The sequence below is a fragment of the Macaca mulatta genome, chromosome 1 (assembly GCF_049350105.2).
Source record: "Macaca mulatta isolate MMU2019108-1 chromosome 1, T2T-MMU8v2.0, whole genome shotgun sequence".
Classification (NCBI taxonomy): Eukaryota; Metazoa; Chordata; class Mammalia; order Primates; family Cercopithecidae; genus Macaca; species Macaca mulatta.
The window spans coordinates 14,286,109-14,424,294 of record NC_133406.1 but is presented as its reverse complement, the minus strand read 5'-3'; the positions used below and the strand labels follow the sequence as shown (position 1 = coordinate 14,424,294).

At 46.2% G+C, this 138,186-nt stretch overlaps 3 long non-coding RNA genes and 1 pseudogene across 4 annotated transcripts; 1 reads left to right on the top strand and 3 right to left on the bottom strand.

Moving 5' to 3' along the window:
• Nucleotides 1-60,742: 60,742 nt before the first annotated feature.
• Nucleotides 60,743-74,138, bottom strand: LOC144338036 (uncharacterized). Its single transcript, XR_013411775.1, has 2 exons — nt 74,011-74,138; nt 60,743-62,814 (listed from the first exon to the last, which is right to left on the bottom strand). It is a non-coding gene; the product is annotated as an uncharacterized LOC144338036 (long non-coding RNA).
• A 5,008-nt stretch (nt 74,139-79,146) lies between these two features.
• On the top strand, nt 79,147-86,080 carry LOC144338035 (uncharacterized). Its single transcript, XR_013411772.1, has 2 exons — nt 79,147-80,147; nt 80,865-86,080. It is a non-coding gene; the product is annotated as an uncharacterized LOC144338035 (long non-coding RNA).
• Nucleotides 86,081-97,228: 11,148 nt separating this feature from the next.
• On the bottom strand, nt 97,229-125,624 carry LOC144338034 (uncharacterized). Its single transcript, XR_013411771.1, has 2 exons — nt 123,886-125,624; nt 97,229-101,596 (listed from the first exon to the last, which is right to left on the bottom strand). It is a non-coding gene; the product is annotated as an uncharacterized LOC144338034 (long non-coding RNA).
• On the bottom strand, nt 104,746-115,136 carry LOC100429678 (uncharacterized; annotated as a pseudogene). Its single transcript, XR_013412858.1, has one exon. The product of XR_013412858.1 is annotated as an uncharacterized LOC100429678 (transcript).
• Nucleotides 125,625-138,186: the final 12,562 nt, after the last annotated feature.

The window sequence follows — 138,186 nt, the reverse complement described above, 5'->3', positions numbered from 1 at the left end:
ACATGGGCAAAACACCTCAACACACATTTCTCCAAAGAAGACATAAAAATGGCCAACAGGTGTATGAAAAGGTGCTCAGCATCGCTAATTATCCGAGTAATGCAAACCAGACCCTCAATGTGATATCACCTGACATCCATCAAGATGACTATTATCAAAAAGAAGAGATAACAAGTGTTGGAGAGGGTGTGGAGAAAAGGGAATCCTTATACATTGTAGGAATATAAATTGGGACAGTCGTTATGGAAAAACTTGCAGGGGTTTCTCAAAAAAACTAAAAATAGAGCTACCTATCATATGACTCAGCAATCTCTCTGCTGGATATATGCCCAAAGGAAATTAAATCAGTACCTTACAGAGATACCTGTTCTCCCATGTCCATTGCAGTATTATTCACAATAGCCAAGATATGGAAACAACCTAAGTGTTCGTCAACTGGTAAATGGATAAAGAAACTGTTCATCACAGGGATTTGGGAAACACAGCTTCCCTGTGTTAGCACAGCTTATTGAGGGATTATAAAGGTCAGCCAAAGGAAAGGACACAATCATGGTCTAACTCAGACCACAGACCAGTATGGCTTAAACAATTTCCTTAATCAGTATGCTTTTATGCACACACACACACGCGCGCACACACACATATATAGTGGAATATTATACCGCCTTTAAAAAGGAGATGCTGCCATTTTTGACAACATGCATGAACCTGGAGGACATTATGTTAAGTGAAATAAGCCAGCCACAGAGAGAAAAATACTGTGATTCATCTTATATGTGAATCTAAAAGAGAAGTTAAATAAGTAGAAAAGAGGCCGGACGCGGTGGCTCAAGCCTGTAATCCCAGCACTTTGGGAGGCCGAGACGGGCGGATCATGAGGTCAGGAGATCGAGACCATCCTGGCTAACACGGTGAAACCCCATCTCTACTAAAAATACAAAAAACTAGCCGGGCGAGGTGGCGGGCGCCTATAGTCCCAGCTACTCGGGAGGCTGAGGCAGGAGAATGGCGTAAACCCGGGAGGCGGAGCTTGCAGTGAGCTGAGATCTGGCCACTGCACTCCAGCCTGGGCGCAAAGCGAGACTCCGTCTCAAAAAAAAAAAAAAAAAAAAAAAAAAAAAAAAAAAGTAGAAAAGAGACAGTAGAATGGCTGTTACCGGGGATGGGAGAGGGAGAAATGGGGAGAGGTCGAAGGGTGCAAATATATGATAAATAAATCTAAAGGCATAGTGTACAGCATAGTTAGAAATATTATATTGTATACTGGAAATTTGTGAAGAGAGTAGATTTTAGGTGTTCTTATCATACACACACACAAAATAACTATGCGAGATGATGAATATGTTAATTTGCTTGACTGTAGTAACGATTTCACTTTGTATATGTGTGTCAAAACATCATGTTGTATGCCTTAAATATAGACAATTTTGTTAAAAAGGGAAAAACTACCAATGAATAAAATGGAATTTTAAAAACACCATTTGTCTCTGTACAGTTGAATCGCTGTAGGAGTTGACATTGACATGACCCTTCTCTTTATGAAGGCACGTGGCACTTTGCACTGCGTCATGAATCCTTTTGGTTTGGTGGGGTGGGTACCCCCACCCTCTATGTAATAAAAACTAGGATTATGCTGAAGTTCCCTTTACCTCACGGTTGTTTTTGTTTCTTTCAATTGCCTAATCTAGGCTGCTTGGAAAAAGTTATGTTGGTGCCGGGGTTCAGCCCTCGCCTGGACAGAGGTGGCCACTAGAGTCATTAGCATGGACATTGGCACCAGTGACTACGTAGATCCCAGGATCGTAGCCAGTGACCTGGGCTGCCTCCAGAGACCACTTGAGAGGTGCAGAGACTGTGGGCCAGCCCCTCATTCTTGTCTGAGACAGTGACATCCTCTCCACTCTGCACAGCTAGCAGAGGTGGCAGCTGGGTTCTCCCACACCCTGCAGCAAATCAGAAATCCCAGGGTGAGGACAGGAGGATAGAGTTGCTGTGCCAGCTCAGCACCCACTCCTCCTGTGTGCCGAGGTGGGCTGCTGAGATCCCCCAGCAGTCTGGGCTGGGCAAGAACTCAGATTTCCATCTGAGGGTGGAGAAGCTTCAGAGTTCAGCCGCTGGCTAGCAGAGTCCTGTGAGAAAGGGCAGTGCGTGCAGATAAAATCTCAGCCAATGGGGCTGTGCAGGTGGCCCCAAGGCCTCTGGCTCCACAGATAAGAATCAGAAGCATAGCCACCTCAATTTGAAAACAATTTGAGTTATCACACTAATTAAAGGGGTCTGCAGGCACAAGACCTGACTAGATTTAGATCCCTAAGGTTAACAAAAATCAGATGGTTGAGAATAAGAATTTCACATAAATAGAAATATGAAAGTATGATGTGCCACTGAGAAGTTGCCATGAATTTTTCTTTTCAGGCTGTGGATAATTTCCATCATCAGATACATGATTTCTGACGCGGGGAGGGGTGGGGATGTGAATAGGGCCACCGACTTTTTTGTTCATTTAAAATCACTATAATTTGCTGAAGAAGGTTGAATGACGCTTACATTTTTTTAAGGCAGTTCTGAAATGAATGGCTTCATTTAATCACAAAAGAAGGAATACCAGCAAGACCACCCAGGCCCCAGCTCCAGTTTTTCCTAAAGAATTTGGCCGCATCTCCCTTTTTGAAGGCAGAGCTTCATCTTGTAATTAGAAGATTCCTTTGTTTCTTTAATGATCCTAAAGCACTGGTGTCATCTGAGGGAAATGACCTTTTAGGTAACAACAGCAGCCATCACTTGGGGGCTTTCAGTGTAAGAGGACCACACTGAAGTCACAGGCTATGAGGCTGTCCTATGAGGCAGGTGAGGCTCCCTGGGCAGGTAACAGGTGGGGAAGAGGCATCCAGGCACATGTCGTCCTGTGGTTCACAAACGTGTGACCACCACTACCTACAGAAGGCCGACAAAAACCATTTTGCAAAAAGAGAACCATGACTGTTTGGATCTTGAAAAGTTTAAATGTCCTCGTCTCCTCCCCAGGCGGCCATGAGCATCTGAGGCCGGCGCCTGTGGCAAGACGTAGCAATGAGCCACCAGGTCCCTGAGGTACTATGTTGAATTTCTCAATCTGACTTTGTTTAGTTTGGGGAAAACATTTTTTTTTTGGTCCTGAAAAAAAAAATCACTGTGGTTTCTCTCCTACTCCCGCCCTCTGTAATCGCCACTTGCAAGAGTTTCACCATTTTCCCAGAAAACCAAAAAAATGAGGATGCTGGGCAGACATTCTTTGTTTCTTTTCTTCCATCTCCCTCTGCCCCGGACAGTCTCGTCTGCCCGCTGTCCCTACACCTCCTTCCTTCATGCTGGGCTCGCCTCTTTCTCCTTACCAGATTTCCTTTTCAGAATCCAGCTCAACCCTCACCTTGGTAAATAACGCCTCCGTAGACTTAGAGGTAGCCTGGGTCCTTCCGCCCGTACGGTGCCAGCACACCCTCGGCCCCATCACAGGCTCAGGCTCAGCCAGCTGCGGGCAGTTCACTGCTTCCTCTCTGCAGCACCCCCTGGTCATCCTGCTTGATGTTTCCCTTCTCCCTGTGGGCACTTGTAAGTCATCAACTCACTCATCAACCAACAGCTCTTGAGCTCCCACTAAGGATCAATTGCACTGTGCAATATTATTTTGCACCTGCCCTTTTGGAAGCCTTCTAATGTCATTTCACATGCATAGGCACGCAGGCTTCTCTCCTCCACCACATGTTGTCAACTGAACTATTCCTGTCCTTTCTACTCCCTTTACCAGGGTGGTGTCAGGAGTGAGTAGCACATTAGTCAAAGCCCCTGCATTCTCTTAAATGGTTCTGCTACTGACTCACTATGTGAGTGTAGACAAGTCACTTCCCTTTCTCAGCCCTAACTTCTCCAGCCATAACATGCTCTCTGTACGTCTGGAAAGAACACAGCTAGAATGAATGGGATGTCCTCTATACACAGAGCAACTCCATAATTCATTGTCCAGTTTTCACTTTCGAGAACAACAGGGGGTGTTTTCATGTGTATAACAGGACAGGCTTCAACAGGTTTGTCCCTGGCAAACCCGGGGTGTACGGTGCATGCCAGTTTCTGGGATCTCAGGTAAAAATGGGGATAGGAACAGACATTCCTCAGCTTATCACCTCCTACTTCACAGAGATAGAATATCAGCAGCTTGCTGCAGTCTGAGCTATTAGGTTTGCTCTAAGGAAGGAGGCAAGAAATTCAGACTATCTTTCAAACATTTCTGACCTGTGTGCAAAAACAATCAGACATAACTCTCCAGCACCCACAGGGTGATCTGAGACATGGTGAGTAAAGATGAGCAAGACTGGAAACCCCGTCTCTACTAAAAAATACAAAAACACTAGCCGGGCGTGGCGGCGGGCGCCTGTAGTCCCAGCTACCTGGGAGGCTGAGGCAGGAGAATAGCGTAAACCCGGGAGGCGGAGCTTGCAGTGAGCCAAGATCCGACCAGTGCACTCCAGCCTGGGCGACAGAGCGAGACTCCATCTCAAAAAAAAAAAAAAAAAAAAAAAAAAGAGCAAAACTGTTAGAGAGACAAAGAAGGCTCTTATTTGTGCATTATAAGTCCCAGCCTCAAACTTGCCATGCCATGCCATGCCCCTCTGAAATTTAAAACACCCTGATACCAAGCACTCGCCTATTTCAGGTGTCTAAAATAACACCTGGCCAAGTTAATTAAGTTGGGCCAGAGGAAGGGCTAACAGGACCCCAGCATGGCTCTAAGGGGTCTTAATAACTTCTGAGAATTCAGAAGTGGAAGTGTTTGCATATAAGAGCTACATCTGGGCCCGCAGCTCTCAGGGCCCTTGACTTAATTCCTTTTGGGGAGGAATATCCACGCAGGAAGAGAGAACCAGGATATAGCATGCAACCACAATCAGGAATCAGCAGAAACAGAGCCACCCATGCTTGGCTTAGAAACCAGATACCAGGCACTAGGCAGGAATTCGCCCCTGGGAAGCTGTTGCTTAATCCTCTAGTTCCTCAGGCTCCTGGCCTCCTTGACAAAGGCCAAGCCAAACAGGGATCCCAGGTGAGGCCAGGCTGCCCAGCCAGTGCCAGCTCATTCAGGGTTAGATTAGGGCTGGGAGGAGCCCAGGCAAACCTTCAGGATATCAGGCGCTGAACAGAATCCCAGAGGCAGGCAAGTTTCTGCAGCTCCAATAATCCAGTGGAAAAGTGCTAATTTCCCAAAGGCCTTTCATCAAAAGGCCCAAGTCGTCTTTGGCCTGAGTCTAGCTAGAACCACTGGGATCTGGGATGAAACTGAGCAATTGCAGGTCTTGCTGTTGAGAGAAGAGAGGTTTGGCTACAACTGGGTCCCAGTTGACCAGGTCACAAGGATCAGCCAGTTCCTAGGTGCAGAGTTGGGATCCACAGCCTTTGCCCCTAAGCAGCCCCACTGACACCTCCAAGGAACTGTTTTATTATAAAAGGGAGGGGGAAGGGAAAAGAGTTTCTTCCATTATCAAAGGTGGAGGGTAGGGAGAAGAAGAACAGGAGATGGTTGTCTGAGTGTATTTATTTTCTTCTAAAATGTAAACTGAACTGGAAATGCCTACAGAAACACACAGGCACTTTGATCATCAGCCCATTGGGTGGGCAACATGTCTAATCTCTGCTCTGCCCTGCACACTGCAGGTACTTGACAGCTGGATAACAACATCTGCACCATGGTGGTGGCCACATTTATTGGCTTTGTGACATTCATCAGGGCTTCCTTCTTATTAAAAATGCATGGGCTGCAGCTATTTGGAAGGACACCAGATATATTCACTCCAGGTAGAAAACATTTCTCCTTTCTCCAGGAACCCAGATCTTGGAGAATACAGAGAAGGGAGTGGGCAGAGAGTCTCTGGTGGTGGAGGTGGGACACAGAGCCGAGCTGCCCCCAGGTTAGGTGTCTCAGATGAAGGAAGTCCCCCAGAGTGCATTTCCTCCTGGAGTGATTCTGCCGTTACTGACTGTGATGGTAAAGAAACGACTGTGTATTTTCCATTTATTTACTCCCATACATTCTCCACTTTAGTGCAGGGAGGTAAGATTAGGGAACTGGCCCATTTTGTCCCTTTGATTTCTTGTCACTCAGCCCCAAATGTAGCAGCTCAGTGGACAAGCTGCTCCCAGGGAATGACAAACAGCTTGAACATTCCAAGAGGGTAAAAGTTGATGGTGGCAGGTGAGAGAGGCCAGTGCGGGAGGAAAGAACGGGTCCTGAGGAGCCTCCTCCTCAATTCTGTTCATTTTGTAAAACTCGAGATTTTTCCTCTTCCTTCCCTTGGCGTTGAGGCTGTCCCAGTAGACACAGGGAGATTGGGGCAGGGCTGGAGCACTGCGGATGCTCTGATGAGTGAGAATGAGTCACCCGCTCAGGCCTCTTTCAAGTTAAGCAGAGGTAAAGGCCCAGTTTTGTAGTAGCCGAAGTGTGGGGATCCCTCGCACTGATCTGCGTACAGTGGGCCGACGGCAAGCCCTGAGACTCTCAAGTCTCATCCCCAGTGGTCTACCGAGCTGCGCATAGCTAGCTTCCCTGAATTCACTCCAAAGTCCAGTCAAGCCCCGTCTATGCGTTACAGGTAATTAGGCAAGAAAGGGGCAGAAGAGAGCTCTCCCCACCACCCACTAGAAATCTCGTGATGATTCGGCAATTATCGCATCGCCTCTCTAAAAATGACAATTCCACCGCACCAGAAGAGACCATTTCCTGATGGTCCGCACCTGTTAACATCAAAATGTTAATTGAATGCAGGCCCCAGGCAGAAGCAACTTCCTGGGCATGCGCGTTAAGAGACAAAAATGGTGACGTTTGACGACCACTCCACCAGAAAAGGGAAGAAAGTCTCAGAGGGGCCTGCGTGGAACTCCCTAAACACACTGCGCATGCTCCATCCCAAAGGGTAAGGCGAGCACTGCGCATGCAGGAAACCCACCCTGTAAGGGAAGAATCCTGGGGAAGAGGTGAGCCTATGAAGTCCCAGGATCAAGGTTAAAGACCCTCTTTTTTTTTTTTTTTACTGTCTTCTTGTGCTCTCTTTTCTCTCGTGGACCTTCAGGCGTCTGCGTGGGTCTCTTTCAAGCGAATTTTCCTTTCTTTCCTGTTCTAAAACCTTTTAACTAAACTTCCACTCCTGCTCTGAAACTTGCTCGGTCTCTTTTTCTGCCTTACGCCCCTCCGTCGAATTCTTTCTTCTGAGGAGGCAAGGACTGCAGTTGCTGTGGACCCATAGGGATTCGCCCTTGGTAACTCGGGGTAACTCGGGTGTCCTGCACTGCTGACATATGTAGCAAGTCCTGTCTTCGGGTTGGCAGGCACCACGGCTGACACCACAGGCGCAGAGAGAGGGGAAAGACCAAGAAGTGACTCATGACATCACCCTCGTCTCTGGAAGACAAGATGTTGGTCTCGTCAGGTGCCTTGCAGTCTTCAGTGTTGGCTGCAGCCAGAGCCCCAGCAATGCAGACCAGGATGAGGGAAAGCAGCTGGAAGAGGCCTACAGCATTTTTTATTAATAAATCCAGAGAACGTGTTATATAAAGTGTAAGACAATCACCATTGCATGCATGTATTCATTCACTCATTCAGTAAGGAATTTTCCATTTCTTTATAAATGAGTAAAAGGTACAGGCTGGGTGGCCTTGGACAGTATCCGATTAATGAAAGACAGATTTGAATAAAAATGTGTAAGGACTCAAATACCAGGCTACTTACTGCCTTACACGGTATTCAGAGGGGAGCCTTTGAAAGTTTATAGCGAGAAGGAAAACAAATATGATTTTCTGGTTCCTAATACTTTCCCATGGATAGTAACAGTTTGCCTACAGATTCAGCAAACCATGGTGTTCTGTAAGATGCATGGACCATTCTGAGCACCAGGACGCTGGCTGCAAGCTGCGGGGCCCTTCGTCCACCGGGGTCTGTCCTGGTCCCTAGGCGAGCTGTGGCAGGGTCTCTCTGGCGGTCCACACAAGTGGCCTGGGGCAGGCGATCAGGAAGCAGAGGCAGAGCAGCTGGGGGAGGACTGGGATGACTGAACCTCTCCTGCTTAGGTTCAGGGGCCCTCCCTTGAAGGTGCGGCCTGTGTGAGACTTGGATCCACAGCCTGGTAACCAAAACTGGCACACCCAGCACAGTCACCTCCGCGGCAGCGCGTGACCTACATCAGCCAGTCAGCAGCTCTTATTGAGGAGCTCCTAGGTCCAAGTGCCTGTGCAGCATGACGGGGAGGGGGGCTTACCTACATTGAATTAGCAAAGTGAGATATACACACATGAGAAGTTCCAGAAGCAGCAAAGGGTCACGGATGGTTGCAGAAGCTGAGTGGGGTGGAAGGAAGGACTTGGAGAGGAGGTGGCACTGGAGCTGGGAGTTGAGGGAGAACTAGAGGGAAATTAGGAAACCCGAAGATGAGAGGGTGTTTTGGGCACGGTGAGGAAAAAGGAGTGGGAGAACATGTGTGAGCTATGCTCCAGAGAAGTGAACACTCAGTATGGCAGAGCCCGTTTTGGGGGCGGGTGGCGTTCATTTGCCATTAAGGTGGCAAAGCTAGGTTTAAACCAGCCTTTTGATGCTTCTGAAAGTCAGGCTGAAGGTTTGGACGGTCTTCAGAGAAGAACCATGGAAAGTTTGTGGCAAAGAAACCAGATTCAGTGAGACGGTGTTGATGGAGAATTCAGCCTGTGCCAGGGATTGTGTTAGGGACTGGGGGTTTGACCGTGTTAAGACACGGTCTCTGTCTTTAGAGAGTTTCCAACTGGGGGAATAAGACACATAAGAAACAGATATTTTTGGTTTCACGTGATAAGGGCTGTGGTACAAATATTCAGAGGTTGTTGTTGCAGCTTAGGAGAAGGGCAGGACACCTGGTTGTGTGGAACACAGGGAGGGAAGGGGAGGGAGGCAAGTGTGAAAGTCAGTGTACACAATGGGAGGGTTTGTACCTTCTCCTGAGGGCGAGAGGCAAGGAAGAGGTGGACCAGACTTGGACTCCAGCCTGGGGAGTGGCAGGGAGGATGCCGGAGCGATTCGGGAGGTGGATGAACGAGGTCAGGGTGGGAGAGAGGGGGAAGTGGTCGTTAATTGAGGTGAATGAGTCCAGCAGCCCTCTGACGAGTGGACAGAATGGACGGGAAAGTACTAGAAGGTAAAGACACCCATCAGGAAATGAAGGACCTCGTACAAAGTGAGAAAAGCTGGAATGGAGAAGGAACAAGACAAATAGGCTCTTGGAATGGTCCAGCTACCTGGCTGAGAGTGGCCTGTGAAAGGGGCGATCTTACTGCAGTGAGGTTTCTCTTTTAAATAAGTCTGCTCCTTTCTGTTACATCAAAAGAAGAAGAAAATTCCTCAAAACCGCCCGAAGACCACCAGTGCTAACACTTTGGAAACATTTCCTTCAGATCATTTTTCCTGCATCGATTTGTGTTTGGTTTTAACATGGTTCTAATCACACTGTGGATCTTTGCTGCCTTTAACATTCTAGTGTGTATATTTCTCTGCATGTTAAATTTATCCTGGCTATGACAGATGTTCATGTTTTCAGGTAGATTTACGTGAAGAGGCTCATTTGCCACTTTTCGTTTCTTGCTTCACAGTAAACTTTGCAAATGTTGCTCCATTCCCTTCCTTGCCTGCCATCCCCCCCTTCACTCACTCACTCACCTCACTCACCTCACCTCACTCACCTTACCTCACTCACTCACTAACCTCACTCACCTCACCTCACTCACCTCACCCACCTCACCTCACTCACCTCACTCACCTCACTCACCTCACCTACCTCACCTCCCTCACCTCACCTTCCTCACTCACCTCACTCACTCACCTCACTCAATCACCTCGCCTCACTTACCTCACTCACTCACCTCACTCACCCACCTCACTCACCTCACCTCACTCACCTCACTCACTCACCTCACTCACCCACCTCACTCACCTCACTCACTCACCTTACCTCACTCAGTCACTAACCTCACTCACCTCACCTCACTCACCTCACCTACCTCACCTCCCTCACCTCACCTTCCTCACTCACCTCACTCACTCACCTCAATCACCTCGCCTCACTCACCTCACTCACCTCACTCACCCACCTCACTCACCTCACCTCACTCACCTTACCCACTCACCTCACTTACCTCACTCACTCACCTCACTCACCTCACTCACCTCAATCACTCACCTCACTCACCTCACTCCACTCACTCACCTCACCTCACTCACCCACCTCACTCACCTCACCTCACTCATCTCACCTCACTCACCTCACTCACTCACCTCACCTCACTCACCTCACCCACCTCACCCACTCACCTCACTCACTCACCTCACTCACCTCACCTCACTCACTCACCTCACTCCACTCACTCACCTCCTCACTCACCTCATCTCAATCACCTCGCCTCACTCACCTCACTCAGCTCACTCACCCACCTCACTCACCTCACCTCACTCACCTTACCCACTCACCTCACTTACCTCACTCAACTCACCTCACTCACCTCACTTCACTCACCTTACCTCATTCACCTCACTCACCTCACTCACCTCACCTCAATCACTCACTCACCTCACTCCACTCACTCACCTCACCTCACTCATCTCACCTCACTCACCTCACCTCACTCACTCACCTCACTCACCTCATTCACCTCACTCACCTCACTCACCTCACTCCACTCACCTCACTCACTTCACTCACCCCATTCACCTCACTCACCTCACCTCACTCACTTACCTTACCTCACCTCACTCACCTCACTCAGCTCACCTCACTCAGCTCACTCACTCACCTCACTCACTCACCTCTCTCACCTCACCTCACTCACCTCACTCACCTCACTCACCTCACCTCACTCACTCACCTCACTCACCTCATCTCAATCACTCATCTCACCTCACTCACCTCATCTCAATCACTCACTCACCTCACTCACTCACCTCATTCACCTCACTCACTCACCTCACTCACTCACCTCAACTCACTCACCTACCTCACTCAACTCACCTCATTCACCTCATTCACCTCATTCACTTCACTCACCTCACCCACCTCACTCACCCATCTCACTCACCTCACCTCACTCACCTCACTCACTCACCTCACCTCACTCACTCACCTCACTCACCTTACCCACTCACCTCACTCATCTCAATCACTCACTCACCTCACCTCAATCACTCACTCACCTCACTCCACTCACTCACCTTACCTCACTCACCCACCTCATTCACCTCACCTCACTCATCTCACCTCACTCACCTCACTCACCTCACCCACTCACCTCACTCACTCATCTCACTCACCTCATCTCAATCACTCACCTCATTCACCTTACTCACTCACCTCACCCCACTCACCTACCTCACTCACCTCATTGACCTCACTCACTCACCTCACCCACCTCACTCACCTCACTCACCTCACCCACTCATCTCACCTCACTCACCTCACCTCACTCACCTCACTCACCTCACCTCACTCACCTCACTCATTCACCTCACCACACTCACTCACTTCACTCACCTCACCTCCCTCATCTCACCTCCCTCACTCACCTCACTCACCCATCTAACTCACCTCAATCACTCACTCACCTCACTCATCTCACTCACCTCACTCACCTCACTTACTCACCTCACTCACCCACTCACCTCACTCACTCACCTCACCACCCTCACTCACCTCACTCACTCACCTCACCTCCCTCACCTCACCTCCCTCACTCACCTCACCTCACTCACTCACCTCACCCACCTCACCCACTCATCTCACTCACCTCACTCACCTCACCTCACTCACCTCACTCAGTCACCTCACTCACCTCACTCACTCACCTCACCACACTCACTCATCTCACTCACCTCACTCACCTCACCTCCCTCACCTCACCCACCTCACTCACCTAACTCACCTCCCTCATTCACCTCACTCACCTCACTCACCTCACTTACCTCACCTCACTCACTCACCTCACCCACCTCACTCACTCATCTCACTCACCTCACTCACTCACCTCACCTCACTCACTCACCTCACTCACCTCAGTCACTCACCTCACCACACTCACTCACCTCACTCACCTCACTCACTCACCACACCTCCCTCACCTCACCTCCCTACTCACCTCACTCACCTCACCTCACTCACCTCACTCACTCACCTCACCTCACTCACCTCACCCACTCACCTCACTCACCTCACTCACCTCATCTCAGTGACTCACTCACTCACCTCATTCACCTCACTAAATCACCTCACCTCACTCACCTACCTCACTCACCTCACTCACTCACTTCATTCACCTCACTCACCTCACTCACCTCATTCACTCACCTCACCTCACTCACCTCACCCACTCACCTCACCTCACTCACCTCACCCAATCACCTCATTCACTCACCTCATTCACTCACCTCACTCACCTCACTCACTCACCTCACTCACTCACCTCACCTCACTCACTCACCTCACTCACCTCAGTCACTCACCTCACCACACTCACTCACCTCACTCACCTCACTCACTCACCACACCTCCCTCACCTCACCTCCCTACTCACCTCACTCACCCACCTCACTCACCTCACCTCACTCACTCACCTTACCTCACTCACTCACCTCACCTCACTCACCTCACCCACTTACCTCACTCACCCACCTCACTCACCTCACCTCACTCATCTCACCTCACTCACCCACCTCACTCACCTCACCTCACTTACTCACTCACCTCACCTCAATCACTCACTCACCTCACTCCACTCACTCATCTCACCTCACTCACCCACCTCACTCACGTCACCTCACTCACTCACCTCACTCACCTCACTCATCTCAATCACTCACTCACCTTACTCCACTCACTCATCTCACCTCACCCACCTCACTCACCTCACCTCACTCATCTCACCTCACTCACCTCACTCACTCACCCACCTCACTCACCTCACCTCACTCATCTCACCTCACTCACTCACCTCACTCACCTCACCCACTCACCTCACTCACTCACCTCACTCACTTCATCTCACTCACTCACCTCACTCCACTCACTCATCTCACCTCACTCACCCACCTCACTCACCTCACCTCACTCACTCACCTCACCTCACCTCAATCACTCACTTACCTCACTCCACTCACTCACCTCACCTCACTCACCCACCTCACTCACCTCACCTCACTCATCTCACCTCACTCACCTCACTCACTCACCTCACCTCACTCACCTCACCCACTCACCTCACTCACCTCACTCACTCACCTCACCTCATTCACCTCACTCACCTCACTCACCTCCCTCACTCACCTCACTCATCTCACCCACTCACCTCACCTCACTCATTCACCTCACTCATCTCACTCACCTCACTCACCTTACCCCCTCACCTCACCCACTCACTTCACTCACCTCACTCACCTCAATCACTCACTCACCTCACTCATCTCACTCACTTCACTCACCTCACTCACTCACCTCACCTCCCTCACCTCACCACACTCACTAACCTCACTCACCTCACTCACTCACCTCACCTCCCTCACCTCACCTCCCTCACTCACCTCACTCACCTCATCTCAATCACTCACTCACCTCACTCACTCACCTCACTCACCTCACTCACTCACCTCACTCACCTCACTCACTCACCTCACTCACCTCACCTCACTCACTCACCTCACCTCACTCACCTCACTCACTCACCTCACTCACCTCACCTCACTCACCTCACTCACTCACCTCACCACACTCACCTCACTCACCTCACTCACTCACCTCACCTCCCTCACTCACCTCACTCACCTCACCCACCTAACTCACCTCACCCACCTAACTCACCTCAATCACTCACTCACCTCACTCACTCACCTCACTCACCTCACTCGCCTCACCTCACTCACCTCACTCACCTCACTTACTCACCTCACTCACCTCACTCACCCACCTAACTCACCTCAGTCACTCACTCACCTCACTCACCTCACTCACCTCACTCACCCACCTAACTCACCTCAATCACTCACCTCACTCTTCTCACTCACCTCACTCACTTCACCTCAATCATTCACCTCAATCACTCACTCACCTCACTCACCTCACCTCACCTCACTCACTCACCTAACTCACCTCACTTACTCACCTCACTCACTCACCTCACTCACTCACCTCACCACACTCACCTCACCTCACTCACTCACCTTACCTCACTCACCTCACTCACTTCACCCACCTCACCCACTTATCTTACTCACCTCACTCACTCACCTCCCTCACTCACTTCACTCACTTCCCTCACTCACCTCACCTCACTCACTTACCTCACTTACCTCACTCAACTCACCACACTCACCTCACTCACCTCACTCACTCACCTCACCTCCCTCACCTCACCTCCCTCACCCACCTCACTCACCTCCCTCACTCACCTCACTCACCTCCCTCACTCACCTCACTCACCTACCTCACTCACCTCCTTCACCTCACTCACCTCACCTCACTCACTCACCTCACCTCACTCACCTCACCCACTCACCCACTCACCTCACCTCACTCACTTCACTCACCTCACCTCACTCATCTCACTCACTCACCTCACCTCACTCACTCACCTCACCTCATTCACCTCACTCACCCCACCTCACTCACCTCACTCACCTTACCCACTCACTTCACCCACTCACTTCACTCACCTCAATCACTCACTCACCTCAATCACTCACTCACCTCACTCATCTCACTCACCTCACCTCAATCACTCACTCATCTCACTTACTCACCTCACTCACCTCACTCACTCAAACCTCACTCACCTCACTTACTCACCTCACTCACCTCACTCACTCACCTCACCACACTCACTAACCTCACTCACCTCACTCACCTCACCTTCCTCACCTCACCTCCCTCACTCACCTCACTCACCTCACCTCACTCACTCACCTTACCTCACTCACCTCACTCACCTCACCTCACTCACTCACCTCACCCACCTCACCTCACCTACTCATCTCACTCACCTCACTCACTCACCTCACCTACCTCACTCACCTCACTCACTCACCTCACTCACCTCCCCCACCTCACTCACCTCACTCACTCACCTCACCTCACCCACTCATCTCACTCACCTCACTCACTCACCTCACCCACTCACCTACTTCACTCACCTCACCTCACTCACTCACCTCACCTCATTCACCTCACTCACCTCACTCACTCACCTCACTCACCTCATTCACCTCACTCACCTCACCTCACTCCACTCACCTCACTCACTTCACTCACCCCATTCACCTCACTCACCTCACCTCACTCACTCACCTCACTCACCTTACCTCACCTCACTCACCTCACTCAGCTCACCTCACTCAGCTCACTCACTCACCTCACTCACTCACCTCACCCACTCACCTCACTCACCTCACCTCAATCACTCACCTCACTCACCTCACCTCAATCACTCACTCACCTCACTCACCTCACTCCACTCACTCACCCTCCTCACTCACCTCACCTCACTCATCTCACCTCACTGACTCACCTCACCTCACTCACTCACCTCACTCACCTCACTCACTCACCTCACCTCATTCACCTCACTCACCTCACCTCACTGACTCACCTCACCTCACTCACTCACCTCACTCACCTCACTCACTCATCTCACCTCATTCACCTCACTCACCTCACCTCACTCACCTCACTCACCTCACTCCACTCACTCACCTCACTCACCTCACCCACTCACCTCACCTCACTCATCTCACTCCACTCACCTCACTCACTTCACCTCACTCACCTCACTCACCTCACTCACTCACCTCACTCACCTCACTCACCCACCTCACTCACCTCACTCACCTCACTCACTCACCTCACTCACCTCACTCACCTCACCTGACCTCGCTTGCTCGCTCACTCACTCATTCACTCGTGCCTGACCTTCTTTCTTTCCTTCTTTCTTCTTTTTTTTTTTTTTTTTGAGACAGTTTTGCCCTTTTTGCCTAGGCTCGAGTACAGTAGTGAAATCTCAGCTTACTGCAACCTCCGCCTCCCAAATGATTCTCCTGCCTTAGACTCCCGTGTAGCTGGGATTAGAGGTGCCCACCACCACGCCCAGCCAATTTTTGTATTTTTAGTAGAGACAAGGTTTCACCATGTTGGCCAGGCTTGAACTCCTGACCTCAGGTGATCTGCCCACCTCAGCCTCCCAAAGTGCTGGGATTACAGGCGTGAGCCACTGTGCCCAGCCTCTTTCCTTGTTTCTTATCTTCCTAGTTCTCTTCTTAATGCCTCCCTTCATTTCCAGGGTCATGAATAGACATTTTCTTTCAAATCAGCAAGTTTCTTTGTAAGACATACACCAGAGAATATCTCTAAGGCCTAAACTCTCAGAGGTTTCAAGGCATCTGCTGGGCAGAGGAAGGATTTCCGGTGATGGAGGCCTCACTCCAAGGGGCGGGGAACTGGTGGCTGATGACTCCAAGCCAGGGACACTTGTCAAGATGAAGAGGAGAGGAAGGTGAGACTTGGCCCAGGCAGATGAAGATGTTTCCTGGATTTTTCAAGGCTACAGAGGCTCAGAAAGAGGAGACTATAACACATTCCATTTAGAGAGGGGCAAAAAATGTATGGTGTATCAACTAAGCCACTGGCCCACATTTGGGAGGAGTTTGCATATTAAAGAGCAGGGCCAGGCACGATGACTCACGCCTGTAATCCCAGCACTTTGGGAGGCCGAGGAGGGCGGATCACGAGGTCAGGAGATCGAGACCATCTTGGCCAACATGGTGAAACCCTGTCTCTACTAAAAATACAAAAATTAGCTGGGCGTGGTGGCGTGTGCCTGTAATCCCAGCTACTTGGGAGGCTGAGGCAGGAGAATCCCTTGAACCCAGGAGGTGGAGGTTGCAGTGAGCCGAGATCATGCCACTGCACTCCAGACTGGCAACATAGCGAGACTCCGTCTCAAAAAATAAAATAAAATAATATTAAAGAGTACGAGTTCCCAACCCTGCTCTAAAATACCTATCGGTCCATGGGCTGTTAGGAACAGAGCCACATAGCAGGAGGTGAACGGCAGGCAAGGAAGTGAAGCTTCATCTGTATTTACAGCCGCTCCCCATCACTCCCATTACTGCCTGAGCTCTGCCTCCTGTCACAACTGCTGCAGCATTAGATTCTCATAGGAGCTTGAACCCTATTGTGAACTGTGCATGGGAGGGATCTAGGTTGCTCCTTATGAGAATCTAATGCCTGATGATCCGTCACTGTCTCCCATCACCCCCGAGATGGGACCATCTAGTTGCAGGAAAACAAGCTGAGGACTCCCACTGATTCTAGACTGTGGTGAATTGTATAATTATTTCCTTATATATTATAATATAATAATAGAAACAAAGTGCACAATAAATGTAATGCACTTGAATCATGCCGAAACCATTCCACCCTCCAAACGTGGAAAATTTGTTTTCCACAAAACCAGTCCCTGGTGCCAAAAAGGTGGGGACCACTGTTATAGAGTGTTTCCAGTGAGGCTTCATAAGAACCAGTTTGTTCTTCCTTTGCTTCCTACCTAATAGGTACACACAGCCTCTCTCTCTCTCTCCCCTACAACCCTGTGTCTCTCTATGTCTCTCTCTCTCACACACACACATACTTTCTCTTTTTCTCTGTGTCTTTCTCTCTGTCTGTTTCTCTCTCTCCTTGGCTCTCTTTCTCTCTCCTTTAACCCAGTGAAATTTCCAAAGGAGCATTTGTTCAGTACTCATGATAACAAGTTTCCTTTGTCCTATATGCCTGCCACTGTCCCCAGCCCTTGTATGTGTATTTTTCACCACACTTCCAGGAGGAAGATACCATCATTATGCACAGAAGGGATACCTCACATGTCCACAGTCACACAACCAGTCAGTGTCAGAGGCTGGATTTGAACGCAGTGTGTTTGGGGAGTCACCTGCTCCCAAAGTCCATTTTTTTAACCACTGTGCCATACTATGATCTTGCTATGTTATATTCGTTCAACTTCATAGTTTTCAAAGAGAAGATAGAATCACAGTGGGATTTTACTGCGGAGACAAACATTATGTTCAAGGTTCTTTTGACCTGAATGTAGATGATGTACCAAAGACTCACAGTTTCTTGCAGTTCAGTCTTTGGGTGACTGCTTTATCTAGCCAGACAAGGAGTAACCCAGGAAAACGTTTTGCTTTTTCCTGAGCTGTCTGGAGAACAGTTAGGCCTTTGCCTTAACAGTGCAGCCTGGACTTAGTGATGTTGAGCCTTTGTGTTCATCTGACCTCCATGACCGAAGGCCTCAGAGTGAGGACAATGTGTTCCACTGGCCTGATCTAATGAGAATATCATTGCCTGTGCCCGGTGTGTTGGGGCAGTCCACCCTGTCATCCCCCAGTGCCCCCATTCCTATCTCTGTATTGACAAGCAGAGTAAGAATCTGTAGAGTAAGAACTCTGTCTGGAAGACGAAATCACCAGTGTTGATTTCTAAAGCTCCCTTTTGTGTGGCTTGCTTCTGTGAGGTTCTTGAAAGACTTTTACTCTGCAGCAGCCAGGACTGGAGTCCACTCACCCCCACTAGCCACATGCTTCCTGCCCCAAATGTCAAGGTTTTCATTTGACCATGGTATAATGAGCTGTATAAAATTAAAAACAGCTAAATACCACCTTATTTACAGTAATTTTCTATTTTCTGTACTCATCACCGAAACCTCTCCTTAACAATGCCAACCTCCAGATCATACCAATCACCACTGAGAAGCCCAATCACTACAACCACTAACCACAACATAAATCAACGTGAGGACCTGAGAGCTCACTCGCTCCCACTCTGTCCCTAGCCCAGCCTGGTTTTTCCATCACATGCTTCTTAGGCAGCAGGGAGCTGAGGCAGGGGGAACATTTAGTTCCCTTTTCAAAGACTGGGGACACTTAAAAATATCTCCAAGTAAGCAACAGCATTCAGAGGATGCTTATTTAGACTTTGTAGGAGCCTGGTGTTGGGACTCTGGCTCCTGGATGGCCTCAAACCTGCCCTTGGGCTTGGCCGAGGCTGGTCTGGGAGTACCATTTGCAAATGGCTCTTGCTTCACTGTTGCGTCTCCATCTGGGTAAACAACCTAGCAACAGCCCTGGCTCTTCTTAAGGCTGTCTGTTATAGACTGAACTGTGTGCCCCTCAGATTTATTTGTTAAAGTCCTGACCCCAGTACACCTCAGAATGTGACTGCATATGGAAATAGGGCATGTAAAGCAGTCATGAAGGTTAAGTAAGGTCATATGGATTGGCTCTAGTTCAATGTGACTGGTATCCATCTAAGAAGAGGAAGAGACACCAGAGCTTACTCTCTTTCCACGCACACAATGGCCGTGTGAGCACACAGTGAGAAGATGCTATCTGCAAGCCAAGAAGAGAGGCCTTGGGAGAAACCAAACCTGCCAACACCTTGATCTTGGACTTCTAGCCTCAAGAACTGTGAGAAAATAAATTTCTGCTGTTTATTCCACCCAATTTGTGGCCCTTTGTTATGGCAGCCCAAGCCAACTAAGATACCATCCATGTAATTTCTTCTTGTATGGCAAGGTCTTAACATGAGACGTGAATGAATCAATGGCCATTTCTATGCAGAAATTTAGAAGCATTCTTGAGTTATCATGGGGAGATTTAAATTCTCCGTATATGAACCCCTCTAGTCTGTACTTTCTTATAGGAAAATTCTCTGTGAGATTGGAATATTCTAGAAGTTAACCAAAAGGATCTTAATTTACTCTATCTCCTATTCCTCACATTCCTAGCACTGTTAATTACTCTTCTCCCTCAACCTCTGCTCCATCCCTTTGGAAAGCCCATGCATTTAGTAGATGTTTATTGAGGGCTTCTTTAGGCCAGCCTAGGCTTTAGGCACTGGAGCTATGTGAATGAAGAAAACAGGTAAGGCACGTGGTCTCACATGGCTTCCATCCCAGCAGAGGAAAACAGAAATAAAAATAAATAAATAAATAAGGACTATATCAGGTAGTGAAAAGCTATTCAGAAATTTTAAATACAGCAATGCAAGAATGACTGAGAGCCTGCTTTGGTTAGGCAGACAGGAACTCTGTCCTTTCCAACTAAAAACCATTCTACTCCCTCTTCTCCTCTTTCCATCACCATAACTACCCCTTGAGTGCAAGCTCCTGGACTGGGCTCCTGCAAGAGCATTCTAATTGACCTCTCTGCCACCTCCTTTGCACCACTGCAGTTCATTTTCCACATAGCAACTAGGGAAATACGTAAAAACAAAGCTGATTTTCATTATTCACAATAGCTGTGTTCTATAAAGTCTCTTCAAACCCTGAATTCCAGAATACTGAAGCATTGCTCCTAGGGGAAACACAGGGTTAGGTTCCTATGAGCCTCTGATCACCCATCAATACATAACTTTGTTTTATGTATATTTCTGTATAAAGACACCTTATTTAATATGTATTGTGGAGTCAACATTGAATTCATGGCTAACAGCACAATAACTCATGCCTGAACAAAGCTTATTTAACACGCATACTTTCTACATAAGGCACTTTCTGGTCTTCCCTTGCTTATGAACACTAGACGGCACTTCAGCACTAGTCTGCAGCGGGGGCAGGAAAAGTGGACATTTTAAGCAACAAAATCACCAACAAAGAGCCAAGAAAATGTAAAATAAGATGGCACTAAATAGACCACTAAAAGGTCACTTGTTTATAGTATGAGAGCTGAAACAAGAAGACAGCATGTCACTTTGTTTGACCTCAGCTAGCAACCCACAGGTTAGGTGACTCACATTTTTTGCTTTGCTCATGTCTGTGAATGACTGCAAACTTGTCACCCAGTATTGATCTTGGGGTAATATACAGGTATTCCTATGGGTTAAATGTATCCCTTCCAAAATTCAGGTGTTGCCAATGTGACAGTATTGAAAGATGAGGGCTTTAAGAGGTGATTAGGACATGCAGGCTCCTCCCTCTTGAATGGGATTAAGGCCCTTATAAAATAAGCTTCACACAGTGTTACCTCACTTGCCTTTCAGCCTTCTGCCATATGAAGACACAGCATTCCTTCCCTCTGGAGGACACAGCAACAAGGCACCATCTTGGAAAACAGAGAGAAGCCTTTGCCAGACAACCAAACCTGTTGGTGCTTTGATCTTGAACTTCCCAGCCTCCAGAACTGTGAGAAAATAGCTTTCTGTTCTTTATAAGCTACTCAGTCTCAGCTATTTTGTTTTAGTAGCACAAATGGACTATTTTTGGTATTATCTCAGGAATATTTCTCTGTATTCCATTGGTGAGCTACGCATGCTTCATGGGAGTTGATATGCATAGGAATAATAGACTCATGGTAGCAAACATTCAGTATCTGTTAAGTAAATGCATTAGTAAAATTTCATGTGCTGCTTTTCTTTAAGTTAGGAACTGTTTCATTACATTGAAATCTCCAGCCACTAGCACAATACCCATTGTAGATATCTAAGTTATGTTTGGTGAATGAATGAATGGTCATAATTTTAAATATTAAATTAGATATAATAAGAACAGTTTATGAACTCTAAAGCTTTTGAAAGTGCCCAGATAGTCTCTTCAGAATCACCACAAAATTATTTATCAACCTCTCAATCCACAATTAAATGTGCTATACCTCTATTTTTTGAAAAATCACTTCTTCAATATTTTTTGTTTTTTATTACTGTGACTATGAAAAGATTACTCAACTCTATTGATTGCCAATATAGAATATTTCAGCTACATGATGATTTAATAAGGGTTTTATAGACTGGGAACTCAATTCTCATCTATTTACGATATTGTGTTCATGAGAAAAATGGATTCCAGGGTCTAAAACATAGACTTTATCTAATGCTTTCTGAAAATACAATTCATTTAATAATATAGACACTTAACTGGATTTTGTTTATTCTCAAATATGTGGCATAACCTCATATCTCAAAAACGGTCATGGGGTATCAGACTTCGTATGATTTTCTGTCATATTTCAGTCAAGTGGCTTTTTTTCTTCCAAATTGCTTACCTCTACAACCATTCTTTTATACTTGTTGAATATAGATTTAATTATTGTCATATGCATTGAGTCCCTGCTTTTTATCAAGTTTCCCGTTCCTGGAAAGTTTATGACACAGTGAATTGACTTAAAGTAGATTATATTTTACCTTAGGAACAATAGAATTGAAGAGTTTTGTTCTCGATTTAACATCAAATGAATTTTAGATACGGCCATAATATGTCACAAAGGCAAAAACACAACAGTTTAAAACCTCTAGAATCAATTACAAGAGTAAAATTAATGTCCAAGCCATTTAAAATGGGGTTAAGTTGATTATGTGTTTTATAATAAAAAGGGCTGTGTCTGTGTGTATCTATAAAATATAAATTTTCCTTGTTTTTCCACCTCTTCCTTAACGGTCCATTCTATACACTGGCACCAGATTAATCTTTACAGGTGAGACTCCGAGTTCAGAAACCTTCCCTAACTCACCTTCACTCACAGGGCCAAGTTGGAACCCTTAACATAAAAGTTCCCCTCAGCTCCCTCCACCCTTCTCCAACTCCTTCTAAATCCTGGCCTGCTGTTTAGCAAACTAGTTAGCAGCTCCTGGCCCTTCACAAGCATCCCCTCTCTTTTCCTGCCTTGATTCCTTGGTTCTCCTATCTGCTCAACCCCTGACCACCTCTCCACCACAGCAAATCCTGCTCCTCCTTCAAGACTCTGCCCAAGTCCTCTTAGGCCTCGCACGCGATCCCTCTAGGCAAAAGGACTCCCCCTGTCCGACCCTAGAACACAGGTTCAGCAGGGTGCATGGCTTGTGCTTCCTAGGCCGGCTGGCTGAATCCATCTGCCACTGTGCTTCAGGAAGAAAGGGCGAGAAACCAAATTTACTGAGAACCTCCTATGTGTCAGGAACCCAGCCGAGCGTTTTTATAAATGTTCTCTCACTCCTTACCAGGTAGGTATTGGCAATTTCATTTTGACAGCTGAGAACACAGAGGATAAATAACTTGTTGAAGTAACTCAGCTGAGAAGTGATAGGGCCAGAATATAAGCCTGGAAAGTACACGGGAAGGATATAAAACTAAAAATCAGGAGATCTCCAATTTAATTAACCTTTCTGAATCTCATTTTTTTTCTCATTAATGGAAATGGCTAACAACACCTACCTCATGGAAACGTGCAAATTAACTGAGGACATTATTTTGAAAGGCTTTATCAGCTGTGGAGGTTTCTTTTCTCTTGGTGCCTAGCACACTCCAATGCTCAATAAATATTTGTTACTAGATTGATTTCTATGTCTTCTCTTAAAAGCTGCACTGTTAGTCTCCCATGCCACGTCTCCCTGCTCTTAGCTGGTTATGATAATATTCATGTACCCAACTTTGAAAAAAAATCATGCCATGATTTGCTGAGAACCATTTCCTGGTCCAGCATGATGAGAGAGTCAACACTTACCTGCACACATTTGCAAATATTGCTTAATGTGCTCAGGAGACAGAAGTCCTCCCAGTATTTCTGTAATCTGTGTTCCTTGGTGCTAATGAATTCTAATGTGGAACGTCAGTTTGCTTCTTCCCCTTGAAAGATAACAACTGTCAATAATCATCACCGTGTCTCCCGCTTGTAGAGCTCACTTAAACGTTCTAAAAACCCTTGATAGGGAGTGATATCAGCCTTTTCCCTCTGCACCAAGCTACCTAAGGAAAGCGTATTGGTCTCATGCTAAGTCATTTGTTTTTGCTAAGAGTTCTATTGTTCCTTCACACGATAGTGATAACTGAGTTTTGGCTTCTAACTTATCTTTCCATGCCTTCTGAGTATTTGCACACTATATTTGGCATATTTCATGGTCTGTGCTTCTGTTCTTTATTTCGATTTTCAGTTTCCTCCCTCACTCCTCCTCCTTTTCATGATTACCCAGCTGAGCTCCGTGCAAACATGTCTTCTCTATTCTCATCACAATATCATTTTGACCCTTAGCTTTCCTATTTCATCTTTCAGAAATTTCCCCAAACAGTCCTCTCTTGCCCTGGTGTAATTAGGGCTCCTATCTCTGAACCTCTACAGTTACAACTTGCCCTGATCCACAGTTTCTTTCCTGCTTGTAAATTTCCTTTCCTCTAAGTAGTAAAATTAGTAACTCTTTGCATTTCTTAATTGTAGTTTCAACAGCTTGGATTCTTTTTGTAGGAAACTTGCTTACTCTTTGGAGCTCCTTTTCCACCACAACTAGGCTGTACAAAACCAAAGTTATTTTTAAGATGGAGTGGTCCACAAAAATAGGCACCAACCAGTGCTTTTGTACATAAAGTCAATAACTTCTAGATATAGATTTTATTTCTCTACCGTACACCCCTGCTCTATACAATTACCCAGTGATCAAAACAGAAACGTTAGCCAAACAAACGCATCCTATGGTGTGCAATGCTTTCCTTTTCTTATCCAGTATACAACCCTTTTTCACTCTGCCTAGTTCAACTCTTCATACATATTAATCGGTCCCATTGATTCATCTTTCCATTTTACAGCCATTAATAGACACCTCTCTGGATGGACATCAGATAGTTTATCCACTTTAACCAGGCTGATCGATTCTCTTTTCTGAAGAACGCTTGCTTTAGAGAAGTCAAGGAAACCAATTTCTCTTCCTGCTTTCTTTTTACCAGTCTTCTGAGGAAGAGCCAAAGGTGAGAGGCGCTGTAACCCATGAGGCTTTTTTTTCCCTTCCTTTATGTCCTCACTCACAGCACCTCTTTCTCTGCCCCAAAGCGCTCCTGCCACATCTGTGCCCCAACACCACTTGTTACTTAGCATCCATGCCAGCTGGCTGTCACGGCCACATTTACAGGTGATGTGGGTGAGCACTGTTCTCGGTCCACACATCCTCCCCAAGAGCCCTGTTGAGCGGGGATGTGACAGGGCCAGGTGTCACTTAAAGATTGTTCATGGGCTGCTAACAGGCTGGGAGAACAGTGGGTCTGAGTCAGAGTTGCTCTTGCCGTTGGTGATGGCTGGTCTTCTCTGGTCAAGCTGACCCAGCACTGCTCAGCCAAGTCTCTCAGGATCAAGTGTTCATTCTTCCAGGCATTGGCCCAAACAAACATTCTTGGAAGACCACCTTCCTTTGTTAACTTTATTAACAGATAAGTCTCTAGTATGAAGGAGTTCTGGGGCCACCTGAGGCATAGGGACAGTTTCTGTGCTGCTTGAGAATAATCCCTTTGGGAGATCATTTGCTTAGTGGCCAGAGCCTTGTGTGAGCCTGAGAGGTAATTAGGTTATAGGTGCGGAGCAGATCCACTTGTACCAGCTGTTCTGGAAGAGAAAGAAGATGTGTGAATGGAAGAAATAAATGCATTCAAGGTTACAGAAGGAAGGTCAGCGGGAAAGATGAGAATTCAGGATTCTCACCAATAGTTAGAGGTTTGTTTGTTTTTAATTCCCAGAAGAATCATGAATAATTGATAGTAATAATAATAGTTGACCCATGTACACTCTTTTATGTACTAGACACTGTTCTAGTGGTTTAAATGTATTCACTTATTTGATCTTCATACCACCCATAAAAGTCCCCACTTAACAGATGAGGGCAAAGGACACCCACAAGTTCAGTAAGGTGGCCAGGATCACACAGGGAGAAGGATGTGGGACCAGGACTCAAACCCTGGCAGTCGGGACCCATAGCCTTAACTGTGTGCGTGTGTGTGTGTGTGTGTGTGTGTGTGTGTGTGTGTGTGTACATATGTGTGTGAGAGAAAGAGAGAGACAGTAGGGTATGTTTCAAAGACAGACATGGAGGTGGTGATAAGCATATGGTTCATATGAGTCCCCTCCAAAGACTGTTTCCAGACTAACTAATGGCTCCAAGAGCTAACATTTACTGAGCACCTATTAAATCTTGAATTCTTACAATAATTCAGCAAGAATTTTCAGTTTTGAGGTGAGAAAACAGATTCAGAGAAGCAAAGTGAATTGACCAAGATTACCCAGATAGTAAGGCAGTTGGGGGACCAAGACTTGAGTCCAGAGGCCAAGCTCTTTGCGGCCCACCTTGTCTAGAGAGGGCTCCCTCACCTTGTCAAGTGTATGCGTCAATCAGACTATGAAGTAACTCACAGAATTCTTTCATAAATTTGTTTGAATTTTCATTACACATATTATCCAAAAGACTCTTCTATGTCATCTGGCTGATAAATTTCTGATCTCACTCTATGGATCACTGGAAGAACAGAATGGACTCCTCCTTGCTGATCATTTTTATGTGGAATATCAATATTGTGGATTCATTGACATGCATATACTTCAGAACTAATATAGCACAGTGCTAGTCCCTGAATGCTTGCCCTAAGGAAGGAGCTGCCCCAAAACACAAGGCAAGAAGATGCTACACGGGCCTTTCCATTCCACATTTAACTTAGGATCTGATTGTTTTTGCATTTTCCCTTTCGAAGAATTTTGTAACTAGCCAGAAGGTAAGAATGTCACCTGTGTCCTCATCTGGACACGAGCTAGGATCTAAACTTAACGGGCAAACTCATGTGTGGCTTCAGGCAGCATCCCTTTGCATGGGGTTTTGTCTGAAGGTGGATGAAGATGCAGGTAGCTGAGGAGGACAGTAATATGGGGAGGCCAGTGTGGTGTCTGTTAGAACCTGGTCTGTAGCTCAGCATGGTCCCCGGGTCAAAGGATCTGCAGGCAAGACTGTAGGTGCTGATTTATGAGAGGCTCTGGGAGAAGGGGCCAGGAGCAGTTCTGCTTTGGAGGAGTGACAGTTGCACAGGGTGGAAGAGAGGTCTGTTACCCCAAATCAGGAAGGACCTAGATGTTCTCTGAGGAGTGGGGGCCAACTGTAGCCATCAACTGGGTGGGGACCAGGCAGCTGAGCAGAACAAAGGAAGGGCTGTTTGTGAGCACCTGTGAGACACCCCTCAGGGTCCACAGAAAGTCTTGGAGAGGGATGCCCTCCTGTACTGGGAGTGCTGCAGGGATCAGAGCCTGTGAAATCTGGATCGTTGCTATTAGTGTGACTCATTAGTATCCACAGACTCCCTGCCCTGGGGAAATATGGTTTATAAGAACAACACCCATAAGAGTGGGGAGTGGGGTGGTCTGTGAATACAGGTGTGATGGGTTCTCTACTACCAGGCAGTCTGTGAAAAGGAGGTAGTGTCGTGTCTGTGCTTGGGTATAAGCATGTGTTAAGTGAATAAACAGTTCTCTTAAAAAGATCTCTCAGGTAGGGCCTTGAGTTTCAGGGTCACAGATATGATCCAAGTTGCAGGAGCTCTGAGTATGGAAATCTGAGACTTTTGGACTTAGAAACAAAAACACATAAACGGGAAGCCCTGGAAGCAGTGGAAGAACCTGGAAAAGCCCATCTGTCCAGAGGCTGTCAACAGTGGGCACAGCAAAGGGCACGTTCACCTTGGCAGGTGCACAGCATGGACTGAGCCCAGGGAGTTTCCAGAGGTAGGGGGCACCTAGGCATCCAGGCATGTTCACAGGCAACCACATACAGACACATTTTGAGGGCAGGTGGGGCTCAGTCTCCAGGGTTTCCAGCTTACCTGACACTATCCCCCAATTCCCAAGCAGGTGTTTGAGCCAGACCCCCATGCAAGCAGGGACAGGACCCCCCGTGCCTTCACTAGTTTTGGGCAGACCACCAGCAGTGCTGGGTGCAGTCCACATATCTGCTTAGTCTTTCATCTTCACATTGTGTCTTGGTACTTTTAATTAAAGGATCCCAGAAAGCCGACTCCTAAAGGAGGCTGGTGTTGAGCCAGGCCCTTATATAACACACCTACTTGCTATAAACAAGAGCACCAGAGAAAGGTTTCCAACTGGATTGAAAGTGTTCCCCCTTTTGTCTGCAGTTTGGACAACTTCAAGGCTGTAAAGATGAGACTACCCCACATGTATTATTGTCCTTACATGTTCTCTCCCTTTTTGTTCTCTCCCTTCTAACTCAACCTTCAACTCCCTATCATGGAAGGAAATAAAGTTGTATGTGTGCATGTGTGTGTGTGCCTGTGTGCATGCATGTATGTGTGAATGTATACGTGTGTGTTTCTTAGCATAATCCGCTTTAGCAGGCTGCTAGATCTGACCAGTAGCAGCAGCTGTGGCAGCTGCAGCAGTGGCTGATTGCTCTAGAAGGGCATGGATAAGCCTGTTTGATGGGACCAAGAAGGAGGGCATTTAAAACCTTCATGTCTTTCTACTGCTCTCTCCAAGCCCTCATTAGCTTCACTAGAGGGAAAACTTATCTCGTAGGGTTCAGTGGCTGTCTTCCTCTGGGCGCACAGCACAATCAGGAGGGACTTCCATTCAAAATAAAGGAGGTGGAGTTGGATTTTTAAAAAGAGAGAAAGAGAGAAGAGCATACTCTCTCATCTGCTGAAACTCACTGAGCCAGGTGACCTCCTGAAAAGGTAGGAAGGCATTGGTTTTGTGTCCTACTCCTTCTTGGCCCTCTGACTCTGAGACCCACAGGCGCTCCCAGTCAGTAAAGGGGGTTTCTGGTCCTGTATGAGTGTGCTTTGTTTTTTGAGGGAGCCTGAATACTACCCATCCAGCCTTCTATACCATCTTTCTCCCTGACGTGGAAAGATTACAGTTCCCAGATAGATGGCTGGAAATTGCTTCGGGGAGAGGGTAGAGCGGTGACTGGTGGGAATAAAGGATTCTGGATGGGAAGCCCCAGAGGAAGCCAGTGACCGCAGTGCATGCTGGGGGTTGTAGTTCTCGTGTACTCCACGGGTCAACAGGTCAGAGAAGCAGGCAGAGGAACCAGCTCAGTAAAACCCAAGCTATGTGATGTAAATGCTTGCTGGACCCCGAGATTTAGGCTAAAGTGGGCCAGCCAAGCCTGCCTGTTGAAGACACAAGAAAGATATTCAGTTTCCTTATCCACGTTTATATTTTGCCATTTGATCTGTTAAGAAATGAGTTAAATGTTTTAAAGTTTCCCATCCCTTTTTCTTTTCTTTTTCCTGTCAATCCCTTACATTTTGTACAAGTTTTCCTTTATATATGACCTGGCTACATTATTCAGGGCTTAATATATATGATGGAAGATCATATCCTTTGTCAACAAAATACTACCTTCCGTGACCCATGAATTCTTCCAGTCTTGAATTTTAATTGGACTGACAATCATTTTGTGATTTTTTTTTTCTTTTTGCTGTGTTTTCTGGGTCAGTCTTTTAATTTTTATGAGTTAGTATGCCTCTTCTGGACAGCATAAAGTTGAATTTTCTAGGAAAACATAAATTAACTCAATAAGTAGATTCCCTGATAAATCAATAAGTATAGAAGATATTAAATAAGTTGTCAAAGACTGCATTCAATAAAGTCAGGCGACTCAGATGGGTGTGTAGTTTGTTTATGGGTTTTTTCAAACCTTCAACAAAAAATTAATTCCCATTCTAAACAAATTATTGCAGAACACAGCAATATATGTAAATCTTTCCAAATCAACATATACATTCCAAATTAACTTATAAACATGAAATCTTGTTAACAAGCCTGTTGAACCTAGGACAAAGGAAGCAACTGACACCAATAGAACTTACAAGTATAGAGAAAAAGCTTTAAAATGTTTTAGCAAATCAAATCCAGAAATATATTAGAAGAAGAATATACCATACCAAGGATATTTGATTCCTGAAATGCAAGGATGGATCAATGTGAGAAAACGAATAATACAATTTATCACACAGAAAGGTTTCAGAAAAGAAAAATGATCATCACAATAAATACTAAAAAGGCATTTGGTAAAATTCAACATTCATTCCCAGTAAGATCTATTAATTAACAAATACCCACCATCATAGTTAACAATGAGATAATAAAGATGTTCTCATTAAAATCAGGAAGCAGTTGAGGATGTTAATTACCACAAATATTGGTAAACATTTTCCTAGAAATTTCCGTTGTAAGACATACAGAAAAGCAGTAAAAATATCAAAAAGGATAAAAATTATTACTTGTAAGTTATGTGATTAGTCTGTCTAAAGAAACTTGAGTATAACCTAATCACTTTATATGCATCCAATGAAACAAGTATTGTATCACCCCCATTGTACAAATGAGGACACCAAGGCCCAATATCATACACCTAGTAATAGAACTGGTATTTGAATCCAGGTAATCTGACTCCAAAACCCTGTCTCCTAACCACCTGTGTTACACTGTCTTTCCTTGTTTCACTCTATAAAGTTTAGCTATCATTATTATAGCAATATAAGAAACACTTTTCCTATACACCACGAATAACCAACTAGCAATACATTTAAAAGAATATTTAAATTCAAAATAGCAAAACCATATAAAATTCATAGAAATAAACCTAACAAGAAAAGTGCACCTAAAGAGAAGTTAACAATTTAATGAGGGGCATAAAATAATATTTGAACAAATAAAAAGGTGTATAATTTCCTGGATAGGACAAATAATAGGAAGATGTAAACTTTTTTGAGATAATTTACACTTTTTTTTTTTTTTTTTTTGAGACGGAGTCTGGCTCTGTCACCCAGGCTGGAGTGCAGTGGCGCGATCTCCGCTCACTGCAAACTGTGCCACCTCCCGGGTTCACGCCATTCTCCTGCCTCAGCCTCCCTAGAAGCTGGGACTACAGGCGCCCGCCACCACGCCCAGCTAATTTTTTTGTATTTTTAGTAGAGACGGGGTTTCACCGTATTTGCCAGGATAGTCTCCATCTCCTGACCTCGTGATCCGCCCGCCTAGGCCTCCAAAAGTGCTGGGATTACAGGCGTGAGCCACCGCGCCCGGCCGAGATAATTTACACATGTAATGCAATTCTAATTCTTTATTTTTTTTTTTGGAATTCAGTGAAATGATACAATGAAAAAATGAAAACAACCAAAATTGTTGGGAAAAGCAGAATAAGGAAAAATGGCTCACGTTGAAAAAAATCAAAACGCTTTATAGAGCTATAATAATTTAAATTGTACAATTCTATACCTAACCATGTCAATAAAATAAAATATAAAGTCCAGAAATAGATACAAATATATATAGTATATAATACAGACATTACCTCAAAAAACAAAAGGAAGGGGAGATAAGTCATTTGATAAAAAGTGTTCTAAAAATCAGTGCAAAGAAGGTATCACAAAATAAACAAATGACAGATTTGCCTCTGCACATATTTTAAATATACATCAAAAAATATCAACAAGAAAAAAGATAAACTGGGAAAATACTTCCACAACATATTCCAAAAATATTCTTAAAATATAAAGAATTGTTGCCCGGCGCAGTGGCTCATACCTGTAATCTCAGCACTTTGGGAGGCCAAGGTGGGCGGATCATGAGGTCAGGAGATCCAGACCATCCTGGCTAACACGGTGAAACCCCATCTCTACTAAAAATACAAAAAGTTATACAAAAAATTAGCCGGGCATGGCGGCAGGTGCCTGTATTCCCAGCTACTCGGGAGGCTGAGGCAGGAGAATGGCATGAACCTGGGAGGCGGAGCTTGCAGTGAGCCTTGATCGTGACACTGCACTCCAGCCTGGGCGACAGATCGAGACTCCGTCTCAAAAAAAATATCTATCTATCTATCTATTTAGATAGATAGATAATATATATTTAGATAGATATAGATGGATAGAATTGTTAAAAATAACAATAGGAAGAACAAGAAGAAGCAGCAGAAGCAGCAGTAGCCGCAATTAAAGGTAAAAATTAATGTGATCAATAAACACATGGAAATGTGCTCACTTTACCAGTAATCAAAGACAAGCTGATTAAAATATTTTACATGTAAAATGACAACTATATACATATATTTTAATCACCGGGTATTTTATCAGCAAGAACCATTTTTAAAATATGCTGGAAAATTTACTCTCAATAGCAACTAAAGCCATAAATTACCAAGTTACAATACTATAAAAATACATTCTTTAAATTTTCCAACACATGCACAAATTTGATTAAATGAAGATCTATATCATGATTCTGAATGGGAATGTTGAACACTGTAAAGACGTAAATTCTACAAATTATTGCAAGAAACGTATCTTAACATTGTGGATGCATCTTACAAGCACAAGGCCAGCAAAAGAAGCCAGTAACTAAAGTTTCCACTTTTTGCAAGTTGCCATTTATGTAAAGTTTAAGAGCAAGCAAAATGAATCTATGGTGATTGGCGCCATGAGATTGTGACCTCTAGAACAGAGTCAATGACCAAGATAGGGACACAGGATAGATGCTGGGTGGGGTCCCTTCCTTGCTTCCCTTGGGTGGTGGATACCTGGGTGTGCTCATTAAATCCAATGAGATGTCTGCTTATGATTTGGACACTTTTCTGTATAAATGTTACATTTCAATAAAAGGTTACTTTAAAAAAAAAGGAAAAAGCATAAACTTAGGTTCTTATGCCACACTTTGTAATTACAAAACTTCTAGTGGAAGGTAAGAGTTAAACATAAACATTAAGTAATAAAATATGAGCGTCTGTGCTCTGTGAGAGCAAGCTCTTTTTAAAAACAGTTTTGCTCACTGTTTTATTCCCAGCCCATGGGATAAAACCTGGTTCCAAAGGTGCTTAATATTTATCAAGTGGATGAATTAGAAGAAGATGCCAGTGAAAAGTTAACTGGCATTGGGTTGAGAAAGGGCATTCTAAATATAAACATAATGGGAAATAAAGCATATATTAAAACACTGGCACACTTAACTGCCAAACATTTAAAACTTGTGTAAGTCAAATACATAAAGAGCATATACAAAATTAAGGTCAAAAAACAAACTGGCAAAATATTTTTAATATATATGACACTGAAAATTAATACCTTTAACGGATTAAGCACTTAACGGTTAATAAGGGAAACACTAACACTCCTGGGGAAAATAAGTAAAAGCAAATGGACAATTTCCAAAAAGTACAAATGGCCAACAAACACATGAAAAGATGTTTGAGATGATTAATAACCAAAGAAATGGCCAGGCGCAGTAGCTCACGCCTGGAATTCCAGCACTTTGGGAGGCCGAGGCGGGCGGATCACGAGGTCAGGAGATCGAGATCATCCTGGCTAACAAGGTGAAACCCCGTCTGTATTAAAAGAATACAAAAAAATTAGCCGGGGGCGGTGGCGGGCGCCTGTAGTCCCAGCTACTCTGGAGGCTGAGGCAGGAGAATGGCGTGAACCTGGGAGGCGGAGCTTGCAGTGAACCGAGATCGCGCCACTGCACTCCAGCCCTGGCAACACAGCGAGACTCCGTCTCAAAAAATAAAAATCACCAAAGAAATGCAAATTAAAACAGCAAAACGCCCAAGTTTTTGGTTTGCCTATCACATTTTTCCTTCATATACTCAACAAATATATTTTTGAGTGGCTATTACATCAGGCAATCCTGGGGATTCCATAGAAAAAGAAATCAGCTATGCTCCCACCCCTCAGGGAGCCTACATTCTGGAGAGGAACATAATAGACAATAAACAAATTATTGGATACATATTTAGTGTGTCAGGTGGTGATAATTACTATGGGGTTGGAGTGGGGAGTGTAAGTTCATGAATTGTAACAAATATACCACTCTGGAGTGTGGGATGTTGACAGTGGGGGAGGCTGTGCATATTTGGGGGCATATGGGAATTCTATACTTTCCCCTCAGTTTTACCATAAACCTAAAACTGTTTTTAAAATAGTCTGTTAAGGAAATAAGCAAGAAAGAAAATGGAATAGAGTGAGAGAGAGGGAGGAGAGAGAGAGGAAGGGAGGGAGGGAGGGAGCAAGGAAGAAAGGAGAAAGAGAAGAAAGGAAAAAGCAAAGGAAGGAAGAAGGGAGGGAAGGAAGGAGAAAAAGAAAAAAGGAAAGACAAGAAGAAAGATAAAAGGAAAGAGAAAGACAAAAGAGAAAGGGAAGGAGGGACGGAGGGAGAAAAAGGAAAGACAGAAGGAAAGAAAAAAAGGAAAGACAGGAAATAAAGGAAACAGGCAAGCAGAGTAAGGGAGATAGGGAGGTGGGACTGGCTGTTGGGAGATAGGGATGCGGGGCTGGCGGTGGTGGTTGCTACTTTCTATGGAGAGTTTTTGAAGTCATCTCTCATAAGATGGTATTTGAGCAGAGACCTGAGGAAGTGAAAGATGGAGGGCTGAAGACTCCAGGTAGAGGAACAAGCAAAGATCCCCAGCAGGATCAAGTCTAATGTCTTCAAGGAATGTCCAGGATGGGATGAGGCTGCAGGGGAGTGAGCAAGGTGTAGACAGGTAGAAGGTGAGGTTGGAGGAGTGGATGGATGGGGAGGAATAATCCCACAGGGCCTGGGATGTACTGCAAAAACTTTAGCCTTTTGCTTTAAGAAATAAAGTCTGTTAATTAAAAACAAAATCAAATGAACAGAAACAACTTTGGCTTTTGCGCTGAATGAGAATCCACTTAAGGGTTTTAGGCAGAGGTGAGACATGATCTAACTTACATTGCAAGATGGTCTCTCTGGCTGCTGTGTTGGAAACAGACTGTAGGGGCAAGCATGGGCACTTGGAGGGCAGGGAGGGGGCCACCACTGTAGTCACCCAGGCAGAGAAGTGACAACAAAGACGAGGTGTCAATCGTGGAGGTGCTAAGAAGTGGTCAGTTCATCTACATACACAAAGGAGAGCCAAATAGATTTATAGAGCACAGCAGGCAAGAATCAAGAGTGACTCCAAGGTTTGGGGCAAGGGCTTAGGGTAGAACCAATGGATTGTTGGGGATCATCCTGCTGGAGACAAAGAATGGTTGGAGTACTGGAGAGTGAGTTAAAAAGAGAAGAGGTGGTGGCTGGAGAACGGGAGGCTTGATGTTGATATTATGGAGGAGATGCAACTACTGGGAACGATAACACCAAGGGTGGAACCCTGCCAGTAGGTAGCTGTGTGGGGTGGAGTCAGTGGTGGGGTGGCGAGCAACAGCATTGGAGAAAAGGTCAAGGAACTGGGAGTCCAGAGAGGGAACATGCAAAGACTCTATGTGGGTATTGATGTCACCAGGAATTATGACATGAATTGTGTTAGAGACAGGGAACGTCAGCCATACACTGAAATCCTTAATAAATGAAGAGAGGTGTCACAGGAAGAAGTAGATGATTGAAGCCAGGAGGGGTAGCCCATGTTTTGCAACAGGAGTTTCCAAGTTAGGGGCATTTAGAGAGGGTGGAGGGAGAATGGTCTGGAAGCATCTATGGGGAAGAGGAAGCATACAACCACCACTCCAGATCAAGTCATTCAAGGTATGTAGAGAAAAATGAACTATGATGTTAAAACGCTGCAGGGAACATGGTGTCATCAGGGGAGAGCCTGATTAGTTCTAATTAGAGTAAGAAGTTGACAGGAGCAAAAGTAGGAGATTGAGGATATAGGGGATTTAACTGATGACTGACTGGAAGTCTTCAAAAGTGGGGAGGAGTAGACGGTGCATCCAGGTCACTGACTTGTGTGGGAATGTGTCTGGGTGAGGTGAGATGACCTGGGAGTTTGTGGTGAAGGGGGAGATGGGAGTGGTTCTGTGGGTCAATAAGGCAGATTGCAGTGATGGATTGTTGGCCAGGGGTTTGGGGTGCTGGGAAGGGGGAGTTATGAGGGTCTTTCTAGGAGTACTCAGATTTCTGCTGTTCCTCCTTGCTCCTGCTCATGGACATGTGGAAGAAACACATGGAGAAACACACGAAGCACTGCCCCGCATCAACCCTGTGGGAGAGGAGTGGACGCCGGGCAGGGGAGACCTTACCTGGAGCCTACAGAGCTCTGGGGTTCCTCTTCTCCAGCGGAGGAGGCAAGGGTTAAACTAAGAAACTTGAGCAACGCTGGGAAGGGTTCAGGAAATCCAGCCCTTCTATCCACAACTTGTGGGAGTGTAACTTGGGAGTTTGTTTTTAGAAAAAAAATTAAAATATTTAACGGGAGCCTTAAAATTGTGCTGATCCTTTGTTTCAGTAATTTCTCTTCTAGGAAAGTATGGTAAAGACATAATCAAAGAATCAGACGAAGATATAACTAGAGAATGCACATGATGATTTTGTTAATACACCAAAATGAAAAAAATTAAATAATGATGGAATCACCCAATAAATTGTGACCATCTATACTTTGGAATAACATGAAGATTGTTAAAAACTATGTTTACAAGAGTGGCGGTAACAGAGAAACACTTGCTATATAATTTCCCAAAAACAAGGTATAGAAATACTATATATAATAAAATTCAAATTTTTAAGAGAAATTAAAATGTATAGAAAAATGTGGAAAAGGATATACTTAATCTTTTTTCAGCATAGTAGAATTGTGGGTGATTTTTGTTCCCTTTATATTTTTTAATACTTTGTACTTTTTAATGACAAATGTATATACTACCATTTAATGATAAAAATATGTTTTTTAAATACTGGATAAGAATTATTCAAATAAATGCCTTATTTAAAAGTTAAATTGCAGACCAGGTGCAGTGGCTCACGCCTGTAATCCCAACACTTTGAGAGGCCAAGGTAGGAGGATTGTTTGAGGCCAGGAGTTTGAGATCACCTTGGGCAACAGGGCAAGACCCTGTCTTAGTTGGGCATGGTAGTATGAGCCTACAGTCCTGGCTACTCAGGAGGTTGAGGCAGGAGGATTGATTGAGCCCAGGAGGTCAAGGCTGCAGTGAGCTATGATTGTGTCACTTGCACCCCAGCGTGGGCAACAGAACAAGACTGTCTCTACAAATAAATAAGTAAATAAATAAAATACAATAAAAATTAAATTGCAAATGAAAAGTTACACTATCTCTATCTCATGCTATTGTATACTAGAAATTATAATTTTCCTCCAATTCATTACTTTGATGATTCTACAAAATCAAGACTGAACTGGAATTTAAATCAGAAAGGCTAAGAAGCAAAGAATAACAATGGTGAGCTTCAAAATAGATATCCCACATTATTCCAGTGTTCCCTTCTGCATCTGTTTTGGGAAGAGTGCCCAAAGCCTTCAGAGGAGACAACCTTTTGTGCTGTGTCCCCTACTCCCCCCATTCCTACCCTGAATAGCGTTCTTTCCAAAAAAGAATAAAGAATACTCAAGGAAAACTATTAAAATGCTTGGCAAAACTACACAGACAGACACAGAGGCCAATTAAGTATAAATATTTCATACCAGAACTGTCTTTTTGACCCAGCTACTAATATCTACTCGGCCACAGATCTAAATGTTCGGATGAAAATAACAGAGCAGAGGATGGCTGGTCAGCCAGCTGCAGAGGGGCGCCCCTTTGGAGCGTTCACATCTGCCTGAAGAATACGTGTAGTACGTTTTCCTAGAAGCATGGAGGGTATGCAGGTATTTGACCATCTTCCTAAACCTGGAGTAGGTAATTGTTTTCCTTCAGGGATTATTCTCTCTCACCACTTTTGTTTTTTGATTTTTGGTTTTTGTTTTCCCTTGAATCTAAAACAAGAGAGTCTACTTTCTTCTTTGGATTTTGAAGCTGTGGGTGCCTTTCTTCTCAGTTAATTTTTTTGTTTGTTTTCATCTTTTAAGACTTAGGTAGTTTAGGTTTTGAAAATGAACACACTGACAGTCATTGTGAGACGATAGCCTGGCCTTTCAGAGGACAAATGCTGTGGGGTGGTGTAACCTTGAGGCTCAAGTCCTGGCACTGGCATTTAGTGCATGAGTCATGCTGTATTGCTTCACCTCCTGGGCTTCAGTCTCTCCATCTGTGAATGTAGAATGACAATACCTGCTGTGCTGTAAGGGCACTGTGAAGATTAAATGAGATAATGCTTTGTAACCTGTTGGCCTCTGTGCAGTTTAAGATGATGTTTTTCATTACTTGGCTAAGTACTGTACACCCACTGCTCTGGAGGCAAAATTGAAACAAAAAGCTTCGTAATGCTCCCCCCATTGAAAACATTACTATGTTAGCCTCTATATACACAAATTATTATAACAACACATGGAAGGTAGGAAATGTACTTTGAATTATGTTGTTTCTAAGAGTGAGGATAAGGATTACTTTCATTCATTTATACTTTTTGGGGACCAATAATATGTATTTGTAAGATGATATTTGATAAAGAGATGGCTACTTTATAGATTGCCTCTTGTATATTAAGAAACAATTAAATCTATTTTAAAAGCACAGCTAAAAACCTCCATTTCCCAAAATAGTGTTTTGGGAAATAGGGTAATTTAATAGGGATTAGATTACCTAAAATCTTTTCTACTACAAAACATCTAGAAATATTAAAAAACTGTAATATTATTTTAAATTCATTATTTGAATTCCAAGAAAGTAAGAAATATCCCTAGGGTAAAAAATGAAGATGGATATGAACACCAAAATGGTAAGCACAAGCCAATGTTGCAACAGCCTGGGTGGGGAAAGGGGAGTGAGAAAGTATGAGGGTGACAATCTTATTAGGCAAGAGGATCTCCCTCTCTCAATCTCTATCTCTCTTTTTAAAAAATTAAATTAAAAAATGTCAAGCACTCATATAGAATAATATAAAACACCCCCAAATACCTATCACCTAGATTCATTAGCAAAATTTTGCAACATTTTATCTTTTTTTGTTTGTATTTTTATCCTTGCTGAAGTTTTTACATTGAATCCTAGACATCATGCTATTTCACTCCACATATTCTTATATGCATATCTATTTAAACAGCTTAGGAAAGGAGGTATGATTATAAAATGAAAGAATTTAAACAGAGGCCTTATAATGTTAAACTTGAATTGGAAATATTAGCATGAACTCTCTCTTAAGAGAGAGTTTTATCTCTTAAGAGAAAAGGCCTGGCAAAAATGAAAACTCAGTAGCAAGAGGTCTTTGATGACTTCCTTTTTTCTGACACCAAAAGATGCCCCAGGATCATCTTGGACATTTCTTGTCCCAAATCTGTAATTATTCATTTTTCCAAGGAGGCTTGGTCTTCTTAGTAAGAAATGACACTTAATGACCAACTCAGGACTGACACAGATCCTAGAATAAGCAAACAAGGACCTTGAAGCAAGTATCATAACTGTATTCAATATGTTCAAAAAGTTAAGAAAGACATGGAACATATTTTTCTAAAATTAGACTTCTAGAGATGAAAACTACAATGTGTGAGATGAAAAATACACTGAATGGGTGAGGGGATTAACAGTAGATTGGACATTTTTAAAAAAAGATTAATGAACTTGAAGACATAAGCAATAAAAAACATCTGAAATAAAAAAGATAGAAAAAATAATTCTAAAACATGAAAAAAGCATGAATGAGCTGTGGCACTTCAAGTTTTTAATATAATAGGTGATCCTAAGGGAGGGGGGAATAGAAAAATATCTGATGAATAATGGTCAAAATTTCCCCCGAATTTGATGAAAACTGTTAAAACTACAATCCAAAAAGTTCAATGAATCTCAAGCACAAAAATTATGAAGAAAACTATACCAAGATACATCATAATAAAAATACTCAAACCCAGTGATAAGAGAAAATTTTCAAAGCAGTACATTTATCTATAGAGAAAGGCATGTAAGGGTGATAGCAGACTTCTCATAGGAAACAATGCAAGTGAAAAGACAATGGTGCAACATCTACAAAAAAGCACTAGAGCACTGCGTGAAAGAAAAACTCTGTAAACCTAGTATTCTATACCTAGTAAAATATCTTTCAAAAATAAGGTAAAAATAAAAACGACTTTCAAACATGTGAAAGCTGAAAGAATTAATCGCCAGCAGACATACACTGTTAAACATTTAAGGAAGAAATACCAATTTTACAAAACTCCTAGAAAATTGAAGAGGAAGAAATGTTTTTCAACTTATCTTTTCATTTTTCTTGAAACAGTGTCACTCTGTCACCCAGGCTGGAATCCAGTGGCATGATCTCGGCTCACTGCAACCTCTGCCTCCCAGGTTTAAATGATTCTCCTGCCTCAGACTCCCCAGTAGCTGGGATTGCAGGCATGTGCCACCACACCTGGCTAATTTTTGTATTTTTATTAGAGACAGGGTTTCACCATGTTGGCCAGGCTGGTCTCAAACTCCTGACCTCAAGTGATCTGCCCGCCTCGACCTCCCAAAGTGCTGGGAGGTTACAGGTGTGAGCCCATGTGCCCGGTCCCCTTGTTTTTCAACTTCTTATGAGACAAGCATTACTGATACCAAAACCAGGAAAAGACGAAAAAGAAAATCTACATATTAATATCCCTCATGAGCAAAGGTGCAAAATTTCTAACCAAATTTTAGCAAATCAAATCTAATAATATGTAAAAAAGATAATATATGGGTTTCATGTGGAATTTATTCCAGGAAAAGAGGGTTGGCTTCCTATTAGAAAATTAATGTCATTTAAAATATTAACTAAAAATGAAAACCATATTATCATCTTGATATAAACAGGAAAAAAATATGATAAAATCGAACATCTGTTCCTGATCATTCCAACATCTCAACAAACTATAAATAGAGGAAAATGTTCCTAATCCAACACAAATCATGTAAGAAAATCTACAGCTAACATCATACTTAACAGGAACGAGTCAGGAATGTTTGCTCTTACCACTTCTCTTAAACATTTTAGTAGAAATCCTTGACAGTGCAACCAGGGGAGAAAAAGATATAAAAGGAATCCAGATTTTAAGAAAAGAAGTAAAACTGTCTTTATTCTTAATGACATGATTATGTGGAAAATAGGATGGATTCTACAAAAAGGCTACTGCAATGATGTAAGATTAATATACAATAATCAGTTGTACTCCCATACACTATCAATAAACAGAAATTTAAATTTCAAAAAATACCACTTACAATTGCATCAACAATACGAAGTCCTTGTCTGACAAAAGATGTGCAAACTCTAAACATTAAAACTATAAAATATTGTGAGAGAATTTTTTAGAGACTTGAATAATGAGAGATGTACTATGCTCATGGGTCAGAAGATTCAATATTGTGATGTTGGTTTTCCTCAAATTGATCTATAGATTCAATATCCTTTCAATCAAAACCCAAGGGGGTTCTTTTGTAGAAAATGACAAGTTGATTCTAGGCTCTATATGGAAATGCAAAGAACCTAGAACAGCCAAAACAACTTTGAGTGAGAAGAACAAAATGGTAAGATTAATGCTACCTAATTTCAAGACTTATTATAAAGCTACAATAATCAACACAGTGTATTTGTGACATAAAGACAGATAAACAGCCCTGAAATAGACACACACATACTTAGACTACGAATTGTCAACTAAGGTTGATCCACTTTAAGTTAATTTTTCATGTATTTTAAAAATTGCAAATAATTTTTGCGAGGCAATTTGGTAGTGAAAAGATAGTGTTTTCAACAAATGGTGCTGGAATAATTGGATATACATATGCAAATAAAAGGAGCTTTGATTCCTGTTTTATGCTATATAAAAAATTAAAGTGGATTATATACCTAAATGTAAAGCCTAAAACTATGAGTCTTCTAGAAGAAAATATAGGAAAAGAAATCTCTGTAACTTTGGTTTAGGCAAAGATTTCTTAGATACAGCACCAAAAACACAATTTATAAAAGAAAAATAAATTGATAAACTGAACATCAAAATTAGAAATTCTCTGCTTTTCATAAGAGACTGTTAAGGAAGTAAAAAGGTAAGCCTCAGATTGGAAGAAAATATTTGCAAAGCATATACGGGATAAAGAACTCTCAAAACTCAGTAAGTTTTAAAAACCCACACAATTTAAAAATAGACAAAAGATTGGGACACTTTTCCAAAGAAGACATGCAGATGGAAAATAGGCACATGAAAAAATGTTTAGTAACATTGGTTATTAGGGAAATGCAAATTACAATGGTCCTCCTTTATCTAGGGGGGAATATGTTCTGAGACCTCCAATGGATGCCTGAAACAGCAGACAGTACCAAACCCGATGTATACTATGATTTTCCTATACATACACACCTATGATAAAGTTTAATTTATAAATTAGGCACAGTAGATTACCAACAACTAGTAATAAAATATTATATAATAAAATATTATAATAAAAATAATTATAATATACTGTAATAAAAGTTATGTGAATGTTTCTTTCTCAAAATATCTTTTTGTACTGTACTCACCTATTTTTGGCCCATGGTTGACCATGGGTAGCTAAAACTGCAGAAAGTGAAACAGCATGCTGGGCGTGGTGGCTCACACCTGTAATACCGGCACTTTGGAAGGCCGGGGCTGGCAGATCACCTGAGGTTAGGAGTTCGAGACCAGCCTGCCTAACAGGCTGTCTACTAAAAATACAAAAATTAGCAGGGCATGGTGGCATGTGTCTGTAAGCCCAGCTACTCAGGAGGCTGAGGCAGAAGAATTGCTTGAACCCAGGAGGCGAGGTTGCAGTGAGCTGGGATCACGCCATTGCACTCCAGACTGGGCGACAAGAATGAGACTCCATCTCAAAACCAACAAATAAACAAAAAAGTGAAGCAGCAGAGAAAGGGAGACTACTGTAAAACCATGATTAAGTACATGTACACAGTGTCACAGATCTTTTGGTGCTGCCATAACAATATACAGAAGACTGGGTGATTTATCAAAGAACAGAAATGTATTTCTCATAGTTTCTGGAGGCTGCAAGGTCCAAGATCAAGATGCCGGCAGGTTCCTTTGTCTATTGAGGACTGCCCCCTGCTTCCAAGATGGCGCCCTGTTGTGGCGTCCTCTAGAAGAGAGGAACACTGTGTCCTCACATGTGAAGGGTAAAGGGCAAGGGAGCCAAAAGCCACATGACATCTCTTAATCCCATTCGTGAGTGAGGAGCCCTCAGGACCTAACCACCTCTTAAAGGTCCTACCTCTTGATATTATCACATTGGCCATTAAATGTCAACACCTGAATTTTGGAGGGGACACATTCAAACCATAATATAATCCTATTAAAATGGATAAAATTATAAGATCTGACCATACTAAATATTGGAGAGAATGGGGAAGAATTGAAACTCTCGTACTCAGTAGAAATGTGCAATAGCACTTCTATGGAAAACACATTGGCAGTGTTTTTGAAAAGTTAAGTATATACCCTACTATCTGATGTAGCCTTTCCACTAGTAGGTATTTATCCAATAGAAATAAAATCTATGTCTACACAAAGATTTATACAAAAATGTTCTTAGCAGCTTTATTTGTAGTAACCCCGAACTGGAAATGACCCAAATGTTCATCAATGGCTAAATAATTGTGGCATAGTCATACAATAGCATACCACTTGACAATTAAAAGTATTGATACAGACAACAACATGTTGAATCTCAGAATAATTATGCTAAGTAAAAGCAGTCAGACACAAAGAGTACATACTAAATAATGCCATTTGTATAAATTTCTAGAAAATGCCAACATAAAGTAAATCAGAGGTTGCCTGGGGATATAGTATGGAGGAGGAGCATGAGGTTACAAAGGGCACAAGGACATTTTAGATTACAATAGATATGTTTGCTACCTCGATTATGCTTTTGCGACTGTATACTATGCTGAAACTTTACGAAGTGTACCATTTAAACATATGCAGTTGATTGAATATAAGCTGTTTAAAATATCCTAAAGAGAGAGAGAAAAGAGAATAATGATGGCAATTAATTCAGCCTCATCAAATATATAAAAATTCATGGACCGGGCACAGTGGCTCATGCCTGTAATCCCAGTACTTTGGGAGGTTGAGGTGGGCAGATCACAAGGTCAAGAGATCGAGACCATTCTGGCCAACATGGTGAAACCCCATCTCTACAAAAATACAAAAATTAGCTGGGTGTGGTGGTGTGCACCTGTAGTCTTACCTACTTGGGAGGCTGAGGCAGAAGAATTGCTTGAACCCAGGAGGCGAAGGTTGCAGTGAGCCGAGATCACGCCACTGCACTCTAGCCTGGCGACAGAGCAAGACTGTCTCAAAAAGAAAGAAAGAAAGAAAGAAAGAGTATATAATGATGAGAAAAACATATTGGTCTCCACTAGAAATAATTAATGGTAACTTTTATCACTATTCTGAAAATTGATAAGGAAGAAGAAACATCAAGTTTTGATAGTGATTTTGTTTGTTTGTCTTGTAAGTTACATTTTGAAGAATCTCAGCTAGTGTATATAGAAGGAACCACAGAATTAGAAAATCCTTTTGCAAACCTTGATAAATCCAGGTAGTGATTATCCAAAGATACTGAAATCACTTGGTAAAAAGTAGATGGTGACTTCTTTTGTAATGATGGAATAAGGTCAGACACCACCTGGACCCCCTGACCAATCTCAGCATTACTAAAATTGAGACAACCACACACGATGTGCCTCCCTCCTAAATGTATGCAGTAGGAAGTATACAGAATTGAACCTAAATCTATATTTCATCATTTGATTTAGGGACATAGAGGAATCAGTTAAGCAACTAAATCTTAGGATACTCATCTTAATAACTCACAAGACACTGATGCTACTATATTAATTTATATTGCTCAGACCTGCTCAGATGTTTTTAAATAAATGGAATATTCATGTATTTTCTTTTGGGGAAACCTTCTTTCTGCCTTTTCTGGCAACTGGGTATCTATAAAAGTCTCAGGCTTCAGAATGTTACTCAGTGAGTATAAAACCAGGGAACGGAGAGTGGGTGTTCTTGAGGGTATTTGACCTTGGATATAACAGAGGTTTGTGAATTAATTTTACTTTAATCCAGGGAACTACATTTGAACATTGGGTGACTATCCAGAAGAGCAGTGCCCTTAAATTATGTTCCATATTTGTGTACACCCTTAAAATATGTGTATATCTATGTATTCTTAATTTACATAAATGTTAGAGATCTATTTAGTATATATATTTTTATTGACAAGTAAAACCATTTATTGAAGGCCTACTCTATATCAAGCACTCTTGTAGCTACTAGAGACATGATCATCTTGTGCATGTATTTTGAATTTATAGAAATGACAGTCTACTATATATCTCAATCCATGTCTTACTGTCATCAGCCAACAGTATCTTATTCAGATCTCTCCATGCTGAGTGTACATCTGTTTTATTATTCTGACTACTGCATACTATTCATCAAATGCTCTTATCAACCCTCCTTGTGGTAGAAACTTATATTGCCTCCAACTCATCACTACCACCAATAATACTGCAATAAACATATCCTTGGGCCTAGTCTGGTATAATCAGAGTTTATCCAAGTTATAAGCCCAGGTGTGGGATTGCTAAATACTGCCAGATTGCTCTCAGGAGTCTCTGCACTCATTTAGACTTCTAGACACATTTCATGGAAGGCTATTTCCTCAATCCTCAACAACAATTGACATTATTCAATTTAGTATTTTTCCCCCAATCTGACAGACACAAGATGCTGTCTCATGGTTGTCTTAATTGCTATGTATTTGATGATAAGTGTTACCGTATATTTGGATCGCATCTTCATAGCCACTGCCTACTTTTCTGTTCCATCGCCTTTTTTAAAAAATTTTTTTTCTTTTTTTTTTTATTTTTTGAGACAGAGTCTCACTGTGTCACCCAGGCTGAAGTGCAGTGGTGTGATCTCAGCTTACTGCAGCCTCCATCTCCCAGGTTCAAGTGATTCTCCTGCCTTAGCCTCCCACGTAGCTGGGGTTACAAGCACCCACCACGCCTGGCTAATTTTTGTATTTTTAGTAGAGAGGGGGTCTCACCATGTTGGCCAGGCTGGTCTCAAACTCCTGACCTCAAATGATCCACCTGCCTCAGCCTCCCCAAGTGCTGGGATTACAGGTGTGAGCCAACATGCCCGGCTTATTTTTTTCTTTTAAATATATCAGGTTAATACCCGAGTTAATACTATCAGTGTAATTCCAATTCAAAGCCCAGCAAGAATCTGCTTTGTGTGTTGGAGATGTTCCATGCATCACAATTCCCCCCCTCAGAGGGGAAGCTCCTGGAGCTCAGGGCTGCTGTTGCTCTTGCAGCTCCCACAGCACTCTCCCCAGAGCCTCACTCAGAGCAGGCCTCAGTGAATGCTTCTTTATGGGATCTGTGTGAGTCAAGAGGCGGAAGAGGATGCTGCTGGTAAGCTGGTCACTGCGAAAATGCAGAATCCAGGCACAGCGGCAGAGCTGGATGGCCAAGAGTAGGGAGCTATGACACCGGAGGCATTGTTGATGAGGACGCTTTAGAAAATGTTCTTTCCTGAGGGACCAGGACAAATGCCCTTTGAAATCCTATTTCTAAAAATAAAAATGAAGAAAGGAACAGAAACAACAACAACAACAAAAAAAACCTGTACATTTTTTAGCTAGAAATATTCCACCTAAGAGCTTCTTTTTTCCATAGTTCTGAGAGCTCATGCCAAGTGCGGTCCTGAAGCTTCCATGAACTGTAGCCAGTGACTGCCTTAGACAATCTTACATTGAGTCCTGTTCTAGATGCCAAGGATGATAATATCATTCCCTGGAAACAGCAGGCCTCATGGAGAGCACTGGGAAGAGGCTGTCCTTGCTCAGCACCTGTCACCCAGATTGCGTGCTAACTTTTCTGGAGCTCCATCTTTATTCTACATGTTGATTAGATGCACTCAGCATAATACATTGCAGAAGGCTTCAACGTTTCTGTAGCTAAGTGCTGCTCAGAGACAGTGACTCTGTCAGTGCTGAATGAAGACACTGGGTCTCGCTTAGCTACCATGCCATGCTGAATGTCTTGGACCTGGTTCCTTTTAGCAGAAGGCTGATTAAACCCACATAGCGCTGAGATCATAGGCATGGCCGTAAATGGCATTTATCTGCTTGAGGGTACGTTTTGTTTTCTCAGATAGACTGCAAGCTGCCTGAGGACATAAACCATAGATTATTCTTCTTTGTTTCTAGAAGACAGCTATGCTCATAATTCAGCACTTAATAATTATTTGTTACAATTACTAATGAGTGAATTAATGAGAATGAATAATCGAGGCTTGATGTTCAATGATCCCAGAATACATCAGTATGCCTGCTAGGCCAAGCGCCTGTGTATACCAGAGTTTAGGTATTATATACATTAGGTATTATAAACTCATTGAACATCAAGCCTTGATTATTCATTCTAATTAATTCACTCATTAGCAATTGTATATTAGTAATTATATACATTATATACCTAAACTCTGGTATTATATATAAGTGCTTGGCCTAGCAGGCATACTGATGTATTTTGGGATGATTGAACCAATAAGGAGCAATAAGATTTTGTTGATATAAAGAGAAAGGCAAGTGGAGGAAGAGAAAAGGAGTTAAAACTGCAAAGGTATGAATGACCCCAAATTAGCACGGACTGGTTGGCTGCACATCCTGTTGGGTTACTCAGGACTCTTGGTTGTCCTCAAAATTGAAGGATTTGGTCAACTTTTCTGTCAATCCCAATTTCTCTTTCTAGCTTAACTTGCTGTAGGTACAGCCCTGGATAATCAGGCTAGGGTTTATTAGTCTGGGGATGGATAAGAGATCCAACCAGCCGGCTGGGCGCAGTGGCTCATGCCTGTGATCCCAGCACTTTGGGAGGCCAAGGCAGGAGGATCACGAGGTCAAGAGATCGAGACCATCCTGACCAACGTGGTGAAACCCCATCTCTACTAAAGATACAAAAATTAGCTGGGCATAGTGGCGCGCCTGTAGTCCCAGCTGTTTGGAAGGCTGAGACAGGAGAATCACTTGAGGAGAACCTGGGAGGCAGATGTTGCAGTGAGCCAAGATCGCACCACTGCATTCCAACCTAGTGACAGAGTGAGACTCTGTCTCAAAAAACAAAACAAAACAAAAAAATGAGATCCCACCAGCCAATTTATCAACTAGCTAGCATTCACAGTCCTCTCATGGGTTTTGAGTGAAGGGACACAAGGAGAGGGAATAAGCAGCCCTGAGGATAGGAGCTGAGTCACATGAATAGTAGTACGCTAGTAGAAAGACTGGTGAACTCTTGTGGTTTGAATTCCTGTCCCCCCTCACTCCTGATGTTCAGCTTTTCTTGAGTTTCTGAAAAACCACTTTATATCTTAAAAATGCACACCTTTACATGTTTCTCTTACTCGTTTAAAAATTCCAAGCTACTTTGAACAAGCTTCTCATCTTTGCCACCAAATGAGGCTATGTCTAAAGCACTCCTCTCAATGACAATTTCATAGCTTGGGCTTTGATGGGTAACCTGCAGCCCCACTGGCCACTCCAGCAGATGGTGACCCTGTGGGTGGTAGGGAGGCTTGAAGGATCTAGTGCATCTTAGCTGAAAGTGGCTTGTCTCAAACAGACGTGAGAAGGCCCAGCTTTGAAAGGATTCAGGATCAGGGCAACCTGCTGTCCTTCACTGGTGCAGCCGCTTGGCCTCTACTGATTCCACTGACCCAAGTGATCATACACAGTGGCCTCTGCCCCTGTGATAGCAATCAGTCCAGCCAACCAGATGCACCTGCAGCAGGACCATAGAATTCCAAACTAGAATAGACTTCAGTACCCCCTTAGTTCATGGATCAGCTCTACAGCTTCTCTTACAAATGGTCATCCCATCCCTTCTTAAACGTGGCAGGGCAGCCAATATCAAGATACCCTCACAGAAAGAATGTGGCTCCTAATTTTAATCTTCTTCCCTTTAAATTCTACCCTTTGATGCTAGTTTTGGACCTCTTCAGATATACGGAAACATAAAACTCTTTAAAGAATTTAGTCAGTCTTTACACATTTGGACAAAAGACTCATATCTCCTTTAAAGCTTCCTTTTTCCAGGCGAAATATGCCTAGACTCTCCAGTCATTCCTTCTGCGGCATAATTTTGAATCTCTTCATCATCCCAGTCACTTTTTTTTTTTTTTTTGAGATGGAGTCTCGCTCTGTCGCCCAGGCTGAAGTGCGGTGGTGGGATCTTGGCTCACTGCAAGCTCCGCCTCCCGGGTTCAAGTCGTTCTCCTGTCTTAGCCTCCGAAGTAGCTGGGACTACAGGCGCACGCCACCACGCCTGGCTAATTTCTTGTATTTTTAGTATAGACAAGGTTTCACCGTGTTAGCCAGGATGGTCTCGATTTCCTGACCTCATGATCCGCCCGCCTCGAGCTCCCAAAGTGCTGGGATTACAGGCATGAGCCACTGCGCCTGGCCCATCACAGTCACTTTTTATCAGGCTGGATTCTGAGTTGACTCTGGGGTTTTCTTCAAATGTGTCAACCATGTGCCCTTGGATGGCATCAGATCAGGGGGAGTAGAGCAGGCCTCTCACCTCCTTTTCCCCTACGACTGCATTCGCCTCTGGGGCAATTCCTTTCTTTTAACTGCAGTTGTGTTTGAGCCCACCTTTCCAGTCAGTGGCAGAAGGCTGGCCTGGAGTGATAGCCAAGCTCTGACTTGCCTGTGCCATCTAGGGGCACCAGAGTGGCCAGCAGTGCCTTACCCACCCTTAGAGAGAGTCAGCCCCTGTCAGCTCCACAAGGGATAGTCCCACTCTTACCACAGGCATGGGCCAGAGCCGGGCCCTGATCTCAGCTGGACCAAGGAGACCCCTGCCCTGGTCAGTTAGCTGTGAGGTGCCTCACTGGAAGGCCATCGAGACATGGAAGCTGACCTTGCCTTTTGGGATGGTCATGAGAGAGTAGCGAAGCCTCATGTGTTAGTCCGTTCTCACACTGCTCTAAAGAAATACCCAAGACTGGGTAATTTATAAAGGAAAGAGGTTTAATTGACTCAGTTCAGCAAGGCTGGGAAGGCCTCAGGAAACTGACAATCATGGCAGAAGGTAAAGGGGAAGGAGACACCTTCTTCACAGGGCAGCGGGACGGAGTGAGTCGCAAAGGGGAAGAGCCCTTTATAAAACCATCAGATCTTGTGAGACTCCCTCACTATCACGAGAACAGCATGCTGCCCCCACGATCCAGTCGCCTCCCACTGGTTTTCACCCTTGACATGTGGGGATTGTGGGATTACAATTCGAGATGAAATTTGGGTGGGGAAACAGAGCCAAACCCTATCACCTCGTATCTACTGCAGATATGAAGAAGGCTCCCGGAAGCAAAGAAAAGAATCCGCAAGGCCCCACAGAGATAGAAACAGGGAAATTAACCAGCGACTTTTCACTTCCCAGAAGTCCCCACTAACCCTCTTTCAACTGGTTTCCATGAGGTTTCTCTGAAATGAATCCACTTTTAAACGTAAGACTCCTTGTATGAATGTTGGTTCTGAACAAATAGTCCCTTGACTAGGCCCCTAAGCAAGTCTTTGAACCTTACTTAGTTTTCCTTCTGGATATACTGAATTGAAGTATGGTGGGCTCCTCCCACTCTGCGATTCTGTGTCACATCATCCCATTCTATACTTCTGTACTTGGGAGGGCTTTAAGAATAAAAGCCTAAGGGTATAACTTTATACGGAACCCTTGGTAAATTTCATCTTGTGTTTTGGTTAATCTTCCAAAACATCTCACATTTTGGAATATGTTTGGGGCTTTGATTAGCAAAAAGTAAATTAAAGAACAAGTTGAGAGCAGTGGCTTCACACATCTTCTCAGAAACCTATCAAAGGGTTGTCTCTCACATCAGATGAACTGTCGAGGAATTCTATTTATAGATGGCTTAGCAATTCATTCATTTCTCAATTTCACCAGAGGTTAGTTATAGACTGAGGGGGTGCTTTTCTAACTTCAGCAGAAATACACGTGAGTGGTAGGTACCAACGTTTTGGTTTACTGTGATCTGTGAAGATGGTTGGTTACCTAAGAACAAGACACCCACATCTTGAAGGACCATGGAAGTGGACTCTGGTATGAACCCATTATGAAAGGTCAGATACACCACACAAAGAACTAGTGAAACTCAGATTAGTCAATTTGCCATTTGTTAGCAACACAGGCATAAAGAGTTGGTGGGAAAGGATGTAGGAATTTTGGCTAAAAGAAGCTTTTGGCTTATCTTCAGATTCCAATTATGCAAGGCTATCCCCGTCCCTCATTACCACAGATAAATTAAACATCAGCTTAGAGTTCAACTTGGCAACTTGGAGAAAACAAAGAATATATCTTTGAGGCAAAATGTGGGCTGTATCTATTTGTGGTTCATATGTGCTCCAAAAAGACAGGCAGGCAGAAAGCAAGACTGCCTCTCCCAACTGCAGCATTAAATAGCAGAGGCAATGGGAACGTTGGGTATTTCTTGGACACACCGTGCTCTGTGGGAAACAGACACTTCTGAAGATACTGTTCAGAGATGCTTAAGGAAAAGACAAAAAGCAGAAAAAGGAGGAGGAGGCACATGCATTCAGGTCACCTGCAGTTACCATCCACGGACAGCTTTTTGCAGTTCATCCTGGGTAACTGTCATGCTCATGTGAATGAGCCATTGAGGTCCATGTCCTTGTGTGTGGTCTTTGACATCAGCCAGAACAACTCCAAATCCCGTTGTCTGGAATATAGACACCCCTCAGCCCGTCAAGCCCCGCACTCCCCCGCCCCATTCTATTAGCTTTTATTTGACTTCATTTTCTTCCCTTCCTAGTCACTCTATTCTTTTGCTTCGACTGCTCAGCAAGTCCCATCCCTGGGTGAATCCATCAGTTGGCCTCAGTTTCTCCATTCAGCAAATGGGTATAAGTAGAGCTACCCCATGGGGTTGGCATGATGCTGAAATGAGATATGCATGTTAAGGGCATGGCTCCAGGCCTGCAAGCGGCACCCACTCAGTAGATGGCAGTTCTCTACACCCTATGATCTCTCCCTCTCTACCGTATCTTCCCTCTACTTACAAACAGGTTCTTTGTCCTACTTTTGAAAAATCCTTTAAAGCTACAGAACATCCCTCCTTCTCTTCAACACCAAAGATCATGAAAGACTGGTGTGCTCACTGCCTCCTCTTCCTCAGTGTCCACATTCCCACCACCACTGTCGTCTGATTGCAGCCCCATCATTCCCCTTCTCCACCCCTATCCTGCCTTGTCTCCTGACTCTAGCCTCTCAAATGCAAACCCTCAGTGTGATCCTCTATGCTTACCTTATTTTCTCTCCTTATATCCAATAGGTCACTAGATTTAGTCAATCCTCTCCCAGAAATGTCACCTGCCTTTGCATTTCCACTGTCTCAAAGCCAGTTCCCTCCTCCCCCACCGGTTCAGATCAGGACCTTCATGACTTATCTCCCTGCTCAGTCTTGGCCTCTCAGATCCATCTTCACACCCAACTCTACTTAAAACTCTCAGGGGTTCTTCATCATCTCCAGGACAATGTCTGAACCCCTAAGCATGGCACATGGGGCCTTGCCTGTGGCCTCACACTTCCCCTGCTGGGGTCCATGCACACATGAGCGTGACACATGACTTCCATACCAGGTCCCGCTCCCCTGCCACTCTCCCTCTAGCTAGACCTCCCTTGCCCTTTCACTTTTGATTAAACTCCTTGTCTTCCCATAAGACCCAAATCAAGCATCACTGGCTTGGTAAAGGCTTCCCCAACCTCCTGCTCAGGGGCCCGCGGCACTTTGCTGGTGCTGTAACTTACCTTCAGGAATGTAGCCTCCCCCGTAGTAGGCTGCAGATGGTGGGGATCTTAACCATGGTGACAGCTTCAGCACTTGGCATGGAGTCAGGCTCATAACAGGTGACCAAATACCACATGCTGTGCAATTAATAAAATGAAGGAAGAGGCTAGACGCAGTGGCTCAAGCCTGTAATCCCAGCACTTTTGGAGGCTGAAGTGAGTGAATTGCTTGAGGCCAGGAGTTCAAGACCAGACTGTCCAAAATGGTGAAACCCTGTGTTTACTAAAAATATAAAAAAATTAGTCAGGTGTGGTGGTGCACGCCTGTGATCCCAGCTACTCAGGAAGCTGAGACAGAAAAATCACTTGAACCCAGGAGGCAGAGGTTGCAGTGAGCCGGGATCACTCCTCTACACTTCAGCCTAGGTGACAGAGTGAGTGAGACTCTGTCAAGAAAGAAAGAAAAGAAGAAAGAAAGAAAAGAAAGAAGGAAGGAAGGAAGGAAGGAAAGAAAGAAAAAGAGAAGGAAAGAAAGGAAGGAAGGAAGGAAGGAAGGAAGGAAAGAAGGAAAGGATGGAAGGAAAGGACAGAAGGAAGGAAGGAGGAAAGAAAGGAAAGGATGGAAGGAAGGAAAGAGGAGAGAAAGAAAGAAAGAAAAAGGAAGGAAGGAAGGAAAGAAAGAAATGGGCTGGGTGTGGTGGCTCACTACTATAATCCTAGCACTTTGGGAGGCCAGGGCGGGCGGATTGCCTGGGCTCAGGAGTTTGAGACCAGCCTGGTCAACACGGTGAAACCCCATCTCTACTAAAATACAAAAAAAAAAAAAAAAAAAAAAAATTAGGCAGGCGTGGTGGCATGCAACTGTAGTCCCAGCTACTTGGGAGTCTGAGGCAGGAGAACTGCTTGAACCCGGGAAGCGGAGGTTGCAGTGAGCCGAGATCACGCCACTGCACTGCACTCCAGCGTGGGTGACAGAGTAAGACTCTGTCTCAAAAAAAGAAGGAAGAAATGCTTTGAGAACCTCTGAACCCAGAGGAGGCCCCTTGCCTGTTCCTGCACTGATACTTCAGTATAGACATGAGGGCTAGAGAAAGTCTAGAGGCTAAATAATGAATCTGTTGTCTGGAATGGAGAGGTGGTTTTGACCAGAGGCTGCAAACAAGGTCTAAGTTTGGTTCAGCTAGTGCTTCTCAGCTCACTGAATTCACAGGCTTCATGGAGAGGAAGACTTTGCCCCACATAGAGGTGAGCCACCAGTGTGCACTTACTGCCATGTCTGCTTAGGGCAGGGCCATACAGAGATAAGAATGTCAAAATAAGTCTTGAGAGTCTAGCTAAGCAAGAACTAGGACAGGTTGGAAGAGGGAGGCACAGGCCAGAGAAATAGCCCATTCAGCTTTGCAGACACTCCCCTGGTGGGCTGAGCCCTGTGGCCCTGGTGGGTGGAGGTTTCCCAAGACAAATTCCACTCAGGGACTTTGGAAATCCAGAGGCCTGACCTGAAGGCAAGCTGGCAAAGCAGTGCATCACCAAACAGCAGACGTTGTGGTTTACAGCAAAGACCAAAGGGAAGCTTAGGATTTGGAGACCTTCATGGCAAGAGTAATGGAAATAAAATCTGCTCTGCTCAGAGCAACTCGAAGAGAAACAGGACCAGCCACATGGAACCAGAACAGATGGGCTGTACGGGAGGGATGCTCATCAGCACTGCTGTGGGGGAGGGAACATGCACAGGCTTGCATGGCCCTGTCAGGGATTCTAGGTGACACTATCAACATGTGACAGCTGACACGGAGGTGGCATCAGCAGAGGTTAATGGATGACTCAGAGGCATTATTTATTACTGTTATTTTTGCCCTCCCTCACAGTGGTTTATAGAAAGCGCTTTGTCAAGATTTCCAGACCCAGCCATGTACAAATGACATAAGGCAGATTCTCAGGGGAGCCCCTCTCTGACTCAGGGCTGTGAGCTAGCAGGCAGCAGGGAAGCACAAAGCATTAGCTGAGCAGCACCAAATCAAAATGGCAAATGATACTCTGGCCCCCACCACAGCAAGCAGGCAGCCTAAAGCCCAAGGGACTGAAGAGGATGGGTCAGGATGGGCCTACTGGGCCATCTGCTGCAAAGGAGCAAACATTCTTCAAGGTGACCAAACCTGGATTCTTTTAAAAATATCAGCAAGTCAGTTGCCCTCCTAATGGCAGTGCATATAAATTATACTTGGAAACATTTGCCAAAGGACTGATCAATCCCATGATTTATTCAGGGTGATCTATATCAACAAAGATGGTAGAAATTCCAGGCCAATGCATAGAAAGTTTAACATGTGTGGTAGAACTAGGGTCTTCCTCTTACTAGAATGAACTACTCTAACGAGAGTGATACTGCAGCAGTTTTTTCTTTGGATCTATCTATTTACCTACCTATCTATTTATTTATCATCTGTCTGTTGCTGGAGACAGGGTTGGATTGGGCAAGAAGAAAAGGCATTTGCCTGGATGTGCATCAATAGATAATAACAGAAGCTTTCTAGAACCTCAGAATCTTTCCCTTTATTCATGTATTTGCATGTTCTATTGTTTCTTTCTTTCTGCTTTTTTTTTCTTTTTCTTTTTCTTTTTCTTTCTTTTTTTTTTTTTGAGACAGAATCTCCCTCTGTCGCCCAGGGTGGAGTGCAGTGGTGCGATCTTGGCTCACTGCAACCTCCGCCTCCTAGGTTCAAACCATTCTCCTGCCTCAGCCTCCTGAATAGCTGAAATTACAGGCGCCTGCCACCATGCCCAGCTAATTTTAATATTTTTTAGTAGAGACGGGGGTTTGCCATGTTGGTCAGGCTGGTCTCCAACTCCTGACCTCAAGTGATCCACCTACCTTGGCCCCCCAAAGTGCTGAGATTACAGGCGTGAGCTACCATATCTGGCCTCTTTCTGCTTACTTTTGAGGCACAGGTCCTTCTTTTGGATTTAGAAACCCAAAGAGGTGAGTGATCACATTATGACTTGGATTTTTAGTTCCCTGAGTCTGAACTTGCCTACTATCATATGCCCAAATTATCTTTATGAAAAGTTCATCAAGCTTCTCCAGGAACCAAGGAAACCAGAAGATGGGTTTTGTGATCGCTTACAAACTGACCCTGGAGAAGATCACTGAGCCACTGGGGAGTTGCTTGAGCTGTAAGTATCTCTGTGGCAAGCTCCAGAATTCAATGATATCCTGAGACGGGCATCTGCATCTTGAGAGAGACAAACCCATGCTGAAGAAGGTTGGGGCTCAGGACATGCTTTCCCTTGGGTACCATGTTGTTAGACCACTTGTAGTGTGATTGGCCATGTTTCTTTACACCTGCACAGCCTCATCATAAATAGTCAATGCTTGCAGCTACTCTGCAACATCTGGGGCCTGTAGCAGCTGGAAAAGTGATGAGGTAAGGGTGAGTGGCTAAAAGGAAGAAGGGGCCAGAGAGCGTCCAGGCTGCCAAAACCAATCTGAGGCGATCGTAAGCATGGCCAAGCTGCTTCTTATGAACTGAGTTTTCCTTCATTATGAGCCAAACCCAAATCGTACCCTTTGCAGAGCCTACCTATCTATTTGGGGCATGAACAGCATGCACAGCTGTGCCTGTGATAAACAGGTTAGATCGGGAAGATCTCGGAAGAAAACAATCCGGGCTGATGCAGTCCAGTGGTTTCTCAGCCAAGGGGGTTGGATAGAGGCAAGGCCAGGAGAAGAGGGAACAAAACTTGAGCTCATCGTACCAAAGGGACACAGCCTTAAGGACAGCAGTATTCCAATCACATGTTCGCATTACAGGAAACAGTAAATGGAGAAGCCAATGAGAAGGCCTAGGATACTTCTTTGGAAAAACCTAACAAGGCCCTTGAGCCTCAGCCAGGATTATACAAGGGCCGTTCGCACTTGGCTGAAGACTTGACTCTGGGGAGAACTTATGTCAAACACTCCCTGGATATGTGCTCATAGGAATGATGAATATTTCTGATTCTGGAGCTACTCTGGGGCCAAGCAGAGATCCAAGATCCCTTTGGTCTAAGTAAGCAGAACAGGGGTCCTCCCAACCTCCTGGCCCTCATGTGCAGGGAGGTAGTTGTCGGCTCATGACTTCAAGTTGGCTGCACCAAGCTTCTCATGACAGTCTGGACGGCTCGTCTTGGTGTTACAGGCAGTAGTCATCGCAGCTGTGTTATGAGAGGGTAACAGAGTCAGGGAAGAATTCAGGGCACTGGGAGGAATTAAAAGATAGGCTTCATCAGAGTCACCAGCGCTTTCCTGTTTTTAGGATATGTAATTACAATGTCTGTATTCAGTTTAAGATCCAGCTTCCTGTGCTGACTCAATCCACAATAGCCCTTACCTCAGGCTGCATATCTACAGTACATGCATTGCCTTGAATCGCTCCTGAATATTTCCTGTACATACCATATTCTTCCCATTTTATTTTATTTTATTTTATTGACAGAGTCTTGCTCTGCTGCCCAGGCTTGAGTGCAGTGGCATGATCATAGTTCACTGCAGCCTCAAACTACTGGACTCTCATGATCCTCCCGTCTCAGCCTCTTGAGTAGCTAGAACTACAGGTGCACATCACTACACCTGGCTAATTATTTTTTCTTATTTTTAGTAGAGGTGGGGTCTCCCTATGTTGCCCTGGCTGGTCTCGAACTCTTGGCCTCTAGAAATTCATCTTTCTCAGCCTCCCAAAGTGTTGGGATTCCAGGCATAAGCTCACCATGCCTGGCCTCTTTTTATTTCAATAATCCCATTATCTCTGTTGCTATGTGCCTGTAATGGAATTTGAAGAGAAGTAAATAATAGTTCTTGTCATGAAGGAGTTTATTGTCCAGTGAAAGAAATGGGTGCATAAATAATGGCATCACTAAGGAAGCGCAGAGACAGAGCCTTGGGGACTAGATTGGCCAGTGGGGTTCACAGGCGTAAGAACTGGACTAGGATGTTTTTCACCAGAGACCGTGGGTGTGATTTTATACCAAAAACCAGAAGTATAAGACAGATGAGGCATTATTGTGGAAAATCATATGGAAATCTAAAACTAATGAAACTGAAGTGGCCAGAAATTGGAAATAAAGGGGTGGGGAGCAAAGGATAGGAGACCTGGAGCTGAGAACAGTGAAGAGGGAACCGGAGTGCCTGCCTAAAAGAGCTGGTGTTCACACCTTTTGGGGGCCACCAGGACAAAGTGTGTGGGCCACCTGGACTTGAGGGATGAGGGATAGAGTGACAAGGGATCAGGGATGGAGTGATAAGGGGAAAGAGATTTAAGAGATGCTTAGGAAGTAATTGGATAGCAGGCATGAAAGAGAAGGAGGCACCTAAGATAATCCTGAGGTTCTAGCTTGAAGGCTGCCTGGGAAATCATGGTGATCACAGAAACTGTTACAGAAGCAAACTTGAGGGGGAAGGGGATGAGTCCGTTTGGGTTATGTTGTATTAAAGGTTTTCAGGTAGACTCACTGTTGGGTAGGTAGTTGGAAATGCAGTTTCTGCACCCCTAAGGTTTAAGCCAAGACTGGAGATCTGCCTCTGGGAGTCATCAGCCAGGAGAAGCAAAGGATGTTTGCTCAGAGAAAGTGAAGAGCTGGTCCCAAGACTGAAACTGAGAGATCATCACATCCCAAGAGCAGGCGTGAGCACAGGAGCCATCCTGGTGGCGCGGCGCTGGCAGAAGCTGAGCCGGAGCCATGACGGAACACTGAACCACAGCAAAGTGGAGGATGGGAAAGTAGGGACAGTGAATGCAGCCTTTTTATAGAATGAAGATTGGTGCCAAAGGGAAGGGGTGAAGTGGAGCAGTAGTTTGGAGGAAGGGAGAGTTGCTGACACGTTTTTGAGAATCAGGGTCTTGTCATGTTTGTAGGACATGGGAAAGGGGCCAGATGAGGAGACAGGATTGAGGGCTGAAGATAGAGCTGTGCTCACAGAGGGCTAGAAGTCTCAGAGGAGGGGCAGCGAGGGGTCAGGTGGCAAGGTAGCCTCTAAAGAGCTTCCACCCTTCTTTTTCTAAGGTGAAAGGTGGGTAGAAGCTGGGTAAAGTGGTGGAGCCGCCAGGCAACAAAATACAACCCTGCTCTAGGGAGTGTGTGTGTGTGTGTGTGCGCGCGCGCGCGCACGCGCGTGTACACGCACATGTGCGTGTATGTAATGCAAACCATGCTATGTTGCACTTAGGGGTCATGGTTTCGACCATGGCCATTTCCTCTCCCTTAGATAGCAATCTCATTGAAGGCAAGAACTGTGGCTTCAGCTTCTTTTGTTGTCCCAATAGCACAAAATGCAAGAATTGAGGCAGTCATGAATGCACCTGACCCTGATCATCATTGCCTTCTGTCTCTCAGATGACCTAGGCAAGTCTTTAAGAAGCATGGAGTATCAGGACTCATCATCTTTTGAGAGCTGGGCTGTGCCTTTGAAAGTTACTTGTATTATCCTGGCACATCTTGCAAGCATTAATTTAATAGGAAGAAGTTGGGGAGAAAAACCCAACACAGAGTTGAAACCTAACAATAGTCACTTGGTGGAAAGAGAGGATATTTAAAAGGAGCAAAGACAGTTTTCTTTCCTCTAAGTTGCTATCTTCTTTAGAGTCAGATTGAGCTGGAAGGTCCCAAGATAGCAATTTGACACATTTGCTGTTTTAGCTTCCTTCTTGGTCTCTTTACCATACACAACAGGGCACACAATACACTCCCCATAAACATAGGATAAAGCAAGCTTGAGAGTCATCACTAACCAAGCAAAGGGCAGCATGGTGTGGGCTTCATTACCAGGTGCAGTAAGCTTATGCCTATAATCCCAGTTAGATGTTTGACATGGACCTACTAGGACATTTCCTCTGTCACCCCCTGCCCTCAGCTCTGCTTTTCCTGGACACTCACAGCATTTTAAGTTCACTCTCTCCATGTTAAGCACTTGATTATAGTTCATTTAGCACTTTCATGGTGCTTCCTATGGCATAGTACAGTTACTGATGCTCACACATATCTTATTTCCTTCTCAAATCAAGTCCTAAGTTGCCGGAGAGTGAGGTCCATGACTGATTCATCTTTATATTCCCATTATACTGAAGAGATTAGACATGGAATAAATATTCGTTCTTGAATTAATAAATGATTCACTGTTTCATGTGTTATTAGACTTCTTTGAACCACAGCTTTCTTGTCTATCAGATGAGGAAGATGAACTAGATTCTACAAGGTCCTCCTCACTGAAACTTGCAAGTATTTTATGATTCTCTTTTCTGTGCTGACTTCATGTACACTAGAGACTCATTCGTAAGTGTGAAGCAATGTCTTTAGCCCTCTGCTAAGATATATGCATTTAAAATTTAAAATCTAGATGGGGAGACAGGAATAACCCATACGAAAATAGCCCAAAATATGACAAGTTATGTTTACTGAAGTCTGAATTGTGTGATAGACCCTGGAGATGAGAGCACAAGAAGAAAACTGATGCCAGATGTACAAGTTTGGGTGGTAAACCTTCAGGAAGCCTCTGTTATCACTCAAAACACCCTGGAAAGAACAGCATTTTAAGTGGTATCTAATACAATTTAGCTAATTGCTATTGAGGAAAAAGAAGAGGGTGGAATCAGAGATCTAACTTCTTCCTCAACAGTGAGTAGAAATAGGACTGTTGTGTTTTGTTGGGGGAATGTAAAAGGATTGACCTGGAGAGAGTCTGAGAATACCGTTGGGTGTCTTGGAGGTCGTGAATAGCCTCAATTGCAAGAAAATACTGGGCTCTTGTGGGGACACAAAAAGGTCCAGGCATGGGGGAGAAAAGGAGAGTGAGAGGGGACTACTGAAGGCAAACTTCTGCCTGGCTCTGCTAAGGAGAAGCCTCATGGACAAGGCTGGAAAGAGAATGAGAAGTACTGATTTGTAATGTGGAGCAATGAAGCGGGCTAGTATCTTGTCCCTGTAAGATGTGTAAGCACTTTCTCTTTTTTTGTTTGAGATGGAGTCTCACCCTGTGGCCCAGGCTAGAATGCAGTGGCACAATCTCGGCTCACTGCAAGCTCTGCCTCCCGGGTTCATGACATACTCCTGCCTCAGCCTCCCGAGTAGCTGGGACTACAGGCACCTGCCACCATGCCGGACTAATTTTTTTTTTTTTTTTTTTTTGGTATTTTTAGTAGAGATGAGGTTTCACCATGTTAGCCAGGATGGTCTCGATCTCCTGACCTCGTGATCTGCCCACCTCAGCCTCCCAAAGTGCTGGGATTACAGGCATGAGCCACCGCACCTGGCCAAGATGTGTAAGCACTTTCTGTGCCACAGGTCAATGAAATGAGCAGATGGATACAGAAGGGGTAGGGGAGTCCATTTCCCTCCACCAGCAGAATCAAAGTCTTCTACCCTCTCCTTCCTACATGTGCTTCCCAAGAGTGGACTTGAGTAAGCCCCAAGGGAAGCATTTTAGGGTAGGGTGATGATGGACCCCATGGCTTCCTGGCCCTGGGAATCCGAGTGAGTGTTCACTTCCAAGTCAGTTTAATCACATCCAAACCCCTCCTGGAGGCTTAAAAGGGAGATTCAACCGGGGTAACCCCAAGAGGAAGCCCCAAGAGAGCCTATGAGAGGGCAAGAGATTATTTATTAGCAGGAGGATCTTCTCTTGGGGGCTTTTTCTCTTCTTATCAGGAAGCACTAGTTTCATTTTTCCCAAACCTGAGAGATTTAAAATAGGAATGCATGAGGCCACTTTCCAGGTTTTGCAGAGCTCAAACCTCAATACTTGTCAACACTGGTAATGTGAATAGTGGGACCAGGGACTCAGTTGTTAGCATCATGAGACCTCCTCAGGCCCCTGAGCTAAGCCCACTACCTCAGATCCCCGGTCTACAATCTGGGTTCTCAGGAGCATTTCCTCCTGGGGTGTGTGTGTGTGTGTTTGTGTGTGTGTGTGTGTGTGTGTGTGTTTTAATAGCCCATTTGAAGTGCCCTCTTCATTCTTCGCAATCTCCCCTTGCTGGCAATCATTCCCCAATAACAGCATAGGACGGAGAAGCAAAAACCGTGAGGCCGTGATCTCCTTACCAGGGCCCAGGATGCACCTTTGCAGGAGGCTCAAAACCCTGTTCCAACCCCATAGGGTGGCTCTTGCCCTAGGAAAGGAAAAGACTCAGGGACAGAGGGAAACCCCAGAGGTAAACCAGTAACTTTCCCTTCAGCTCAGTCTGCTTTCTCCTGCCTGCCCATGGCCAGTGATCATTTCCTTAAGTCACTTGCAACATTAAGGAAGTGCCCTTGAATCTTGGCCTAGGGCTTGCATTGGGTTCAGTCCCACTTCAGAGGCTCAGTTTGAAGTGCTCAAGCATTGAAAGCTTCCTCTTTGCAGTTCATTCCAATCACGAGTCAAGTTCTCTTCAATTCTGCAAATATTTGGATTTGGGGCCAGGCCAAAATATATAAATCAAAGTCACAAAGGCTAATAGTTTCAATGGACTTGCAGAGCAATGAAGGAAACATGCTCATTAAAATGGCAATACCTAATAATACTTCATTAATTTATTCAACAAATATTCTGCTGCAACACAGGTCTGTCTCACAAAGCTCACACTCTAGCTAGGAGGTGGTCATAACTGAAGTCAACAAAGAAAGACAGAGAACAATGACTAAATGCTATGGTCTGATTTTTTGTGTCCCCCCAAAATTCGTATGTTGAAATCCTCAACCCCAAAGTGATGTGTATTAGTCCATTTTCACACTGCTGATAAAGAGATACTTGAGACTGGGCAACTTACAAAAGAAAGAGGTTTAATGGACTCACAGTTCCACATGGCTGGGGAGGCCTCATAATCATGGTGGAAGGTGAAAGACACTTCTCACATGGCGGCAGACAAGAGAAGAGAACTTGTGCAGGGAAACTCCCCCTTATAAAATCATCAGCTCTCGTGAGACTTATTCACTATCACGAGAACAGCACTGGAAAGACCCACCCCCATGATTCAATTACCTCCCACCTGGTCCCTCCCACAACACATGGGAATTGTGGGGGCTATAATTCAGGATGAGATTTGGGTGGGGACACAGCAAAACCATATGGTCATGGTATTAGAAGGTGGGGCTTTGGGAGGTGATTAGATCATGAGGGTGGAGCCTTCATGAATAGGATTAGTACCCTTATAAAAGAGACCCAGAGAACTCCCTTACCTTTTCTATCATGTGACAATGAAGAAAGAAGGCACCATCTATGAACGTGGAAGTGGGTCTTCACCAGACATCAAATTAGCCAGTACCTTGGCCTTGGACTTCCCAGCCTGCAGAACAGTGAGACATACATTTCTGTTGTTTATGAGCTGCCCCCTCTACGTGTTTTGTTTAGCAGCCTACATGGACTGAGACTAGCCTTGTTATAATGAGACAATGGTGACAACCTCTGTTAGAGAGGAAGGTGTGGAAGGCCTGTCTGAGGAGGTGATATTTAAACAGAGACCTGGAAGATACACAGTGAGAATTCCAGGGAAAGAGAGGAGGGAATCATTTGTGCAAAGGACCTGAGGCAAGAGGAAAGACCTGAGGCAGTTCCAGGAAGTGCCAGGAGGCTGATGGTGCTAGAAGGAAGAGGAGCGTGGTGAGAGTGAGGTCAGAGATGGCCCAGTGGGGCAGGCATGTGGTCACCGAAGAATGTGGACTCATTCTAAACTTGTTGGGATGTGAACTGGCCCCGCATGGAGAATGGGCTGAAGGAACACAGACGCAGCAGCAGAACCGGTGAGTTTTGCCTCAGGGAAATTCACATTCAAGGGGACAGTCACCTCAGTCTGAAGGGTACCTGGGAGTTTGACAGGTGAAGAGACCTCTTTCAGGCAGAGAGAACAAAATAAGCCACAGTAAGGACGCTTGGGCCTGCATAGAAGTAGAAGGAAGATGAGGGGTGACTGAAAGGAAGAGCAGTCAAAGATGAGGCGGGGAAGCGAGCCAGCTGGGTGTCAGGAGCAGGCTCAGGGACTTAGGCTTGGCTGGTGAGCAGTCAAGGTGCACACAGCTGTTCCTGGGTAGCGCCTCTCATGGTGCCCTTGACTCCACCGGGGTGACTGCTGTGCCTGGGGCTGCTGGTTAGGATGCAAAAGCACTTTAGAGTGAAGGTCACCTCGGGCAACAGGCAAAACAGACGGGGCTGAAGTGAGCGCCATTCGCCACTTGAGCCCTGAAGTGTCCCAGTGCCCTGCGCGGTTGCTAGGAGACACCCATGCAAGCAGGGGTTCAGGAGGGGGTGCAGGAGGCACCAGCCTCAGGCCTCCCTTAGGTTCCAGTACTTCCTTCTCTGCAAAGGCTCTCTGCCAGCCTCAGGCCTCCAGGGCCTTCTCTGAACAACTGTTGCATAAGGGTCCAGGAGAATTCAGTTTTGCTCCCATTACCAGCCACCCGGCATGCGGATCTTGCTAGTCACCACTGTCCCCTGGTACTGGGCTCAGGCTGGGCCTACAATGGGACGTGAAGCCTGCTCTGCCCAGCTGCACCCCAGCCATCTGTTGGCCTCAGATGATTGTGTATGACCCATAAAACTGGGACAAGGAACAGCCTCCCATATCGAAGGCAGATACAGCACTGCTCCAGGCCAGTGCCTCAAGGAATGATGGCCATTGGGCCCCTCCAAGAGGCAGTTTTGAGGAGCCCTGGGGAGTGTCCCCTCTCTTCACATACAATAACATTCACTGGGAGGGAACCAGATACTGGAGCAGTGGTGGAGATTTCATGAACAAGTGGCATCAACAAGGGGCTGCAGGACAGAGGTGTGTGAACACATATGAACCACCTGCTGGAAGCTCCCAGAATCATATGGGCGGGGCAGTGGGGGAGGGGAGGACTCGGTGGGATGCCATAGGTCCTGGGTGGGTCAACGGAGCAGGGGTGTTGCAGCTATGACCATAACTGTGAGACCTCGGAGGAGCTAAGTAAAATGTGTCCCTCTGGAGTTCAGAGATCCCTCACCTTGTACCGATGGCAACGTCACCTCCAAGATGTCCCAGAATAGCTCCAATTCCAGTATCACATGCATGAGTGTTCTTATGTGTACTTTCATTTGTTAGACACCATTTTTCATTCATTGGATTAAAATTTGTTTACTATACCTCCTTCTATTTCATTTATTAATTTTACTAACTTATATAGCACAATGTCTTGCACAGAAAAGACATTGAATACATATCTGCTAAGTGATTGACTAATGGAATCATAGGAATACCTTTCAGATGAATGATGGAAGACTTGTTTTTTAAAAGCAACTTGGCACATTGCATTTGGTTCATAGTCACCTAGCAGCCTCAGCTCAGCTGTAGAGTGAGTGACAGAGCTGTGTTTGACAAAGGGTGAGATGCCTTCGCGTAGCTCGAAATCCAGTCCACACAGAACCAGTCGTTGGAATAGGTCCCCGAAGCCAGGCCACAGCACAGCCAATTCATTGGGCACACACAAAGCACAGGCCCAGCTCAGGGATTTTTCTCTTTCAATTTCCAAGGCTGATTTGAAGACTGACTCTAATGAATCAGGGTCATGGTGAAAGACTAGGGAAAGAATGAAATCGAGATAATCCATTTTTAGCAGTGAATGTCAAAGAGTTATCCCTTTGACTGGGTCTGGTTCAATCAATAGTTAAGAATTTGGTTAACTGCTAATGAGTAATTTATATGTTTTTGTAAGAAATGTATGAGAGAAATAGAAATGGAAAGAGTGGCTCTGGAAGGTTAAAGACAACAAACTTCCCGATAAGGCTGAAGAATCTTCCCTTGGACCCCAGTTCAGTTAATGGCATCTCCCTCCACTCAGTTATTGAATTGGAATCTGTGAGTCATCCTGGACCATCCTCCTCCTCCTTCACCCCCAAATCTAGTTGTTCATCAAATTCTATTGATTTTCACACGTATTTACCTAATCTCTCTCCTTCTCTCTGTAAGACTGAGGAAATGGTGGTACCTACTTCTTAGGGTGGTGGTGACAGTGAAATGTTAAGGCAATAAAGTGTCAAGCACTGTGAACAGCACACCCAATAAATGTTAGTGAATATTCTCTTTTTTTTTTTTTTTTGAGATGAAGTTTCATTCTGTCTCCCAGGCTGGAGTGCAGTGGTGCAATCATAGCTCACTACAGCCTCAAACTCCTGGGCTACAGGGCTTCTCCCATCTCAGCCTCCCAAGTAGCTAGGACTACAGACATGAACTACCACACCTGGTTAATTTTTTATTTTCTTTAGAGGTGGTATTGCACTATGTTGCCCAGGCTGGTCACAAACTCTTGGCCTTAAGCGGTCCTCCTGCCTAGGCCTGATCCCAAAACGCTGGGATTATAGATGTGAGCCACCACACCTGGCCTAAGAAAGACTCTAATCTATTAGGAGCTCAAAACAGTCATGATTTATGTTAGAAAGATAAGAAAAGGTAAACATTTCTTAACCTTTGATGTTGTAAACAGATATAGTACCTATACCTTGCTGTTGTGGTCAAAATTAAAATCCACTGGACTGGGCGTGGTGGCTCACACCTGTAATCCCAGCACTTTGGGAGGCTGAGGCAGGTGGATCATGAGGTCAAGAGCTCGACACCAGCCTGGCCAACATGGTGAAACCCCATCTCTACTAAAAATACAAAAATCAGCTGGGTGTGGTGGCATGCCCCTGTAGTCCCAGCTGCTTGGGAGGCTGAGGCAGGAGAATCACTTGAACCCGGAGGGATGGAGGTTACAGTGAGCCAAGATCACACCACTGCACTCCAGCCTGGGCAGCTAAGTAAGACTCCATCTCAAACAACAACAACAACAATAAAAAAAAACAAAAAACAAAACAAAACAAAAAACACCACTAAAAAATAATTAAATTTTGAGTCATTTGTTAGTCTATATGCATTTACTGATTCAACGATTCTTAAAGTATGATGACGACTACTACCACTATAAGACAGTCTGAAAGAATTTTGTTTTTTCTTATTAAATATAGGTCTTCATCCTTGAACCAGGTGAGAACTTCTAGCTTACTCGGTAAAGTCTAATTAACATGGTGCAGCATTCCATCCATGACAGGGCTCCTGCTGTCTCCAGCCTCATTTCCAGGCACCCCCTGCACCCTTGAGAAGACAACACTTCCATGTCCACCAATTCATTCCTTCCACTCATATTTGCTATGCACCTGATGGTGTCTAGCTCAGGTCTCAGCTCCTGGAAAGAGACAAGGAAGCCCCGGAGTCTGCTTTTTTGGCACTTACCTTCTAGTGCCCCTGAAAAATCATGCTGCATCACACCTGCACATTGTCCTTTCTGCAGAAATGTCCTGTCTCCCTATCTCCATCTGCCAAAGACCCACGCGTAATGCAGACAATTCAGTTTTCACCCTTTGCAGTGAACTTTGTACAGCTCTCCCAGATAAATGGGCTCCCTGTACTGGTTCCTTGCCCGTGCCTCTCTTGTGTGCCTCCCCAGCCGGTAGGGCAATGGTCCTTGATCTGTCAGAACTCCTGGTTGAAGTGTAGGTATTACCTACACAGAGTAAGGCTCCTTAGTGCTATGAAAACCCACTCATATGCTGGCACAGAACTCTCTCTTCCCCCAGCAATTGATCCAGCAATTCTCAATCCAGGCTGCACACTAAAGTCATCGGGGGAGCTTTTTAAAAAGCACCACTGCCAGGTTTCCTCCCCAGAGAATCCAGTTTAATGGGTCTGGGGTGGGGCCCAAGCATAGGTATTATTTATAGGTTCCTTAAGTGAGGCTACTGGACAGCAGGAGTTGAGAAAAACTCATACAGAAGTACAAAAATAAAGGCTGGATGATGGGGCCTTTGAGGAAGCTCCTGCACATCTCACCGGCATATCGAGGGCATGAACTAGGTCATGGGGACAAGGCAGAATCTCACAGGCGCCTCTCTGATGAAAGTGGCACGAAGCACCGCCTTGCAGCGCCGCTCTGGGGCCTGTCTTCTGCCTGGGTCTAGCTTAGTGAGGGCAATGGCAAGAAAGGGTTTGGGAGTTAATAGACTGGTTCATTCCAAGGGTCAAGGGTTGGTGGTTGGTAGCAGTGAGTGGGTCCACGTTAGCCTCCTTACTGGAAGGAGGACCGGTAAGGTTGTCCCCATATTTGCCATCTGAGTGGACACTTCTAGAATCTTCCAAGATGTGCCAATCCTTGACCCTTGGAATTAATAGTCTCTTGACTCCCAAACCCTTTCTTGCCATTGCCCTTGTTAAGTTAGACCCAGGCAAAAGACAGAGGCCAGAGCAACACTGCAAGGTGGTACTCCATGCTCCATTTCAGAGCAGAGCAACCCAAGAACCCCATTTCAGAATCCCCTCAATGAAGGGTATGGAGGAAGGGCCTGATTTGTGTCATGACGGGTAACAACACCACTACCAACATCCGGTTTCTCACCCCTCAGCCCCCGCAAGGGTGCAGTGTGGCTACAGGGGGTGTCTCTGCTGTGATTCCTCCCTTTACAGGGAATGAGTCAGGTCCTCTGAAGAAAAGGTGTAAAAAGAAAAAAGAGTGTATTGTCAATACTTCAAAGCCTCAGTCAGCATCATCTGATCTAGGAAAGCTGTGATGGGGTAGGATAATCGATCACTGCTTAATTTCCACTGGTTTCTGCAGGGTGCAGACCAGGAAATTAGACACTGGGCCTTCCTAGCAGATCAAGAAACCCACGTCAGATACAGCGAAATCAGCCTCTGGCCAGGGACAGAGGCGTGTGGCGTCTTACAAGAAACAAAGAACACAAAGGTTTCCAAGACCATACTCTGAAATCTCTGCTCTTTAGGACAGACTCGGGGCTACTAAAGAAAAAACACAAGGCAGTTTTCCATCTGCTTTTTTCCCCTAGTATCGTCTCCTTACCTCCAAACAAACAAACAAACAAAACAACAACAACAACAACAAAACACTTTGAAAATCCATGAAGCGTTAGCTATTTTTAGAAATTTTAACTTTTTAATTATCTAACCTACATATTTCCTGAGCACTTTAAGTCCGTTTTAATTTTGTGTACTATTTAATGGTAAATCACGGTATATATCCTCAACATAATACTTCATATCCTTGCAGTCCGATTATTCAGTCAGCCTTCACTTCTTCAGACTAATCAATATAACTTCAATTTGCATATATTCTCCGGGTTATTGCAAAAGAAACCTGTTTCAGTGCATTTGAAGTATAAAACAGTGATCATTTTAAATCACACTCAATTGCCCAGCTTTTCACTTGAATAAAATTCAGGTACCATTTAGTTCACAAAGATAATTTTACTTCAAGATTTACAATCGTGCCTCTCATCTAAAGCAATCTTCCTCACCCTCTCCCCAGCACTATTTCTTTCTTACCAGCCCTCAAACCCACAAGGCCTCGTTCAAAAATGATGAATCAAGAAGAAAATATAATGTAAATAGCTGCTGTATTAGAAAAATGCACTGGGAATCTTTGAAAACCAGGGAGAATATATTAATATGCCACATTTCTTTTATCATACAAAGAAAAAAAAGAAAAAGGCAGGCTACGCCTTACAGCAAGGCTGCAACAGTGTGTCCCATGTAGGAAAGATATCTGCAAGGCCATCTGGCCTAACTGCTCACCATTAGCCAAAGCAGGAGCTTTGGGAAGCTCCTGGGAAGTCCAGCCATGTGGGGCTGCCGAAACATCATGGAAAATGCCCAGCGCACACTATGCGCTTCTTCGTTACATTGGCTCAATACCGAGCATGACCGCCTGGGATGGCCCTCTTGCATGGCACTAAGGTTTTATAGGTGACCTGCCACATGTTAGATTTCCGCTTCCTTGGTTCTCCTACAGTGAGGTCTTTGTCCTGAGTTGAGGGGAGGACAGATTTTGGTGGGAAGATGATGATCTGAGTTTAAAGGGGCTCTGGGATGTCCACGTGCAGCTGTTTAGTAGGTTAATGGGAATGCGCATCCAACGCTCTGGAAAGAGGTCCTTGCTGGGGTTGGAAATCTAGGGTCCTTCACATTGGCATGGTTGTTGGAACCAGAGTTGTTGAGGAGCACACGCCTCTGAAGGAGGAAGAACAAGGAACCTTGGGAGCACCAATAATTGCTGGATACATGAGCTCTGCGACAAGAAGGCAAGCAGAAGGCTGTCGTGCCATGGAAACTAAGGCAAGAGAGAGTTACCATGCCAGGGAGGGGTCACGGGAACTGAATACAGTCCTTTGGACTGTAGGCAGTGGAGGATACTATTTAAGATGTCTAAATATAGCTCTAAGCCGGGCGCGGTGGCTCAAGCCTGTAATCCCAGCACTTTGGAAGGCTGAGACGGGTGGATCATGAGGTCAGGAGATCGAGACCATCCTGGCTAACATGGTGAAACCCCGTCTGTAATAAAAAAAATACAAAAAATAGCCGGGCGAGGTGGCGGGCGCCTGTAGTCCCAGCTACTCGGGAGGCTGAGGCAGGAGAATGGCGTGAACCCAGGAGGCGGAGCTTGCAGTGAGCTGAGATCCGGCCACTGCACTCCAGCCTGGGCGGCAGAGCGAGACTCCGTCTCAAAAAAAAAAAAAAAAAAAAAAAAAAAAAATATATATATATATATATATATATATATAGCTCTAGCAATCTGAGCAAGAATAAGTTACAATGAAACAATTATGGGTAAGGGAGAAGCTAGCTAGATTTCACTGGACTAAAAAGGAGTGGCCGGGCATGGTGGCTCACGCCTGTAATCCCAGCACTTTGGGAGGCCGAGGCAGGCAGATCACGAGGTCAACAGATCGAGACCATCCCGGCCAACATAGTGAAACCCCGTTTCTACTAAAAATACAAAAATTAGCAGGGAGTGGTAGCGCATGCCTGTAATCTCAGCTACTCGGGAGGCTGAGGCAGGAGAATCGCTTGAACCCAGGAGGCAGAGGTTGCAGTGAGCCAAAATCGTGCCATTATTACACTCCAGCCTGGTGATAACTTAAGACTCTGTCAAGCAAGCAAGCAAGAAGGAAGAAAAAAAGAAAGTGGGGGGGGGGAGGGGAGAGAGAGAGAGAGAGAGAGAGAGAAAGAAACAGAAAGAAGGGAGTAAATGGCAACAGCAAGATAGGTACACAGAATGAAAAGAGTAGGGAAGGCTGTGTGGACACTTAGCTCTTCTTTCTACAGGTTGTAGAACTTCAATCATCCGACAGGCATGTGAGCACCTTTGGTGTGACAGTCTGTTCAGCACTCGGGCTATAAAGATAAACAAGACAAAGTCCGTGTGCTCAAAGAGCTCTCTGTCTGTGATCCCAGAGTGACATCTGGACAGAGACGTCAAAATACAAAACAATAAATTCTGGACAGAGCAGTACTTAGCACGAGTCATGATCTGGAGGACAAAGACGCAGTCCTTGCTCTCACGGAGCTCACCATTGAGGGATGCCCACAGGCAGCTGTAATAGAGCGGAAGTGATAAATCTTTCACAGAGGGTGTTTTACTCCGGACACCCAGAAAAAAATGAAATTTTAACTGCAGATTCAGAAAGTTCTCCATGAAAAGGCGGCATTTGATTCAAAACTCGAACAATGCGCTATCAAAGCACATGGGCTGGCTGAGACCATCACTTCAGGCAGGGGATGTAGCGTTTTAAGGGGAAAAAATAGTTTTAAAAAGAAACTTCTGGAGACACTGTCTTGATGCCAGGAGTAAACATAAAGTACAAATCTGGAACACAGCGTCAGACTTATTAGGAAAGTTACTTGGATCAGGGCCTCTGAAATCACCCAGACCTGAGCTCCCTAACAGCACTGGTATAGAGCTGGGTTCTGTGCTATGAAGACAGTACTGACATTTCATCTTCCCAAGGTATGTCCCCTGGCTCCGTGATATGGCCGTACAACAAGCCTGCCCTTTGTTACTGTGTGTGCACACGTGTAAGTGCTCTCAACAAATCCATCTGTATTCCTGCCTCTCCTCCAGTGCTTCTCAGGCAGCGACATTACCCTGGCTTCAAGGAAAAAAAAAACCAGACACCGTTGGTTGGAGATCACTGAGTAAACCTACAATGTGCTCATGCTTAAGGCCCTGTCTGTGGTTCCACCATGAAGGTCACATATCCTCTCTCCTAAAAAGACCTCATGTCTCCATTTAAGTATTTGTTTGTGAAAATGCTGTATTGTATTGAAATTATTGTATAAAGATAGGGCCTTGGTACAAAATCTAGGAATGTGAGGTTTAAACACAGTTGGATAAATTTTTTAAAATCACATTGCAACTTTTAATTAAGGCGAGGGAGCTTAATTTAAACAAATAAATGATTAGTGTTGACTACCAGAGTATAAACAAGACTGTAGTTTTAAAATGTAATCAACGTTCTCCCCATTTTCAAACATTATCCTGGTCTGAATTCCTCGCGCTGTCCTCTCTATGCAACAAGAGGCACAGTGAGCTGTGGTCTGGTCTGTTTTTGCAGCCCCTCTTTGGCAACAACAGGATAGAACCCACAGCCATCAAATCAGCCTCTAGGTTGGCTCAAAACATCACAGTGGCCTGGACATGATGGAGTATTTCCAGGCACATAGAAACTTGGCCTTTATTCTTCAGGGTTGTAAATCTGGCACCTCTCAGGATCAGTAAATAAGCTTTTTTAAAAGCCCAAACAAACTATAAGGAAATCCTGCATTCTGAAACAAAAGGTATGAAAGCTAAGTCAAGACCCACACTGCCATTGTGTCGCTTGCCAGGATGTGAGCTGCTGCCTTGGGAGAAAGATAACATGAAAGAGGCCATAATTGCAGGGCTGAGACTCCAGGTCCCATGAAAACAGGATAAAAAATAGCAGCAAGAAGTGTTCCCTGTGCTTTCAGCTGGGCCAGGGTGGTGAAAAAAATCAAAAGAGCAACTCTCTCTTGAACTTGTTCAAGAAATGGAGACACAGGGGGAGGAGAATTAGAAAGAACGCCAAGGCCAAGTTAACGTGTTTAGGAAAAATATCGGGGCGGGAGAGAGAAAAAAAGGCGGAATGATTTAATGCCAGCCAAAGGAACTAAGGGGAAGAAGGTGTGTTTTTATAAACATGTTTGCTTTTGTGTGTGTGCGTGTGTGTGTGTGCATGCGCCAGGGGAAGAGTGTGGAAAAAGAGAAACTAGGTCCATTAATGAAGGAGAAGGGTGTTGCAAGGGAAATGACTAAATTAGCTGAGCTTTTAAACTGCTTTTTAAAAATTAGCTTAAATGAGAAAGATAAAGATAAGAGGTAAGAATGATTGGGAGGATGCAGTCAGTAAACTATTGATAGGGAAGGGTTAAAAGAGTATTTAGAGAAATTGAAGATATGCAAATGAGAGGTCAAAATAACAGTAGCCCAGTGTAGTTAGTGGAACTAGCTGAAGAATTTGGAACACCACAGCGGGACTTCTTTTTTAAAACCACTCAGTCTATAGGGAGTACTAAGAACACACATCCTAACGTTGTATAGCACATTATACTAACATTGTGCATGATAAATGCATTCATTGTTCTCACATTCACGCATTCATCTGAGTCTAGTTTTTACCTTCACTCTTAGCAGCAATGTGATGGGACTGACCAAAAGATGTTTAGAACTCTTTTTAGTATGAAACAGAAACAAAATCACTTCTCCCAGTAATAAAGAAGGACATTGAGGGATTGAGTAATCAAAGGAATTGCTGAAGATGAAACACCAAGTCAGTGACTAAGTTCTGACCCATTTTTAAGAATTCAGACATATTCCCCCAAAAAGAAAGAACGTATTTAATGCAGGCTTTCAGATAGGGAGTCCCACTAGCGCTAGGAACCATTTCTTTTTTTTTTTTTTTTTTTTTTTTTTTGAGACGGAGTCTCGCTCTGTCGCCCAGGCTGGAGTGCAGTGGCTGGATCTCGGCTCACTGCAAGCTCCGCCTCCCGGGTTTACGCCATTCTCCTGCCTCAGCCTCCCAAGTAGCTGGGACTATAGGCGCCCACCACCTTGCCCGGCTAGTTTTTTGTATTTTTAGTAGAGACGGGGTTTCACCGTGTTAGCCAGGATGGTCTCGATCTCCTGACCTCGTGATCCGCCCGTCTCGGCCTCCCAAAGTGCTGGGATTACAGGCTTGAGCCACCGCGCCCGGCCGGAACCATTTCAGAAGTAGACCTTGCCTGCATTTATAACGTGACTCTTGCTGTAGTTAATTTTCCCCATTTGCCTACTCCAAGTTACACTTAGCCAGTGGCACAGCTTAAAATCGGAACACCAAACCATTCTTTCAACCCCTTACCCCAAGTAAATGCCAGAAGGCCTCCAGCTATTCTTTGTGAATTGCAAAATGAACCAGTGTCTGCCCCTTTACCCTTCCAGAGTCGTGGAGTCTAGGTCTATGCCCAAGAGAGATGCATGAAATGTTTTACTGGTTTCTGCAAATAAGCCAGACCAAGGGAGAAAGAGACCTTCAGCAAGTGATAACCAAATGCAAGTTCTGAGAATGTGGAGAAAGTAAGGTTAATCAACACCCCTATACATCTTTTCAGTGTCTCTTGCTGAATTACCCAGCCCTGAGCTAATACCTTGCTGAATCACCCAGTCCTGATGCAGGTTTATGCTGTGTCCTGAATTGGTCTCTAGTGTCCCCTTCAGCTTCTGCCCCTGCAAACTGGGCGGTGCATCCAAGGTCTCCTGCTAACATCTGTCACTCATCGGAGCCACCTGATCTGAAGCGTTGTCAGGGTCAGTATTTTTGTTCTGCCTGCTCTGTTTTGCTAATGGATCAATGGCAGTCAGTAAAGGACAAACCGTGCCGGAAAAGAATGTCCTCTTCCTTCTCAGCTGACTCAGCTCGGGACAGGAAGATGGGGGACATCTGGCATTTGGGGAAGCCCTTGATTGTCCCTTAGGAAATAACTGAAAATGGATTTGTGTTGGCCTGGTTCTAAGAAGGTCACCCAGGTTGAATTTGAAAAGCAGAGGCACTGTGTCCACAAAAGAAAGTGATAAGCAGCAAGCCATTTCTCAGAGCTAATGCGCCCGAGTGTGTACCACCGGGATCCGTTTTATATCTCTCTACAGATTGGTGTGTTTTTCATGACAACCATCCCCATAGCAACCAGGTGTCCAGGCACTAAATGGATCTCAAGGATATGAAATCTCGGCCTGGTGAGGGAAGCCCACTCTGACTGCAGTTTCCTTGGAGTCAGTCGTTTCACGTTGAGGGCTGGTGTGCAGGTCAGGGGGCATGGGGCTTCTTCCTGAGGGCCCAGCTGGACGCAAGCGACAGCCCTGGTGAGAGGGGAGCCTTTTCTTTTTCATGTTTACTAATAATCCAGAAGAAAGGGTAAGAAGCCGGTAAATCACATTCAAATGGAACTAAATGGGAAGATGTTGCTAATGCCAGTTGGATGGAAGAAACTACGTGGACAGCCACGGAAGAAATGACCACGTGAGACGTATCCTGGAAAGGCCAGAATTGGAACCTCTGGGAGCCAATATTCCAAAGCAAGAAGCTAGAAGAGATTTACCAAGCAGAATTATTTGAGGAGATTGGGGAGAGGGAGAGATGACGATGAAGCTGGAAAAAAGGAACATTACAGGGTGCACAGAGCTGAGGGCTGTGCAGGGAAGGGGCAGTGTAGCTCCAGTTGGGCGAAACCTTAGGTCCTGGTCAGGGAATCGAGGTGCTCCTGTGGGTGAGCCCAGAGAGTTCACCCAGGGAAGAATGTTGAGGGCATGGAGGGTCATAGGAGGGAGTGAGGGAGAGCCCATAAAACAGCATCCTCTTAAGGCAGCTCATGCTCACCCAGAGGCAGCTACCTGTCATCAGGCTCTCCCTAAGGTCAGCCTTGCTAATGCTGAGGCCCTGCCTTCCACAGTTACCCTGTCTGGGGGCTTTGGTGATGGTCCTTCTCACCTCAACAGGGACGGACAAGGGCTCCTTTTGCTTTGAAGTGATATCCACGTACTTACTGCACAAGGAGGATGGGGAAGAGCCAGGAAGGGAGGCACCGCCACACCAGCAGGGACAATGTGACGACACGGAACAAAGGAACATATCGTTGGAATCCCAGGAAGAAGTTTCTTGAGTGACAACTAAATAGGCTGCAAATGGCCTTTTGGAGGGAGCTGCCATCCCTGTGATAATCTAATCCAGAACCGGACGAGATGGGGTGGACCGCATCTCGGGAGGAGCGCATGGGTGTGAGGGAGGAGGGACGTGGCAACCTCATGCTCCCTTCTCTCTGTAATCACTCTGTCAACCCACGATTCTGGGAGGGGAGTTTGAAATGTGTGGTTTGTCCTATTGCATGAAGATATTTGGATCCCCCAGATCTAGGTGTGTCTGGAAGAAAGCTGCTCTCTCCCAAAGGAAAGCTAGGGGTTAAATCCATAACTGTAGTGTGTCTGGCAACAAAATAAAAGGAAACCACATTCTCCATGAATGAAGGAAGAAGCAGGAAGAAGGTAGTTGTTTTTCTTTTTTAAAAACAAGAATAAGATCCTCCAATATGTTTGAGATTATTGAGCAAATTCTTTGAAAGGGGCCCTGGGTCACTAACCAACAGATCATGGATGTAGAAACCACATTCTTCCAGCTTCCCTTCCCATCCTGACCCCAGAGATAGCAGGTTGGGTGTCCTGGGGGTCTTTGTTTAGTTAACCATTAACAATTCATAAAAGTGCAGATCCCTGCACGATAAGCCCAGTCCTCGGAATGTTATTAGAAAATCCTATTTCTAGTCTGTTATGAAACAGAGGTTTTGATGTGCTGCCAGGTTTATGGGGAACTCTGAAAACAACACTTGCTGGTCTGAGAAGCTGAGGCTGGGTGGGTGTTACATAAAGCTTTCCTAGCAACTTAGCTTTATCACAGAATGGGAGGCTGCAGTGGAAAAAATCAGACGAGTTAATGCAAAACCTGAGCCAACCCACTATCCCCGTTTGCTCTAAGGCCAGCCAGCAAATCTGTGGGAGGGGTTTTAACCCACGGGGAGCGGCAGGCCCAGGGCTCCGGTTGACTGCAGATTCAGCCCAAGAATGCTCGGGCAGCTCAGAGCCGAAAGGCACCTTCAAGCAAACCTCACGGAAGGCAAAACAGCTCTTCTTGACTCTGAACCAACGGCTGATTGAAATTCACACAAACACATCTTCCTTTTCCTTCTTTGGGTCGTTCCCAGTTTCTCTGGGCACTGCAGGAACAAAGGGGAGTAAGGTCACATCGTCGAATCCCTGCCAAGGGAAATGCGTCTAATGAACGACGGTGTCTCTGAAGTCAATGGATAAGAATCTCATTTCTAAACTCTTGGATCCAAAAGTATGCCTCTTAGGATGGAATCCTTCTATGGTGTTGGTTGACAGCTTTTTGGGGTTTCTAAAAAGCATGTGTCCAGTCCATTGTTTTTAATCTCCCAGGGCCGGGGTGGGGGTGGAAGGAGCTGGAGGAAGAAACCATGCAAAAATCCATTTGGAAGCTGCAAATCAAAGCTAATAGCCTCTCCCAATCTGCTCAGACACGGTGCCCAACCGGTGTTGTAGAGAGGAAGAGGAAAAGATCCCCCAGCCATGGGGACGAGTGTAAGGCGAAGGGCTGGAATGGGGAGGGGAAAACCTGTCAAGAGGAGCTGGAACTCAAGTGGGGAGAGGAAAGGCAGTGGGAGAGAAGAGAGCTCCTTTGTGGGCAGCCTCTGCGACATCTGCCCCAGGGGCCTAACGCCTCCCTCTGCATGTCTCTGCACCCAGGCTCTATTGCTGCTTCCTCAACCATACTCTCATTCGGGAAGGGAAAGAATGGTTTTATAAAACCGGTGTCCACGTGAAGGCAGCCATCCAGTTGGTAGAGAACCTTTCCCCACATAAATTAGATTACTCCAAGCTAGATGGTTCCTGGTCCCTAGTCCTTCTCGCTGAAGACAGTGCGAGGTGGGCGGCAAGGCCGAGGGCTGGAGGGAAAGAGTAAAAAGCTTCTTGTTTGCGTTAAAACAAACCCCAAGACACGCCAGTTGGTTCAGAAGGTGAATTCCTACTTCAGGTAGTCCTTGAGAGTCACCAGAGATCCAGGAGAGAAATTGCACTGAGATTCCATTAACTGTGAAAAAAATAAAATAAAATAAATGGGCAACACAAAAAGAAGGCAACTGGCCTGCCCAATGAGGGCCGCCGAGTCCAGCCAGAGTCCCTTGTACCAGTAGATCGTATTGTGTCCATTTAATAACACGAAGAAGGGGCACCCTCCCCGGAGGCTTCCCGCAAGGAGTCCTGTCCCACCCGCAGGCTGGGGCGCCCGCCTGCAGACCTCGGACGCTGGCCAGCGTCTTGTCATGCAAAGCCATCCACAGCCAGCATGGCCTTAATGAGCCCATTTCAATTGAAATGAGATCAATACTACTCATTTTTCTCTTGCTGGCTCCCGAGTGATTCATGAATCTGAAAACTAGTTCATGAATCAGAGCAGGGTGGGGTGGGGGGGGCTGGGGCGGAGGCAGGGGAACATTTGTGCAGTCGGCAAACCTCGATTCCTTTAATGAACCCAGTCATGAGTTGCATAACGCTGGCCTGCCTGCTAGTTTAAAACAGTCTTTTCGGAAGCAGCTTTCAGCTTGACTTATTCACCTATTTTCCTCCTGGAAAGGGGAAGAATGACACTGGGTACTGATTGTGTGTCTGTCTCGGGATATTTTTTTGCTCTCTGTGTGTGGAGCCGTAGGTGTTTCCCTGGACAAGAACGTGTGTCCGTGTGTGTGTGCATACATGTACAGTGGTCTTAGTGTGCACATCCTGTGTGTGTGTGTAGTGTGTGTGTGTATGAGTGAGCAACGTGTGACCGGCCTCGGGCCCTTTAAACCTGAACAGGAGCCAAGCTCATTTCTCAGCGGAGCTTCGTAAGGAAGCGCGAGCTGGGGCAGTTGGAAACCACATCCCTGTGAGTGCCGATTACAGCCTACTAAGGAAAATGAGATTTTTATCTCACAGGAATTCAGTTATAAAAATAAAATACAGCGTCTGGCTTGATTCAGCTAAATGTACAAGCACCAGGGTGTTTTTAATTTAACAGAGAAGCTGGACAAGAAGAATGACCTAAAACATTGCGTTTAAAGAAAGTCAGAGGCGAGGGGGAGGCTACAGGAAGTGAGTGGGAGTAGAGATGTGTGTGTGAGAGAGAGAGAAATGGAGGGAGAGGGAGGGAGGAAGGGAGGAGGGAGGTGGAGAGAGAGAAAAAACCACCCTGCTGGCAAATGAATGCAGCAGGGATGATGTCATTGGAACAGTTGGAGGAGAGAGGAGAAAAACAAGTCGGAGCGCTGTGCTAATCCTGTTTGCTGCCCTGAAGGGAATGGAAGGCGGCCAAGGCAGGGAGTTCTGGGAAACCATATAAGGGTGCCAAACAAGCATTGCCGCCAACATTAGGAACTGACAGCTTTGTTCTTTGTAACTTGGCTGCCCGCCAGAGGCCTCATTTCAGCTCTGCGGCATGATTACCCTGGACGGCCGCCAGCCCCGCGCTGAGAGCTCCTTTTCTTCTCTCCGAGCTTTTTTTTTTTTTCCTCTTTCCCTCTGCCAAACATGCAGCAGTTACCATGGCAGTGGAAAGTAAAGTTTTAAAAAAACACAACAAAGTAGAGAGGCACGCCTTTATCCAGATGTGCCACATGAGTAGATAGAAAAGGCAGTTCACCTATTCATCGCGGCCTTTGACTGCAGAAGAAAACACTGGGGCACTGGCTGTCAAGTTCGGGAGGGAGGTGACTCCAGGATAAACAGAGCAGCCAGCAGCCCTGGCTGCAGACAGAGAGGGGCTGGCTCCCAGGCCTTATTTTCCTTCCCTCTCTCTCTCCCTTCCTGGGGCATTGTGGAGTGCGTAATGTGAAACGGAAAATGTCATGATTTCCACTGGGAATGTGTCCACGGTTTTGAGAAAGCTCCAGAAACTCAGGTCCATAAAGCACTGAGGGGAGGAGGAAGGGAGGGAGGAGAAGTGGGCGGTCACAGTGCCCTCTGGTCACCAAGGTGAACCCAGTGAGCAGGAGCCAGTCCGTGGCCGTGGCCCAAGCCTCTGCTCTCTGCTGGAGCGTGGCCAGGCTGTCGTCCTAGGGTTGCAGGCTGTTCAGGGGTCCTGGGTCCCACGGAGCCCTGGGACCTGAGGAACAGGGATGTTCCCTTTTCCCCCTTGGAGGTACAACCAGTAGTTTGGCTTGACAGGGGGACTCTGTGAAGAGTCCAGTTCCTTATTTTTAATCCGGTTCGTTTTTCACCTGCTTAGAAAGTGGAACATCTCCTGAGAGGTGACAAGTCGTGATCAAAGGCAAGTCTCCAGGCAAAGACTTGGCAGGTTTCTGAAGCAAAGGTTACTTAGAAGTGGAGGTTCCACTGCCAGCTTCCCCCCGCTGCAAAACCTGACACTCCTCACCCTCAGGGTTCGGCAAGATTCTCGGAAAGGCGTCTTCTGATTCTAGGAGGTGCTGCGGCAGGAGCTGACTCGGCCATTTCCTGGCCTCTTTAGTTGGAAGATGACAGAAAGGCGGAAGCAGGGACTGCTATTGTGAGGCCCGTGGCAGCCTCCCTGTAAAACAAATTGGCAAATTGTCACCTTCAGATGGACCACAGCTGGCCCTCTGAAGAGCCCTCCTTGGCCTTTCCAGAGTGTGCATGATTGTGCCCCATGTCCAGGGAGAGGACAGAGCCACCAGGAGGGTCAAGGTCGTGGAGGGAAACATGGGTGAGCAGGAGATGGACCCCAGAAATCCCTCCTCATGCTCCTCCTTACTATCACAGGCCTTGGCTGCCTTTCTCGGGAGGCATTCCCAGCTCAGAGTTGGGGATGCACTAAGATAAAGCAAAGAGGGCCCTATTGGGGTGGGGGTGAGGGGACTTGGTTGACCTCCTTTGGGGATATAGCAAAGCAGACCCATTCCCGCCCTTGCTGGCTGGAATGCCCAGTCCTTCCCTGCCTCCCCGGGCCCCACACACCCTGGCTGACATCTGTGCTGAGGACACGGCCAAGGAGAGCTGGAAGGAGCAGAGGGGAGAATCGGGTACCAGTTCCATACAAACAGGACCCACAGGCTTGGGGTCCCCAGAGGATGGCAGAGCTAGGGGAGACTGGGAGCTGGAGGCCAGACAGGGGCACACTTTTGCCTCACGTTGGGGAGACAGTACAAATAAAAACTTGTTGCTGTGCAGAACTGATCCAAAGACGAACTTGAGTTTCTTAAGTAGAGGCTCAGGTTTGGAAGTAGAACTTGATATGATGGTTGTCTCCTTTCCTTAACCTGCGACTCAAAACCAAGGGCAAGTGAATCTCTCACGTCAGACAGAGGAGCAGCCTCCTAGAGTCTGCTAGAGCAGCTACCCAGAGTGAGAGAGGGCTACTGACTTTGGAGCTGATGCCCAGGTCAGGGCCTGGTCGAGCCACATCCCCGTCCTTCATTCCCAGCCCCTGATGACCTTCTAGAAGCAACACTGAGTTCAGCGGCTTGGTGTCCACTGGGGCACAGCATGTCTGAGCCTAACCTGATGGCCAGCGTCCCATTGGCTCAGCTTGTCTTCCCAGGTACTGCCTGGAAATCCAGCCTCTGGCGGGGATGTCCGGGCCTGCCCTTCCCACCTCGACCAGGATGGAAATCCGATTCCCTGGGCCTTGTTTTCAGAGTTCCAGTGTTCTCTCTCATAGCCTGTAAGTGGAGAAGGGCAAGCTGAAGAAGGAACAGACTGTTTTCTCAGGGCGAAGCCGGGCAGCTCGTGTATGCCTCCCAGCATTGGCGTGGTAGATTCATCCGGCCCTGAGGACATGAATTTGGTTCCTCCAGGAGCTCTTCCAGCCTCAAGATCCACGAATTCGATGGAGTATGTATGAAACTGCAGAAAACCCATTACCCTCCCTTACACAGGAATGTTGCTCTCCTTTTAGGCTTGTCAGGCAGCTGAAGAGGAGGGTCCTAGGAGACTTTTCTTTCCTGAGAAACCCAAAGAAAGCAACAGCAGATCTGTAGGGTGTGGGGGAAGGGGGCAGGGGAAATGTATTTTCAGTAACAGAGACCCAAAGCAGAAACTATTTGCAAACAGGTGACCTGCTCAAGTTCTCCTGTGATCTTTCATTTCTAGTGCTGGTTTTTCCCCCTCATTAAAAAACCCAATTTAATTTCTTGCTTCACCTGCATGGTAAAAATAATTACATACAGACATTAAGCCTGCACTAAAAATCAATGTACAGAGAGATGCCACCTTTGCTGTTAGTCATCACAGGGCTTGTTGGCTACAAATAGAAAGCATTTAAAATACTTCTCTTTGTAGAAAGACAAGTGAAACTAGTCACTAGCCCTGTCGCTGGAGAGCAGCCTTTGTATGTTAGTGAGAGTCAAGAGTCAGAAAGGAAGATGAGGCTCTAACAGGGATTTCATGGTGTCCGGGGCGCTGTTTTCTTATTGGTGAAAGATACAAGGGCTGATCACCATCATAGAATACTAACTTCAGACGCGGGGCCTCCACGCCACTGCTGCTGCCTTAATGGACATAAGCATGCTTCTTTCTTCTTTATTTCCTGGAGCTCAAGCCTGAACCACAGGGGGTATAAGGAGAACACTGTAAGGCAGTGCTGTTCTCAGGCCCCCACCCTCCCATCTGCACAGCCATCTCATCGCAGTCTCCTGCAGACAGTGTGCTTGGACTCCCAGGGCTGCTGGGGCTCAGGACAGGCTGTTTGCATGAAGAGGGTCTTTACAGCTCCACCCAGAGGAGTTTGGAGAGTTTGAGGATTGCTGCAGGAGATGGGAAGCTCTTGCCATATGAGGACCCAAATAAGTATTTAGGAGCCCACAAAATCAACTGGGCCCTAATGTGCTTGCTCTCCAGCTGTTTCCAAGAGAGGTGATTTGAAAAACTGTCACTGAGGAAACTGGTTGTGAGGATTTTTAGGAGACTTGAGAGTCTGGCTAACGTTTGAATGTGTGTGATATGACACGCTGTATCGCGCATCTTCCTGGTGCAAGGCAGGTCAGCGGCTGCACACATCAGTGCGTCTTTGGGTCGTCCTATTTAAATGTACTCCAGCCGGGCACGGTGGCTCACGCCTGTAATCCCAGCACTTTGGGAGGCCAAGACGGGTGGATCACAAGGTCAGGAGATTGAGACCAGCCTGGCCAACATGGTGAAACCCCATCTCTACTAAAAATACAAAAATTAGCTGGGCGTGGTGGTGCGTGCCTATAATCCCAGCTACTCGGGAGGCTGAGGCAGGAGAATTGCTTGAACCAAGGAGTCGGAGGTTGCAGTGAGCCGAGATTGCGCCACTGTCCTGGAGACAGAGCGAGACTCTGTCTCAAAAAAAAAAAAAAAAATGTATTCCACCTGGCGTCTCTAGGATCAGTCAACAGGTTCATTGTTTTTATCTCTACAGCTTGTTTCCCATTGCAACAAGGCCTCCCACTGCAAGACAGAGAGGAAGAGCTCTGCCACCCATGTGCGTAAGGCCATGTGGATACCTCATGACATCCTGGAAGGCCACAGGGCTGTGGCAGCCATTCAACTTAGGTTGACATGGCCAAGACCACAGAGCCAATGAGTGGCGGTGTTGAGCCTAGACCCTAAGTCTCTAGATTCCTCCTGCAGGGCCCTGGGTGTTGCGGGGGCATCTCTGAGGTGGGTCAGAGTGAACCTGCAGGGGCCACTTAAAACCCTTGCAGGCCCTGGCTCCTTCACCAGAGAAACCCAACCCAGAATCCCAGTAGAAACATCTCATGCGACTGCAAGCCAGGCACTGGTTCTTAGGTTGCTTCCTGGTCCTTCTGTATGTATTGCTAAGAGCAGCAGTGTTCTTTCTTGCCACAGAGTGAGTCCTGGTGCGTAAATCTGTGCTGAGGTCACCCAGTGCCTTCACCTGCCTGTCGGTGAAAATCCTGGGACAAGACCCTCACCTGCCTGCACAGGGGGGCCATGAGGTCTAGAGGCCCAAATGACCTCACCAAATGGATCTCTCTGAGGTGTCAGGGCCACTGGCGTGGTGCCAGGGCCTGTCTGTTCTTCCTGCTAGCCAAAGACTGACTTCTCAAGCTGCTGGATGAACGGGGAACCTGGAGACGTTGAACAAATCACATGTATCTCTGATTGCCTTGATCTCCCCATTTTGGCCGATGGCATCTCTAAAGCATTTGATGATTCCTCCATCAAGTGTGAGAGCTACAGGAAATAAAAATTTTAAATTACTAATCACCCATGATAATGCATGGTAATGCATGCTGAACAGTGAGGAGGGCAGACGCCACTGGCATTCCAAAACAGGAAGCACTCAGGAGCTCTACCAGAGCGTGGCTGCCCTCTCCACATCTGCACTGCTGCACTGAGGGTTTAGTCCATCCATCTCTTCCACACATTTGCAGAGATATGCTCAAGCATGACTTAAGTGACTTATTGCTCATGTGTTGCCTCTGTATGTCATGCTTTTCACCCAGTGAGCTCGTTGAGGACAGGGGTTGCATTTTAGGACATTTCCCCCAGTGTCTTCATAGAACCTGGCAAGACACACGGCCTTGTTGGAAATGCCAAACATCTGTTATTCACCAGCAGAGCGGATGAGCCCCTGAAAGGCATGTAGTTGAGCTGCGCAGTCTGAACTCAGCAAAGTCCTCGCAGCGGGCTCCAAATTCCTGCCTCTGAAGAAGCAAACTGAGCCTTAAAGATGGCTGAAAATGTGAACAGTCTCAGGGCCACGCAGACCCACCTGAGTGATTGCTCTCTGATGGCTCACTGAGCCATCCACCATCCCAGCAAGGAAAGGGCCTGCAAGAAGACCAGAAAATGCCTCATTCAGTCATGCTGCTTAGTCATGGCCCACACCTGGAGCATTTAATTCTGCTCACTGTGACTTTATTGCAATGGCACACACATTTACATCACTTTATGTGTGATAACAGTAGAGAGGTTAGTTGGGTTTTTCTGTTTTTTTGTTTTTTTAATATAATGAGAAAAGTCTCTAATATTCAGCCAAAACGTATCCTTGTGGCTGGTGTAGATTTTTGGCAAAATGACACTGTACATAATCAGAAGAAGGCAAACATGCATATTATCTCCATCTCCTTATAACTGCACAAGATAACATAAAACTGCAGGAAGTATCAAGCATAAGAATAAAAGCCGTCTACTGAAGCCTGCATAGCATCCCCTGCGTGCCTCAGGAACGCCCTTTGGTGGATTAGGATGAGCACGCTGGAAAATACAGGCCCCAGCTCCTGTTCCTGAAGCCGCAGATCACCGGAGTGTCTATGTCGTGTCTGCTGGAGTTTAGGTTAGGCAGGTGACATGGCTCCAAAGAAAGTCACCGGCTGGTTTCTGCTGCGGAGATTTGTGTGCACTTCATGCATGTTTATTGTCTGTTAACTCCATGTGAAGCCACAGCAAAGCCTACGTGATGTTGTTAGACAGGTCACAACCCAGTCAGTGGGATCAAGACAAGAGAGGGAGACAGCAGGCCTTGACACTCTGGAATCATTCTAATTTGTAACTAGGACACCTGATGAAGGGGAGGCGTGCCTAGTCTCTGGGGGGGGGAGTTCCTGCTGAGACCTGCCAGGTATACAGTCGGTCCTTGTCTGCAGTGACCCCAGAGACATTTACTGCAACACCTGCACATCAGCTTACGGCAGCTGTGTTCTGCCTGGCCCAGGATGGACTCTGCTCCGTCTGAGAGTCAGCCGCTCCAGGGCAGCAGTGGGGTTGGGAAGAGGGGAGGAGGGACCGCCATGGTGCACCAGCTCCTAGACAGCCAGCTCAAGCTACATTTCAGGCCGTCTCGGAGGCTTCTTCTGGACAATTGTGGATTCGCTAGGTGACAGTCCAGGAACCTGGATCCCATCCTGGCCAGGGAGTTGTGGCTTCTGAGATAAGGACTTCGTCCATTGGAGATAAACTAGAGGGTTTCTGCCTCTGCTCCCTCCAGGGGCGGCTCTGGCACAGGCTCACCAAATTGCAGGCCCCAGAGCACCTGCAATCTCAGGGAGCTCAGGGGCTTCCCAGCATGGGCAGGGGAAGCCACAGATTCGCTTCTCCTGCAGATGCAGAGACCCTGGGGTGGATGGTCTAAAGCTCAGGATTTTATAATGCGGAGAAGGTGGAATAGAGCAGGAACCAGGCCCCTGTCTGGAGGAAGGAACCAATAACAACAACAACAAAACTACTGACAATGTGCGTGCTTTACAATTTTCAAAGCGCTCTCATCTCAGTCAAGGAAGGATGCATTCTCTCCACAGGCTGACGTTCAAAACCCAACCACCAGAAACATGAAGATAAAACAAAAGGAACCACCAGAAACAAACAAGACACCCGTCCATCCTCCAGGTTTGCAAATCAGACCGAGTTCTGACAATTGGTAAAAAGGAAGATGAGAAGATCCTGCCAGATAAATTCTCTGGTACCTTCATTGATCTCATTCTTTCACCATCAAAGGGGAATGCAGTAATGCCAGCAGGAGCAGAAAAAAAAAACAACAAAAAACCTAAAAAGAACAAGAGCGACTAGTCAAAGCTAGTACAGTGTTTCCCTGGTACTGAGTCATACTTTTACAATGACCCAGGCCCGTGGCCTCAACTGATGACAAATAATGAGAATCCAACAATCGTTCTTTTTCGCATACTCACTTGTGAATAAATGCAAGAACTGGTATATTTGTACATGCTCTGTGCTGTGTTTATATCTACATGATTCATTAGATTCATTAAAACCCAACTGGTAATTAGGAAAAACACTCACAAAGTTAGAAAAAAACAGCAACGTAGACAGTAAGTTTGAATTTTAAATGGAGAAGCATTCTGTTGGTGCTTCCTGAGGTGGCGGAGGGTGTATGTGTGTGAGGGCGTTGGAACAGGAAGTTGCTGGGATATGGACCTGAGCCACCGGCACACACAGCCGTGCACGGGAGGCTGGTGGCTGCAACCCGGTCTCTCACATGCCAGCCTCCTGGCCCTGGCTAGTCCCTACTGCCATGCTCCCAAATCTTTCTGGTTCTGGCCCCCTGAGGCTTTCTCTGGCATCTCGGGGTCTCCTGGTGGAAAGCAGGCTTCTTTGGCTATGCACTCAGATGCTTCCCAGAACCTGACCAACGTGGCGCTGTTTCTGCTCCAGACCACCAAGGATAACCTCCCTGCAGAATCTGACTCTCCCTTGTGCTCACGTGGTCCCTCTCTGCCTCAAACCAGGAGTCACCGGCTCTCTGGAGACGAGTTAATCCGTACCCACCCTCTACCTGGCCCTCCCCCAGGCGGGGAGACCGCCATGAACATGGACAAAGCACCTGCTTCCAGGGACCTCACAGTCTAGGGGGTAGAATCCAAGAACCGAATGAATCCCCACCTACATCAACTAGGAAATAGTGCATGGTGATAACTGCTCTGCAGAGAATCAGAAGAGAACAGGAAAGGCTGGACATGCTGGCTCACGCCTGTAATGCCAGAGCTTTGGGGGACCAAGGAAGGAGGATCACTTGAGGCTAGGAGTTCAAGACCAGCCTGGGCAATATAGTGAGATCCCATGTCTACAAAAAAATTTTAAAAATGAGCTGAGCACGGTGGCATGTGCTTGTAGTCCCACCTACTCAGGCGGCTGATGCAGGAGAATTGCTTAAATCCAGGAGTTCGAGGCTGCAGAAGCTATGATCGCACCACTTCACTCCAGCCTGGGCGACAGAGTGAGACCCTGTCTCTAACGAATAAGGACAGGAGAGGGCACCTAGGCAGTCAGCCGAGGCCTCTCTGCAGAGGTGACCTTCAAGCTTAAGAGAAGCCAGCTCTGTGAGACCTGGGGAGTGGCATTCCAGGAGGAGGGAGCAGCTGGTCCAAGGCCGCGGGGCAGGAATGAGCCTGGCTTGTGTGAGGAGCCAGGAGAGCAGGCAAGGGCGGAGAGCAGGGAGCGAAGCAGACAAAGACGGGAGAAGGCAGGGCCAGAGCCTAGAGGACCCCACACGTGCACGGGAAGGACTTTCAGTGGCTTTTCAGAGCAGGATGGGTGACGGCTAGAGGGCTCTAAGAAGAGCTATGATGGGTTTGGCTATCAATTTTTAGAGATCTTTTGATTGTTGTGTGGAGAAGGTGTTCTCAGTGGAGTACCGGGCAGGCAGGGAGTTGGTGAGGAGGCGCATGCTTGGTTCTAGGGAGGGCGAGGGTTCCGACAGTGGGCTCTGCCGACCATCGCTGCCGCAAGGGATGCTGATCACCTGCCTCAGCAACGCCCCTGGTGTGCAGTTCACCAGGGAGCCTCATCAATGGACCCAGGCAGTGCCTCTCCCCATACCATCCCTGAAGGACACTTCTACCACAGAGCCTGACCACATCCAACTGAGGCAGAGACGCTGGACTGGAAAGACCACAGGCCCTGAATTTGGGCAGACCTGGGTTCAAGTCCTGTCTTAGCCACTTTCTAACTCGGACATTCTGGTTAAGTGGCTGAACGCCCCTGGGCCTTAGTTTCCTCATGTGTCAAATGTGGCAAGAATTGCCTCACAGAGTTGTGCATGAAACTTATGTTAAATCACCCACCACAGAGCCTGGTACATAGCAGGTCATCAAAATGGTCTTCAGGAGTTGGGCGCAGTGGTTCGTGCCTGTAACCCCAGCACTTTGGGAGGCTAAGACAGGAAGGTCACCTGAGGCCAGGAGTTCGAGGTTATGGTGAGCTCTGATCGCACCACTATACTCCAGCCTGGGTGACCAAGCCCGTTAGTAGTGGTGTCAGTGGCTGTAGTCATAGTAGTTGTAATAAGATAATACCCACTCATTCATCAAAGGTTTATTGAGTGCCTCTTATGTGCCAAGTTACTGTTTTAGGCACTTGGGATATATCAGTAAATAAAATGAAGTCACTGCCCTATGGAGCTTATATTCTAGGAAGGAAGACAGACAAAGGTTTTTTTTTATTGTTTTTTTATTTTATTTTATTTTATTTTATTTTATTTTATTTTATTTTATTTTATTTTATTTTATTTTATGTTTTTGGAGATGGAGTCTCATTCTGTCACTCAGGCTGGAGTGCAATGGTGCGATCTCGGCTCACTGCAACCTTCGCCTCCCAGGTTCAAGTGATTCTCCTGCCTCACCCTCCCGAGTAGCTGGGATTACAGACATACACCACCATGCCCGGCTAATTTTTTGTATTTTTAGTAGAGACATGGTTTCACCATGTTGGCCAGGCTGATCTCGAACTCCTGACCTCAAGTGATCCACCGGCCTCAGTCTCCCAAAGTTCTAGGATTAGAGGCGTGAACCACCACGCCCGGCCAAAAGTTTATTAGATTTTTAAAAATTAAATGAGTTTGTTAGAAGGTGACAAGCACTTTTTAAATGAAACGGAGGAGAGTGGGTGCAGAGAGGTGGAGTGTGGAAGGGCACAGCTCAAGCCCTGTGAAGGGTGGGCTTCTTGGTGAAGATGACAGCTGAGCAGAGACTTCTGGGGACGAGGGAGTGAGCCACGTGGATCTCCGGGGATGAGACTCGTAGGCACAAGGATCTGCCGACTCTGAGCAGGACAGCTCTGGGGTGTCTGAGCCGGCGGGGGCGGGGCACTTGGCTGGAGGGGAGAGTGAGTGGGTGGTGAGTGGCGGTGGATGACATGGGAATGGGGAGTGACCAGGTCCAGGTTGCCCAGGGGAGGACTCATAGGCCACGGGGAGGACTGCAGCTTTCCCACTAAGCAATGGGAGCCCCTGGAAGGTTGTGAACCAGGACAATATCCACTTCAGGTTTCAGAGAGATCATTCCAGCTGCTGGATCGAGACAAGGCTGTCAGGCACTGGCGGAAGACGAGCGGTTCAGGGGAGGGGTGAGGGCGGCTCAGGGCAGGGGGCCCGTCGTGGGCAGTGGTCACAGAATCAACAAAACAGCTTCATTCTGCTTACCCCACATTATCTTCAAGGATGGGCCCCGTCAATCCTGGCACACCCCTCAGTCGCATCTGTCTTTAAATGGCTACCTGCTGGCCTGCCAGACCTCCCAGAAAAGAAACGTCTTACCAGAAGCTTCCCTGGCCTTGCTCCAGACTAGGCCACCTGGTGACTTCTAGGCCTCCTGGCTCTCAGTTCTTCCCACTCCTGGTCTCACCTGCGCCTGCCCACCCGTGTCTATGTGTAGAGCACTCAGCTGCTCCCTGGCTTGTGACCTTTGGTTCCATCTCCTGGCTGTTCCTTTCATCTCCCTCAGCATAGAGGCTCCAGGGACCCTCCCGCGTGGCCTGGCCTGGTGTCTCCAATGCTGGGCACTGGGAGTTGAGTGGCAGTAGATAGTATGCCCAAGCCTCCCCACTGGTGGGCAGCCCTGCTGACCAAAGACAGCAGGCTGGGTCCAGAGGTGAGACTCGGAAGAAGGGGAGGCAATAGAGGAGCCGGGCTCTTCCTGCACGGACTTCTGGGGGCTGAGAGACTAGCAAGACTGTTCGAATAATAATAACAACAAGAAATACTATCACTCACTGGGCAGCCACCGTAGCTATGCTAGGCACTGGGCAGGTACTTTGCATCCCTTCATCTCACTATTGTAAGATGTGGGGATTGTGCCCATGTTACGAATGAGGACAGTGAGCTCAGACAGCTCTAGAAATACGTCAAGATCACATAGCTAGCGGCACTCAGAGAGAGTCCCTCCCAGCCCTGCTTCTGCAAAGCCCGAGTCCTCCCCCTTCGAGCAGCTCCATCACGGTTGCCAGTGCAGCTTGGGCGTGTGGGAATACATCAGAGGCATTTTGCTCCTCTTTCCAAAAGCAAAGCAAGAGGAGGAAGCTTGTTGCGGGCCTGGCCTGTGTGTTCATCCATGTTGCTGCAATCTTTTCTTGTTTTTAAATTCCCCTCTGCCTTCCATACCAAGGCCCAAAGCAATGGATGACTGACCAGGCAAGCTTCTTGTTTCTGTATTCGTGTGTTAATGGGCTTTGCGTCTTTTTCGAGCAAATCTGTCTTGTCTGTTTCCCTCAGATTCTCAGCTCCTCAGGGGAAGAACTGAACCGTACGTGTCTTATTTCTGGCTCCACAGCTCCGAGCTCTGAGCTCTGTACCCAGGGAGCACTCGATGGATGGTATCGACTGGCTGACTCAGGCCCCGTCTGCCCACATGAGCCATTTTGAGCAGCTTTGACTAAAATGCGGACAGAATCAGTGAGAGCCAAATAAGCAGTCTGGTCGATTCTCTTCCCTCCCACCCTATTCCGAATGCCTCCTGGAAACTGCTGGTCCTCCTCGCCCACGGTTCTCTCCTTCACGGGGGCCCAGAGGCTGCAAAGCACCCATCTCCTCTCCCGTACCGTTTGCATCCTCAGAGCAACGCCGCACCGTGAACTTGTTAGAGGAATCCTGATTCACCCAAGGCAGTCTCAGATTTGGAACTGTCGTTTTTCCATTCCTGCCGTCTTCACCCGACCAATAGTACTGAACACCTGCTCTGTGCCAGGTAAAAAGTATAAATGCAACCTGGTTTTCTAAGTCTCTGTCGTCCTGAGAAACAATAGGAGAGAAAGGTGATTCTTGAAACTTAAAACAAACAAACAAAGGGAATCTGTGGTTACTCAGGAATTTACTTACTCTATATACTGAACAAAGTATAGCCTTTATTGGTAAAATTAATTGGACACAAAACAGGCCAGGGCATGCTTACTAGTTGGATCTTCCAAATTCAGAAACCCTACATTTTAGGAATCTATATTTCAAAGGAAAGAGAAAATGAAATGCACATACACAAATTTGCTTGTAAATACATCAAGCATCTTTGGTACAAATTAGTAATATCAGTTGGCTCTTGGAAGGGGGTGAGAATTGGAGACAGACTTTTCAGAATAAATTCCTTGGATATTTTAAATTTTCATACTATGAATAGATTGCTTACTTAAAAAAAAGAAAGATATACTTTTTTTTTTTTTTTTTTTTTTTTGAGATGGAGTCTTGCTGTGTCGCCCAGGCTGGAGTACAGTGGCACTATCTTGGCTCACTGCAACCTCCGCCTCCCAGGTTCAAGTGATTCTCCTGCCTCAGCCTCCTGAGTAGCTGGGGCTACAGGCTCCAGCCACCACCCCTGGCTAATTTTTGTATTTTTAGTAGAGACAGGGTTTCACCATATTGGCCAGGCTGGTCTTGAACTCCTAACCTTGTGATCCACCCACCTCGGCCTCCCAAAGTGCTGCGATTACAGGCCACCGTGCCCGGCCTGATGTACATTTTTTTAAAGCAAGGAGAGGAAAGCAAAAGTATGGAGACATAAAATAATCCAAGCTCTAGACCAGACCAACAAATGATTCTCCCGAAAGAAAAACATGCAGTTGCAATGATAGCCCCATCCTAAGCACATGTTGATGGCATTTACAAATAACTTTTTCCACCAGGGTCAACCCTTTAAGAGAGGCTGGATGCCTTTATTGTACTTCTTTAGGCACAGTCTAGAATGTAAGGGTAGTTCATCTTACAGGAAGGAAAAGTGGTGAAAAAGAGGTGAGTGGGTTGACATGGACCTGTTGATTGTAAGGCCACAGAATTCAGCGATAGCAGAGAGGGGTGGGAGCAAAGGGGCAGAACAACCCCTCCTCCAACAGGCCTCCCCTAAAGTCACACAGGAACAGGCCCCACCCTTCAGCTTGCCTGGTCAGTCATCCATTGCTTTGGGCCTTGGTATGGAAGGCAGAAGGGAATTTAAAAACAAGAAAAGGGCCGGGTGCAGTGGCTCACACCTGTGATCCCAGCACTTTGGGAGGCTGAGGTGGGCGGAACACGAGGTCAGGAGTTCGAGACCAGCCTGACCAACGTGGTGAAACCCTGTCTCTACTAAAAATACAGAAATCAGCCAAGTGTGGCATGCAACTGTAATCCCAGCTACTCAGGAGGCTGAAGCAGGAGAATCACTTGAACCTGGAAGGCAGAGGTTGCAGTGAGCTGAGATTGCGCCACTGCACTCCAGCCTGGGCGACAGAGGGAGACTCCATCTCAAAAAAAAAAAAAAAAAAGAAAGAAAAGTAAAAGAAAAGATTGCAGGAACATGGATGAAACTGGAGGCCTTTATCTTCAGTGAAAGAACTCAGAAACAGGAAAATACCACATGTTCTCACTTATAAATGGGAGCTAAAAAATGTGTCCACGTGGATGTAGAGGGTGGAATAATAGACACTGGAGGCTCTGTAAGGTGGGAGGGTGGGTGTGGGGTGAGGAGAGAGAAGTTCCCTGTTGGGTACAATGTACGCTATTCAGGTGATGGGAACATGAAAAGCCCAGACGTTATCACTACGCAATATACACATGTAACAGAAGTGCGCTGGTACCCCCTGAGTCTGTAAACATCAAACTAACACAAAATAAAATAAAAAGAATATTTGGGCTGTTCAAAAAACAAATGGATAAATAAAAATAAGAAAAGAGAAAAGGAGAGTTGGATAAGAGGCAAGAGAAGAAAGGCAAAGGCCTGGAAGGAAAGGTGGTCATTCAGCCCCGTGGGCTGGAAGCACTAAATCCAGCCTCACCCATCCCCCATCCCATCCGCCTGACTCCACCTGAAGTCAGGTAGCTTGCAAAAGCCTGAAGGCTAATTCTTTAGCCTTTTAAGAGGAACCTCATCTGAAGCAAAGGTCATAGACATGGCAGGTGTCCAGTTGTCCTTGGAGAGGTCCCTCCACATATTCCCAGCTGTGGGGCCTCTCTGAGGCAGCTTCTTCCAGCCCTAGGTGAAAGAGTGCCACCTCTGGATATGGGGAAAACAAATCTCTGGGGGGAAATAGCCCCCAGAAAGAAAGTCTTCTCTTCCTTTTTTCTGGGAACTGTCAGCTTCAAGGTGGTGTCACTCCTAAGCTGCTTTCCATTTACAGATAAAAAGAGAGCAGAGCCGGGAGAGAGGGGAGCCAGGAGAGAGGGGAGAAGGGAGAGAGGGAAACAAGCACAGATGTGAATTACTGGGTAATGCCGAGTGGCTTCCCCACTGAGCACGTTGCCACGGCAACACACTCGCGCGATGGGCCACTTTGGGAGGGGGGTACAAAGAATTGCAGGGAAATGCAGTGAAAAGCAGCAGTGTGAGTTTGGGCCTAGGCTTTCTGGATTTCTGGAAGCATTCTTTGTACAGATGCATTTTTCACCCCTGCCCCTGGATCTACCCCTGTATATTCAGCAGGCGTGGCAGAAGTCGAGAACTCTCACACTTTTCAAAGCAGAAGACGTTTTCCTCATCTTCTTTTCCATACTTATACCTGTCCGTCATTCAGAGTGCCTCTTAAGCTTGTCTTCCCTAAATAAAGCAGGACAGTGTCAGACATTTCTTCCAAACATAATATTGCTCTATTTAACATTGCAGCTCTAATACAGACTGACTACATTTCCTGGTCTATCACAGATAGATAGATAGATAGATAGATAGATAGATAGATAGATAGATAGACACTTTTTTAGTGATAAGGGTCTCACTGTTTTGCCCAGGCTGGAGTGCAGTGGTGCAATCACAGTGTAATATAAACCTTGAACTCCTGGACTCAAGCCATCCTCCTGCATCAGCCTCCCAAGTAGCTGGGACTACACGCACGTGTCACCATGCCCAGCTAATTTTATTTTATTTTATTTTATTTGTAGAGATGGGGTCTTGCTCAGTTGCCCAGGCTGGTTTCAAACTCTTGATTTCAAGTGGTCTTCCCTCTTCAGCCTCCCAAAGTGCTGGGATTAAGCCACTGCACCTGACCACATATATATTTTGATATGAGCCCTCTGAGCATGTCTCTTTTTCTGTGCCTTCATTCTACAGTGACAGCTTCTCCTGAGTGAGACAAGCCAGCTGTGAGAAGGCCGAGCTCTGTCTCCGCCAGGCCAAGAGCCTGGTTACGTTTATGGTGGGACCAGGCAGGGGCTTCGTTGGGTCAGGGGAACCAGAGGAGGAAACCTCATTGCAGTCACAGGTCTTAGAGACCTGAGTGAGAGCTGGTCATCTCATCGGTTAAGTGGATGTCCAGTTTCTTCCTGAACGCCTTTAGAGATAGCTACCTCCCGACTTCAAGAGAAGGCCCATTCAATGACTGAACAATTTCCTTCTAAAAAATTCAAAAAGTGCTGGTTATCCCATGGGTGGGATTGTCCCCTCATGCCGTGAGGCCCTTCCACACTCTCTTGAGCACCTGGTAAGTGTCACGTGAATTCCATTGACGAGGGTGTATTTTGTCCACTGTGCAGCTGGGAAATGTGAGGTGCAGGAGGGTCTTGTCCAAAGCTACCCACCTAGCAAGGAGCAGAGCTGAGACTCTCAAAGTCATGCCCCTTCTGCTGCCCCTTGCTACTTCCTAGACTAATGATGATGATGATGAAGCCGGTTTGAGCCAGCCAGAGGGGAAGGAAAGGCAGAAGGAGCGGGTCCCTGCCTGCCAGCACCCCCCGACCTACTCTCAACAGCCTCAGCATAAGTGGGGGTTGGACTCAGTGTAGCCGAGCAGATTCTTGGCAAGGATATTCCATGCCTTCTCTCCATCTTCCTTTTACTATACAGAGGAGCAACAGGAATCGGCAAGAGGGAAGCTTGGCAGGTGCCAAAGACCATTTACCCCATCTTTGGTTTATGGTCAGACTTGGGAAGCTGGGCTTAAACAGGCTCTCCATAGAGTTAGTGCTGCATTACAGCAGGTATTGTCATATACAATGGAAGTAGCAATGCCACTCACTATTTAATGAGTGTTTCTATGTGTCAGGCACTGTCTTACATACTACATAGTCATGATTTTATGTAACTGGCTCAAAAAGTTTAAGTGATCTGCCCAAGGTCTCATAGCTCGTAAGTGGCAGCTAGCAGATGACTTTAACTCTGGTCATCTGATTTCAAACCCATGCTCTTTCAACACCAAGCTCCAATCCCCTGAGTCATCAGTTCATTTGACAGATACTTGTTTGAGCACCTACTAAGTGTCAGGCACTGCTCTAGGGGCTAGGGACTCATCAGTAAACAAAACAGACAAAGATCCTGGACTTGTTGGGAGGTGAGGAGGAATGCTATAGAAAATCAACAAACAGGCCGGGCGCGGTGGCTCACGCCTGCAATCCCAGCACTCTGGGAGGCCGAGGCAGGTGGATCACGAGGTCAGGAGATCGGGACCACCCTGGCTAACACGGTGAAACCCCGTCTCTACTGAAAAATACAAAAAATTAGCCGGGTGTGGTGGCGGGCGCTTGTAGTCCCAGCTACTCGGGAGGCTGAGGCAGCAGAATGGCATGAACCCAGGAGGAGGAGCTTGCAGTGAGCCGAGATTGCGCCACTGCACTCCAGCCTGGGCGACAGAGTGAGACTCCATCTCAAAAAATGAAAAAAGAACATAAACAAACAAACAAACAAAAAACAGAGTGAGAGAAGGGAGACCAGGGATGCTGAGGCCAAGTAGATGGGGTCAGTATTGCAGGTAAGTTCAACTTACCTGGGCATTGAGCAGTGAGGTCTGAGCAGGCACTGGGAGGGGAGGAGTGGCCAGAGCCCTATCAGGGGGAAGAACGTTGCAGACAGAAAGAACAAGAAGGGTCGAGGCGTGGTGGCTCATACCTGTAATCCCAGCACTTTGGGAGGCTGAGGCGTGTCATCACCTGAGGTCAGGAGTTCAAGACCAGCCTGGCCAACATGGTGAAACCCCATCTCTACTAAAAATACAAAATTAGCTGGGAGTGGAGGTGCATGCCTGTAATCCCAGCTACTCGGGAGCTGAGGCAGGAGAACCACTTGAACCTGGGAAGCAGGGGTTGCAGTGAACCGAGATTATGCCATTGCACTTCAGCCTGAGCAACAAGAGCAAAACTGCATCAAAAAAAAGAAGGAAAGAAAGGCAGGAAGGAAGAAGAAAGAAAGAGAGAGAGGAAGGAAGGAAGGAAGGAACGAAGAAGGAAAGAGAAAGAAAAAGAAAGAAAGAAAAAGAAAAAGAAGAAGGAAGAAAGAAAGGAAGGAAGGAAGAAAGGAAGAGAGAGAAGTAGGGCAAAGGTCGTACAGAGATAACATGTCTGGCTTATTGGAGGAATGGTAAGGAGGCCAGTACTGCTGAACTGGAGTGAAATTGGGCAGGTGGTAGGTCATAAGGTTGGAGAGATGGTGGGGGTGGGTGTAACGATTTCTGCTCTTCTCTGGGTGAGCGGGAAGCTTCTCTAGGGTCCTGAGCAGGTGTAGCACTACCTTACATTTGCAAAGAATCACTCTGGCTGGTGGGTTGAAGGTAGACGCAGACCTATTGGAGGTCACAGTTGTCATCTGGGGCCAAATGGCAGTGGCTTAGGGTGACAACAGTGGAGCTGGATATATTTTGCGGGAGTAAGTGGGATTTCCTGACAGTTTGGATGTGGAGTAAAAAAGAAAGAAGTCAAGGATGACTCTGAGGTTTGGGGCCTGAGCCACTAGGAGAACGAAGTGCTCCCACCTGAGATAGGAAGGTTGTGGCTGGAACAGGTTTGGTGAGAGGCAGCCTAGGGGAACAGGGAGCCCAGTTTCGGGCATGTTGAGTTGCAGATGTTGATTAGCTTCCTGGAGATGTCAAGAAGGTCCTTGGATCTATTATGAGTGTGAGAAATATTTTAGAACATCTGTAAATAAGTAAGACTTAAGATTTCAGGTGTTTCAGCCTATGTTACCATAAACAATTTGAAGTATTAAAATAATAAATGTTTTAAAATTTTGTAAAAAGAAATTTCAAATGTCAGCTTCATTCATCAGGGCAACAAAAACGGGTATCAAGCTTCTTGTTTCCCATAAGACACGTCATGGAATAAGTGCCATGGTGTATTCAGTACCATAGAATTTCTGACTGGGGTGGGCAGGACAAAGGAGGTAAGTCACCCAGAAGCAAGAGAGGAAGCCAGTATAAGATTAGTAATTTTTATTCCAGGTAATCAAGGACTGGGTAAATACATGCAAAGAAACCTATGTTAGGATATAAGTTCCTTATCTAGAAGGACAAGTCAAATCTCACATACAGGCCTGGAAATAAAAAGCTTGATTAATTTCACATTAGGTTACCAGAACTCTTGGTACTTAACAGTTAACCAGAAATTAACCAGAGAGCCAAAAAGTAGATTATAGGTAATTCTTCTGTGAATTAAGAAGGAATGGGCAGTAGAGGCCGGGCGCGGTGGCTCAAGCCTGTAATCTCAGCACTTTGGGAGGCCGAGGCAGGCGGGTCACGAGGTCAGGAGATTGAGACCATCCTGGCTAACACGGTGAAACCCCATCTCTACTAAAAATGACCCAAAATTAGCCGGGCGTGGTGGGGGGCGCCTGTAGTCCCAGCTACTCAGGAGGTTGAGGCAGGAGAATGGCGTGAACCCGGGAGGCGGAGCTTGCAGTGAGCCGAGATCGCGCCACTGCACTCCAGCCTGGGCGACAGAGCGAGACTCTGTCTCAAAAAAAGAAAAAAAAAAAGGAATGGGCAGTAGAATTGTTCTTCTATAATACCTGCTCACACCAAATTTACTTTTAAGTGTCAGCAAATTTCTTGGCTAATTATCACAAGTCTCAGAAAAATGATGTGGCCATATTTCAATAACTGGAGCAACAATTTTAGGTAGGTCACGGCCCACAGCCCGTCCTCTCTGAGCCCGAGCCGCCCCGCGCACTTGCATCTGGTATGTCTACTTTGAGATGTATGGAAATGAAACCCGTCAATTCAGATCTTGGGAGATCTCCAGCCAGGGATGTGAGGTGTCAAGTATGAAATAATCACAAAGACGTTGGAAATAAGCTTCACCACCTCATTCTGAGCCAAGTTCAGAAAGTTCATCTAAAATGCCAAGAATAATGCTGGAAGACCCTGCAAGAGCTGAGACTTGAATGCAACAAGCAAGATTTTGAGTCTTGTTTGGAGAAAACGGGGTGTCTTCCCACAAAACCTGCGCAGACACCTCAACGCTCTGACCTGCTTCTCTCTCTTGCTTGGGCTCGTGACTGTTTATAAAACATCTCTGACTTTTATCATCAACAGCACTGCTGGTTAAATGCTGGGGTCTGTGTGCATGGAATTAAACTAAGACAGCCCGGGAACTCGTGGGCACTAGCTATCTTTTTGGATGAAGAGTAGCAAGGAACCATTCCCTATTCCTTCATCTCGGCTCTTTCACATACCATGTCATAGCTGTGGCTCCAACTCTACGGCCAAGTGACAGTCTCTGTCACCGTAATCAGGCTTAGGACATGGGCGGGGGCTCTCACGGGCTCTTCAAGAACGAGGAGGGGTACTGGGTGTCCCATCACACACGCACACTCTACTTGTGTATCAGATGTCCGCTGACATTGGCCACATTACTGCTAGATTTGGGAACCAATTAAAAGCTGTTCCATTTGATAAACATGACATGCATATGCATTCTATACTGCAATAATAATTGTCTCTTTGCGTATCTGTTTCCTCACAAAAGCATGAGTCCCATAAAGACAAGGATAAGCCTTTCCACTTTAGAGCCACAGCAGGAAGCCCTCAGCCTGGTATACGATGGGTGTCCAATAAACCTGAATGGACAGAACGAGGAAACTGAGACACAGCTCTTGTGTTCAGGGCCATTCTGAGACCAAATCTGGAAACCAGCTCAGAATTTCCAATTCCAGGCTAAGTGCTTTTGCCAGAGGGAAGATGAAAGCGTATGTTTCAAGCTCTGCAAGATCCACAGAGAATTTTCTCTAAGCTCATCTCTAAGAAGGCGCCAAGGAGCTCGATGTCTTTTTCCCCTGGACCCAGGCTTTTATGCCTCTGCCCAGTGGATGCGGTTTCTCTGCCGCAAGGAGTGCAGCTCCCTCCTCATCTGTTGGGAACATCACAGCCGAGGCTGCTCCCCGACAAGCTGCAGGATAAATGTCGGTGACGAGGGAATGCTGCTGCCTGGGCAGACTGCATTCTACTCATTCTGCTGAGGGTCATGCTTTGAAAATATCTCTAATTTTGTTTTCATAGCTTGTTAACCTTTTCCTTCCCAAAACAATGCCCATGTTTGTTTTGGCTCCACTCACGTCCTGCATACTGAGGACGGGTCTGAGTTGGATGCACAAAAGCATTTTTCCCTTAATCTCATTACAAGGGCTCCTCAGTCTTTAATTCTTCCCAGGGCTCACTTGCTGTGAAGTGATTTCCTCTTGGAATCCATTTCTCTTTGTGAAGCTGGGAGAGCAAGTCTGTTTGGTTTTGTAGGGATTCGGGGAAGGAAAGCAAAGACAAAGGCAGAAACAAGTGGCGCTGGGGTGCCCTGGAAGGTCCTAGAGCAAATGGACCCACTCTGAAATGTCTGCAGCTGAGACCAGTGATACCCGAATTCCAGTTTGAATGAGGATCACGCGCTGAGGTCATGTGCTTACTGTCATCTCCTGTTTACCTGAGGTTTACAAAATGTGTGAATAAAGGCGCCAATGCTCTGACAGCTGGTCTTGCTCATGTGTTTCAAGAGCATCTTATTTCATCCTTTTTGCCCCACCAATGTTGTGCATCTGACAGTTTGGCCACCCTGCCTGGACTCTTACATGCATGTGGTGTTTCTTTTTCTTTTCTTTCTTTCTTTTTTTTTTTTTTTTTTTTTTGAGATGGAGTCTCGCTCTGTCACCCAGGCTGGAGTGCAGTAGCATGTCTTGGCTCACTGCAACCTCCACCTCCGAGATTCAAGCAACTCTCCTGCCTCAGCCTCCTGAGTAGCTGGTACTACAGGCGTGTGCCACCACACCCCGCTAATTTTTTGTATTTTTTAGTAAGCATGGGGTTTCATCATGTTAGCCAGGATGATCTTAATCTCCTGACCTCATGATCCTCCCACCTCAGCCTCCCAAAGTGCTGAGATTACAGGCATGAGCCACCTCGCCTGGCCCGCATGTGGCATTTCCAACATGTTCCTCCTAAGCGTTGTGGACAAATCCACATTGAGTTTTTATTCTCACGGGTTTTTTTATTCTCAATACTTGAGGAAATTGTAAGTTTAACCAGCTTTCTGTTAATTTTACCATCCTTTCTCATTAAAAGATTTCTTTTCCCATCTGAATTGTTTCCTAGATTGTATCTGCAAATACAAAACTACAATGAGGGACAGAGGATTCTGGAAAATGAATGGGGATGCTGGGGGACACTAACAAATAACACCAGCGACAAAACCAAGCCACGGGAGCCTGAACCAGCCAGGTGCCTGAAGAAAAGGAGAGGGAAGATTTTCTGTCTTGCGTATTGTATTCCTGTTGTGTATTGTACATAATGCATGCTAGCTGCCATCTAGAATGGAAAAGCGTGCCCTCACCACGGTCAGGTCCACATTTTGCTCTCCGTGTTAAAGAGAGAAATGGTGTAACGTGCTCTTCAAGAGGCGGCACCTGCAGCAGTTGGAGCTGGCACCCTTGGCAGACTTTCTGGGACCAAGTCCTAGCTCTTTTTCTCTTAATAGCAAGTTGCTTCCCCTTATTTATAGAATGGGACTCATAATATACCTACCTCATGGGGTATCGACAGCATCCTTTCTTTTCACCTGATGCATTAATTTGGACATGAACTGAGGGAAAATAAATATAAAACGTAGTCCCTCCTCTTCAGTAGCTTAGAATCCAGTGAAACTTACCAATATGAAAGAAAAGGATACAGGCACATTCTTGACAGCGTCTCCTCTGTGCTCACACAGCCTCTCCCACTGTCTCTTTATTATATTTTCATGTAAAAACGTGTGTGGGTGAGGGAAGGATTCTGGGAGGCTTCGTCCTGGAGCCCCAGCAGCTTATCAATCACCATTAATCTTGGAGGCTCACAGCCCCCATGCCCATTTGCTGAAGAGGAGTGAGTCATCCCGACTCCAACAGCAATGCTGACAGTTAATTGAATTCCAGAGCCAACGTTTCTTCCTACCTACAGCAATTCTTCACAGCTCAGAGCTCAAGATTGCTCTGAGCAAGACTGCTGTGTTTATGAGACAGAGAGAAAGAGAGAGAGAGGATGCCTTTTTCAATTGATTGAAAGGCCATGTTTACATGTAAGATTTCATTTTTCTTTGACTTTCAGGCTTAAAACTTATGCAAACTTGGTCCAGAACAAAATGGACCAAACAATTTTGGTTGAAGATTGCTGTTAGTGTCTTTCCATGGGGGCAAGGGGCACTGACACAGAAGCCTCTTTCCTCTCCAAATGTAGCAGGTGTAATCTGCAAGCAGCCGGCCCCTCTTTTAATAATCCTTTATCTTCCCAGCGATGACCAAGGGCAGTCATTATTTGCTGACTGGTCCGCTGTTGAAAAGGGAGGAGAAATTAATGCATGTGTAGAACATTTTAATGAGGAAAGATTTGTTTCTAGAGTCCTTTCACAACATGTGTATATTTCAAGAGGAGAGTGACTATGCAAAGTGACAAAGACAATGATTTATATTTGGAACATCTAATGTTGGGTGATGGGCTGATGGGTTTGATGGAAGCCAGGTTGTCACGGACTGAAAAGGAAGCAGGTGGTAGATAAATGGAGGGAGCAGCGGATGGTTCATTCAAGTCATTTAGCACACTACTGTCTTGGGAATCATGTGCCTACAAAAGCAAACAACTCTTTTTGGGAGATTCCAAATTAGGCAGTTGGGTCTTGGAAAGAGGCACCCCATGTGGCAAGCTGGAGCCCCCTCGAGAAGGTTCTTCAGAAGCCGTGTTAGAGCAGTGTGTTTCTCATGGTTGGTCCCTGACTCATTATCCCTGGTTCCTGGTTATACAGGATTTACCTGAAGCAAAATGACCACAAAGGCGAAATCCTCCAGACCATCCCCTCTTGAAGTCCTCACAGCGAGGCCCCAGGTCACAGTGCACAGCCTGCCTGGGCCTGTCAGTCCAGGATCCAACCCAGGCTGAGAAGCCCCACAGCAGGCAGCAAAAAGAAGCCTGAGGTTGGGGGAGAGCGCGGGGAGGGTGGAGTGGAGCCGGAGGCTGCGGTGCCTCGGAGGCCCAGAGCCATGAGTCCGGCACACTCATGGAAGCAACGGAGGGATCCCTCCCTGTTCTCAGTGCAGACAACTTCCTTTCCGACTATGGCCCTGAGGATCAGAGAAGGACACCTGTCTACAATGGCAGAAAGCTTAGGGATTTACCTCTTCAACTACCTCTTGTTACAGAAGAAAAATCTGACTCCCACGTGATCATAGCAAAACAATCTGAATGAGACCCTCTTCTGATTTATTCTAAGCCCCCTCTCAGACCGCCCCTAGGCCAACAGACAGTTGGGGATGGGGAGTGAGAGAATTTTAGATAAACTGATTGGTTCGGCAACACAGTCTTCTAGCAGAATTCTTACTCCTTATTCTTCATTAACAGGTTGTAGAAATTCATTCAAGTATGTAGGTTTGAGTCCTGGCTAATTAGCTATGGTTCCCTTGGAAAGGTTCTTAACTCCTTTGAGTCTTGGTTTCTTCCCCTGAAAAATCAAGAATAATCATTGTGGTAGTAGTGGTAGTAGTAATAATAATAATAATAATAATAATAATAATAATATCTGACTTGTTGAACTTTCAGGATTACTGTGAAGATCTAACGACAAAATGAATATAAAATTACTGAAAAAGTAGGAAGCACTCAAAGTATCATGCAGTGTTGATGATAAGTTCATTGCGTTTCAATCCCTTAAAACAAAGAATTCAATTTTACTTCTATATATTTATATAATTATAATGATTTTCACACACACACACTCACACACACACACTTTAACTCTCTCTGATCTTTACACACTGAGTCACATGCTCTTACATGCATTTACCATCTGCTGTGCATAAAGCCTCACTGTGCCCAGAGCAGAGTTAACAGAAATTAGGGCTGAATCCTGATTCAGCCTCAGTTATTCACCTGTAACATGCATGTAATAATTCATCAACAATGGGGGTTTTTCCTTGCAGTGGACAGATACTAAATCATTATGATTATATCCCCATCCTCATATAAGTTTGATGGGCATGGGATGTGTGTTTGAACTTACTCATGGATTTCCTAGCCTGGCACTCAAGGCCCCCTTTGTCATGTGAGCCTCTCTTCCTAGCCCCTAGTTATTCCCACCACCTCCCACCTCCACTCACTTCAACCTTAGCGGCCCCATGCTTCCCACACCAGCGCAGCGCTTCTCCTGAGCCTTTCTTCACCCAGCTTCCTCTGTTGGAAGAGGAGGATGTTCCCCTTTCTTCTCCTGCATTTCCAGCTCTTTGCGTCTATTGGACCCTGTACTGTCAGCCCACAATGACTTCCCTGTGTCCAAATTCTGCCCAGTGTCTGAGGTCTGGGCATTCGCTCCTCCCCTTTGAGATTTTTCCCGGAGCCTCTTAGCAAAAGACATCACTTTGCTCTCAGTTTTTGTGTCTCCTCGCCTGAGTTTCCTCTATACCACGTTTCACTTTCTGCCCCATGATTTAGGTATTCATGGACATGTTTTCTCTCTTCTTTAAAATAAAAACTGGCTGAATGAATGGATAAACGTGTTGTCTTGGAATAATGGATTGGTGTTTTTAGCTGCTTCCATAATTAGATTAACAGCTTTTTAAGGCAGGGACCACATCTTATCCACGACTATAATTCAGTTAATGAACACGTTGGAGGGCCTATTCTGACATGGCACTCGATAAGGTGCTTCAGGGGTGGGTGACAGAGCCTGTGAGACACATCCTTGCCCTTCAAGAATTCACAATCTAGTTGGAAAGGCAAGTCCCTCTCCCCTAAAAAAATGAATGGAGAAAACAATCTTAAATATCTGTTAATAAATTAAAAAAGAAAAGATTATTGTATTCATGCGATATAGTACTACTCAGCAGTAAAAGGAAACAAACTACTTACTCATAGGCTTACTCAGCATTGATGAACCCCAGTCATTATGTTGAGCAAAAAAAGCCAGACCTGAAAGACTGTATACCAATTGATTCTGTTCATACGGCAAGTGCAGAAGAGGGAAAACAAAACTTTATAACAGAACTCAGATTATGGGTGGCCTGGATTGCCTGGGTTGGTGGTTGGAACGGGGAGGGGGATGACAAAAGCAAAGGAGCATGCAGGAACTTTCTGAAGTGATGGAGATGCTTCATCCTGACTGGGATGGTGCTTACACGCATGCATTTGTCATCAAACTACACGCTTCAATTCTGTGCATCTTATTGTATGTAAATTATACTCCAGTTGAGTTGATTAAAAATGACTAGAGAGGCCAGGCTCAGTGGCTCATGCCTGTAATCCCAGCACTTTGGGAGGCGGAGGTGGACAGATCACTTGAGGTCAGGAGTTCAAGACCAGCCTGGCCAACATGGTGAAACCCTGTCTCCACTAAAGATACAAAAATTAGCAGGGCATGGTAGCACATGCCTATAATCCCAGCTACTTGGGAGGCTGAGGCAGGAGAATCGCTTGAACCCTGGAGGTGGAGGTTGCAGTGAGCCAAGATCATGACACTGCACTGTAGCCTGAGTGACAGCGACTTCATCTAAAAGTGAAAAGAGAATTAAGTCGTACTTTAAAATGCAAAAAGCAGTGCAAAACAACCATGATGGAAGAGATATTGCAAGTCACAGTTAATAGCAAATTGAGTTATACAGAAAATTGTGTTGACAGGCAAAAGGAGGGACTCATTCCCTTAGATCCTGGAGGTCTTTAAAGGAGAAACATCAGGACCTTAAGGAGCACAGAGGGAAGGAAAAGTGTCTGCCAGGTGGGTCACCTTATGTTCCCCCTTTTCTTTTCCTTTTTTTTTTTTAGAGACAGGGTCTTGCTTTGTCACCCATGCTGGCATGCAATGGCTTGATCATAGCTCACTGCAGCCTCAACCTCCTGGGGTCAAGCCATCCTCCCATCTCAGCTTCCACAGCAGCTGGGAGTACAGGTACATGCCACCACACCTGGATAATTTTTTCACAAATTTTTTGTAGAGACAGGGTCTCACTGTGTTGCACTGGCTGATCTCGAGCTCCTGGCTTCAAGGGATTCTCCTGCCTCAGCCTCCCAGAGCACTGGAATTACAGGTGTGAACCACTGCACCCATCCCTCATGCTCCTTATGAATTTACCACAGAACCCAGAAAGCTCATAACAATAATTTAATAAGTTAGTCATCTCATAAGAACGCGTTCTTCCACTCTCTGTTCAGGAAAACATTAGCCCATGTCCACACACACAGGCTTGTGGGCTCTTTGTGTCTCTGCTCCTTTCTCCAAGCTGCTCTTTCTGCCTGGATTTCCCTTCTTCATCCTTCCAGGCCTGGAGACATCTTGCTGTTTCCTCAGGATACAGTTCCTTATCCTTGGAGTCTTTAGGGGCCCACCTTTCCAATCTCTCCAAACAAGGCCATCTCTCCCTGGGTCAGGTTCTCAGAGTGACAAATCCATTCTGCTCCCCTGATACTCCCCTGTTGCACCAAGGTTAGCAGCCTCCAACCCACCTGTGAGCAGCTCCTGACTAGGTGTTTGCCAAGTAACCAGTTACTTTTCTAATTAAACAAACAAACAAACAACAACAACAACAACAAATGTGTGCATGAGGCCACACCACATATTCAGGGCTGGCTAAGGGCCAGTCTAGTTTCATTTTCATCTCGACCCCTTTCTACTTGGTGAGACTCTCCACCACTGCCGGTGGCTGGATCTTGTGCTCTGCTGGCCCAGTGGCCTGCAGGAGAAGCTCTCTAGAAGGTTCCTCTGAGCGTCTCTTACCATGAACCTACAGGGCTGCAAACAATAGTCTTCAGGCACTTCTGCAAGTAGCAGAAAGCCCTCCACACAACACACCCCTCTGCCCATTAGTGCCAGGCTTTCTTGTGGCAGGAGACCAGAAAAGGGACGACTGCTTCCAGAATTGTAGTAGATCTAACAGGAGAAGAATCCAAATGATCACCTGGTCCCACAGATGGGGAAACTGGGTTTAAAAGGATGAAACTATAGTCTTACTAGGAAGACCTTTAAAAAATGAACAGAGAAGCAAAAGTAAACCTTTTTGTCCTCTTCTAAACACAGGGGGCGGTGAGAAAAAAATAAATCAATCAAAGTCACCTGGAACAGAACCCATCAGTAAGGACAGACGGGCTATTTTCAGGTTCTAAAAGGATACTAGTAACAGTTGGGGGGGAAAATCCACATAAAACCTGTACTTGACAGAGGCCTTTTGAAAGCAGATAAAGGTGTGTTTTGCTGCCTTGTGGCCTTGAGCCTTTTCACTCTGCTTGGTCCAGCTGGGCTTGGAGATTGAGGTCTGGGAGTGTGATTGTCTATTTGTTCCAACTGATACTGGAGTTGTTTGCTTTGAACAATGTGACTTTGTTTCTTTGTCAGACGTGGCCAGCAGCATAGCTGTTGCTTAGGAAAGGAACAAACACATTAGGAGCTTGCTAAAAGTCAAACAATGTTTTGGATACTGCAGAGTATTAGCGAAAGTACTGTGATACCGGCCAAGGCAGCTTAGTGTGGCTCTAAGGACCATACAATTCAACCATTGTGGTGGCAGGGAATGATTCTCTCTCCAATGCCATCCTGAAGCACATGCACTGGACTCTGAGCTATTTCCAAGAAGATGCTGAGGGCAGTGGATCTGGAGCCAGGAATGACAGCCTTATATTATTTAAAAATCATTGCAGTTTGCTTCTCTCAAAAGAGAGGATCCATTAACTGCATTCTGAAAGGCAAGAAGACTTGCAAGCTGAGAGCCCTGGCTGGTGTGAGGCACTACTATAATAAGGGCACCTACTGTGTGCCAGGCGCTGGGCTAGCGCTGTAAGTACTGCCTGTGCATTACCTCAGTAACTTCAGTGCATAGAAAGAGGGGTGTCTTAGAGCCAGCTCACAAGGGCCGATTATGTCTATCTCTTCCCATCTTCACACCCAGTGACATCATGGCAACAGCTTGACATTGGCCATGGTGGAAGTATGTACACCACGGAAATTGGCAAGTGCTATGAAATCAGAGGTTTCCTTTTGTTGATTGGTTGGTTTCATTATTTGAGAGCTATTGTTCAACGTTTACCAGCACACCACTGGATAGGTAGTATTCTTATCCCCAGTTCACTGATGAGAAATTGCGGTTTTAAGTAACGAATCCAAGGGGTCATGCAGATTTCAAATTCATGTTTTCCTGAAATTAGAGTCCAGGAAAGAGCCTAGTGCGGGCTGAGAGCTGTTGAGGGCTGTCTGGAGGGAGCAGGAGGTGGGGTGGGGCAGGAAGCCATTGGGATCCCCAGTAAGCCAGACCCAATGGAACCTGCTTTGAAGCACCCTTTAGAATTGAGAGACTGTACACAGGGGCCCCAGGAGAAGTGGATGTGGCCTGACTCCAGCAGCTGCCCTCACTACAGCTGAGGGTCAGCTACCCTGGGGCCACCCTTCCTCATATCTGGGTCTCTCTTTCCTCTTTGGGACGAGTAACTGATACTCCATTTTAACAACACACAATACTCTGGCCATTCCTGAGGTCAACAACCTCTCAGGAGTGATCAGGGTAAGGTTTTGTGTGTCAGGAACAACTCTTCAGTGTGCTAATACTCTGGCCTGCAACCTTCAAACCCAGTCTTCGTGATTGATTGGAGCAAGGCCAGGGCAAACAGTATGTCAGGAAACTGCACCATAGATATTCCAGTGTCAGTACAGGGAGGACTATAAGACCCAGACAATGTGGATATGACTTCTGAGTCGCCCACATGAACTTGTGATATGGAGGGGTGGTAGGAAGTAGGGAATGGAGTGATGGAGAACTGGTGGAGGCTGGAAATCTGTGTATTATGAGGGAGGGATGGGGATGAAATTATGCACTGGAATTCTTTAGCTCAGATAATCAGGTAGGAAAGAGGGGGCAGCTACTCCTTCTCCACCTCCTCTATCGCCTGCATCTTCTTTCTTCCACTGCAGACAGGATCCCCGATTTCCTTTCTGGCTTGGTCAAAAGCCTAAGGATGGATAGTGGCTGCTGGGACTGATGGCAAGTTTCAGTTACTTTTCTGCCATAGAGACCTCAGATTATCTCAGTCCATAGCGCATGTGCATCATATTTGCTTTCAACCCCAAAACAAGCTCTAGAAAACCCAGATTTGAGCCACAGAGAGAAATCACTATCTTTTCAATAAAGCCCATGACACATAAAATGCTATGGAAACAGTTTAGTGCCATCTTGTCCTTACCGTGTAAATCAGAACAGTCATGGCTACCTCTTATTGTGCATCAATATGTCTTATAAGATAATGGAGATGGAGCAGTAATGTTGTTGAGTTTTTTTTCCTCCCTTCTTAACTCTCCAAATCTTCACTGGCTTTTTGAAATTGCTGCCTAGCACAGTAGCAAATGATGTATGAAATGAAATATTGCTTCCTCCAGCCAAGCAATGGCTCTGTCATCATTGCTTCAGTATTTATTATTTGAAGTTGTGTTTGGGTTGGCTACAGTTGGAAAAAAAACACATCATTTTTTTTTTTCACATTAGACCAGGAAAGAAGGTGAGGAAGGTGAGAGACACAAGAAAGATTTGTTTAATTAGAGAAATAGACTAAGTCTGTATAGTACCAAAATATTGTTTGGACTGGATTTTCCCTGATGTTTTCAGATTGTCCAAGCATAGAAAAGAGAAGGCTTTCTTCACTGCCTTTCTGTACTGTCTTTCATGGCGGTTCACCCAATCCATCTTGGACACAGCAGTCTCATCAGATGGCTTATTGCATTTAGCAAAAACATGTGTAGACCAGGTTGTGTTCATTGTGTTGAAAATATCACAAACTATCTGTCAAGATACAGGAGAAATCCCATCTTCCTATGGAGCTTTTCCCGCCAGTTTTTAGCATGTGATGATTCCTGCCCCCTTTTAATTCTTCTGATCTTTCTGCAGTTGATGTCTGTCATGGACTGAATATTTGTGTCCCCCCAAAATTCACATATTGAAATACCCGCAATCAGATGGTATTAGGTGGTAGGGATTTGGGAGGCGATTAGATCATGAAGGAGGAGCTCTTATGAATGGCACTAGTGCTCTTATAAAAGAGGTCCCAGAGAGCTCATCTGTCTCTTCCACCACGTGAGGACACAGCAAGGAGACTGCCATCTATGAGCCAGGGAGTGGGCCCTTGCCAGACACTAATCTGCTGGCATCTTGATCTGAGACTTCTCAGCCTCCAAAACAGTAAGAAATAAATATCGGTTATTTATAATCCACCTACTCTATGGTATTTTGTTATGGCAGCCCAAACACCCTGAGACATTGTCCAGGATCACATAATTAACTTTTTATTATAGTTTGTTCATTCCCTAATAATCTACATATAAAATTTAGCTCTTTTTTATGTCGGCATGTAATGTCATCTCTTGCTCTCTAATTATCAGTGGAAAGTAAATCTACAGTCTGAGTTCACATTTCAGTTCTGCGACCTACTACTATTTGTGTAACCCGAAAAAATTTACTTCACTTCTTCCCTGTGCCTGAATTTCTTACATGTAAAAACGTATTGTAACATACAATGTGTTTGCGAAAGCTATTCATTTTTTATACTACTTTAAAATATGTGTGCCTTTTCCCTTGCCTCCCCATGCAGACTATGAGCTTCATGAAGTCGAGAATCATTTGTATATTTCTGTGTTCATTGTGGAATCGAGCACCATGTTGAGTGTTTGTTGACTGACAAGTGTTTCTCCTTTCTTTTTTCCTAGTAGTTTGGGTTTTAGCCAGTGCATTATTATAAGCCAGACAATTGCTGGAGTTACTAGAAGCAACAGAAAATATGCTCCCAAGTTCCATAAGCAAAAGCAATAGATCTAAATGACAAGCAACATGTATCAAAAGAGGCCGCACATTCGTCTTTCTGTGTGATCAACTTTGGGCAGATGTGATACTACTTTTCTTATAAAACAAGCAGTGATTTTTATGTTCTGTATAAGGGTTGTATTCTATTTCTACATTTTGAATGAAGGTGGGTTTTACCCAAGTTTACTAATGATAGCTACATTTATTGAGTGCCTACTGTGCAGCAGTATACTGAGAAGTAAGTTCTTCGGGAAGCAATCACCCCGCTTTGTGGCACTTGCTGATTTCCATAGTGGAAATATTCCTGCCCATGGCCAGTTTCAAGCTACCAACGTAATGCCACCAAACACAATCTCACCTCACCCGCCTGCGGGAGCTGCTCCTGTCACCTCCCAAACTATGTCAGAGCTATACAACTATTCACAAGAATTTTCACAACAACCCCACAAGGAAGATATTATTGATATTATTGGCTCCCATCCTACCAATGACAAAACAGGCTGGGAAATTATTTGCCCAAAGTTGCATAGCTAGTAAGAGGTGAGTTTGGGATTTAAACAGAGGTCTGCATGACTCCAGGGCCCACCGTCTTTCCAGTGCACCACACTTCCTCCCCACACAGCTGTGCCCCAATGGAAGAATGTGGGGACCCGCTACTCACAAACTCTGGCAAGACCGGGTGAGCGGAAGTGTCTCCAGACAAAGACCTGTGACTGCCCCCAAAATCCAAACCCAGCCTTGAAAGACATGAACTTTCTCACAACCTACGAGATTGCTTCGCTGGGCAGTTGTTATCTTGCTCAGTTTTGGCACATTACCGTGTGATGCAATCGAGCCGGCCTCGTGGCACCCACTCAGCGCATCCAGCCGCATCGTGAGCAGTCAGAGTGTCTGGAAGAGGGCATGGGAGGAACCCTCCTCACAGAAGGGCTCAGAAGGGACACAAACGCCCCTGCCCTTCCAACAGCTGCTGGCCAGCAAAGTACATCGTCGGCTTTCAGCCATCCTGTGCGTGAGTAGAAAGGGTGTTTCCAGCACATCCCAAAAAGGGTTTCAGGTAAGTGCTGCAGCTTAGGGCTCTTTCTTCCACAACTCCTCCCTGTTTTTTAAATGGGGGACAAGAGTTGTCTGTCTATAACCCCAGGGGATTCATGAATAATGTCCCGAAGGCTGTAAAATGACAAGATGACAAGAAGCACATAAACACATTGTTATCATTTTCCTCCACAACTTGGTTTTCTGGATGTTGCACCTGGATATAAACCCCAGACGGAACCAAAGCAAACCAAATAATTGTTTTCCACACTTATTGCAGTTTTAAAGAGGTCCTGCTTTATGAAATAATGATATTGACAAAAATAATAATAATACCTTGTGTTTAAGTAACACCTTTCTTCCGAGGAGCTCAGAGCACTTTACAGACACAAGAAACGTTGTCAACAGACAGACAATTAATAGAAAAAAAAGGACTCATGTTTTAAGAAGTTACTCCATGGGGGATAATGGTTCTGTTATCCTCACAAATCGACTGGCGGACATAATATCCGTTTCTGCTCTAAACCAGGAATAAAAATGCCAGGTAGGACAGGAGCAAGGGTACCTGGAGTGAGCAAGGAAGTCAAGAGGGCTCCTCTCCCGTCATCTACCTGAACACAGTCTAGACACAGCCACAGCCTGGGACAATTCTGACTCCAAGTGACCCCGTGATAAGAGGCTGCACAGTGACCTGGGTGATTAATATGACGGGACCACCACCCGCTTTGTAGACTTTTCTAGAGGCTTCTTTCTGGAGTTCAGATGGAGACAGCAGATGCTCAAAAGAAAAGAAAATCCAGAAGCCCATCCCCCTCTTGCTAAATGAACGGCAGAACCACCCTGCTCCTTACCCTCTTCCATCCCCTCTGCTCCCCGAAACCTCCTGCGTTTACCTCCCAGTACTCACCCAAATCTACAAGCTCTGCAAAGCCAGCTGCAGATATCACAGGCAACTTTGAGTTGTAAGAAATCATGAAGCAAAGGCATTTGCTGAGAAGCCACTCTGCGCAGTGCAGTGTTGGATTGAAAAGGTGGGGAGTGAGACTAAGGAAAAGGGAAGGGACGGGGAGCAGCATTGATTTAAAAACTCAGTAGGGAATGTACCAGGTTTGTTACCTGGGCTAGCTCATTTGATCTTCATCAAATGCCCTGTGATAGAGGTATTGTTATCCCAGTTTTTAGATAACAAAGCCAAGGATCAGAGACCTTAAGCAACTTATCAGGGGCCACACAGCTCTCAAGCAGCAGAGCCAGAAGGAAAATCCAGGTGAGTCTGGGTTTCCACTTCAACGAGAAGTTAGGGAGAGGAGCTGAGAGTGAGCACCGAGAGCTGTCAGAGCGGGCGTTGAAGACTGTGGTCAGGAGTTGGAGGCTGGTTGTAAGGTCATGGGAAACTACATCCAGGTGTCATCCAGATGAGCAGGGAGGAGAAATGTATCTGAGGGGCGCTGTAGAGAAAGAATTTGGGGGATGGATTGTCCTTGGTGGATAAAAGGAAGAAGTTGTCAAAGAGGATCCAAGGCAGCAGCTCTACATCCTTGTTGAGTTGAGAACCCCTGTGTGATGTGCAACTGAGAACATGGGACGCTTCCCCCAGAAAATGCACACAACCCACTCACAAACATCAGCATCATTTTGGGGGAGTCGCTTGTTCAAGATTAAGGTTCCTCGCCCTGCGAAGGGCCTGAAGTGGTGAGAACATCGGCATCCTGTGTTTGGCTTGTAGGACTCTCAAGACAATTGTATATTTATTTTCAGAGAAGAAAGGAAAGATCTCTGAAACTTGAAATTGAACACCTTATTTATTTTAATATAAAAGAAGAGTTTCCTTTTTTCCTATGTTTCTTCTGTAAATCAGATTAACAGGATCTGATCACAGGTGCCACTAAGGGTCACTTCGCAAATCTTCTATGCTTACAGATACCTACTTGCAAAAAGGCTACAAGTTATAGTAACTGGATGAAAGACATTTGGGGACAAAGGTCAAAAACAAGGGGAGGTTGGACATGGTGGCTCACACCTGTAATCCCAGATCTTTGGGAGGCTGAGGTGGGTGGATCACCTGAGGTCAGGAGTTTGAGACCATCCAGGCCAACATGATGAAACCCTGTCTTTAAAAAAACCGAAAATTAGCCAGGCGTGATGGTGTCCACCTGTAATCCCAGCTACTGGGGAGGCTGAGGCAGAAGAATCACTTGAACCCAGTAGGCAGAGGTTGCAGTGAGCCGAGATCATGCCACTGCACTCCAACCTGGGCAACAGAGCGAGACTCCCTCTCAGAAAAAACCAAACCAAACCAAACAACACAAACCGAGGGGAACAGGGTGGATCCACAGCTGCTCTGGAAAGTCAAGTCTCGAATGCCCCAAGAACGTGAAGCCTTCACAGAGCCAGCGAAGGGGGTCTGTGTCTAGGATGTGAAGCGGGCTTGCAAATCCGAGAAGCTACACAAGAAAATTTCACTGATACACACGAGACAGAAAGAGAATGGGTAGAGGCTGATTGGGAAGAGGAATGTACCTGGATGTCCCTGGTGGCAAGTCCCGTTCTACCTTTCCCACGGAGAAAGAGGGAAAGACAAAGGAGGGTGAGGAAAGGCCTGGGAGAGGAAGCCCCACAGTCACTTATCTATGGGGTGGAGAAATCAGAAGTCCCCACAGCCAACTTTAAACCTGCATTTCATCCCTCACCCCAGTGCTGATGCTACCTAGGCCAGCTTGGGGCCGTGTGCTGGTGCGAGAGGAGCCCAGGCGCCCACCACAATCCCCCCAAGGAGTAAAACTCGGGATGGGGAGTGTGACTGCATCCAGGAAGGACCGTCTCAGGCCAACCTCACCGTCGCGTCCGTGCATGTCTACTGGAAACCCGTCTCTCCCAAGGTTGCCTAATTTTCTGTCTAAACTATGGGCTGACCCGCAGCTTACTCCTTCAACATGCTGTCCAGTGGGGGTGGGGCGGGGATGGCAGCTGGGGCTTAAGGAGAGAGAGAGTTTGGTGGAGATAAAAAATAATAATAATAAGCCTGATCCACTATTCTGGACGCCCTTTCCACTCTCTGCTCCATGCAGCTGTGTGTGTGTAAGAAAAACAGGGTGTGTGAGTGTGTGTGTGTGTGCACGCACCAGCAATCAGTGTGGCAAGGCTAGAGGCTTTCATTACTGAAACACAGAGTTCCTGTTTATAAACATTTGCTCACTGTTTTGTTGTGTGGGGGAATTAACCACAAAACATGACCTACGACGTCAAGCCCTCCATCTTCACATCCTTCATACCGCGTGCACTTTCTCTACCTGAAAGCCGCTGAGTAGAAAATAATTCCTCTGCAACAAAGTGGGGAATGCCCAGAGAACAGAAGGTGCCTCTACACAGACTTGAAGGCTTCAAGGGAGGCTGGGGAGGCATGGATCACTGACCCATGGGGCTGACTCCGGGAAAAGGCATCCCATGGGCCATGGCTGAAGGCATGACTCTTTCTGGGCTTTTTGGAGCCCCCAAAAGACATTGGGACCCAAACAAATGTATCTCAGTGGCGTTTGCAGCGCCGTAGCGGGCAGGGGGTGAAGGTCTAGTTTGTATGAAGAGGAGAGGAAGACCATGCAGAGCAGAATGCAGCTGAAACCTTGGGAGAGAATGGAAGAGGGGATGGATCCGCTGAGAAGCTCTGGGGCGCCCAGGTTGGGAGGACTTATGCAGACTGAAAGGTGACCTCAGGAGCAGAGTTCTGAAGGGAGGGGCGCTGGCTTTTGAGTTTATTTTCCTGACCAGCCTCCAGATGATAAGATGGTTCTTTCTGATGAAAGATTCAGCGTGCTGCTATTACAGTTTGGGGGCATCCCAACAGCAGATGCAGGTGTTCTGTGAACCATATTCCACAGAGCACTGGGGCTCCACAGTCACCCTGGAGAGGCCGTGGCAGGGGGTGGGATGAGTCCTGCCATCTGAGAGCCCTGCCTTGCCTTCAAGAAGAGCAGTTCCTCTTCCATCTGCTTGAGGCCTTGGAGCTCCTCACTGGATTTCGTGGTAAGAATTCAATCACCAGGAAAAGTTTGGAAGCCTCTGGATCAGCGATATCCGAAGTCTCTGATCTCAGCTTGGAGGTGCTTTGAGCCTCTGGCCCCGGTGCTCTGCGCTGTCCCAGAGGAAGGCGCGGGCCACTTTTGATCCTAACAAGCAGTTCACCAAGGACAGGGCAACGGCTGAGAGATGAAGGATATCCAGATGCAGATGAGGAATCCCAGGCCCTGGAGAGAGACAGCTACAGGACACCAAGATTCCTGGTGGTTTTCCAGGGCATTGCAGTATTAGAGTCCTCACCCTCCTTCCCAAGGTTCTGTGCTGATCCAGTGCGGAAGCCCCATGCATTGGAGAAAGGGCTAACTCTGTGCCCAGGGTTGGACGGAGCAGCATTGCAGATCAAAAGGCCGCCACCCCCAAGAAGCCCATGAAAGGCAATCGCCCTCCAAGCAAACCCCTCTCCTTTCCAGGACTCGCAGCGATTATGAAGTCCCAGCTCTTGCACCTCAACACGCCCTTTCCCTTCCTGCCTCATTACTCTCTTGAGGTTCCATTCCTGTTCCACAACCACCCAGATCTCTCCCGTACACCTGCCTTCCTTCCCAATGAGAAGCAGGGGGGAATGCTGGGTGCCCATTCTTTAAAACAGACAGGACGTGGGGGAGGGGGAGCTGGGGGGATTGAGGGGAAGGGAGAGAATGGCATTCAGGGACTGGAGCTTGACATTCTAATGCTTTGGGCAGGGAGGGAGGAGGCCACCGTGCTTTACTAGGTCATGGAGAGGCAGAGCAGGCCTCTGAGCACACACTCAGGCCAGGACACCCCAGTGCGGGTTGCTCACACGCTCAGGCCAGGGCAGAGCAGTGTGGGTTGCTCAGAGGCTCCCCGTGCCCAGAGCATGGATGTCAGTTTCACCCATTCTGGGCATTTGCTGCCAACTCGAAAATACCCTTCACTTTTCCATTACTTCTGCATGGCAAATATATGTATAGATATTATAGTGTGTGCGTGTTGGGGGCGGGTGTGTGTGTGTATACAATCAAAACACCCTCTGTAGTAAAAAAAAAAAAAAAAAAGTATTAATTATGTTTTGGATTGTCTTCATAGAGATCTGAGAGCATAATTTAAGTAAATACTGTAGTCATGACTAGCAATGCTATATTATTCTTATTTGAATTTGAACCCTAAGAATTTTCCAGTCTGCTAGCCAAACCAACACTTGGGCACATTTATGGTTCTCAAAAGCTAAACTCATCCCAGTGTTCTCCTGACTACTATGAGAGGTTTGGAGTTCTGGAGCTCAGATGTGACACTGTTTCCCAGGATGTGTGATGAGATGTGTGTGGCTGTGTCAGAAAATCGGCCTTTGGGTCAATATGTATTTGGGGTCTGCTTGCTTCTTGCTCCTTTGGGTGTGCCCCAGGTCCCATGGCCTCATTCACAGAGTTCTGAGCAAACCCATTCCTGTTCCCCCGTCTCATGGTTTGCCAGATGTTACTGGGGCAGGAGAAGGACTGTCAGCTGGGGCAGTCAGTGAGAATGACTCTCTGATTGCCCTGGCTAGGAGCCCCTTCCTGATACCCAGGTAAGAGCAAACTGTTCCTGGAACCGTGCACACAGGACATGGAAACCCTGCTTGTCAATGGATTAAAATGAAAATCCCAAATTCTACTCTTTCTGTGACGAACAAACCACTGGGCTTCCTTTGACTTCATTGTCGTGGACTGTAATTCATAACCGTTTTGTATGTTATGCAACTAGATAATCATAACTATGTCTATATAGTATAGAATACTCTACATGTATGTAGTGTAGCGTGAACACACACACACTAAATGTTAGGCTGGCATGTTCCAGCATAAAGACATGTACACTCACAACCACACAGAAACAACCCCTCTAAGGGTTCCACAGCCACCAGTGTCTCAATCGACCTTGGGCCGCCCGATCACCTCCTCACCTCCCAAAGTCTGTTCCTTGCATTCGCAATTGTATCGTCTGCATTCTCGGGCACATTCTTTCATTTCTTTTTTTTTTTTTTTTTTTTTTTTTAGGTTACTGAAGTGAACTAATTTATTTGGTCATTTTAACACCAACAATTATAAAAGAATAGGCCAATTATTTTTACTAGACTTTAAGTTCTAGGGTACATGTGCACAACGTGCCGGTTTGTTACATATGTATACATGTGCCCTGTTGGTGTGCTGCACCCGTTAACTCGTCATTTACATTAGGTATATCTCCTAATGCTATCCCTCCCCCCTCCCCCAACCCCACAACAGGCCCTGGTATGTGATGTTCCCCATCCTGTGTCCAAGTGTTCTCATTGTTCAATTCCCACCTATGAGTGAGAACATGCGGTGTTTGGTTTTCTATCCTTGTGATAGCTTGCTCAGAATGATGGTTTCCAGCTTCATCCATGTCCCTACAAAGGACATGAATGCATCCTTTTTTATGGCTGCATAGTATTCCATGGTGTGTATGTGCCACATTTTCTTAATCCATTCTATCATTGATGGACATTTGGGTTGGTTCCCAGTCCTGCTATGGTATCGGGCACATTCTTGACAGCAGAGAATTTCCATCTGGACTAGGTGTTGATGGAAACAGCATCTTCTCCTTACAATTTTATACATCTGATAGCTGAAAAACTCTCTGAAGACTAGACTCTGGCTCCACACATTGCGAATCCTGTTTCCACTTTCCTATCGGCCTGGCTCTGGGGACATGGGTCACAGGACATGTTTATGCTGGGATATGACCTCAGACCCTGTCCTCCCTGTGGAAATGCCACAAGAGCCAGCACAGGGAGCTGAAGGATGTCCCTGCAAGCCACTTCTACATCAGAACAGCTGGCGATAGCTTCATATAGGCTGAAGAGACTGCAAATTGCATCAATGTTCCACCAAATTCAAACTAAATATCTCCCTGACTTAATTTTCACCTAACCAGATGCCAAAACTGTCCAAAGCCACTTCAATACGACAAGAAACTAATGAGGTGTGTGGAGGCAAAGTTGAGGTGAAAAGAGACAAAAGTCTTTATTTTATTTTGCTTATTTATTTATTTTTTCTTTTGAGATGGAGTCTTGCTCTGTCACCCAGGCTGGAGTGCAGCAGCATCATCTCGGCTCACTGCAAACTCTGCCTTCTGGGTTCAAGTGATTCTCCTGCCTCAGCCTCCCGAGTAGCTGGGATCACAGGTGTGCACTATCACACCTGGCCAATTTTTGTATTTTTAGTAGAGATGGGGTTTTACCATGTTGACCAGACTGGTCGAACTCCTGGCCTCAAGAAATCCACCTACTCGGCCTCCCAAAGTGCTGGGATTACAGGCATAAGCCACTGCGCCCAGCCCAAAGTCTTAATCTATTCATGTTATTTTTGCAAAACACGTGGTCTTGGGAACTGACTGCTAGGGTACTTGCAGGCCCATGTAAGGGATGAACCTGAAATGGAAGGAGCCTGAAGCTTAAAACTCATTAGCCTTATAGTAAGTTCACCTCTTTCAGCACAGGATTTGGCAACTAGTGGTCAAAAAGAATAAGGGAAGCAAAGTCTTCCAGCTGCAAGGAAAAGCTTACACAAAGGTGCAGAGGCCAGAGAGCTCAGGACTGTTCAGCGAGCAGGGAGAGCAGTCATACGTGAGAACCACGCAGTGAATGTAGATCTGAAATACTGGGCAACTGCAGACCACAGAGGGTTGCAAATGTCAGGGTAAGATTGTTAATGTCAACTGTACAGCAAGAAGCTTTGAAGATTTGCATGCCCATGGCCTAAGGCAAGGACTACCCCTCTCCAAACCCTGCTTTAGAAAAAGAAATTTGGGATGGACAGATGGGAGGCAGAGAGACCAGCAGCTGATGTGCTGCAAATCAGGATTCTTTGGGAAAGGAGCAACACAATGATTGACAGAAATACACTAAGACTCACGCGCGAGCCTTGAGTCAGTGTCCTGCTCCTCCTCCTCCCCTGATCCCACTCACCCTTGGACTTGGCAGAGCCCTTTTCTCTGAAACCTGGCTGCTCTGATGTGTCCTCAGCCTAGCTTCACCTGTGGGGTCACAGTCTCTGGAACTACGCTCCACACCCCTCACTGTCCTACCAGGGTAGTGACTCTCAGTCACACTGTCCAGGATGCACCTGACATCCCTGGATGTGGTTTCTGCCCGTCATCTTAGACCAGGATGCAAGAGGAGGCGGTGGCTTAGTTCAGGCAGGAAGAAAGTCCCACAGGACTGTAGCCTTGGGAACCGGTTGGAGGGACCAACTGGAGGGAAGGTCAATTAGGCAACTAAGTGTACGCAGAAGGCAAAGAAGACGGACACATTAAAGAGGACACTGATGGCCACAGTGGAAGGAAGAATGTCTGTATGTTTAGGCTGCAGGAGAAGCCCAGCACTGCAGAAATTGATGCATCTCAGCATGAATGTGCTCAGTTGGAGGCTGCGCGCATCTCAGATTTGCCTCCAGCATAAGGCTTCATTTTACAGCTTCGTGTTCTGGCGCGTTGGTCATGGAGAAGCTGGAGGATCTTCTTTACCTTCTTGCCCCCCACCACCTACGCTCTCTCCCTGGGTGATCTTACCAGTGCCCTAGTTTTAACTTCAGCTTTGCATGGGGGCCCAGGCCTCTGCTTTGAACTATGCACTTGCTGCCCAGTGCTGGCATTTGACGGAGCTCCCTGCTATAGTTAGACCTTTATGTTCTTTATGGCCAGTACCCACTCTGACTGGTCAGTACCCCTGCCACAGTGATTGTTGAATTGCTTTTATTGTGATAAAATACACATAGCATGAAATTGACCATTTAAACCATTTTTAACTATGCAGTTCAGTGGCACTAAGTTCATTCACATTATTTTGCCACCACCACCATCCATCTCCAGATTATTTTCATCTTCCCAAACTGAAACTCTATACCCATTAAACACCAACTCCTCTTTTCTTTCTCCCCAGCTCCTGGCAACCACCATTCTACTTTCTGTCTCTATGAGTTTGACTCCTCTATTTCTTTCCTTCTTTTTTTTTTTTTTTTTTTTTTTTTTTTTTGAGACAGAGTCTTGCTCTGTCACCCAGGCTGGAGTGCAGTGGCACAATCTCCGCTCACTGCAAGCTCCACCTCCCAGGTTCATGCCATTCTTCTGCCTTAGCCTCCTGAGTAGCTGAGACTACAGGCGCCTGCTACCACACCTGGCTAATTTTTTGTATTTTTAGTAAGACAAGGTTTCACCATGTTAGCCAGGATGGTCTCCATCTCCTGATCTGGGAGCCCACCTCGGCCTCCCAAAGTGCTGGGATTACTGATGTGAGCCACCGCACCCAGCCTTACTCTACGTATTTCATCTGCAGTATTTGTCCTTTTTAACTGGCTGATTTCACTTGGCATAATGTCTTCAAGGTTTATCTCTGTTGTAGAATGTGTCAAAATTTCCCTCCCTTTCAAGGCTGAATACTCTTCCGTCATATGGATAGACCACCTTTTGTTTATCCATTCTTCCACTGATGAACGCTGGGCTGTTGTAACTAATGCTGATCCGGATACGAGTGTACAAATATCTGTTTGAGTCCCTGCCTTCAATTCTCATTGGATATACATCCAGACGTGGAATTGCCAGATCATACGGTAATCTTGTGTTTTGTTTCTGAGGAACTGTTGAATATTTGTAACATCACACCTGTTATACAATACGTACAACTGCTACTTCACAGCTTGACTCAGGTGTTTAATTAGCATCTCATAGGGGAACTATCCAAGCCCAAAGTCTTGATGGTCCTAAGCTTATTCCTCCCCAGCTTCTCCCACCTGCATAAGTGGAATCACCACACAGCTGGGGCGAGGGCCCTTGGCAGCATCAGCAACTCCCTCTCACTCTGCATCTCCAACCCATCAACAAATCTTATCAGATCAATGTGCAAAATATATCCAGAACCAGATCACTTCTCACCACCCTGCTGCTGCCACTGGACCCAGCCCACCTTGACCTCTCACCCTCACTATTGCAGTAGCCTCCCCACATAGTTTATCTTTGCCCTTTTACCAGCTAGTCTTCATGCAGCTGTTAGCATGAGCCATTTAAAACATCAACCAGATCTCTTCCCTCCTGTGATTAAAACTTCCAATCTTCTCATCATAATTGGAAAGAAAAAAAAAAAAGACCCAAAGGTGTTACCATGTGCTGTGATCTGAATGTTTGTGTTCCCTCCAAAATTCATGTTGAAACTGAATCTTCGATGCAATGATATTAACAGGTGGGACCTTTGGGAAGTGATTAGGCCCTGAGCACTCTGTCTTCATGGATGGGATTAGTGCCTTATTCATGGCTGGAGGGAACTAGTGAGGCCCTTTTGGCTCTCTGCCTTTCGCCCTGTGAGGAGCAGCAAGCGGCAGCAACTTGGACGCAGAGAGCAGCACTCACCCAACACCAAACCTGCTGGCACCGCGATCATAGATTTTTCAGCTTTCAGAACTATGACAAATACTTTCTTTTCTTCTTCTTCTTTTTTGTTTTTGTTTTTGTTTTTGAGATAGGGTCTGACTCCGGTTGCCCAGGCTAGAGAGAAGTGACGCAATCTCAACTCACTGCAGCCTCGACCTCTTGAGCTCAGGTGATTCTCCTCCTCAGCCTCCCAAGTAGCTGGGATTGCAGGCATGTGCCACCACGGCCTGGCTCATTTTTGTATTTTTAATAGAGACGGGGGTTTCACCGTGTTGGCCAGGCAGGTCTCGAACTCCTGACCTCAAGTGATCCACGCATTTCGGCCTCCCAAAGTGTTGTGATTACAGGCATGAGCCACCGCGCCTGGCCTAATTTCTATTATTTATAAATTGCCCGGTCTCAGGTATTTTATTACAGCAGCACAGAGGGACTAAGACATCGTGGGCTGTATGAGTGGCCCTTCACTTGGTCTCACATCCTGTATGCATGCCCACTCCTGCCTTTTCCGCAAACACATTGATTAGGTCCTGCTTTGAGGCCCTGACCCTGGGTGTTCTCTCTGCTAGAAATTGCTTCCCACAGATCATCACATGGCTTATTCGAAATGCTACCCCCTCAGAGAGTGCTCCCGGATGATCCTATCTAGACTAGAATAGCAACTCTCATCACCAGCAGTCTCCTAATTCAGTTTCCAGCTCTTCAGCTACCTAGCACTCCTGCCCTTACAGTACCTGATTATTTACTGGCTGGTTGTTTATTTTCCCCCCAGACTATAAGCTCTGAGATGGAAGGGAGAGGGTTCTGATGGCTGCTGCATCCCTAGGGCATGGAGTAATGCCCGGCATGGAACTCCCTGCTCTCCAGGAAGAACGTGCTTCCCATCGTGAGATGCATCAGCACATCTCAGTCTCCAGGCCAGTTCAGTTCTATGGACACAAGGAAAGGGTGAAATGGTAAGATCCACACCAGAGACACATAGGTGGATTCAGTGCTTTGGGATTCCCAGAGTCTGTGGCCAGTTCTCTTCACCAGTGGAGTCACAGCCAACTTGGCCAGTAGAGTAGGGAGTGCACCCTACTTTAAGTGCTTTAGGAAAACCTTGCACCCACAAATAGCTCTACCACTAACTAATCTATCACTATCTCTTAAATTTCACCATTAATAATGCAATTTTTTTTTTTTTTCAGGAAGAGGGGAGAGAGCTAAAATTTACTCAGTAGTTAGTAAATCTCAGGCAGCATTCAAGATGACGAGCCATCCCAGTGTGCCTGGTCAGAGGGATTTCCTGGGACTTTCAGATCTACAACTAGGATAGTCTTGGACAACTGGCATAGTTGGTCACCCTACTTCGTTTCTTGGTTTACTTCTCTCATCAACCATATGTGCATTTTACTTATGAGAAATCCAGGCCTTCAGTCATGCGGCCAGAGTGGCAGGATTGGAGTTAAGACTTCCACGACTCCCAGGTCTGGGTCCTCTCTACCACATCCCAAGGACTCCCTGACCTCCCTTCAGATGCAGTAATTCTGAGATAGCTCTGTGCAGCTCTCCCCCCAAAAATGTACTCTTCAGAGCACTCAGATCATGAGATATGGGAAGAAATGGATGAAGGCTTGCTGGAAAGGCAGGGACAGATACTTTGCAGGAAGAAAAGAACTTCCAAAGTGTGCACAGCAACTTGGGGTTTGAAAAATCTTTGTTCTAAGGGCCAGAACTTTAGTGTCACCCTGACATTGGGAAGGGGTAAGAACTGATGAAAATAGTCCTAACTGAGAAGCACTTTGAGCTTCTGGGAAAGAGACTGCTACACTGAAGTGGCCAGCTCTAGGCCACGTCATAGGACCTGGGTGGGCATCATTCTTTCTGACGCTTGTCTCCTCTATCCTAGTTATTTGAGATTTCAAAGTAGTCATCTGGTTTATCTTTTCAAGTGTGACCATATAATACACTATTCAAACAATGGCACTTCCGAGAATGAAAGGGGAACAATTCATAATTAGGCAAGGACAACAGTGGGGAATGGGACTCTGCCCCAGTTAACTGGGATACCTGATCCCCGGGCCAGCTCTTCTGATCATGAGGAACTTAGTTGTGACCTTGCCTTCTAATACAGCAAACAAAGCAGGGAAATTCCCAGCCCCATGCTATTGCCATTGGGCTCTTCTGCCTCTCCCTGGTTCTGCCCCACATCCCAAGGTCTAAAGAATACCTTTTCCCCAAAGGTCTGAATACTCCTTTGAGTCATTTCCATCAAATATCAGCATAGGAATGCTTATTTCAACTACTCTTTCTTGAACACCACAGAGTTTTCTGAGCACTCACCTTAAACAGGGCCTCTTCTGGGTGCTACAGACATTTTCAAGGGAGAGAGACCTCACCCACCCATCGGCTGTGAGCTGGCTGGCTGGTGCGTGAGTCTGTTGGGGGGTGAACCTGCCCCTCCTGACGTTGCCCCTCAGTGACTGACCACAGGCTTTGGAAAAACCTCTTCAGCAGGGTACCGCTTACTCTGATCTACTTAAACAGCGACTCCCACGCCCTGAGGAGGAGCTGAGCGTGCCACAGCAGCAGAATGCAACTTTGCTGAGATCAAAGTGCGAACCTGCTGAAGCTGTGTGTCTGAAATTACCCAGAAATCGCTTTGTGCTCACCCATGGTGCAGAAGCGATGGTGAGCAAGAGTGCAGAGACCATGAAGAACTTGGTGCAGAGATGAATATTGTCTGCAGCTAGTTTTCTCCAGTCCCTGCCAGGGCACCCAAACAGTGTCTGCTTCTGCTCTACTGAAGCCCTAGGCTCAGCACAGTGCCAGCTACATAAGAGGTGCACAGTAAATATCAGTAAGTCATTGACTGCTCATCTCCGTGGACCGTGCTGAGCCTGAAGTGGCCTACGTTTGGATCCATGCAATGAACCATGGTTGGAGGGCTCATGGCTTCACAGTGAATCCTGGAATGTTAGCGCTAACAGTGTTCTTACAGGATCAAATCCAGTCCCAGTCAGCTTCAGCTGAGAAACTCAGGCGTGGGCCCAGAGAGTTTGAGATCCCTCGTCCAAATGTTGTGAATGCCAGAGGCAACACTGCACTCAGGTGTTCTGGGCAGTAACCCTTGCTCCCCTCTCCCTACCACATGCCCCCCAGGCCAGCTGGCCCTTCTGACCAGCACCATCTGTCTGATGTCTCTTTGCCATTACCCGGAGGCCTAACCTCAGCACCGACAGGCTGCTTGACCTGGAGCCTCGCCACTATGTCCTATCCATGCTCCCTGACACCCCTGCTCCCCAGCAAAATTACTCCCTTCCTCCTCCGCGTGTGATTCATTCTCTCATGCAGCATCTCTTTTCTTTCCCCACTGTACACCTGTTGGCTCAACATGTGTCTGAATTCCTTACCATTTTATCAGGAACAGTGTCTTTTTTCATCTTGTCTCTCCAGTGCCTCAATTGTGCCTACCACTCATGTCTTATACAAATGCGTGGCTTGCTGTGTGACCATGGCCCAGTTGTTCACCGTCTCTGGGCCTTCTCTTGGATTTATAAAATTAATGGGGTACTACTGACTTATTTCACAGAGTGGCTGTGTCCTAATGTATATATTGTTGCATAAATATCTTGGAAATGCAGGGGCCAACAACAGCGCTTAACAATAAATGCTGTGTGCTGAGAGCAAGTGTTAGATAACTTGAAAGGAGGCTCTTCTCTCTGCGATGAAAGAAACGGAAGGTGGCTCTGCGGAGCCCCTCAGATGATGCACGCTGTGGACCCGAGCACCGAGCCTGGGTGGGGGAGGAAGGAACTTAGGAGAGGTGTGAGGGCAAGGGCATCTTGTGGAGAGGGCTTGACCAAACCCTGACCCTCCTCTTTGTAGAGCCCCCGGGCTCGTCTGCAGGGTCTGTGCAAGCCGCCTGCCCCCTGCGCCAGCGGGCGAGGGGGACAGCCTCCCCTTCCCAGCAGGACCCCGGCCCTGCAGAGGGAGCTGGGAGCTGGCTGCTTTTAATCAGAGCCGCTTCTTTCCTGTTTTCCTTCACGGCTGGTTTCTGAGCTTCCCTCACCCTCTGCTGATTCCCCCAAGCAATTTTTTCAGCGTCCAAACTGTCTGGGATAAGAAAGGAGAAAGCTATCATTATGTGTGTGAGCTGTGCGGAGGCTTCCGCTGGCTTCCCAGACATTTGGAGGTCGTCAAAGGGGGGGCTCTGCTGTCTGGACATGGCCTGAGGAAGCCTGGTGCCAGCTTTCTGCTTCCTATGCCACCAGCTCTGCTTATGTATATATTGAGTACCTACTGTGTGCCAGGCCCCCAGATGAGCAAACATAGCCTCAGCCCGAAAAGCTGAGAACTACTGTCGTGGCTCTCTTAGATCTAGAGCCATGACAGTGATCACCAGCACGCTGACAGGGTGTGAACGGAGCACCCCAGGCATGGAGCAGGAATGAGAATGACTGGCGTGATGGGTTGCGCCAATGAGAACCTTACAAAGAGAACACAGCCCCAATCTGGCTCCCATTCCCTTTAGAACTCACTCTCATGCATGGCTTGTGGAGGCCACATTCATTCGGAATGCAAGAGGTTCCAGAAGGGCTGTCGGATTTAGCAAAGAAAAATGCAGCACGCACAGTAAGATTCGAACTTCAGATAAACAACATATTATTGTTTAGTGTAAGTATGCGCTAAATATTGCATGGGGCATTCTTTTTATTATAACATTTAAGGTATATTTGCACTAAAAAAAGGATGTGTTGTTTATCTGAAATTCACATTTCACTAGGCATCCGGTATTTTATCTGGCAACTCTCTTCCAAGGTCAATAGAGAGTCCTAGACCATAGACCAGAAAGTCCATTCTACCAGACACTGGGCTACAGGATATGTATCATATTTGTGGGGATCAGCCACACTGGGAGAAAGATGACTGTCTCATGTCAGCAGGGTAGACGAAGAAAGGGTTCTAAAGCCTGATAGCATTCACATTATAGGTACCTGGGCTTGTTTTCGAAGATCAGCAATCAAGGGGAAACGACAGAGACGCTGGAGGAACCTGGTACTCCCAGAAGCTAGTGGCTTGGCCCAAGAAGGAAATGGTGGCTGCCTTTGGGGACCCAGGCAGTAGGCCAGTCATTCCCAGCCCTTTGATACTTTATTCAAACTCTCATGATCTGTTTGATGCCTGCTCTGGCTCTATCCCAAATACGTGTTATATGGCTTCCATCAGTATTTTTTATTTAGCGCAAGCTTAATTTAATCTGAGAGTGGTTTAAGAATACACACACTTCTCAGCCCATCAAAAGATCACGATTAAGAATCTCTGTGCTAGAAACTAGAAAGTTCTAGGAGATCACTGAAGGAGAGGCAGGAATGGGAACTGAGATGAAGAGGGCGAAGACTTAGCCACCGAGGGTCCATTTTTGGAGGAAGTGGCTGAGTGAAGTCTGGGGAAAAAAAAAAAAAGACAATCAGACAACCTGAAAACCAGCTGGGCAGGAAGCAAGGAGAGGGCCCAGGCATTAGCCCGGCCCTGGGGGCAGCCCAGACACACCCTGGCATTTCTCAGGAGGAAGAAGGCACAGCCTGCTGTTATTTACAAAGCTGTTGAGAATTTTGAGGATCTCTTCCAGGTTCTCGCTTATGTAAATTCTAATTCACAGTGCCCCTGGGCCCACACATCTCATAAACCAGGCCTGATATTGTAAACCCTCTCCATTCATGGAGCGTTTTAGCTTTGCCTTTGTTCTCCTCTCCAATTTCCCACTTCACAAACTTAGATCTAAAGCTTTGCACGTGGTTGATAGGGAAGTGTCCTTTGAGCAGTTCTAAGAGGCTGTCTTCCTTCTTCCCCCAACCCCCACAGCTCTGGTTTCGTCTTGGATATCAATTATTGGCTTTTACATAAGAAGGCTAATGCATTTTCAAAGCAGGCAGATCACTCTCCCGTGTTTTGACAGTTTGGCTTTAGTTGAAATATAATTAAATTTTTTGAAAACAAGAACTTTGAAACTCGGTCTTCACACTGTTTGCAGTTTTTTTTTTTTCCCCTCGCGCATTCAGTTTTTACTCGCTGCGGCACAATTGATTCGGCCTTCACTTTCCCCGCTCAAAACAAACACTGGTTTTAGGCCTTCTGCTCTCCCAGCACTGCATGGCTGAGGGTGGAAAAAATAACATCTGAAACAGGCCGGGCTTTTGATGATACCTCCTTATGACAGACACATCGAAAACCACCGACGGTGAGTCACCCACATTCTGTGCATACCCTCTCCGAGGAGCAGGAAGTGTGGCTATTTTAATCCCCGAGGCAATGAGAAGTTTTTAGACGCATCCTAAGGCACTCCGGCCAGCGCCCTGCATGCACACGGGGGCCTTCCTAAGTGTGGCCCCAGAACATCTGCAGCCCTGAGGCGACACACCCAGCCTTCTGCCAGCCTCTCTTTGTTTATTCTGCTTGTCCTGGTTTTGCGTTTACATGAGCAAGCCGAGTCTAAAAAACACAGAGCTACAGAATGTATAAAGTCAACAAAAACTTTAAAAAAAAAAAAAAAGAAGAAAACACCACCACCACCAACAATCGGAGCCTGGCGGTTGGTGGGGGCGGGTGGGGGCAAACAGATGGTGCCACAAGATGTCCTCGGGCGGCTCGCTGGGGACCGAGCCTTGTGGTTCTGTGGCCAAAAATAAATAAATAAGTCAGGGCCCAGCAGAAGTGCTTTCACTTCTAACCCAAGTCACTAGCTGTGGGTAATGAGTCCTCTTACTCCTCGTTCTCCGTCTCCAAAGGCTAAACAAACAACTAGAAAAAAAAAAAAGAGAGAGAGAGAAGGAATTGAACTGACATGAAATGACTTTAGATGAAAGATATATATATACACACACATATATATATATGTGTAAAGAGTGGCAGGGGGACTTGAGGAAAATGAGCCAGATGTCACCACAAAAGCAGTTATAAATCCTGACCTTGTTTGGTAAAGGGAGCAGGTTCGGCCAGGATGTGAGACATCTCCAGGCACTGGGAGCTTCTGAGGATGGTAAACCCCCAGACCAAGGCAGCAGAAATGGCCTAGAACCCATCACTGCGTGGGGGAGGATCCGGCTTCCCTGATGTTGGGGTAGCCTTTCCAGAACACTGGCGGCTGACAGAACCAGCGGGCAAGGCGGCAGGGCCTGGGATTCATTCAGGCAAGACTCCACTTGGCTGGAATGTTTTTTATCATTATTGGCAGTTTTCTTAAAGAGAATGGAATTGTCTGGGAAATGGAAACCCAGCCTTCAGCATCTTTTAGCACATTGTGTTAAGACTCCCGAACGGGTTGGGAGCTGTATAAGCCACACAAGCATCCCAAATAATATACGCTCTTTCTATTGTTGCAGATGCTAGCAGCCTCCTAAATCTAATCAAACCTAGAGAATGTGTTGGTGGAAGAAAGTCCTGGCGTTTTAGAAAGCAGCTGCAGAAGAGACCAGGCCGCCTGCATCCTTCCTTTGCCCTTTGCCATGTAACCTAACACATTCCCAGGTTCCAGGGATTAGGGTCTACACATCTTTAGGGGGCATTATTCTGTTGATGGTCAGTGGTATCCTTTGTCTCTGAGTCTCACCAAGCACTGAGACAGTTACTTGTCTGTCACCACAGTTTATTTGTTAGGACATATGACCAGGCAATAGTTGCTCTGTATGGTAGAAATATAGTCAAATAATAGTGTAAATTGATAATACACATTTACTATCTGCCAGGTGTAAGCATTTCACTTCATGCGTGGTAACGCTCATTTAAGACTCATGATAGTTCCACGAGGTAGGTACGATTATGAGCTCCACTGTACAGACGAGGGAAAGTACAGGGCGTATCCATGGTAGAGAAAGGTTGGAGATAGGGTTAGAACCCAGGCCTCTGGCCCAGGTTCCAGATTCTTAGCTAACAGGATTAGAAAAATACAGGGGTGCTGGCCACCAAATACCAAGGACAAGACACAAAGGCAAAGTGCCTTCCTGGGCCCTTCTTCCCCATCATCCCCCTATGGAGCCAATGGCCGTCTCTGTTATATCAAAGGTCCTGAACAGCAGGGAAAGGTGACTCAGAGAGTTCTGTTTACCCTATAGGCCTTGACACCATCTAAGACGTGGCCACATGAAGTTGAGCTTCCAGCTAAGGGGAGCCAGAAACACACCGTGCCTTGCGTGCTCAGCTTGGACTGTGACGGTACAAGCCCAATGACAGCTGGTGCCTGGAAACCGTCTTGCTGCTGTTTTCTGTGAGTGGAGAGGATCTTCTTTTGCAGACGAGAGGAAACAGTGTCATCCATTGGAGTGTGTTCCTATGCTTCCAGGGACCCTGGAGTCATCTGCTGGAGGGGGAGACAGTGAATTCTCCAAGGGGAAGTTGGCTATGTATTTTTGTGCCCCTCAGTAGTCAAATCCTATGGAAACAAACAAGGCTGGTCTCTGCAGATGGGACCTCCCACCCATGTAGGGTCGGGTTTTTTCCCAGAATAACAGAGGGAAGGCAGGGCCAGAAACATGGTTTGGGGGTTGCTCTCCTAGAGACCCTGGACTGTTTCGGGGCTCATCACCTCCTTGGTCCAAGATGCAGTGGCTGGGCCCAGTTGGCAAAAGCAGCTCCAAACAAGAGGGCATGAAGAACCAACTCGAAAGCTCCTGGGGGCCCCAGGGAAGTAGGACGGAGAGAACCTCAACCACCAAGTTCCGCAAATTTCACAAGTTTATTACAAACCCCAGAAGTGTTGTTGGGTTGCTTAAAAACGATTTAATTTTTGCAATCTCCCAAAGAGAGCGGGTACCCCAAATTAAAACTGATGTTTGAAAAATAATAGCTATGAGGATGAAAACAGCCCTTCTCATGGGAGGGGAGCAAGGAGGTGAACAGAGAAGCACCCTACTGTCAAAGCTGTAGGGAGCCCTTTCTTGTGATGCATGAGTCGTAGGAGTCTGTTGCCATGATGGGGCCCGTTCCCCTGTTATCTAACCAGAATGGTCACCTTCTTGTGATTCACCTAGAAATCTGATTCTTATCAGAACTCTGAGCAACACAAGGGAGGAGGAGACCTCCTGATGTCATGGAGAAAAGAATGAGCTATGGCATCAGATGGGCCTGGATCTGAATCACAGCTCAGCCACTTATACTTACTTTGTACCCCTGACAAGTTACTTTAGTTAACTGAGCCTCTATTACCTCAATTGCAAAATGAAGATGAACAGCACTGAGCTTGCTTGGTTCCGGGGTTGCTGAGATGAGATGATTGTGCTATTAAGCATGAAAACTGGTACCTTGACAATGGTTGCTACTATTACTGTTGCTTTTCATGCCATTATTGCTAGCGTGAATATTATCCTCATAGTGGCCTTCCTCATACAATTCTCACAAGTCCAGTGGGAAAGGAATTGAGCATATGAAACTTTATACCTGTCAGAGCTCTCTCTGGAGGGTCCAGCAGTGGGGTACCAAGGTGGAGCTCCAGTTACAGCATGTACTTCCCCAGGCACAGGGCACCGTCCTTGACAGATGGCATCACTGCACCTGCAGCATCTGCCCCTTCCCAGAGCCTCTCTCTTATGCTTTTCATGTTACTGGAGAAGCAGCTTGCAGGACCACACCGTATTTCACTCTTACAGTGCAAAGCCAGAGGTGCCCAAAGGAGAAGCACCTACTCCTATGGTAAGAAAGTGGGCACAGGTGCAGCTGCAACTCACCGAGAGTCAAGCTGCCAGCCACACAGCCAGGGACACTGCAATGGGGGAAGGGGCAGCAAGGATGTGCCAAAGATATTCCTTTTCAAATGACTTCAGTTGAATGAAATGCTTCCGGTTCATAAGCTGGCCTCACATTGTATAGGTAGATACGAGCAGGGTGCATTGGCAGAGCCCTTTTTGACATATTTCAATTGCATTGATTGTCTGACATCATTCAAGTCACCCATGTTTCCCCAGCACAGGCCACACACACAGGTAGATTCGGTTGTTCGCACAAGGACGGCCTCCCCAGCCCTGCAGAAGTCATTGTCTTTTGCTGGGCAGGCCTGTGGATGGGTTCAGCAGCAGTGACCGGCACACACGGTGGTTAATGGGAGTAAGAGGGAGAGGCCAGTGAAGGTCAGGGCTCGTATGGGAAATCAAGTCATTTCCCACCAGGAACGCTTGGCACACTGACCTCTCACCCAGGCAGCTGCTATGATGGCTAAAGGGAACAAGTGACCACACCCATTCCTGAGAGCAACTGCAAATTGCATGTGGCCGCGAGGGTCTCTGTAATCTGTTTCTGTTTGCTAAATGCCTCTCTACCGGGGGCAGTTAAGACACCCGGAGAGTGGACAAACTTGGAGGATGTTGCTCAGTTCCAGAAAAGGAAAAAAACATGTTACACGTACATTGGAGGTAAATCAGCCTGACTGGCTCTCGAGAACTTGACGATTTCAAATGTCCACAAATAATTATGCAAAGTGGAAACCAACAGGCAGAGAATCCAAGTAGATAGTGACAAGGGTAAACACAGTGCTAGGCACTATTTTAAGAGCTTTTGTATAGTTTAAGCGCTGTTTGGCTGGGCACAGTGGCTCATGCCTATAATCCCTGTACTTTGGAGGCTGAGGTGGGAGGAGTGCTTGAGGCCAGGAGTTCAAGACCAGCCTGGGGAACAGAGTGAGAACCCATCTATATTTTAAAAAGTTTTAAAAATAGCCAGGTATGGTGGCACTCACCTGTAGTCCCAGCTACTCAGGAGGCTGAAATAGGAAGATTGCTTGAGCCCAGGAGGTCAAGGCTGCAGTGAGCTAGCATCTCGCCACTGCACTCCAGCCTGGATGACAGACTGAGACCCTGTCTCTAAAAACAAACAAACAAACAAAAAGGAGCTTTATGTATATTAAATGTTTGCATGTAATCCTTATTATATGAAGTACATACTATTATCCCCGTTTATGGGGTAAGTACTATTATTATCCCCATTTCACAGATGAGGAAATCAAGGCAGGCGAAGTCACATCCCCAAGGTCACAGAGCTGGTAAGTGACACAGCTGGGATTTGAACACTCGCTGTCTGGCTTCTGACAAGGGTCTATGTGCTTAACCTTGATGCCAAGTTGAATAAATACGGCACATCTTGCCAAGCAAAGAAAGGAATTAAAGATGTTCAAACTCTCCCTTCAGCAGAGGGCAGAGGATGGAAAGTAGCAGCTAGCACCAGGTGAACGAGAGGAGGCAGGTGGATAAGCCGACTTCCCTCTCAGGAAACCCCTTCTGTCTTAGAGGACCCTGTAAAACCTTCTTACTTCACCAAAATGAATCTCACAACTGTTGGAAAAACAGAGCCACCCTATCCTGTTCCCCCAAACACTGTCCCCAAGCCTATTATGCAAGTGCCTATTACAGCGAGTTGTGGATGTCTCTTTTGTGGTCATGGTTTTTAACTGCAAATGAAAGAAGAAACCCACGTCAGGAAGCGCGCATCTTACCAATCCCACATTTGGGGGTGCAGGAGACCCCGAAATGTGGGCTGAGTCTTTGGAAAGAGTGGAACACTCTGTGTGGGGCCGGGAGGCTACTGCTGGGAAGGATGAAGTGTGGTAAGGGCTGAGACAACCCCAAGACAATCTGGGGGAAAATCCTGGCAGGGGAAGGAAGGGAAGTGAGACTTTAGGGGTGACCCTGGCTCCGGAAGTTGAATCTCTCTCTGAAGAAGGACAGAGTGGCCACACACGGTTACTGGGATCCAGCCTCTAACCCGCGGAACAATTGTGAGAAAATGCCCAGGGGCAGTTCCCTGTGCTCTCAGAGGCCCTCTTCCAGCACAAGGCCAGCACAACAGCCAGTCACCCTTCAGAAGGTGCTCTTTTGTCCCAGGCCTGACCAGGTGAGCCAGTTGTTACTCACACAAAACCTGCTGAGGGCATCCCCTGGAATTCCCATGGGCTCCCTGACCTCTCACACCCAGCTGTGTGTCTTGATTTGAGACAGTAAGCACCTCAGGGACAGGGCACACAGGGAAGCATCCGGGCCCCTGGGGACTCCAACAATGCTTGGAGCTGACACCAGAGGAGGAGAGGGGCAGCCCGGGGTGGGGTGGGAGGTGGGGTGGGGCAGAGAGCAGGTGCCTTCTTTGGATTCCCAGCTCTGCAATTTGCAGACTGAGAGCATCAGCACAGCACCCTTCCTCAGAAAAATGATCATAAGATCTACCCCACTGAATGTGGTGGCTGTAACGGGAGACATTTGTACATTTATTTACCGAATCTTTGAGAACTCACTGTATGTTGAGCCCTGGAAGTGCAAGGTTTTGAGATCAGAAGAGCACCACATTGGCTGGAGGGAAGCGGTGGTCTTATCTCAAGAAGCAGAGCTCCTGGGGGTGAAGAGTAGACAGGGGAGAGGCAGGAGGGCCTGCCGTCCTCCAGGGACATGTGCCCAGGCAGCAAGAAGCGCAGGAACTGAGGGGCTCCCACATCACTGGGGCACCAGGTAGCTTCTGTCTGCAGGGAACACCGCATGCCGCGCCTTCAGGTAACTTATCTGCTGTCAGCCCCTGAGATCCCAGATTGCGCTGGAAGAAATAAAAATATTTCAGTAGAAAACATAGGTCTTTGACATATTTTGAGATGGTTGTTCAGAGAGCCAGCAAACAGAAGGTTCCTTGAAGAGCTGTCTTTTGTGGGGGAGATTTGCATCTGCAGAGATGCAACCAGGCCTTCTCTAAGACCCTCCCTTGTCCAGATCTAGGAAAGATTAACTGAGAGTCTGACATGTTTAAAGGTCTAAAAAAGGATTAACCCTGTAATCTCAGCACTTTGGGAGGCCGAGACGGGCAGATCATCTGAGGTCAGGAGTTTGAGACCAGCCCGGCCAACATGGTGAAACCCATTTCTACTAAAAATAGAAAAATTAGCCGGGCATGGTGGCGCATGCCTGTAATCTCAGCTACTCAGGAGGCTGAGGCAGGAGAATTGCTAGAACCTGGGAGGCGGAGGTTGCAGTGAGCTGAGATTGCTCTACTGCACTCCAACCTGGGCGACAATGCAAGTCTCCATCTCAAAAAAAAAAAAAAAAAAAGAATTATCATCTATTCTCTTAGAGGGCTGCTATCTGTGGGATTTCACCTGCATAACAAGATCACCTTTGTTAGCCAGGACTCCCCTTCTTCCCCTCAATAATCTATCTTGCAACCATAACCTGCTGTTCCACCATAGCCTGGTTTGGGCCATGCTCTGAGCCCCCATTCTCTCTGTAACTATAAAATGGGATGTAAGCTTCTATACCTCGATGTAGATGGTGGGGTAATCACTCCATGGTTCTCCCCCATGTGCATATTGATCTGTATGCCTTTATTCCAATTAATCTTTTGTGAGTTGATTTTTCAGCAGACCTTCAGAGGAAGAAGGGGATGCTGTTTCTTTGTTCCCTACAGCACACTGTCCCTCAGAGCACCGCCTGAACCTGCCTGGGTAAGACCCGTGTGTGGAAAGGGGAGAAATCTAGTACACAGCCTCATTCAGCGCCTGTCCCTCCAGCCTCAGCCACCAGCCCCAGAGAGGCCCAGGCCACCGGGGGGATGCATACCTGAGAGCTGCCTCCGGGGCGGCATCCATGTTCCCTATACCCCTGAGATGGCTCGGCAGGGAGCCCATGCTGAAATCTGAAGACAGTCAGGTCTGAAGACTTCCTGCTTTCCTGGAACATCACCCAGAGATGGCCACGTCCTCAGGTTCTGCATCAGACGGAAGGAAGCTCAAGGATGTTGGTGATTCCAGCGCTGGCAGAGATCATGGCTTATTCCCGGCATCTTTCCCCACTTCACAGTGGCCAGCAAGACACCTTGCATGTGGCTCGCCAGAAGAAGCCACCTTTTCTCTAGAGGCAACTCCCACACCTGGAACACGTCTCCATCCCAAGGAGCTTGCGGTGCCTTCACAGGAGGGTGTGTGGCTGCCAAAAGGCATCAGGCTGGACTCTGAAGCACCCTGCTGTCCTCAGGCAAAGACCACTTTCCAGCACAATGAAGCTAGAACTAGGCTCTGAAAATGTCACATCAACCCTTTGCATGAAATCAGAAGACTGAGCCCCTCGTCTTCACAACTCATTGGCTCTATGACTTTGGAAGAAGCTCTGAACCTCTTGGTGTCTCCAATTCATCATCCATAAAAGGAGTATCATAACACTGTACTTGCAGGGATCAAAACAGAGTCCCAGGCATGAAAATACTGTGAATTACAAGAGCTATGAATGTCAATTGCTAGTAGTCGTATGTGAACCACCTTGAGGGAAGGAGGATTTACAATCCTGAATTCCTGGACTCTGAGCTGGTGTTCGTGTTTTCCAGCTAGCCCATGATGACATGTTCACTTATGACCATTTGGTCTCTCAAAATGAACTCCCATCTGGAATCCAAGACCATGGCTGGCCTGAACCCTGGACCCACATCACAGTTCCAAGAAGGAAGCTAGAGTGGCTCCTCGGGAACAACAGCCTGTGTCAGGACAGTCGCTTTAAACACCCCTGCTCTCTACATTTACAACCTGGAAAAACTTAGTCGAAACCTAAAATGAACTGAACCTTGGCCCGTGGATGTTTCCAAGTAAATTGAAACCCTCGTCCACACCATTAGCCCAGTACTTCTGCAACCTAGTGATGCTTACCCACCGTGACTCCTCGTGTCAGTATACCCCGAGATGTGCAGAGGCTTTTAAAGGGCTTGTGACTTTGAGCTGGCTGGTGACATTTTGGAACCTGTGGTGCCAGCCACCATTAGGGAAATCCTAAACTGATTCATTGGCTCTTCTAGGTAAAGATTTCAAGAAGACAAGGTCTTCTTGGTAGGAATCTAAGAGAAGAGGCGTCCTGGTTGTGCTGGAAAGAACGTGGTCTTTGGAGCCAGACAAATCTTGATTTAGTATGGAATCCAGAATGCCTGTGTAGACAGGGTTTGGGGCAGCAACAATCTCAATGAAAGGGAAATGGCAGGGCAGCACATATTGAAGCTTCATTTTTGCCTCCTACAGGCTTTTCCGACTTAGATTGTGTGTTTATCGGAATAATTGTGGAGAAGGGGGCTGCTACAGATGACAGTTACAATGAAAGCCTCCCAAACCACCCCTTGATAATGTCACTGTCTGGATTCAAATTCAGCAGCTCCCACTTACTATGTGACCTTGGGCGAGTAACTTAGCATCTCCAAGCTACTGTTTTCTTATTTGTAAAATGAGAAGAATAATTCCACTCTGGCAGGGTTTTTATGGGGGATTACATTAGATAACATATGGGAAAGGGCTTAGCACAATGCGAGCATATAATAGGCTCTCCACATATGGAAGTTTCTTTCCTTCTTTCCATTGCTGGTCCCCAGATGTCGCAGGATCCTAATGAAATATCCAGATGAGGACTGATATCTAGAAAGGTTTTTTTTTTTTTTTAAGTTAGATTTTTGTGGGGGTTTGCCTTTGGATTTTGGTGACCACCATTAAGTGTATTTCAAGGGGGCACCGCATCTGCCCTGCACATTGTAAGTCTGGAATACCATGCAGCTGGCCTACTTGAAAGGGAGCCTTCACAGGCTGAACTACACAGGCAGCACCAGTCCTGAGGATGAAAAAGCCACCATAGCAAATGAATTAGGCCAGTGGTTTTCCTAATGTCTAGAGGCAGCAGAATCTTCCTGCAGTGGGATTTTTTTAATGGTTTTTTCTCCTGGTTTTCTTTTTTTTCCTTTCTCACTGAACTCCTGGAGTCTGGACAAGACACAGGATGATAGAATAGAAGGAAAAAGAAGGAGATATTATAAGTACATACCCCAGTACCAAGTTCTTTGCAAGGAATCTCTGGAGACTCCTCGTGGAACTCATGGGGTTGGCAGAAAACTACTGACTTTGCATGGCCAACACTCACTCACTGGTTCATTCATTCTTTCAGGAAGCATTTGCTGAGGGAGGCTGACAACTCCCTGGGAGATGTTAATACATGACATAGTCCCAGTCTCTGCATTCTAATGAGTTATTCCAAATAACAAGTGTTGGGACTCAGAAAACAATACTCCAAAAGGAAGGCTTAGCCTCAGAGGCAAAATTTTTCTCTGATCTTCTCCTGCCCTCCTATCTCTTGCCCCTCATTCTCCCCGAGGCCAGCAATAGAAACCAGAATCCTTCTTCCCCAAGGCGGGTATAAAAACCAGAACCCCTTTTCCCCAAAGCCAGCCATAAAACCTAAAATACGACTCTAGCTTTCCTTCCACCTTTCTGTGTAAAAACTGGCTGTAAAGAACTCATCTGACCTATCTTGTTTGACTGTAGGTCATAAGACCCCCATTCCAGAAAGGGTCCTGTCCCATACCCAGAAGGAAGGAATGCTGCATGAATGCCAGGAAGAATCTAGGCAGACAGGCCTTGCTGGGCTTCCCACTCGGTCTAGCATTCCATCAGACCCTTTTTGTCCAGTCATATTTCCACATGACCGTCCATACTTTCTTGAACCTAAGAGTAAAAGTGGACAATTTCCCGTATATCTTTGGGTCTTCATTCTGAAGGCTCCTGTGTATATACGTTAAATAAATGTGTATGCCTTTTCTCCTATTCATCAACCTACTTCATGTCAGCGATTTTCAGTGAACCTTTGGGGGACAATGCTGGCTCAATTAGAA